Source organism: Rhineura floridana, chromosome 3, assembly GCF_030035675.1.
Source record: "Rhineura floridana isolate rRhiFlo1 chromosome 3, rRhiFlo1.hap2, whole genome shotgun sequence".
NCBI lineage: Eukaryota > Metazoa > Chordata > Lepidosauria > Squamata > Rhineuridae > Rhineura > Rhineura floridana.
In genome coordinates, this window is record NC_084482.1 from 199,831,299 (window position 1) to 199,952,434 (window position 121,136).

At 44.3% G+C, this 121,136-nt stretch overlaps 3 protein-coding genes and 1 pseudogene across 6 annotated transcripts; 1 reads left to right on the plus strand and 3 right to left on the minus strand.

The window, feature by feature from the left end:
* Positions 1 to 37,289: 37,289 nt before the first annotated feature.
* Positions 37,290 to 53,542, minus strand: LOC133381068 (zinc finger protein RFP-like). Its single transcript, XM_061619527.1, has 8 exons — positions 53,466 to 53,542; positions 48,479 to 48,938; positions 44,491 to 44,586; positions 43,255 to 43,485; positions 42,685 to 42,707; positions 40,680 to 40,798; positions 39,765 to 39,797; positions 37,290 to 37,873 (listed from the first exon to the last, which is right to left on the minus strand). The coding sequence occupies exons 2-8, from the start codon at positions 48,893 to 48,895 to the stop codon at positions 37,344 to 37,346; spliced, it is 1,449 nt and encodes a 482-aa protein (XP_061475511.1). The 5' UTR covers positions 48,896 to 48,938; positions 53,466 to 53,542; the 3' UTR covers positions 37,290 to 37,343.
* Positions 53,543 to 64,763: 11,221 nt separating this feature from the next.
* On the minus strand, positions 64,764 to 70,590 carry LOC133381067 (zinc finger protein 883-like; annotated as a pseudogene).
* A 10,022-nt stretch (positions 70,591 to 80,612) lies between these two features.
* Positions 80,613 to 93,322, plus strand: LOC133381113 (zinc finger protein OZF-like). 2 transcript variants are annotated; one of them, XM_061619696.1, is made up of 3 exons: positions 80,613 to 81,386; positions 83,599 to 83,715; positions 90,360 to 93,322. In XM_061619696.1, the coding sequence occupies exon 3, from the start codon at positions 90,489 to 90,491 to the stop codon at positions 92,085 to 92,087; it is 1,599 nt and encodes a 532-aa protein (XP_061475680.1). In that variant the 5' UTR covers positions 80,613 to 81,386; positions 83,599 to 83,715; positions 90,360 to 90,488; the 3' UTR covers positions 92,088 to 93,322. The 2 variants fall into 2 exon arrangements, 1 of the variants encoding a protein (XP_061475680.1); XR_009761623.1 differs by lacking the exon at positions 90,360 to 93,322 and adding an exon at positions 88,032 to 88,671 and having other exon boundaries at positions 80,614 to 81,386.
* Positions 93,323 to 103,790: 10,468 nt separating this feature from the next.
* LOC133381073 (zinc finger protein 345-like) lies at positions 103,791 to 118,892 on the minus strand. Of its 3 annotated transcripts, none has more exons than XM_061619563.1 (4): positions 118,805 to 118,892; positions 115,123 to 115,255; positions 112,519 to 112,614; positions 103,791 to 111,061 (listed from the first exon to the last, which is right to left on the minus strand). In XM_061619563.1, exons 2-4 carry the CDS (start codon positions 115,127 to 115,129, stop codon positions 108,495 to 108,497), a joined length of 2,670 nt encoding a protein of 889 aa, XP_061475547.1. In that variant the 5' UTR covers positions 115,130 to 115,255; positions 118,805 to 118,892; the 3' UTR covers positions 103,791 to 108,494. The 3 variants fall into 3 exon arrangements, with proteins under 3 accessions (XP_061475547.1, XP_061475546.1, XP_061475548.1); XM_061619562.1 differs by having other exon boundaries at positions 118,494 to 118,846; XM_061619564.1 differs by lacking the exon at positions 112,519 to 112,614 and having other exon boundaries at positions 118,494 to 118,848.
* Positions 118,893 to 121,136: the final 2,244 nt, after the last annotated feature.

Below are 121,136 nucleotides of genomic sequence, written 5' to 3' on the forward strand. Positions count from 1 at the left end.
AAGGCATGTTCACCCCTATCCAACACCCTCCTCATATCATCCACCATGTCCATGTTTCAGTTCCATGTCCAGTCTTGAAGCCCGATTGGAATGGATCTAAATAATCTGCTTCATCCAAGTGTGACTGTAACTGTGTGGCCACCACTCACTCGATCACCTTGCCCAAAAATGGTAGATTAGAGACTGGGCGAAAGTTGTTCAACTCTTGGGGATCCAAGGAGGACTTTTTCAGAATGGGCTTTATTACTGCCTCCTTAAGGGCAGATGGCAGTGCACCCTCTTCCAAGGAAGCATTTACCACTTCCTTGATCCCTTTGCTCAGTCTCTCTTTGCAGCCCACAATGAGCCACGTAGGGCAAGGGTCAAACAGACAAGTGGGATGGCCTCACAGTAGAGAGCATCTTGTCCACTTCCTCAGAGGGAAGAGGCTAAAACCGATCCCACCGGACCGGGATGCAACTGGCCGACTCTGGCCCACTTCCTGTATCCACGGAGTACGGAATCGTGTTCTTCAGGCGCTCGATTTTATCAGCAAAGTGTTTGGCAAATGTGTCACAGGAGGCTTTAGAATGCTCCAAGGGTTCCTGCGCAACTGGACCGACCAGGCTTCGGACCACTTGGAACAACCTCCTGGGACAACACTCTGCGGATGCAATAGAGGCAGCAAAGAATTCCTTCTTTGTTGCCTTTGTTGCCACTTGATAGGCAACTATTGCTGCTCTAATCAGTGTCCGATCGTCGTCGGAGCGAGATTTCCTCCACCGGCGCTCTAGTCGTCTCACCTCCTGCCTCAGACCCCGTAAGCGTGGTGTATACCAGGGTGCAATCTGAGTTCTATTCAGGGGGAGAGGACGTTTCGGAGCCACCCGGTCTATTGCCCTGGTGATCTCCCTATTCCACTCTGTCACCAGGGTTTCGACCGGGTGACCTTCTGACGGCTCCCAATCTCCCAGCGCATTCAGGAATCCCTTTGGCTCCATCAGGCATCTGGGACGGACCATCCTAATAGGTCCCTTTCCCCTGCGGAGGGAGTGCAGCAATGAGAGGTCCATGTTCACCACATAGTGATCTGACCATGACACGGGGTTCGAAGAAACAGTCCCCATTTTCAGAGCACTTCCTCCCCCTCCCGAGACAAACACAAGGTCAAGATCAAGAGCATGACCGGCTACATGGGTGGGCCCAAAATTACTAAGGTATAGCTGCCCAATTTCCCTGCTTTTTAAAGTTCAATGGAAATATCTCTTGTGTTTATACGAGCAGCACAAACCCACCCCCAAGAACTGCCATACTCCCCCCTCCCCACATATTGCTGCTACAGTCAACTTAACCGAACCCCCCCATCTCACTGCTGCATTTCCTTAGGAAAAAACAACAACAAGCCAAGAAGGTTGGATAGCACTCCAATTATGAAGCAAACAGTTAACTTTTCCGTCCGCTCCAACACTGCAATGTCCATGCTGTAAAACAAGAGCAACAGAACATTTGGGCAACTTCATATATAAAAATTAGCATGTGTAACTTCATAATTTGTAATACAGCACAGACCAAAAAAAGTGAGGAGAAACTAGAAGTAAATGCACACAAAGGCAGGAAAACAGCCATCCCCTGCTCTCTCCAAGAAAAAATGTACTCTGAGCATGTACAATTTCTGAATTTAAACTCACTTAACTCATCATTGCTTTGCTCACTTCCTGCTTTAGACCAGTTACCAACCGTCGTCTGAACCTACTTCATATGGCTGTTGTGAAGATAAAGGAGGTATAAAACAACTGCAAAAGGGGATTTAGTGCTTGTTTCACAGGCATCAAATTTTGCTTTCTTTAAAGTGATTTCTTTGTAAAGAGACATGTTTTGTTCTCCCCCCCCCATTAGTGCATCTCCAGGCTTCAACCAATTTAGCATGATTATTGTGTGTTTAGATTGTATTCGAGCGAGCTTCCTCTCACCGTGCGCCCTTCTCTTCCGCTTCCTTACAAGAAAGCCTAGGCAACAACCCCATACGTACTTAAGCCCCATGAAATGGAAAGAGGCATACTTCTGAGTAGATGTGCATACCCTGGGATTCTTTAGCATCCACCCACATTTACTGTGTAGGAGAATCTTCGGAAAATAACATATCTCAAGCAGATGACAAGGTGACACAAGCCAGAAAGAAGCATTCTGGGTAGAGGAAAACCTTACTGCTCTGTCTTCTCTGAGTTGTTTTTTGCAAACCAAGGGCCTGTTCACATGGAAGCTTAACTTCAAAGTACATACGTACCTTTTGCCATTGCGATAGATTTGCTAGGTTCACACTCCCCAGCTTCCAATATTTTTTTTTTAACTTTCAGTTCACATGGCGTTCCTCTTGAAAAGTTAGTATCGCTGTTTCTCTGATTGCACACTAAGTCTGGAGACCATGGGGAGGCGCAATTGGCAAGGAAAACAGTTCAAGTTTCATTCCTCCCCGTGTGTGCACCTTCTGTTTTAACTCAGGTCATTTTGGGGCAGAGAATTGAAATACAGTTTAAAGCCTCAACACTTTGGCATGCAAGCCACTGGAGCGTCGCTGCTGTATGCAACCGAGAACTGGATCTGGGCTGGAAGACTTGAGGGGCAATTTTAACAACCTTTGGTGCAACCCGAAATGGGGAATTTGGGGCTGCAATTCCAAAGCAGCCTCAGCCTCGCCTCTAACCCACAATGTCAATACAGTAGACTACGTTGCAGGGCTGTTGTAAGCCACTATTTCCCTCGGCCACACATACATCCAATCGGTCTATGGGAATGGGCATTGGTATTAGTAGGGATTTTTAAAAAAACCTTTTGATGCCTATACATGCGTTATTGTTTTCACGTGCAGCAAGACTTGAGTTATAAAGAATTTGACCTCCTGTGGCGCTACCTTTTTCCCCCCTGAGTGGACAGACTACTGCATAATCAATGGTACATTAAAATGCTTGATGCCTCCATTGCTTCCTATGAGCAGAAATAGCATGGGGGGGAACAGGAAGTTGCCTCTCAGACAACTGCATGTAGGGTGGGAACAGCTAGACAGTCTATAGAGTTCATTGCACATCCACGGAAAAATATGTCACGTTATCTCTTGGGGGCATGCAATTAGTACCAGGGGGCAAGATCTCGTTAGGAGATAGCACAAATTTGGCTGCCAAGCAGTTTACAATATCATGCATATTTATTCAGTAGTAAAGCCCAAGGAACCCAATACACCTTACTCCCAAATAACTGTGCAGAAGTCTTTGGAAGCTATTGTTTGGGCACCTGCATGAGCAGCTATTCTGGCTGACAGGAAAGAGAAGCAGATTAGGAGTGTCCTACAGGGAACAAGCCTAACTATTAATATATCCACACAGCAGATGGATCTATTCGGGCGGGGGGGAATAGAATAAAATACAGTTGTTACTTTGGTAGAAAAGCTACAAAGGCTCTGTACCAACCCCCCATTTTAAAAGACGAGTGCTCACACAGTAGAGAGCCTTTTCCATTGTGGCTCCTAGACTTTGGAATTCCCTGCTCCAAGAAGCCCGCTTTGCTCCCTCCCTGATGGTCTTCTGGAAACTTGTAAAAACTATTTTGTTCTGGAGAGCCTTTGGTTGAGACTGACGGGTCAGCCTGACACTGTTTAAAGTCTTTTATCTTTTATTTTTATCTTTTAAGTTCTTTTATTCTCACTCTTTTATATGTGTATGCACATATATACATATATGTTTGTATGTGTATGCATAATGCATTTTATGTACGTACATGCATAATGTATTTTATGTATTATAATAGTATTTTATGCCTTTTAATTTACTGTAATGTTTGTGTTTTTATTGTGTATTTTATTATATATCTGTGTGCTATTTTATTGTAGCCGCCCTGAGTGCCTTATTGTAGGGTAGAAGGGCGGGATAGAGTTATTTTAAATAAATAAAATAAAATAAACTGCGAACAAAACCTTCCATCCACCCACTGAAGATGCCGTGCCAGCCATTTTACTGAAGCCGCCCCCCCGGGAAAAGCCGCCCATTCTGAGCAAATTAAGTTTTCATTCCACAGCCCACAGAGCAGGGAATGGCCTTGAACTAATCCCACGGTCCCAAGGGCATCATCGGTAAATCTATTCAGGAAGAGCATTTAGCATTCCCTGCCAACTGCAGTCCCTGGTGCAGTTGTTAGGACCCATTGAACTTGGGAGAGAGTTCTGAGTAAATGCATTTAGGATTGCACTGTTAGGGGATGCCAGGGATGGACTATTAATGAATCCGAGTTGCAGTGGAATTTTTTTTCCCCCCAAGGATGAGTTTCAGGGGAAATCGCCCTTTCGTGCTTTTTTTGCACACTCCTCTCATGTAAAGGGCTTTTCTCATCTTTCCTCAAAAGAACACAAGGAAGTATACATGTGTCTCTTCCCCAACTTTAATCCTAACAACAACCCTGTGAGCAGGAGCCAATCTGAAGCAAAGGAGAGTGTGTTTGCCAGTGAAAAAGGTCTTCTAGCATGCTCCCTGTACTTTCCTGCTATTGGAGCCAAGGTGAAAGGAGTTAATTCTGCCAATGAGAAGACTCTTCTAAGCAGCTAACATCCTCTTTCATGCTTATTGACTCCTAGGAATTTCTGTTGTTGTTGGAGAAGGTGTTAAAAAGCATCTCATTCTCCACCCAGCAGCAAAAAAAGGCAGGAGGGTTGCTGTCACTATCATTAATATACCCTGCGCTTCTGTATTTTTTAGACTTTAATGCATATTTTAGATTTAATGTAAACTGCGTGTAGTTCGTGATTAAGCGGTATAAAATTTCTGTTAAATAGATGTTAAATAGAAATAAATTCATTTTTTGGCATCCACCTTACTAAACAGACTGCTCACAGGTTTGCAGGGGAATGTTAACCACTAATAAGTCAAAATGTATTTTCACTTTGTTCTTGTTTTGCCACAATATTTAGTTGCTGCGCATTTAATAGTTTTTCTTTTTGTGCCAAATCTGTCTGCTCCATTTTTAAATACATGGGCATCCGTATAAAGCCCGCTAATAGATCCATAAAAACTTGATGCTTTTCCTGTTTAAAATCCATAAATTAAGATAATCCAGAATAGATTAAAAACTGGATGACCCGTGAACAGACACACATCAATTTTTGACCTTGGGGAAGTAATGCTTTCTTACTGTGTGGAGTTATACCTTTGGTGAGGCAGATTTTGTCCCTCCTGCAAAAGAGCATGACAAAGGTGCTAGTTGCTTGCTTTATTTATGTGTGCTGGTTTTGTGAGTTTGCAAAACAGGAGTAGCAAGTAGCGAGATGTGACTTCAGTGTAAAAACACTGTGTTGGTGATGGGTAGTATTTCTCTGCTCCTGGATTTAGAGTTCAAAACACAACGAAAAAAGGTTCACCTCTGCTTAGCCAGGTTGACATGTGCATGAACGCTGACAGATATCTTGTGATACACCAGTTATGCTCTTAAATGCATAATGTTGTCATCTCAGATCTCAGTGCTCCCCCATTGAGCTGGTTTGATTCATTTTTTATTCATTTTAATGTTAGGAGGTAAATTTGCTTATTATGTTGGCCTCAGCTCCTAAGAATTGTTTCTGGTGTACCATATTAATTATAGGCAGATCATATGGATAGTATCACAGCCTTGGATCTTCCACAAAACATACTGAGAAATAATTCCAATTCTTCTCTGATTCTGTTGGCTTCTCTACTTTAATGTTTTCACAGACAGAAAAGGATGGGGGGGGTTAAGCTACCCTTTCCTGTCATTTGCAAAGATCTTTGAAAAAAGCACTTCAAATGAAGATTTCAGTTCTCCAGCAGGATTTTCTACGCACATATCATCGGTACATCTACCCCAGTAATGTCTACACTGACTGGCAGCAGCTGCCCAGAGTTTCAGGCAGGAGTCTCTCCCAGAAGGTCTCTCAGGTTCAGATTCAGATGGCACCTCTCCTCCCTGGAGATGTCGTTGGGGACTGAACCTGAGGGACCTTCTGCGTGCAAGGCAGATGCTGCAGTCGCCCTTTCCCTGCACTCACAACTTACTCAACTGTGCGGAGATATTAGGAGGCATTCCAGAATTAACCTTGAAACTTCTTATTGCCACATAGCACTGTTATAGAAGAGCACCAGGGCAAGCCACGGACAGAACAGTAGATTAAAGACTGGGGAAAGGGTCTTTCTAGGGACAAACCATTAGTCTCTGAACATGCCGTGCTACCAAATTAAAGAGACACTTGATAAGTAGGACCTCCTGCCAGACCTGGTGTCAAATCTCTGCTCAGCCATGAAGCTTGCTGGGTCGCCTTGGGCAAGTAACTGTCTCTCAGTCTAGCCTACCTCACAGGGGTGTTGAGAGCATACAATGGGGAGGGGAAGAACCATCTTTGAGCTCCTTTTAGAAAAAGCAAGATATCAACTCGGTGGGGCAAAGGGAATGAGGGGTGGGGAGGCAATCCCATGAATTTACCGAGGAGTAAGTCCAATAGAACCCAATGGAACTTACTTCTGAGTATATGTTATTGGACTGCAGCCTAAACAAACCAGGACAGCGTTCTCACCTCTCTTCCTAGCCCCAGAGCCCATTAGGCTCCAATTCTAACTACATTTACCTGGGGGGCAGGAAGCCCTTCTGAATTCAACAGGGCTTACTTGTGAGCAGACATTTGAATAGACATAGCTAGCCTCTTTTTCATCGCCTTCCTCTTCTCAGGAAGACAGGTTAAAAACACTTCATAGCCGCTTAGGAGACATAATGGAGATACACTGTTCTGCAACATGACATTTTTTGGGGGTAAAATAAAACCCAGCCACCCAAATCGAGTGTTGTACATTGATGCCCTTATCCGTGTCCTGCGCCCAGCAGAAGCTCTGGGCCAGACGGGAAGCACTGGCATCTCATAGATGACACCCTCCCCTATCCTGGGTGTATCATTTGTCCTGGCACACAGCATAGTTTGGGGTGGGCATCCCCAGTTACTTATTTTTTTCCTGCTTCTTTTTGTTCATTTCGGTTGTGCGTAGATGCCCTTATCCGTGCCTTGTGCCCAGCAGATGCTCTGGGCCAGGCGGGACACACTGGCATCTCATAGAGGACACCGTCCCGTTTCCTGGGGTGTATGATTTCTCCTGGTCTAGAGCAGATCTTGGGGTGGACACCCCCAGTTACTTATTTTTTTCGGTGTGCTTTTTGTCCATTTTGGTTTTGCGTAATACCCTTATGCATGCCCTGCACCCAGCAGAAGCTCTGGGCCAGGTGGGATGCACTGGCATCTCACAGAGGACACACTCCTGTTTCCTGGGGTGTATGATTTGTCCTGGCCCAGAGCAGATTTTGGGGTGGGCACCCCCAGTTACTTATTGTTTCTTTTGTGTTTTTGTCTGTTTTGCTTTTGCTTAGATGCTCTCATCCATGCCCTGCACCCAGCAGAAGCTCTGAGTCAGGCGAGAAGCAGTGACATTTCATAAACGACACCCTCCCCTTTCCTGGGATGTATGATTTGACCTGGCCTAGAGCAGATTTTGGGATGGGCACCCTCAGCTACTCATTTTTTATGATTTTACGACATCATTATTCATTTATGACAATATCAGAAGCCTGATGGTTTTGATTGAATAGATTTATTGTTCTTCTTGATGGGGAGAGTCCCCTGATCACAGCGATATATCATACTGGGTACCCCAACATATATTTTGGGGTTCAGAGGGATGTTAACCAGTGGCATCACTAAGGGGGTGCAGGGGGTGCGGACCACACCAGGTGACACCATCAGAGGGGGTGACTCTCAGCTTTAATTTTAAAAAAAATTAAGTTTCTAGGTGGTCCGGTTCTCGAGATATACATAAAAACGTCAGCCGCCCCCCAGTGGCGTCACTAGGGGGTGCGGGAGGGTGCACACCACACCAGGTGATACCATCAGAGGGGGGTGATTCTCAGCTTTAATTTTAAAAAAATTAAGTTTCTAGGTGGTCCGGTTCTCGAGATATACATAAAAACGTCAGCCGCCCCCGTTAAATCTTTTTTTAAACTACTGTATAGCACTTCGTAGCTTTAACCCCGCCCGTTCAGGATTGCAGCCAATCAGTGAAGTGTTTGTTTGACCTGTGGCAGTGTCTAGTAAACCTCATTGCAAGGCCAGAAAATGGTGGTCCCCCCCCGTTTATCTGAAAATCTCATAAATTGGGTAAGTATATATATTTCAGTTTTTTCCCCTCTTGTGTGTAGGAGTCAGATCCTGGGCAGTGTTTTCAAAACCTTCCCAATACTTGCTTTTGTGGGGGTAAAAGCATTGCTAATCCCATATCTCCAGAGTAAATCCCATTGAATTCAATAGGATTTACTTTTGAGTAGACATGGTTATGAATGTGCTGAAAATCAATGGGACTTTGGAGTGAATGTAAAAAAGAATTGTGTTTGTGTTCTCTTTCTGTCCCCACCTCCTCCAGTCCTATTTTAAAGCAAGTAGGCAGGGCTTACTTAGGTATTACAGTTTTTATTCTGTAGGAAACTAATACTGATTTTTTTAAAACTAATACTGATTTTTCTGCAATGACCAACTGGTTTGACAATAAACTATTATATGTGCTATGTGTAGTCTTTCCAACAACCCTGTGAGGTAGGGTTGGAAACCAAGGCAGCTCACAACAAGAAATAAAGCCATTTAAAATCAATAACCATAAAGCAAGAATAAACAGTTGGAAAACAGCCTAAAGAGGCATGATTCTGAATTTTGGGTTGGGTGAATGAAGTTTATTTATTTATTATTTGATTTATATCCCACCCTTCCTCCCAGTAGGAGCCCAGGGCGGCAAACAAAAGCACTAAAAGCACTAAAAGCTCTTTAAAACATCGTAAAAACAGACTTTAAAATATATTAAAACATCTTTGAAAATATTTTCTAAAAGCTTTAAAAAAGCATATTTTTTTTAAAAAAAGAAAAGGCTTAAAAACATATTAAAAAGCAATTCCAACACAGACTCAGACTTGGATAAGGTCTCAACTTAAAAGAACAAGTTGAAAGAACAAGTTCCTTATCACTTGAGGCTGTAGTTCTCTGCACACTTCCCAGTTTGAGTAAGCCCCATTGAATACATTGGGACTTGCTTCTGAGTAAACAAACATTGGATTGCACGATAAATATATTTACAGATTGTGTAATTCGTAAACATATTTGAGAGTCTTGTTTATATAAATATTTCTTCATACTGTGTCCCAATAAGTATCTGATTTCACACTATGGTTGTAGATGGTTTTTCCCTCTACATTTTAAGTGTGCCCTTCTTCCTGGGGGTGGTCATGGTTAAGAACATAAGAACATAAGAACATAAGAAGAGCCTGCTGGATCAGGCCAGTGGCCCATCTAGTCCAGCATCCTGTTCTCACAGCGGCCAACCAGGCGCCTGGGGGAAGCCCGCAAGCAGGACCCGAGTGCAAGAACACTCTCCCCTCCTGAGGCTTCCGGCAACTGGTTTTCAGAAGCATGCTGCCTCTGACTAGGGTGGCACAGCACAGCCATCATGGCTAGTAGCCATTGATAGCCCTGTCCTCCATGAATTTGTCTAATCTTCTTTTAAAGCCATCCAAGCTGGTGGCCATTACTGCATCTTGTGGGAGCAAATTCCATAGTTTAACTATGCGCTGAGTAAAGAAGTACTTCCTTTTGTCTGTCCTGAATCTTCCAACATTCAGCTTCTTTGAATGTCCACGAGTTCTAGTATTATGAGAGAGGGAGAAGAACTTTTCTCTATCCACTTTCTCAATGCCATGCATAATTTTATACACTTCTATCATGTCTCCTCTGACCCGCCTTTTCTCTAAACCAGAAAGCCCCAAATGCTGCAACCTTTCCTCGTAAGGGAGTCGCTCCATCCCCTTGATCATTCTGGTTGCCCTCTTCTGAACCTTTTCCAACTCTATAATATCCTTTCTGAGATGAGGCGACCAGAACTGTACACAGTATTCCAAATGCGGTCGCACCATAGATTTATACAACGGCATTATGATATCGGCTGTTTTATTTTCAATACCTTTCCTAATTATTGCTAGCATGGAATTTGCCTTTTTCACAGCTGCCGCACACTGGGTCAACATTTTCATTGTGCTGTCCACCACAACCCCGAGGTCTCTCTCCTGGTCGGTCACCGCCAGTTCAGACCCCATGAGCGTATATGTGAAATTCAGATTTTTTTGCTGCAATATGCATAATTTTACACTTGTTTATATTGAATTGCATTTGCCATTTTTCCGCCCATTCACTCAGTTTGGAGAGGTCTTTTTGGAGCTCTTCGCAATCCCTTTTTGTTTTAACAACCCTGAACAATTTAGTGTCGTCAGCAAACTTGGCCACTTCACTGCTCACTCCTAATTCTAGGTCATTAATGAACAAGTTGAAAAGTACAGGTCCCAATACCGATCCTTGAGGGACTCCACTTTCTACAGCCCTCCATTGGGAGAACTGTCCGTTTATTCCTACTCTCTGCTTTCTGCTTCTTAACCAATTCCTTATCCACAAGAGGACCTCTCCTCTTATTCCATGACTGCTAAGCTTCCTCAGAAGCCTTTGGTGAGGTACCTTGTCAAACGCTTTTTGAAAGTCTAAGTACACTATGTCCACTGGATCACCTCTATCTATATGCTTGTTGACACTCTCAAAGAATTCTAATAGGTTACTGAGACAGGACTTTCCCTTGCAGAAGCCATGCTGGCTCTGCTTCAGCAAGGCTTGTTCTTCTATGTGCTTAGTTAATCTAGCTTTAATCATACTTTCTACCAGTTTTCCAGGGACAGAAGTTAAGCTAACTGGCCTGTAATTTCCAGGATCCCCTCTGGATCCCTTTTTTAAGATTGGCGTTACATTTGCCACTTTCCAGTCCTCAGGCACGGAGGAGGACCTGAGGGACAAGTTACATATTTTAGTTAGCAGATCAGCAATTTCACCTTTGAGTTCTTTGAGAACTCTCGGGTGGATGCCATCCGGGCCCGGTGATTTGTCAGTTTTTATATTATCCATTAAGCTTAGAACTTCCTCTCTCGTTACCACTATTTGTCGTAGTTCCTCAGAATCCCTTCCTGCAAATGTTAGTTCAGGTTCAGGGATCTGCCCTATATCTTCCACTGTGAAGACAGATGCAAAGAATTCATTTAGCTTCTCTGCAATCTCCTTATCGTTCTTTAGTACACCTTTGACTCCCTTATCATCCAAGGGTCCAATTGTCTCCCTAGATGGTCTCCTGCTTTGAATGTATTTATAGAATTTTTTGTTGTTGGTTTTTATGTTCTTAGCAATGTGCTCCTCAAATTCTTTTTTAGCATCCCTTATTGTCTTCTTGCATTTCTTTTGCCAGAGTTTGTGTTCTTTTTTATTTTCTTCATTTGGACAAGACTTCCATTTTCTGAAGGAAGACTTTTTGCCTCTAAGAGCTTCCTTGACTTTGCTCGTTAACCATGCTGGTATCTTCTTGGCCCTGGCGGTACCTTTTCTGATCTGCGGTATGCACTCCAGTTGCACTCCGTTGTTTTCATCCTGAGGGGAGGATAGGCTGAGAGATTGTGAGTAGCACATTTCAGGTCTCTTCACCTCCCCCCCCTTTTTCATTTGTATTTATTTTATATTTCTCCAATATCTTCCCCTGGCTGTTTTTATGTATTTTAAATATTTTTAGATTAAATCAATAGGAAATCATAATTGTGAACCTCCCTAAAAGCAATTTACCTATCCTTATGTTTTGGCAAAGTGATGGTGTGAAGGCATGCTGGTAGAACAAGAGACCATGTTTGAGGCATGTTATAAAGTGTTTGAGGACTTTGTCACACATAACTTTTTGAGACCTGTAGATTCATGTTGGAAAGAACACGTGCACGTATTGAATGGTGGCTTGGGTGCTGTTATTTCAGTCTACGCTGCATGCGTAGCGAAGGTGATACATCATCTGGCAGCTAGTTTCATAACGTGAGAATGAAAAACGTTTGGATCACCATTCACTTGTTTGCTTTTCTCACTATTGAGACCACTTCATGTATTACTTTTTCATACACAGAAATTTAATCTTTGTATAGGAAAAAGTATTTTGTAAAATGTGAAGGACAGTGGCTGCCTAGTCAGTATAACCACTGTACAAGATCTACTCAGCCACTGTAATTACCTTTTTGTTTTGAGTGCCCTTTTGTCTGGGTCTTGGTTCAGGTGTGTATCCAACTTTGATGTACTTATGGAAGGGGTGTGCAAGTAGTGCCCCCCCCAAGTGTGGAGGCTTGGACAAACATTGTGTTATGGAAAACCAAAGTCTGTGTGAAAGTACATATTTGGGAACGCCATCAGTGTAATCCTAAACACACTTAATAAATAATGTCAAACTTGCACGTCACAAAATATATTACGGTCATGTCCATAAGCACCAGGAGGGTAGTCGCCCAGGGGATCTTAGTCCCTCTGCTTTTTTGGGAGCAGGGTCCCTATGTCTCCAAGCATCCTACAGTCAGCATGAAAAGGGAGTGTGTTAGTCACTCAGAAGAGTCTTCTAATATGCTTCCTTGCCTTTTCTGCAGATTGGAGCCAATCAGAGTGAAAGGAGGTGAGTCAGCCACTGAGAAGATCCTTCTCAGTTGCTAACGCTCTCCACTTTCATGCTGATTGGCTCCTAGAGATGTTTGTTGTTGTGAGAGAATGCATTAACAAAGATCTCATTCTTAATCCAGGAGCAAAAAAGGGTGTATGTGGCTGTAACTATCATGAAGGGACCCTGCAGCTCTGAATTTTCTACTAAACAACTGATAAATACCTATGTAACTTTGTGTCTGGAGACTTATTATTAAGAATCACTTTCCATAATTGTAAGGAGGTGTGTCCACATGCATGCATTCCAGGCACTAAATGAGGGGAGAGAGCAGCATAGGGACATAAGCAGGTGTCTTATTCCAGGGGTTCCCAAACCTTTCTTCTACATAGACCACTTGAAAATTGCTGAGGGTCTGAAAGTATCTGAAAATTTACTATGGGCATATGCAAGATAATTAACTCCCATTAGTAATAAGAGCAAGAATTTGAGCTGTGTGTATGATATTGTAATTTAAAGGTGTAATTTTAATTTTGCTAGTTGTTTATGTCACTACTATTGCCATTACATTCAGTGATATATGGGAATTATGATTTACGAGTAACATTAGTACAAAAAACATTACTAAGGATTCTGTATGGTCTGGTACAGGAGGAGGTCCATGGGGGTGACACCATGAGTTACCACACCAGGTGACACCAACCCTAGTGACGCCACTGAGTGGGCTCCATTGCCCCACTGACATGAAGCCACCTGCCTCAACTGACTGGGAGGTTTGTTTACCCATCCTGGTGGGGACCCTGCCTCACCACTCTTCTGGAGAGACCCACTTCTTCCCTCCTGCAAAGCTTGTTATTCTGCCCCCTCCACCAACAAGTATCCTTAGAATCATCAAATCATAGACTTGGACATAAGGCCATCGAGTCCAGCCCCAGGATCAACATAGGAATCCACATATGCATACATACACTTCATGTCATAAACGCATATGTATCCCCTGTTGCAGGAGCGGGAGGGGGGAGTGCCCCCCCAAAATCAGGGGTCACACACAAGTAACAGGATGCCTGACAAACAGAATGTCAAACAGGTGAAGCTTTCCCCATAATTATAGTGCCAGACTAGAAAAAGCATACTCTGTTTAATATCTGCCTGCCACTCAGCTTTTAAAGGTATGAGAGCCCTGCTCTCCTTCAGTGCAAACCTGAATCTAAATGAGTTATGTATTGTTGTTTTGTCTGTTGGCTGGGGGATTGTTTTATCCTGTTTAAATGGTAACCCTGGAACCTTCTGGTGAACTGCAGGTAAGAAACACTTATAAAAGAATTCTGCTTTTAAGCTACCATCTTAAAGCACATGCTCTCCTTTACCTTTATTGAGCATTTGTTCTGATTTGTTTCAGGGCTGGTAATGCAACCATGAGCATTCATCCTGATTTGCTTGCAGGATCTTCACAAGTCTTAGGAGTACACTCGGTGTTCCCCACAGTAACAGGAGAATCACAGAAGGAACGCATTAGGCAGGAAATTGTTTCTGGCTGGACTCAGTCACTTCAGACTGTAGGAGGTTTGTGGCAGAGTGGGATGTTCCCGCGTACAAGTCAACACAAAAAGTCCTTGTACATGTTATCATAGAATCATAGAATAGTAGAGTTGGAAGGGGCCTATACAGTGGTGTGCTGGTAAATGTTTAACAACCGGCTCTGGCTGTGAGCGACAGCTGACAGCGCTTGGCCCCAAGCACTGTCAGCTGTGGGGGGGGGTAGAGCTCCCCCTGGTTGCACACTACAGGCGATCAGCTGGAGGGGGGAGATTGGAGCTTCAGCCACTTTGTTCTTTAAGGGTTAACAAATGACAACTCAGCAGAAGGAAAGATTGCAAAAGAGGAACTTCCCTCTCCAGTTCTGCCTTTCTGAAAGAAATGCAGTGCGGAACCTCAGGAGCCTCTCTTTGCTTGCAGCAAAGTTAGAGAGGGGATTCCACGGAGGGACCCTCAAAATAAAAGTATAGAATTGGGGGGCGGAGTGGGAGGTTGGAAGAAAGTGAGGACCCCCCCCCCGGTTTAAGCGCCCACTCCTCAGCAGACCCTTAAGATCTGAGAATGCAACCCTGCCGTCTGCCCTGGGTCCCATCTGCCTTCTCCCCTGAGCTTGCTCTGGTTGGGGCCAGATCTAAGTATCACTTGGGAACATCTGGATTTTTGGTGATAAATTTAATGATCTCAAGCTTTTGATATGTAGACTCTTAATAGTTAGAACACAGCTAAGTAGACAATAGTGAGCTAAATGGACTGATTGGTTATAAGGAAACTTCTTCATGTTTCTTCATTTGTTCTTTGGTTCAGCTTTGATAGTTTAATATTGAGGTTATTCTTTAAATAGCATTCTGCCAGCCCTCCCCAGTTTCCTGTTCTCTTAGAACTAAAGTCACCGTTACATTTAGCAAAGCAAAACCATGGCCCTGCCCTCATTGTTTGAGAGTAGCCTGGCAGACAAACCATTTAGCAAGTGATGTTTTTCCTGAAACTGATGCAAACTGGTGGGAGCTACTTCCCACTCCTTCTTCCTACATGCCAGGCGTAAGTTCCCTACTAAATCAGAGGGCATTATCCAGTTTCTCCACACCCTGCACCATTATGGCACATCCACACTACATTGCAAGCATATGCCTTCTTCCAAAGAGTCCCAGGAGTTTATTAAGGGTGCTGGGAACGTAGCACAGTGAGGAAAAACTGTCATCCAGGATTAGTTGGGGGAAGCCGTGCTTTAAATTTGTCTTGAATGTGCTTTAAATGTATGGTGTGATCATACACTTCTATCATGTCTCCTTAGCTTTTTTCTACAGCAAAAATCCCCATATGTTGTGACCTTTCCATACCCTTGATCATTTCAGTTGCCCTTTTCTGTATCTTTTCCACCTCTACAATACTATTTTTGTAGTCAGGCAACCAGAACTGTAGACAGCATTCCAAGTAGGATCACATCTTAGATTTGTACTATGGCGTTATGATATTGGCAGTTTTATTTCCAATCTGTGTCTTAATGGTCCTTCACATGGAATTCACCAATTTTGCAACTACAACATCTGTATCTTCATTGAAGCATCCGCTATGACCTCAAGGTCTCTTTCCTGGTCAGTCACCACTGGTTCAGTTAGGATCTTTTGCTTGAACTGTGCATCACTTTACATTTGCTTACCTTTAATTGCATTTGCTCTTTCATACCCAAGCCTGTTTGGAGAGTTCCGTTTGTAGTTCCTCACAATCTCTGTTTTACCCCCCCTGAACAATTTGATATCCACAGTAAACTTGGTTACCTCACTTCTCACCCCAAATCCATGTCATCTAGGAACAAGTTTAAAAGCTCAGGTCCTAATACAGAAGATGGGGGGGCACTTCTTACATCCCTCCATTGGGAGAACTGTTCATTTATCCCTGCTCTCTCCTTCCTGATCTTTAAACACTTACTGATCAATAAGAGCTTTTTTCCTCTTATCCCATGATTGCTGTGTTCTGCTCCATGTTTGTGTCGCGCTGCGGAATGTTTGCGTTTGCCGGCCCAAGGAACCCAGGCTTGGCTCGGATATCCAGAGAACAAACAGGCTCAGACAGTTGCAAGTTTTAAGAGTCTTTACTGACACAAGACTATGCACTACACGTAAATCCAGCTCCTTCTGACTTCTACTACACCCCCACACTTTGCTTTCGGTTTCCCCAGCATTATATACACAAACCGTGCCCTTGCCAGCCACATCTGCTGTTTCGACCTTGGCACTTCTCTGTTGCTGGTTTAACCCTATAACAGCTGGTTCTTCACTGTCTTAGTGGAAACACACATTTCCTTATTCTCTTTTTTTTTTTTTCAATAATTTTTATTCAGATTTTCATAAAACATACAAGACAAAATCATAAAACATTCAAAGACAAAAAACAAAATCAAAAATAGTTAAACAAAAAGAAAAAAAGAAAAAAAAAAAACAAAAAAAAAAAATAAAGAGTGAAATATTGACTTCCCATTTGTCAAAGATCAAATCAGTTATAAGTCTATAATATATAACAATCCTGTCTCTTAAGTCATATTATAAAATCACTTTCCTCCAGTAGTTATCTTACTTAATCATCAAATCTCATAAACATTACTTTATTCTTTCCACAAAAAGTCAAAGAGAGGTTTCAATTCTTTAAGAAATATATCTATCAATTTTTTTTTCCAGATAAGCATATCGATTAATCCATCTCATTACTAATTATGATAATCTTATTGTCATAACCATAGTCAAAATAAACATTTCAATTAATCCATCACATCAGAATCTGTTAGGTTCAATAATTTCAGTAGCCATTGTTCTATTATCTCTATTAGTTCCATTTTCCATCTTCCATCTTCAGTAGTCTTGTTAAGTCCAGTAATTTCAATATCCAATCTTCCATTATCAGTATTCCATAATAATCTTGCTGTCAAAGCCATAGTCATATAGTAAGAGTCTGATGGGAATTACCTCTATCCCAAATATTTTCTTGCCATCCATTCTGAATAGGTTGCTGAAATACTGCTGTAAAATCATATCTCTGTTCTTTTTTTCAAAATACACTGGGTCATCTCTTAAAAGTTTTTCCATTGTCACATGGCTGCAGTTAATTCCATAGATTTTCTCTATATTGGGCTCCATCACATCATTCCAGTCCAGAAGATTATCCATGCCATTGATAACTTTATCTCTAGAATCTTCATTCATTTCTTCAGAGATAACATTGAGTTCCAAACAATAGATTTTATTTCTAAAGTCCATAGACTCCAAATCTTGTTCCTGTTCCACGTTGGTTCCAATCTCCGGGATCTCCTCTCTCACAGGGACCCCTATTCCAGTCTCCAGGGTCTCCTCTCTCACAGGGACCCCTGTTCCAATCTCCGGGGTCACCTCTCTCACAGGGACCCCTTCCAGGGTCACCTCTCTCACAGGGACCCTTATATCTTTAATCTCCTGCTTCATTTTACTCAATTCAATTTTCATTATCTCAATCTCATCCATTATTTTCTGAAACATAGTTATTTCCAGATTTTCAGCCACTTTCTTAATTGCCATTTTAAAAGAAAAATATAGGAAAACCACTTCTTATTTCAGCAACAATTGGGTTAATACTCCAAACTTGGTGACATCACAGTATAAACAGAGCAGACAGCCTTATCTCTCCAATAGTTAAGTAAACAAAATGCAGTTCCCAGGATCGAAACAATTAATGGCAATCGTCAAGAAACAGATTCGTCAAAATAAAATAGACCAAAAAGAGAGTAGTCTCAAAACAGTATAATATTTTTCAAAATAAAAATCTGGAATAGAAATCCCTCTTCTGTGTATATCTTTAGAATGCAAATCCAGGACAGCTTTTTGCAACAAAAACAGAGATAAGCTATTAATTAGTGCGTAGCAGAGAGAAGTTATGGCTCCCCAGTGAGATGTCAAAAACTGATCAATCTGGCAAATCTCTTTTAAACAGCAACAATTTAAGTCAAGTAAAAGAAAAATATAGAAAGAAGGGTGCTTGCCTGTTAGTGCGTTCTCTCTTAGAAGATAAGATGAACGTTCGCTTTAACAGATAGAGCTTGCTGTTGAAAATCCGTCCCACCTTCGTCGGCAGGACCTCGTCCCATAAATTAATGAGATCTGGTCGTCCCAACAAAAATAGGCTTTGAGGTTAATCTCTTCGTTTCTCCCTTCCCGGGAGAAGTTTAATCAGTCAAAAAAAAAAGAAAAAACTGACTGATATATCTGAATAAGCTTCTTTTGAGGCAGGAGCCCGTCTCAAAAGCAGGCACAGGCTAAGTCACCCTTCCCGGAAGACCACATTTCCTTATTCTCCTGAGTGGTCAACAGCTCCCACCTCCATAAAGACAGTTACATTTTCATTTTTCACATTTGTTAAATCTCATTACAAACCATCTATTTCCAGTACAGTGCATTTTTCATTTCTACTTTCAGCAGTTACAATTTCAGTTTTCCTTTATTCACACACATTGAGGTTTCATACATGTCATGTATTAACACTATCCTAGGTCTTCAGCCTTTTGTTTCCTATCTCTGTGTTGTCCCCAAATGAGCTCATTCAGAGCTTCTTTTAATGGTATTTGAGGCTCAGCCTCCCCTGTGCCACTACCATCGAAACTAGTACCAGGCATTTCGTCTTCTTCTTTTACCTCCTGTGTTGTGTGTGCGTTTTGTGATCCATTCAACTCAACACTTTTGTTTTGTTCCCATTCCTGACCTGGAACCTTTATGCTTCTGCTAAGCACTACTTGCCTTTGCTCAGGCATCCACACTCTGTAATATGTGTTTTGATAACCAAGCACATGTCCCTTTTGTGCCCTTGGGGCCAGTTTCCCTTGCCTTTTTCCTTTAGGCACGTGCACCCAGCACTTTGCCCCAAACTGTGCAATGTGATTCAACCTTGGCTTCTTTCCTGTTAGTTTCTCATAAGGTGACATACCGAGGGCTCTATGCACCAGCCTGTTTTGGATATATGCAGCGTACAGGATGCATTTTCCCCAAAATGCGTTAGTTAATTCTGAATCATTAAGCATGGCTCTCGTAGCCTCTTGCAGTGACCTATTTTTCCTCTCCGCGGTCCCATTCTGAAACGGCGAAAACGGGGCAGTAAGGTTTTGCTCTATGCCTTTACTCTCCAAGTAATCTTGCAATGCTTTGCTTGTGAATTCACCCCCCTGATCAGAACGTATTCACTTTATAGTAACACCATGTTGCACCTCTACTTTATTTATAAACATGCTCAGTTTCTTCTCTGCCTCCGCTTTTCCCCTAAGCAGATAAACGGTGCAATACCTTGTGTAATCATCTACTAGAACCATAAAGTACTTTGCACCTCCTTTCGAAGTTTGCAATGTTCCTGACAAATCAATGTGAATTAACTGATATGGTGCATCTGTAGTGCATTTTGCTTCCTTGTTTATAGGTGCTACCGTGGCTTTGGCTTTGTTACATGCATCACAATCATACACATGCCCACACTCCTTCAGTTTCATATCCTCACTGTGACTAGGAGTTTTCGTTATAGTTTCAAAATTAGCATGTCCTAACTTTTTATGCCATTGATGCACGCAGCTTTCATGTGGCTGTCTGTTTACACTCAGTGTAGCACACCCTGCGTGTTTACTTTGAATGACAAAGAGATCGTCTTTCAGGCACCCCTGCATACAGACCACTTCACCCTTTTGTACAGTACACTTCCCATTTGCAAATGTTACAGCGTAACCCATGTCATTCAATTTCTTAACTGACAAAATGTTACATTCTAATTGTGGCACATATAATACATCAGTTATTATTGTTTTCAGCTTACATATCACTGTTCCACGTCCCAAAACGTCCCGTTTTGATCCATCCGCCAAAACAACAGTTTCTGTCACAGATTTCGAAGTGTTAAATAAGTTTTGGTCCGTTACTAAACAGTGGGTTGCCCCCGAATCCAGCACCCACTCAGTGCTGTCAGATTTATGAGTCTCTGCACTCACTAATTGCACGCTTGATTGCTGCCAGCCTCGTCCTTTCCGCTTGGCTGCACAGTCTCTCCGCCAATGTGTTTTCGCACCACAGGAATAACATGCTTTCCGTCCGTTTGCTGTCTTTGAAGTAGGTCTTCTTACTTCCCTTTGGCTCCGTCTTTTCAGCTTCATTTCTACTCTCCCATTCCTGAAGAAGTTTTCCCATAACATACTGCTCCGTCAATCCCGCATCAGGCATAGCCTCCATTGATGTGACGAGAGAATTCCACGTGTCATCCAAGGAAGACAGGATGATATACACTCTTTGAAGCTGTGTGTGTTCTACTTGTCTCTCTTGCAATTCAGCAAACAGCCGTCTAAATTCCATCAAATGTTCAGACATGGTGCTCCCTTCAGCCAGTCTCATTTGATACAGTTTTCTCGCCAGAAATACTTTACTTCCCGCTGTTTGTCTCACATGGACCCCATTCAACACTGTCCACATTCTTTTCGCTGTAGGCTTATTTTGTACATACAACAACTGAGAGTCAGATAACGCCAATATGATATACGCTCTCGCCTTTTCATCTCTGCGTGTCCACGCTAACTGCGGAGCCGCCGGTGGGACTGCATCAATCACCTCCCAAAGGTCTTCTTTCGTCAAGAATGCTTGCATGCAAAGTCTCCAGCTGGCATAATTCTTCTCCGTGAGCCTTTCCAGAGGCATCCCGGCTGATAACGTTACAGCCATTCTCAGCAGCACACTACTGCTCACCTCTCCAACACACGGCCACGTCTTCAAGCGTATCCCTTGCTTGCTTCTGGACTAGAACTGGGACTTATCCTGGGACTTGTCATGCCCGCCCGACCCTCAGGGTCCCGGGATCATGCATCAGGCTCAAACCCCCACCCTTAGGGAAATGAGACTGGAACCAAAAGGCTATTACTTCACCCTTGCCAAGGCTGTGTACGCTCACAACAACCCTGCAAGGTAGAAGGTAGGCTGCCACCACCCCTGTATACTGGTCCACTCAGAGCCAGGGGATCTCTGAGCCCAGAAGGTATATAAAACCAAGGTCCTAAAAGGCAAGAGTCACAGTTACACTCCTTGCCAGGCACCTCTGGTTTAACACTTAAAATCCAAGCTTTTAACTTCTTAACCCTCTTTGGTAGTGAGTGACTGAGGTTGGGTCAAAACACTGAATTTAGAACCACCCCTTCTCTCAAATGAACACACCAGGTTAAATAGAAGTAGCTTTATTAAAATATATAAGTGCACATATCATATAGCAGCAAGTAATCCTTTAAAACCATTCACCCAACAGGGGTTTAGGTTCTTACAAGAGAATTCATACACACAACAAGAAAATAATAAACTAGCTCACCTAACTACTTACATACGAGGTAGTTGGTTGCGTGGCACCTCTCCTAAGAGAGATGGATGTTCAACATAAAGCAATGGAACCAGACATAGGTTGCCTTCCCATAAGCAACCCCAGGAACCATAAGGCAGAAAAGGTTTGGAACTCTGGTGCCAGTCAGCATAGGCAGAGAACAGAGAACAAAGGCTATGGGTCCCTAGCCCTATACTTAAGGGAAAAGGGTCCTAACGGTCCAAGATTAATTGACCAATCAGAAATTGACTGATGTAACTTTCTTCTCGATGTTTCTCACATTTTCGCGCCTTCAGGCCCCCCTCCCAACGGTGTTTTCCAACTGCATAGGCCAAGGATGACCTTGGGTGCCAGGCACTTGCTAATCAGCAAAGATAAACAGGTGCAGCTTGTTAAGGCTTCTTCTAACCGTCTTCAGCTGGAAAAATGAAACTTAACTTTACAAATTGGCAAGGCTTGTCTTTTCTGACTGTAACCATCTCCCAGAGTCCCTTACTGGGGCCAAAGTGTTGTCATCAGATTTTTAATAACTCATGACCATTACAGGTTCATGACACGCCCCTTTTTGGGAAGATGATGTCAGAACTCTGGATAGTTCTGCGTCATCGCCACAGCAACCAGGGATAAGGGAACAATAAAAAAAATAATAATAAAAATAATAATAATAATAAAAATAAAAAAAAAATTCCACCAACATTACACTATATACAACATATATTAAAAAAAAAAAAGAAAGAGAGAAAAAAAAAGAACAAGTTAATACATTTTTAAGCAAGTGAGCTACTTCTTGACTTATGCCTTCTTAATATATACTAAATTACAAAATAACAACAAAAGGAAAAAAAAATTAAGGGACCCCTAAAACCCCAAGGAAGAAGACTTTATTAAAAAATAAAGAGATAGAATAAAAAATGGGGTGATCCAAAAGCTGGTCCGGGTTCAAAAAAGGTCATAAGCCATGAAATCTTATAAAAGTCCATAAAACATATTAAAAGCGTAAAAGAGTAAAACAAGGTCTAAAAACAGTCCAGAGGTCATCAGAGCCGGGAAATCAGTCCGTGGAATGGGCATGAATCAAATGTCAGTCAACTGGAACAGGTAACCGAGATAAAGCATCTTCAGCAACCTCCAAAGCAGGAGTGCAAGTCAAACCCAGGTATTTCCTAGAAATCGGGGACACTTGTAAGGGTGCCTTGGGGTGATCACGTGCATCCCCAAGCTGTTGACAAATATCACAGGACTTTACATATTCTTTAACAGTCTTAGCCACTAAGGGCCAATAAAATTGTTGGATAACAGAAAACAAAGTCCGTTCCACACCTAGGTGCCCCGCAGTCACAGCATCATGGGCCAGCCGCAATACATCCAGGCGAAAAGGTTTTGGCACGACTAATTGTCTGACTGGTTGCCAGTTCGTGAAATTCCCCCCAGGAACATGTTCTCGATAAAGCAAGCCTTTGTCCCAATAAAATCTCACTTTCACAGTCTCTGATAAGGCAGGAGGGCTTCTCCCGGCTTCTTCCCTGCAGTTTTGCAAACTCTCATCCTTCAATAAAGCTGCCCTAAAGGCTTGAGAGCTGGCTGCCGGTAATTTACATTCCTCTGTCTCCCCCACACTGGGTTGCAAGGAGTTTTTTTCCTGTTGTTCGGGCAGGCTCTCAGCTCTCCCCTCTGCAAAGTCACACACTTTAGCCCAAGCCATAATTAAATGTCCATTAAGAGAATCAGATTTCTCCGCTTGTAACAAAACGGCCGAATTGGCTTCCTTTTTGCTTTTACAACTGTGGAGGCTTCCCTTCTTTATTAGAGCTGTCTTAGTTCCTTGAGAGCCAACAGGCGGCACTTTGCATTCCATCAGCCCCCCTCTCTGGGCTGCAAAGGCAAACTTTTTTTCCTGTGGTTCAGACAAGCGCACGGCCCGTTCCTTTGAAGCCTTGGCTTCTCTCCCACTACATTTCAAGGTGTCTAACAAAACTTGAGACTTAGCAAGGGCATCCCTCTCCGCCCTACGTTCAGTCTCTTTATGGTGCAGAAAAAGCAGGTCTGTTCCTATTAAAACGTCCCACAAACTAGTGGTTGAATGAACTAGAACTCTATGGCGTCCAGTCCAGCCTCTGTATGAAAGCACCACTTCAGCTACGGGCACTTGCACTGTCTGTTGTCCATACGCCGTGACAGTCACTTGTAAGTCAGGGACATATTGCTCTGGCTTCACCAAGTGTTCAGCAACACTGGAGAGCTCTGCGCCCGAATCCACCCGTCCCATGACCTGAATACAGTTAACATATATGGGTTCTGAAAACTGCGTTTGAACCCATTCCTTGCATTCCGATGAAAGAGGTTCTGGACAATCCCTCCCTAGCAGCAAACCATCCTTTTCTTCTCCCTCTTTGCCCCCGGATATATTTTGTACAACACTCACCGACAGGGCTTTAACAACTGGTCCACGAGGAGTCTCAGGACGGTCTTGTGAATTTGGGGCAGAAAATACAAAATCCGATTCTGCTCCTTCATTCTCCTCGGCTGACGGCCAAGAAGAAAGTTCAGGGGGTTCCGCTCCAGGGGACGCTAAGTCTCTCACACGTGCAACTGGAGCAACCTTTGGGTTCTTCCTTCCAGCAGGATTGGGCTTAGACAAGGTTTTAGAACAGGAATTAGCCTTATGTCCAATTTTCCCACATTTAAAGCAAATTATTTCTCCACGGGGCTTCTCTTGCAATGCAGCCTCGGGCCGGGTGGAAGGCACTTTGGAGTAGCCAGCAGGCCCCCCTTTGTCTTCCTTCGCCGGTTGCCCTGGTTTCTGCATACCTGCGGTCTCTCGCCCCGGCGGTTTCACAGGAACGTACTCCGGTCTCCGAAACAAAGTATACTTTTCTCCAGCTCTGTTTTTAAACATACGATCTGCTAGCATGCCTGCTTCAGTCAAAGAACGGGGCTGCTGGTCTCTGACCAGAGCCATCAAATCTCGAGGGAGGCGTCTGTAAAACAGTTCTTTAGCAAACAGATCTAAGACCTCCTCTCGAGTTACAGCCTCGGCTGTGTCAGCCCAACGTTCCACATTTCTGCCCATCCGTGCAGCAAAGGCTGAGAAGCTTTCCCGAGACTTCTTCTGGTCTGCTTCTAAGTGCCGAAAACAATCCTCTGCTGTTAACGCAAAGTGAGACTTGGCCAAAGCATAAAAGTAGTCAAAATCATCTGCATACTCCAGTGGCAAAGAGTTCAACAGTTCTCTCAACTCACCTTCAGCATTAATGCGTAAAGCACTCATCCAGTACTTTTTAGGCACACCTTGATCTCTACAAGAGTGAGCAAAAACTTGGAAGAAGGTAAAGATGTCATCTGTCTCACGAAAGGTCGGAAAGGATTTTTTATGGAGGTCTGGTCTTCCTCCTCGCAGTTGTTGCATCTCACGAGCAAAGCTTTCCCTACTCCGGCGATCTTCCTCCATAGCCTTGAACTGCAGGGACAACAGCTTCATTTGCTTAGCCAGGTAGCGCTGCATGCTCCTAGGCAGCTCTTCCTCATCCAAATCTGATTCCTCCTCATCTTCGCTATCCTCAGTTTGCTTAGACACGAACTCCTTGTCATCCACAGAAGGCTGAGGTATAAACGACAGAGCAGCAGCGCCTTCTTCCAGCTGAACAAGCTGACTAGGCAACGCAGTGTCTGCCAGGAGCACATCCTCGGCTCCATTCTTTTGAGATCTGGTTTTTATCTTTTGCGACATTCTGCGCTAACCTTACTACCCAAAGTAACAAACAATTGTGTCAGAAGTCTCTTAAAAATTTACAACTTGCTGCAATGCACTTATCTCACACAGCGTGTTCACTTAAGAGCAGGAATGGCTTCGATCCTCACCACTGCCAGCCATGTCATGCCCGCCCGACCCTCAGGGTCCCGGGATCATGCATCAGGCTCAAACCCCCACCCTTAGGGAAATGAGACTGGAACCAAAAGGCTATTACTTCACCCTTGCCAAGGCTGTGTACGCTCACAACAACCCTGCAAGGTAGAAGGTAGGCTGCCACCACCCCTGTATACTGGTCCACTCAGAGCCAGGGGATCTCTGAGCCCAGAAGGTATATAAAACCAAGGTCCTAAAAGGCAAGAGTCACAGTTACACTCCTTGCCAGGCACCTCTGGTTTAACACTTAAAATCCAAGCTTTTAACTTCTTAACCCTCTTTGGTAGTGAGTGACTGAGGTTGGGTCAAAACACTGAATTTAGAACCACCCCTTCTCTCAAATGAACACACCAGGTTAAATAGAAGTAGCTTTATTAAAATATATAAGTGCACATATCATATAGCAGCAAGTAATCCTTTAAAACCATTCACCCAACAGGGGTTTAGGTTCTTACAAGAGAATTCATACACACAACAAGAAAATAATAAACTAGCTCACCTAACTACTTACATACGAGGTAGTTGGTTGCGTGGCACCTCTCCTAAGAGAGATGGATGTTCAACATAAAGCAATGGAACCAGACATAGGTTGCCTTCCCATAAGCAACCCCAGGAACCATAAGGCAGAAAAGGTTTGGAACTCTGGTGCCAGTCAGCATAGGCAGAGAACAGAGAACAAAGGCTATGGGTCCCTAGCCCTATACTTAAGGGAAAAGGGTCCTAACGGTCCAAGATTAATTGACCAATCAGAAATTGACTGATGTAACTTTCTTCTCGATGTTTCTCACATTTTCGCGCCTTCAGGCCCCCCTCCCAACGGTGTTTTCCAACTGCATAGGCCAAGGATGACCTTGGGTGCCAGGCACTTGCTAATCAGCAAAGATAAACAGGTGCAGCTTGTTAAGGCTTCTTCTAACCGTCTTCAGCTGGAAAAATGAAACTTAACTTTACAAATTGGCAAGGCTTGTCTTTTCTGACTGTAACCATCTCCCAGAGTCCCTTACTGGGGCCAAAGTGTTGTCATCAGATTTTTAATAACTCATGACCATTACAGGTTCATGACAGGACTTATCCTGGGACTTATCCTGGGCCCATAACCCCTGTCGTGCTGCAGAATGTTTGCGTTTGCCGGCCCAAGGAACCCAGGCTTGGCTCGGATATCCAGAGAACAAACAGGCTCAGACAGTTGCAAGTTTTAAGAGTCTTTACTGACACAAGACTATGCACTACATGTAAATCCAGCTCCTTCTGACTTCTACTACACCCCCACACTTTGCTTTCGGTTTCCCCAGCATTATATACACAAACCGTGCCCTTGCCAGCCACATCTGCTGTTTCGACCTTGGCACTTCTCTGTTGCTGGTTTAACCCTATAACAGCTGGTTCTTCACTGTCTTTGTGGAAACACATTTCATTATTCTCCTGAGTGGTCAACAGTTTGGTCATTCTATTTTTTATCATATTTTCCACTACTTTTCCCAAAACAGATATTAACCTAATAGGCCTCTGATTTCCAGGATACCTTCTGTGTTACTTTTAAATTGTAATACATTTGCCAGTCCATACTGTAGCAGATCTTTAGGAGAAGGGGCATATTTTTGTTAGAAGATCAGCAGTGTAACACTTGGCTTGTTTTGAGACCTGTCAGGTAGATGCCATCTGGACCTGAGCATATTTTATCTTATCCCACAATTGCTGTATTCTGCTCTATGTTTGGTAATTCTCTCTTTAATAATATGTTCAATTACTTTTCCTGAAAGAGATATTATACAGCCATGACAGTGGCTGTATACTATACCCAGTGTGGATTTTTCACATTCCGCAATGTTAAATTGAAGATACCCCGCTTCCCAACCTGATGCTTCCCATAACCTTATTTCAAAACAAAACCTTATAAACGTATACTCCTGAACTCAAAAACACTTGGTTAACATCCACACCAGACCTTTATTTCACTTTAGACAGTCATGGCTTACCCCAAAGAATTCTGGGAAGTGTAGTTTGTGAAGGGGGCTGAGAGGAGACTGCTATTCCCCTGACAGAGCTCCAGTGGCCAGAGTGGTTTAACAGTCAGCCACTCTGATTGAAGCTCTGTGAGGGGAACAGGGCCTGTCCTTGCAAATCTTAGCACCCGTCATTAACTACACTTCCCAGGATTCTTTGAGAGAAGCCATGACTGTCTAAAGTGAAATAAAAGTCTGGTGTGGATATGGCCAGGGACAGCTTTGGTTTAAATTTGGGTGGAAGGGTACAGTACATGTGCCTGCTGCAGAATAAAAAGGTGGGGGGAATGCTGAAAAGCAATGATACTGTTCACAATGTTTTCCTTTTGGAAAGAAAGGGGCTTCCCCTCTGCCCAGTGCGCACCCACCCAATCTCCTTCCCTCCTCCTCCCTGTCCCTTCCACAGGTCAGATTCACCTCCTCCTTCCTCCCTTATCTTTTGTCCCTCCTCTCCCCTTCCTTTGCCCCTCTCCTTCCAATACCGTCTTCCCCCCTCCTTCTGCTCCCCTCCCCCCTTTCACCTTCTCTCTCCTCTCCCCTTCCCCTCCTCCTCCCCCATCGTCAGTTTTACCTATCCTAACCATGATTGCATGGGAGTAAATCCCATTAAACTCAATAAGCATGCAAATAATCAGACCTGCCTTTCGCCTCCTTACCCTCTCCTCCCCCTTCCTCCTCCACTCCCCTCTTTCTTCTTCCTACTCCCCTGTTCATTCCAGCCCTCCCTCCCTCCCTCCCCCCTGGTGAGTTTTACCTATCCGAAGCATGGTTCCACGGTAGTAAATCCCACTGAACTCAATAAACATACAACTGATCAAACCTGCCCTTCTCCTCCCCTCCCTCTCCTGCATGCTCCCATCCCCCTCCTCCCCTCTGCCCTTCCTCCCCTCTCTCCCTCCTCCTCCCCCGTGGTCAAGTTCACCTATCCTAAGCATGATTGTAAAGGAATAAATCCCACTGAACTCAAACTTGCAGTTTAAGAATGTACCTATAGCCCACAGATATTTCTATCAAACTTTATAAAGCAGGATAATTGAGCAGCTATAATGAATGCACCAGGCGAGCAGGAGACCTGACCTCCTCTCTGAGATATTGTACTGCCCTACAAATTTGTCAAAATGGAAACACAATTTGGGTTGATCTTTCACAGTCCAATCCACTTGCTGTGTAGCTTGGAAGAATTTGATAACATGTGCCTCTGAGCACATGGTGAGTGGTGGCAACACCTGCAATCAGCCCAAATAATAGAAACAATACATGTGGTGTGCTGATCTTGTTTTAGCAGGGAGAAAGCAACAATATTAAGATACAGTTGATATGTTCAGATAGTCACTTTAAATATGTTTGATTTACTTTGCAATTTTAGTGAAGTTTCCTACAATACATCATTTTGCTTCTGTTTCTGTGAATATGTGAAGCACAGCAACACCTTGCAAAATATACACTAAAAAACTCCAAAAACAATTCTGGAATAATAGCACTCACTATTCTACAGAATAGTCTCCAGTGGATATCCGGAGTGTCTCAGTTTGCACAAGATAAAACAGTGGGAAGTGAAATATATTCTAGCAAATTTCTAGGTGTGCTCTATGTTAAACAAAAGGTTCTAGATTAGATTCTCTGTAGAAACAACAGTAAGACAGGAAAGAAGCAAAGAAAGAATACCAACAAACACACAAAAATGTATTTTTCCATCTTTGGAGATGGCAGGTGTTGCCACCACTCCCCATATGCTCAGAGGCACGTTACCAAATTCTTCCAAGCTACACAGGAAGTGGATTGGACTGTGAAAGACCAACCCAAATTGTTTTTCCATTTTGACAAATTTGTAGGGCAGTACAATATCTCAGAGAGGAGGTCAGGTCTCCTGCTCGCCTGGTGCATTCACTATAGTTGCCCAATTTCCCTGCTTTTAAAGTTTGATAGAAATATCTGTGGGCTATAGGTACATTCTTAAACCGCAAGGTTTTTTTGCCTACTAGTGAATTAAGCTTATAGGCCTTGGATTTTCAGGATACCTTCTGTGTACTTTTGGTTTTAAATTGCGATACATTTGCCAGTCCATATGGTAGCAGGTCTTTGGGAGAAGGTACATATTTTTGTTAGAAGATCAGCAATGTCATCTTTGGGTTGTTTTAAGATTTCTCAGGTAGATGCCATCTGGACCTCAGATGATTTGTGAACACTGAAGGAAAATATCCCACTTGCCCCATCTCTCTTCATAGTGTAAGTGGAGGGCAGATGATGTCCATGCCTTGCCTGGGAACGTTTATGAGGAAGGCAATTGTTTTCTTCTTCCAGGGACTGGTGACCTTTGAGGAGGTGTTCTTGCATTTCACCGAGGAGGAATGGGTTCAATGAGATCCAGACCAGAGAGCTCTGTGCAAGGAGGTCATCCGGGAGATTAACAAGACGGCAACCTCTCTGGACAAGGATTCTTTTGCCCTTTATCAATAGCTATGGAAGGTATGAATTCCTCTTGGTGGTGTTGCCAGTGAGATCATTAGAACGGTACTGGTAGACTTACCCTGGACATAAGAAGACAACAAGAGACCTGCGGGATGAAACCAAAGGCTCGGGGAGTCCAGGATTCTGTTTTCACAGTGGCCAACCAGGTGCCCACGGGGAGCCCACAAGCAGAACATGAGTACAACAGCACTCTTCCCACTCATTTTCCCCATACTGCCTCTGATAATGGTAGACATCTTAGCAAAAGGATGTATCTGCCATGAGTTATTTATCTTGATTCTCTTTTTTGTGGTCAGGCAGGTCTCTTGTTGAGATGTGGGTGGCGGGAACTAAGGACACAAAACTAAGGTCTGTAGACCCAGGAGTAGCTGGCAAGGGGGGGAGGGGCAAGGCAGGAGGTAGTTTGGGGCTGTGTGGGCACACCAGGAGGAGTACTGGATTGGCTCCACCAGTGTGCCCACAGAGGCCTGACTTCCCCATCGCCTTGCCCCTCTCCCTTACAGTAAGTAGGTGGCAACGATGTCACAGCCAGGAAGCCTGATGGCCGGTACCCCCCCCCCCAGTTGGCCACTTCTGGGTAGGCCAATAGATTTTCACTGTTTAAGGCAGATTCATGTTTATATGTATTTTGCTTGAAAAAGGACATGTAAATTTGAAACACCTCATCTCCTGGCTAGAAAGAGATGGAGAAGACCTCTTTGTCCTGGGTTTTGCAGAGGGGGAGAGACATACTCAGATGTGTGATTGGACTCCTCTGTGTTCAGGAATTGAGAATCAATGGTAGAGCATGAATTGTTCCTCCTGCAGCATTGTCTAGCACAGGGGTTTATTATTTATTTATTATTTTATTTATATCCCGCCCCTCCCAGCAGGAGCCTGGGTTCTCCAATTTTCTATCCCCAGGGCACACTTGGGAACCCTGAAAATTACTGAAGCCCACCCATCAGAAAGTGGTGGTGCAGGGGCAGAGCCAGTCACAAAATGGTGTGAGAAGGAAGTAAAATATAGCATACGCAGCTGGCAATTAGTGACATTTTCTACCAATACATTTTTGAAAATTGCTGTTTTCTTTGAAATAGGATTTACCTTGGGTAAGGAGTTCCATAGCTTAGCTGATGTAAGGAACAGAACATTGTTACAAGTGCCACATAGTATTTGTTCCGCACTTTTAAGATACCGTTCTTTCAGTGTAGTGGCACCTCCTCTTTGGAACTCCCTGCCTATTGACATCAGGCGGGCACATTTGCTCCATTCTTTTCGGAGCCCGCTTAAAACTTTTTTGTTTAGGCAAGCCTATCCAGACACATAGATATTGATATGTTTTAATCTTCAGTTTGCTGCTGTCTTGTTTTTAAAAGGTTTATCATTATTTGCTTTTAACTGTTTTACTGCTCATTTTGTTTGTAAACGGCTTAGGTTTTTTTTTTAACAATCATGCGGTATATAGATTTTGTTAAACAAGTACACTAGCAACCCTTCTCCACCACCACCCTGACCCCTGTTCAACTCTTAGGCCCTTCTTTGTCTGTGTGTTCCCGTATCCTGTTATTCAGCCAGTCAGGGTCCCTAACCAAAACTAAAAAAATCCTGAAAGCTAGTCAGCCAAGGTCACAGAAATCCTCATGCAGCACAACCTGACCTGGGGGCTGCAGTTAGTGCAGAATGCTGTGGCACGATTGCTGACATGAGTGCAACCCTATCAGCACATAATATCTGCTCTGAAATCTGTACTTGTTGCCAATTTGCTACCAGGCCAAGTTCAAGGTGTGCTTTCCATGCACTTGTTCTGCCCATGTAAGAAATCAGTCCTTTAGTGTGGTAGCACCTACACTTTGGAACTCTCTGCCTATTTACATTAAGCAAGCACCTTCATTGTCATATTTTCAGCACCTGCTAAAAGCATGTCTTGTTTTAGGCAAGCCTACCCAGGCCTGTAGAAGCTATTATGTTCTTAATCTGTTTTTAACTCATTGTTTGGTTTTATTATTGAATGTTTTAAATACCTATCTTTAACTGTTTTTGCCAATAATTTTATTGTTTTAATTCCTTCTGTAAACTGCTTTAAGATTTTTTTACAATAAAGCGGTATATAAATGTTGTAAATAAAATACATAAATACATTTCAGAGTCACAGTGGCTGTTGGGTCTTTTTCCTCTTTTAGGAACAAAGGAATTGACCTTATACAGGCCATTTGGTAACTATCTAGCTCAATACTGATGACATGGACTAGCATTGGCTCTCCAAGAATACAAGCAATAGTCTTTTCCAGATTTTGGGCTTTTGCATGCATAGCACATGCCCTACCACTGAGATACAGCCTTCCCCTGTTCAAAAAAGTTTATTTTAAAAGTGTTCTTTTCAATTCACTAATGAATGTACAGCATACCTAGGGCACACATTTGAAGCACATGAATCCCACCACAGAATCATGGGAACTGTAGTTTGTTAAGGGTGGTGGGAACTATAACTGTGAGGGGAAAACTATATTTCCCAGGATTCTCTGGGGGAAGTTGTGCACTTTAAATGCAAGTTGGATGTGCTTTAAATGTATTGTGTGGATCTACTTCATAAACTTTGTCTGCATGTAGATTATTTTAATTAATTTTTAAAATGGAAATCAGCTACAAAGTTTACTGGGTGACCATGGGCTACTCACCATCTCTCAGCCTAATCTGCCCCTCAGAGTGAAAACAATAGAGAGGGACCATAACCACCCCAAGGAATATGGACACAATGTAAATAATAATGTACAACCATCGTGTGAATTCAGATATTTATCTGGACATAGTATGCAGAAATATTTATATAAGCATGACTGTCTAAAGATGTCTATTATTTACACAACCTATAAAGATACAGTATTTATAGTGCAACCCTATGCATGTTTACTCAGATGCAAGTCCCAATGGATTCAATAGGGCTTATTCAAACAGGGAAGCGTGCACAGGACTGGAACCTCAAGTGATAAGGAACTTCACTCACCCAACCCAAAATTCAGAATCATGCCACTTTAAGCGGTTTTGCAACTGTTTTATACTTGTTTTATGGTTATTGGATTTTAAAGGGATTTATTTCTTCTTGTGAGCTACCTTGGTTTCCAGTTGGCCCTACCTCACAGAGTTGTTGGAAAGACTCCACGCACACACTCACACTCAAAACAAGTTGATCATTGCAGAACATTTCTTTTTTAAAATAAAATCAGTATTTCCTATAAAATAAAAGCAGTGATACCTGTGTAAGCCCTGCCTAATTGCTTTAAAAATAGGATTGGAGAGGTAGAGAAAGATGTACAACACAAACACAATTCTTTGCTATGGTCACTCAAAAGTCCCATTGTTGTGCCCCAGGCGCAAGAGGAGTTAAATCAGGGAGAGGAGTCAGATGAAGACGAGATCCCTTGGAATGTTGAAACAAGGGGGAGCACTGCCAGTCTGCAGACTTCCTCGGCCAGCCCTCCCATTGAGGCAGACTCCGCACCGCCTGCGAGCTCCCTGCCTAAGTCGTTGGGAAGCGACCCCTCGCACATGCCAACCTCACCTCCTCAGGAATTCCCGCCTGACACTTCAAACGCTTCCCCGCCAACCAGCTTCCCACTCCCTGAAGTCAAGCCATCACCTAGTGAAGCCTGGTTGTCAGATGGGCCGTCGGAGGCTCGCCCTCCCTCACCCAGCGCAAGACGGTGTGAGAAGAGGGATTTTCAGAGGGTGGAACTTCAGAGGAGCTGTCATTTACAGGCAAAGACCATCCCTACTTAAGCAGGTGCCCACCCAGACTCTAGTGCTGAGTCAGCTCTCCCCACATGCTGCAGAGACTGTTTAGGTAGCTTAGCTAGGGAAAGTAGTGAGTCAGAGTAAACAGGTTTATGAAGAGCACTGCTTTGGATGTAACCATCACCCTAATAAAACAAGAATTAAACCAAGCCTCACCTCCGTCTCATGTCTCGGGCTCTGGGCAGGAAACCAATGCATTTACAGCATAGTCCTAACTATGTCTACTCAAAAGTAACTCCTATTGAATTCAGTGGGGTTTACTCCCAGTATGGGGGATTCGTATTGCAGCTTTACTCCCAGAAAAGCGAGTATACGATTAAAGCACTCATATTGGGAAGGTTTTCAAAGCTGCCTATGAATTAGACAAATAAACTGCCCTCTTCGACGTCCCAGGAAAATTTAAACTTGTTTGACTCCTCATAATTAGAAAAGTATAGCACATTGTAATCATAAACTCTCCCTTTAGGATGCACACCTTAACGTGGTGAGGGGGTTTGAGAGTGTTGAAGAAGCTGAGAGCAATGCTGTCAGGAGTCTAGACCAAGAGGCTAGACTCCTAGCAGGGGCACCCAAGGCGGAATGGTCAAAGCTGAGACACCAGACTAAGATGCATCCAAATTCAGAGAAAGGCAATGGTAAACCACCTCTGAATATCTCTATCCATGAAAACACTATGAACAGAGTATCCAAAAAGCAACATGAGATAGTGCTGGAAGATGAGACCCCCAGGTCAGAAGGCACTCATCGACCTACTGGGGAAGAACAAAGGACAAGTACGAGTAGCGCTGTGACTAATGACTCAGCTGGGTCAAAGCCAAAAGGAAGCCCAGAGGCTGATGCGCACAGATGCAAAAGGAGAGTCCGGAGTCAGGGCCGGCCCCAGGCATGCCGGGGCCCTTGGGCACCAGCTTACTCTGGGCCCTGGCACGCAAGTGTGCATGTGTGCATGCCCAGGGCCAGCCCCAGACACACTGGAGCCCTTGGGCACAAGCCTGCCTCAGGCCCCAGCGCTCCCCTTCTGCAATTCACGCATGGCAAGAGCTTTAGGACTCCGCCATTCCCAGAGCTTGGAAAAGTTACTTTTTTTAAACTACAACTCCCATCAGCCCCAGCCAGCATGGCCACTGGATTGGGCTGATGGGAGTTGTAGTTCAAAAAAGTAACTTTTCCAAGCTCTGGCATTCCCTTGCTTAACTTACCTTGCTCTGTAGTTGTGCACACAGCAGTGCCCTTAAGAAAGATGACAGCTGAGGTTTCCCTAAGGAGCTGAAGCCTCTGCCACCATCTTGGTTTATGGCAAGGATGCGAGCATGCAGCACGCATGTGTGCCATCAGAAAAGATGGCGGCAGAGACTTCAGCCCCTTAGGAAAACCTCAGCCGCCATCTTTCTTAAGGGCACTGCTGCATGCTCAACAGCAGAACAAGGTAAGTTAAGCAAGGGAATGGTGAAGCCCCGAAGCTTTCTCCATGCGATCCGTGGTAGCGATCCTGCCATGAATCGCAGAAGGGGAGCAGAGGGGCCCCTCAGGGGCTCCTGTAGCCTCAGGGGCCCTCGGGCCAGTGCCCCACCTAGCCGCCCCTTGGAACCTGCCCTGTCCGGAGTTGTACGATGCACACAATAGGAACATGGAATGTGAGAAGCATGAACCAGTGAAAGTGAGAAATTGTCAAGCAAGAAATGGAACGTATCAACATTATAGTACTTGGCGTGAGTGAATTAAAATGGACTGGAATGGGACATTTTCAATCAGGCAACTACAAAATACTTTATGCAGGAAATGAGAAATCAAGAAAAAATGGGGTTGCTTTAATAGTGAGAAGTGATGTAGCAAGAGCAATTAGGAGCTACAACGCAAGGTCTGAGCGAGTGATATCAATGAGATTAAATGGAAAAACTATCAACACAACCATCATCCAAGTCTATGCTCCGACAGCAAACACAGAAGAAGAGGAATTGGAGAGATTGTACGCAGAAGTACAGGAAGAAATTGATCACACACCAAAACAAGATGTGCTGATAATCATGGGGGATAGGAATGCAAAAGTAGGGAACAGAGAAGAATTAGGAATTGTGGGGAAATGGGGCCTAGGAGACAGAAATGAAGCAGGAGAAAGACTTATTGAATTCTGTGAAGCCAATAATTTGTTCCTTGCAAGCACATTTTTTGAGCAACCGAAAAGACAACTATACACATGGACATCACCAAATGGTCAATATAGGAATCAAATTGATTATATAATTGGCAACAGAAGATGGAGAAGTTCCATACTTTCTGCAAAAACAAGACCAGCAGACTGCGGTACAAATCATGAACTAGTCATATCGAAAATCAGAGTAAAGCTAAAGAAGAAGAACAAAGCAATCATAATGCCAAAATACAATTTAAATAACATCCCAGAAGAATATAAAGATCAAATAAGGAACAGATTTGAGGCTTTAAACTTAGTTGACAGAGAACCAGAAGAACTATGGAATGAAGTCAGAGACATGATCAGAGAAGAATGCAAAAAGACAATACCTCTAGTTAAAAAGAGAGAAAGACCCCAATGGATGACTGAAGAAACTCTTCAAATGGTTAAAGAGAGAAGGAAAGCAAAAGCAAAAGGAGACAGAAACACAGTCAGGACCCTAAATGCAACAATACAGTGACTAGTATGTAGGGACAAAGAGAACTATTACAATAGTTACTGTATAGAAATAGAAGAGGACAACAAAAAGGGTAGAACAAGAGAAATTACAGGGAAATTTAAACCAAGAGTAGGGATGTTGAATAATCAACAGAGGAACACACTGACTGACCGAGATGAAATAAAAGGAAGATGGAAGCAATACACTGAAGAACTCTACAAAAGAGATGCCAGGATGACAGATTCATTCACAGAGGAACTGTATGATGAAGAACCAGAAATTTTAGAATGTGAGGTGAAAGCTGCTCTTAAAATGCTTGGAAGAAACAAATCACCAGGAATAGATGGCATACCAATAGAGTTGTTACAAGCTACTGAGACTGAATCTGTTCAAATTTTGACAAAAATCTGTCAAGAAATATGGAAAACTAAACAGATTGGAAGCTTTTAGTCTCTTCGGTGTTGTCTGGAGAGCAGAGCCTGAGGATGGACTACAAACTGGGCAGGTAAGCTCACCCCTCCTATTAACCACACCCAAAGGCCAGTACATTTGTGGGCCATCATTTAGCACTGGAGTCCCCAATGAGGCACCCATGCACACCACAACACCCTCAGGCACTCCCTTCAGTGCCCACTCAGGGCACCTGCCACCCATTTTTAGTTTACTAATGTTTTTGGTTGGGGCAGGCATTGCCTGTATATTGAGAGGATGTTGAGTGTCTCTTTTCTTTTTGGGAGGTGGTCTAGGCATTTTGCCTATTGTTATAACCATCACTAATTGTTCTTTTGTACAATGGGTAATTTGTGATGTAATTTGTTTTAAATTGTTCTTAATGTTTTTGGACCTTAGGGTGAAGGATGGGTAATACATTAAAACAATAATAATGCCAATAAATTTATTATTATTACTATTATTATTATTATTTATTCCAAATGTGTTCCTGGGCCCAAAAGATTGGTCACCTCTTATTTAGCCTTAAGCCCCCAGGCCAAGAGGCAAGCCAAGCAAGTATACAACAACAAAATCGGAGGCATTCTGGAGCTTGCTGTAGCGTATTTAATGGTATCTATACATAGACACACAAACAAGCCTTTGATTAAAGTTTAATTTTCCATAATTTCTGTTGTTTTCTGGAGGGGTAGCCATGTTAGCCCGCTACAGGAGAGAGCGCCAGTGAGGCTTCCTTCCCCAGCCAAAAGAAGGGGAGAAGGGTCTCTCCAGAGAATGAGGCTTTTGCAAAGACAAGTAGTTGGTTTCCTGTATCAGCATCAAAAAAGGCCACTCGTTGCCCTGCATAGTTCACAGTCACTCCAATCCTCTTCAGCTCCACAGTCATGCAAAGACAAGAACGAGGGCGGTCAAGAGGCCTGTACCGACCTTTCCACTTCCCCATAGCCCAGATCCCTTCCTCAGGAGTAAAGCTGAACTTGCCCTTTCTCTTCAGAGACTTCCTGGCAACCCCCACACCCCATTCTCCTTCCTTCCCCACAACTACTTCCCAGCTGTGTCTGCCTGCTGTAAACCCCTCACCGTCACACCCCAGAACCACAGTAAGTTGGTCAAATCTCTGAGGATTCTCAGGCAGTTCTTGACTTGTATCTTCCCATCTCACACTCCGGCGATTCTCAGACAGGATGAGTTGGGGATGAGCGGTGTCCGGATCCAGAGTTATATTTGCTGTTGGAGTTGGAACAGGGGAGAAACAAAGGAAGAGAAGTGGAATCAGCTAGAAGAATGACAGACAGACATCCTGAGCTTCAAAACATCCCAGGAAACATCTTCCCCACCCCTAAAATCAGCAGAGTTTCCATGCGCTACATTCAGGATGGGGATGCCCCTCTTTCTTTCAGACTTTGCCCACATTTGGAGAATTCTGGTGGCAGGTTAGTCAAGAACAGAAAATACCAGATTCAGGTTTTTCTTTAAAATATTTAAATCCTGCTGTTCCTGCTATTCAAGATAGGAGAGAGACCCATAAAAACATGTTTGTGCTTCTCTAATTAAGAAAGTTGGAGGGAAATGGGACGCAGGAGAGAACAGAATATATGCCCCCTCACCACCTCTTGTGTGCATTGGACATTTATATCTTCCAGGTAAAATATGGGTGGCTCACTGCTCACTTCAGTTGAGCAGGCACCAGAGCAGGCCCTATGTATGGTTTGGATTGGAATGGCATCAGTGCAGCAGACCTATATGGCAGTGCTAATTCAATCGGGGGCATTGACTGGCATTAACGTTTATGTTAAAGAACCTTCACAGTATGATTTTCTTGCTCCTTGCCCATTGACAATGCCAAAGTATACTGAAGGCTCTTTGGCCTATTCTTCTCAATGCAACAGGGGTGATTTTCAAGCATTTTTCCTACCCTCAAAATGTATGTACATATTGTTGTTGTTGTTGTTGTTAATAATAATAATAATTTGACACTTACTCAGGGGACTGGAAACAAAGCCCTATGAGGAGAAACGGAAAGAACTGGGCATGTTTAGCCTGGAGAAGGGAAGACTGAGGGGAGATATGATAGCACTCTTCAAGTACTTGAAAGGTTGCCACACAGAGGAGGGCTGGGATCTCTTCTCGATCATCCCAGAGTGCAGGACACAGAATAATGGGCTCAAGTTGCAGGAAGCCAGATTTCTACTGAACATCAGGAAAAACTTCCTGTTAGAGCCATACGACAATGGAACCAATTACCTAGAGAGGTAGGGGGCTCTCTGACATTCAAGAGGCAGCTGGACAGCCATCTGTCAGGAATGCTTTGATTTGGATTCCTGCATTGAGCAGGGGGTTGGACTTGATGGCCTTATAGGCCCCTTCCAACTCTACTATTCTATGATTCTACTACAAAAAACGTTTGTCTCAAAGTGACTTACAATTTTTAAAAGTGTCTGACATAACATTTCAAATACATCAGATTACAAAAACATTAACTGAAAGTGCTCACCCAACAATAAAGTTAAAAGGACACATCCTACCCCACCCTCATAAAAGATAAACAATTAGGAGCAAAATGCCTGGAATGAGTTAAGGCCTGCCAATATTATTTATGCTGGATAAGATTGATTTCAATATCCTGTTGTTGTTGTTGTCATGTGCCTTCAAGTCAATTATGACTTATGGCGACCTTATTTATTCTGGGTCAGATGGATGATTTAAAGATACATACAGTAGGGCCCCACTTATCGGCGCTTCGCTTACCGGTGTTCCGCTAATGCGGCGGCTTTCATTCCCCGTTTAAAGCCAATTTTGCACTTTTGCAGCATTTTCGCGCAACGCACCCCATTATACTCAATGGGGTTCCTCTTTACGGTGATTTCTGCTTCACGGCGGGGGTCCAGAATGGAACCTGCCATATAAGCGGGGCCCGCCTGTACATGGATAAATGCTGTAGTGTAGTGAATACCCAACAAGTGGCTGTCCAGCTGCCTCTTGAAGGCCTCCAGTGTCAGAGAGCCCACCACCTCCCTGGGTCATTGGTTCCATTGTCGTACAGCTCTAACAGTTAGGAAGTTTTTCTATAAAACCCCTTCATGGTAATTCGGTTCTCCATCAGACCCCTCAAGCTTACCTTTTTGCTGTGGGAGTTCAGATACTAGAGTGTCTGTGGAAGGGAAGGGAAGGGAAGAAAGATTAAGCACCACACCATCATGCTTTCTAGCACTTTTCATAAGAGCATAAGCAGAATCCTGCTGGATCAGGCCAGTGGCCCATCTAGTCCAGCATCCTGTTCTCACAGTGGCCAATCAGATGCCCCAAAGTGCAGCCCACAAGCAGGACCTGAGCACAAGAGCACTCTCCCTCCTGCAGTTTCTAGCAACTGGTACTCAGAAGCATATCACCGATGACTATGGAGGCAAAGCATAGCCATCGTAGCTAGTAGCCATTGATAGCTTTATCTTCCATGAATTTGTCTAATCCTCTTATGAAGCCATTCGTAACACAAAAAAATAATCAGTGGGTATAATTAATGGATGGGGCAGAAGTAGCCCTGCAGTGGTGAAGAGCAGCTTCCTGGGGGGAGGGGGTGGCATTTGGGTGTGGGCAAGCATTTGGGTTTTCCTGCAGAAACACCCTAGTGTGCCCATGGAAAGCTCTATAGACATACTTCTCCTGCCAGTGATGTTTTAGTTGGTCCCCAAACTGAGCATTCAGGAGGCAGCCTTGACCCACAAATGGGGAACCACCACTGAAAAGGCCCTGTCATGGGTCCCTGCCAACTGGATACCCCTCAGTGGCAGCAACACCACTGGCCTCTCCTGCCGATAGTAGGACCCCAGATGGTACCAGACTGGGGCAGGTTGTCCTAGAAAATTACATTCCCAGCACAGATTCCTGGTGCCGTTTTGCCCACAGAGTGAATTAAAATTGCTTACTGAGCTTAAAATTGCCTTCTCTACTGACCTTCAAATTTTTGTGGACCTCCTAGATCTTGAGCCCACATCTGAACCAATTCAACACACAGCACAAAGTCTTCCTTTGTTACCTTTGAATTGCCGTATGACGCCTTCCATAAAGGGATTTATGTCACAGAATTCTGAGACCCTCCATTTCAGTGCAGCAGAAAAAACCACGGGCATCCCAAACATTGCTCTCTCCTTATACCTGGAGAGAGGAAGACTATTAACTCACTATATGTCCAACCTAGAATTCCCAAGGGAAGCAAAAAGGAGAAAGGGGAGACGCAGAAAAGCCTCAAGACAGACAGGTACAGAAAGGGCCAGAGCTGCACTGGCCCCCTATTCAATGTAGGTGCTAGCCTACTGGGCCAAATAATATTTTTATTTATTTATGTATATAATGCTTAATTGCAAAGCAGTTTACAAGTATAAAACCAATTTGAAAAAATGCAAACACACATAGTTAAAATGTAGAATAAAAATAGTTTCATCAAAACATTACAATAAAAATTTACAATAAAACAAACCCTTTAGAACACCACAACAATTAAAAGAGTTAAAACAACATTTAAAACTGGAGGTTCAAGTCGGGAGTTGAGGAGAATGCTTGTCTAAACAGGTGTGTCTTCAAGAGCTAGCAGAATACAAATACTTAAATTTCAGTAGGGAAAATATTCTACAACGCTGGTGTTACCAGTGAAAAAGCCCACCGCTGCGTTATGACAAGTTGATAATCATCAGGCCAGAGGAAAACTAGCCATTTGTTGAGAAAGTGACTCTTATTTTGTGGGAACAGACAAGGTTCCAAGACTTTGGATCCCTCAAACTGTTTGTTCCTTGAATGTAGTGTGGCTTTCTTTGACAAATTATTAGGATGATCCCTCTCACCCACCCTGGCATTAAAATTCATGAATACTGCCTGCTTTACAAGCCAGTGCAGGACAGACTAATTACTGCAAAGTAAAGATGAGAGGAAGCTAGTAAAGCACAGTGGGGAGGACAGCCTGGCTGTGAGTTCAGAGTCTGTGAGTTCAAATCCCAGCTCGTGTCTCCTGGGTGTCAAGGGCCAGCTAAAGATCACCCCCACAGTGAATGGCTCAAGGGTTATGTGCCCTGCCACCTGTGCAGCCGTGGGCAAGCTGCATAATCCCAAGGTGCCCAGTTGCCCCCAGCTGGCAGTTGCGGACAAGGAAGGGGCTGGCTTATGCAGCTGTGGCAAGCTGAGCAGGCCCTGCTGGGGAGGATTAGCCTCAAAGGAAGGCAATAGTAAACCTTCTCTGAATACCTCTTACCATGAAAACCCTATGAATACAACCAAAAAAAGGACTGAAGGCATATAACAACAGCAAAAATGGATGGGGGGGGGAGGAACTCAAAAGGAACTTCCCCAAACTGCTTGTAAATGCATGTAACGCTTTAAGAGCAGGAGACATTGACTTGAAGGTGCAACAAAACAGGCAGCCAGTATAAAGAACAGCAAATAGGAAAAGGTGTTAGTAACAGAAATGGAGGGCATATGACCCATGCAGTAGAATTAATAGAGGTCAAAGGTTCAAGGTGAGAAGTATATTGAAATAAGCAATGTGTGAAATTCAGGATAGGAAAAAACTAGAAGAGTTCTAAGAATTGTTGGAAACCACAACAAGATTTAAGAGAAATGAATCTGAGCATAAAGATGAATGGGAAAACTACCCACAAACTACAGATGGAGGAAGGACAAAAAAAATCACTGTTCAAATAAAGAATAAAAATTGTTAGACAGAACACCTAAGACATTCTTCCTTAGATATATCACCGTTTGGGGGAGACCTACCAGGTGGAAATAGAAAAAAAGCAAAGGAAGTCAGATTCTCTCAAGGAATAAAATGGAGGAATAGAAATATACAAACTCTTTTAACGGAGGGGGGGGCTGGGCTTTGGAGTGAATATAGGACAGGTTTCAATATTGAAAGAGTGGTCCTCTTTTCGTCTGGAAAGCTGGAGGTCTCAGGGACCTGCACTCTCCCCCCAGCAGCACCCTGGGTCTTAGATGCTACCCATATCATCCCCAGCATTGTGAAAACTAAAGGAAAATGGGAGGGATCCACTTACCTGTCCAAAGTGCTTTTAAGATCCTGCAGGAAAAGAAGAGGGGGGGAAAGGAACTCAGTGCCTGCCACTAGTCATGCTGTTAAGACCCCCTCAAGCCCTGAAGGATGATGTATAACAGCCCAATGAAAATAATATAAACTCAGATGTTAAAGTAGCTGCTTTAAAAGAAGCCCTTAATTAACAAAAGTCCAAGTACTGGAGACATGCAAAAAAGAAGCCCTGATGGATCAGACCAAGCATTCACCTAATCCAGCCTCCAGTTGGCAACAGCACCTCTGGGAACTTCATAAACGGCAGGAAGGCATCACTGCCCATTTGGAAGCCAGTAAGAGACAAATTATTAGCAAAGAGCTGAAAATGACATCCAATTCCATCAATGTGAAATAATAGGAATCTCTAGTCTGCATGAAGGTGCATATACCCTTCTAGTCCCCTTGGATGATTCTGCAAATAACATCTGACTAGAGGCTTCATAAAATGGGCAGAGTTGCTTCCTGTATGATGACAGAGGCACAGAGAGGTTTGGAGTCAGCCTTGCCTTGCAGAGGAACCTGAGTTACTCATGCCTACCTCCAGGATTGCACAAGCTGGCTGTTGAAGCTTCTCCTCCAACTCCTGGACAATATTTTTAAGAGAGGAGAGTTCCCTGGAGATCCTGGCCAGGTGCTCGTCCCTTTTCCTTGCAATCTCATTCTCCACCCCTTCCATTTCCTTCAGCAGAAGCTGTTCTTGTTCTTTCAAAAACCGATGTAGTCGGCCAAACTCATCCATTATCTTTTGCTTCTTTGATTTTGTTTCCTTCTGCAACAAGCAGGTGGAAAGAGAAGAAAAGTGGGCCAATAGTTAGGAACAAAGTCACCCTTTCGAGCACCAAGATGCAGGTTCTGAAACCTCCTATGGAAGGAACTTCTAAGTTTTCACAGATATCACATCCACTTTCATAAAGGAAGAACTTCCTAAAGACTTGAACAGAGGACTGTCACTCTGCTTTCAGCAGATAGAGACACACTTTATCATTCACACTTCTCTATAGCAATGCTGCTATTACAGACTCTGCCTTATTCGCTCAGTCCTTGCTATAAAAGTCCAGGTACGCAGGCAAGCTTGAACACACCCACCCCATGTATTCTTATGTCCTTAAAAAATCATAGCTATGGGTTGCTCTCTTAACCTGTTACTATATTTCTGAGGCAAACTCTGCTGCCACCATTTATTAGTGTTTCAAAGCTTTGTTTATATTTTGCCAACCCTGCATTCTTTGTGATAACTGGCCAAGAACCAGGCATGTTTTTAAACCAAACAGATTTACTTAACAGAAGATATGAATAAACAAGAATACTTTTAACTCATTTCTCAGATGTGTTTCTTTGAAGACTCTTGTTCTTCAAAGTACACTCATTAAGTTCCTCAAATACTAGAGTACAGTCCTGCCCGTCTACCCCTCTCTACCTCCCTTCCAACCCACTCCCAGTTTCAAGCCCTATCTGTCACTTACTCAAATATAAAACAACCATCCCCATTCTCTCATCCGCACAGCATTCACCCACACTCCATCTCACCCGCTTTACTAACACTTACCATATATATTCTAATACCAACCTCTACTGTAAATATCATGAGAGAGAGAGAGATACATTAAGCATCACAAGGACCACCCTCCCAATCAAACCAGGCTTCCCCAAGTAATTAAGACACCCTCAAGAGCAGAGTTGCTTCATGGCTTCTCACTCTTCTGTATTTAATATTATTTTCCCCAAAAATATTAGTTTCTGTACTTGTTTGCATCTGAGCAACAGTGACACTTACACACAGGTGTTGCCATTCATTTTCTGTGTCTGCCTTATACGCCAGGATTTTTGCTCTATCCTCCTTCAGATTCTCCAGCCATCTGCAGATCTCGCTCTGAAAAGAAAGCAAAAGTTCCCGTTTGGTCCTGGTTAGAGGTTTCCTGTACATAGCTATCAAAATTTTCATAGAGACAGAGAGAAATAGGAAAGCAAGAACACAACTGAAGTATCCTGGTGGTAGCGTTCAATGCTCAAGCCCGGGACACAAACGTCTTCATCCAGTGGCCAACACAGGCAGCAACCACTGAGTCTGTCCACAGGGACAAGCGGTCCACTAGGGCAAGCGGGGCACTGCCCCACCAACTTCAGTCTGCCCTCAGGCAGCCTTACCTGCCTGCCATCTTACTTACCAGCAGTGAGTGGGCTGCCTCTGCCTGTCATTGGCTCTGGCTCACCTACTGCTGGTCTCCCGGCCTTCCGCCCCACCAGTCCCAATGGGCACCAGCCAACACTGCGCAGGGGCATAGCTTCAGACTTTAGGGTGGGGAGGAAAAGAACAAAAATATTTCTGGGTGGGTGAGAATATCTGCAAGTTTTTATGGCTTCAAGGTTTTTACCCACCCACCCCAAAAAAGGCCTTTATACAGAAATATTTTTAGTTCAACTTTAATCTCTGGCTGTCGTCTATATTTTATTACTGGTCAGAGTGGCCGACTATGATTAGGAAGATCCAGGTTTATATTCCAAGTCGGCGATGAAACTCACTGGGTGACCTTCAGCCGTTTGCTGCCTCTCAATGTCACCAGGCTTTTTCTGAGGGGAAAATGGAGAGGGGAGAAATAGCTATGTCACTTGAGCTCCATGGAAGAAAATCAGGATGCAGAAGCAGCAATGCAGCCATTTGAAGAACCTCCAGGCTGGATTACTGTAATGTGCTCTATGTGGGGCTACCCTTGAGTTGCAGCTGGTGCAAAATGCAGCGGTGAGACTGCTCACTGGGGCAAGGTATTGCCAACATGTCACCCTGCTGCTGAAAGAATTGCACTGGCTACCTATTAGCTGCCGGGCTAAGTTCAAGGTTCTGGTTTTGGTGTACAAAGCCCTGTACAGCTTGGGACCAGGATACCTAGTCTTATCCCTTGTATGCCCAGTTGATCACTGTGCTCTGCAGCTGAAGGCCTCCTGCAGATATCATCTTATCAGGAGGTCCGTTCCGCACAACATAGCAAACGGACCTTTAGTGTAGTGGCACCTACCCTGTGGAATTCCCTCCCCTTAAATATTAAACAGGCACCATCTCTGTTATCTTTCTGGCGCCTACTGAAGACCTTCCTCTTTCAACAAGCCTTTTAGGTAGAGCCCTTATCCCAATCTCCATCTGTGCTGAAATTCATTTTTACTATGTTTTTAAAGCTTTTTTAAAAAAACTGATATGCAAACGATGTTTGATCCCAATTCCTTCCCGCCTTTCTCTGTGTTCTCTTTCTCTCGAGAGGGGAGCAGACATCTTCTCTTTGTCTCTCCTCTCAACCAGGATGAGGGCGAGTACTGTGACCAGTGCTTGTTGCTCCAGCATAACTAGTTAGCTAGATATAGAACTCTTTCCTATCAAGCATGTACTTCCAGAATAAAGTAGTTGTTTCTTATTTTAAAGCTTAAAGTCTCTGTCTGACTAATTTACAGGGAAGGTAGAATCTTAGCAAAGATTCAAATACACACACATTAAGCTCACTCAATACTCTCCGTTCCGCAGCGCTACGCAACTTTGCTACGCATCTCAATAGAGAGAAATTTCGACATGCCCTTCTTGGCTTATTAAAGCTTGCCAAGGGGGTTTGACCGAGTGGATCCAGAGTACGGTCAACGCATCATTGTGGGAGGGAGTGGTTCCAGCCGCCTTGAAAGAGGCGGTGATCCGACCACTCCTGAAAAAGCCCACTCTGGACTCATTGGTTTGTGACAACTACTGACCAGTCGCAAATACCCCCATTTTAGGGAGGGTGATTGAGAGAGTTGTGGTGCAGCAATTGCAGGTACTCTTGGATGAAACAGATTATCTTGACCCATCCCACTCTGGGATCAGGCCTGGTTATGGGACTGAATCTGCCTTGGTCACCCTGATGGATGACCTTTATTGGGAGAAGGACAGGAGGAGTGAGACCCTGTTATTCTTACTTGATCTCTCAGCGGCTTTTGATACCATTGACCATGGTATCCTTCTGGGCCGACTTGGTGAGATGGGTATTGGAGGCACTGTTTTACAGTGGTTCCAATCCTATCCCCAAGGTCATTCTCAAATAATAGCATTGGGTGACTATCTTTTGGCCCCCTGGCAGTTGTGCTGTGGGGTGCCGCAGGGTACCCTCTTGTCCTCCATGCAGTTTAACATCTATATGAAGCCTTTGGGAGTGGTCATCAGGAGATTTGGGGCAAGGTGTCAGCAGTATGCTGATGATACCCAGCTCTGTTTCTCTGTAACATCTGAATCAGGAGAGGCCTTGCAAGCCCCTGACCGCTGCCTGGACTCGGTGGTGGGCTGGATGAGGGCCAGTAAACTGAGTCTGAATCCTAGCAAGATGGAGGCACTGTGGGTTAGCAATTACTGAGTTCAGATAATTGGTCAATTGACTGCTTTGGATGGAGTTGTACTCCCTCTGAAAGAGCAGGTCCGTGGTCTGGGGTGCTCCTGGATTCATCTTTGTCGCTAGAGGTCCAGGTGACATCAGTGGCTAGGAGTGCCTTTTACCAGCTTTGGCTGGTAAGACAGCTGCGGCCATTTCTGGACCAAGATAGCCAGACCACTTTTGTCCACCCACTGGTAACCTGCAGGCTGGATTACTATAATGCGCTCTATGTGGGGCTACTCTTGAGGTTGGTCCAGAAGTTGCACCTGGTGCAAAATGCAGTGGTAAGACTGCTCACTGGAACAGAGTATCGCCAACATGCCACCCCGCTGCTGAAAGAATTGCACTGGCTGCCCATTTGCTATTGGGCTAAGTTCAAGGTTCTAGTTTTGGTGTACAAAGCCCTATATAGCTTGGGACCAGGTTACCTGAAAGACCATCTTTTCCCTTATATACCGAGTTGATTACTACGCTCTGCAGGTGAGGGCCTCCTGCAGATACCATCTTATCAGGAGGTCCGTTCCGCACAATATAGGAAAAGGACATTTAGTGTGGTGGCACCTACCCTGTGGAATTCCCTCCCCTTAAATATTAGGCAGGTGCCATCTCTGTTATCTTTTCAGCACCTATTGAAGACCTTCTTCCTTCAACAAGCCTTTTAAGTTGAGACCTTATCCCAGTCTGCATCTGTGTTGGAATTGCTTTTTAATATGTTCTTAAACTTTCTTTTTTTAATGTTTTTAATCTTAGAAGATGTTTTCATAGCTTTTTATAAGTAACATTTCTGAAGATGTTTTGTTTTAATGTTTTGTAAAGTTTGTTTTTATGATGTTTTAATGTTTTTAGTGCTTTTATTTGCCACTCTGGGCTCCTTCTGGGAGGGAGGGATATAAATCAAATAATAATAATAATAACAACAACAACAATAAATAATAATAACAATAATAATAATAATAACATTTCCACATAGGCCAAGGTAAGAAGGTGCAGGGAATCAAGCAATCAGGCTCCTAGGGAGAGAGCAGAGCACCTTGGTGGAGCTGCCTTGATTTCTAGAGGCCTAATGAGGCTTCAGCCACTGCAGCACAAAACTACATGAAGAGGTACTAGTAAAGAGACATGAAACACTGAAAGGCACATAAATACAGCAGAGTTTAATATGGTATGAGGTACAGCAAGCTTAATTTCTCCTCAAAGCCAGAGTTTACCCCTCGGATATGTAAAGTGCCATTAGATGAGAGAGCTCCTGAGCATGTGCAGAGTCAATTTCCATCAGACTACATCTTTTGCACCTGGCAGTTAGGGCTAAAGGCTCCCCAGAGGAGAGAATGGTTTGTGGGCAACCTTGAACCTGGGATATCCCTGTCAATAGCTCTTTCTCACCTTGCACACTCGGGCGATTTCCTCCACGGGGACCACCCTGTGACCGCTGTGCTCTTGGGATCTGCCACACTCCCTGCAGAAGGGGGTGTGGTCGTCCTTGCAAAAGAGGTCCAGGGGCTGCTGGTGCCACCGGCACTCTGAGCGTCTTTTCCAAGCCTCTCTCTCTGCAGATGCAACCCACTCGCTGAGTATCTCAACCAGGTTTGAGAGACTCCTGTTTGGCTTGAAGTTCCTTTCAACAGTCCTTCTGCACTCAGGGCACCTGGCATCTGCGCCAGATGCCTCCCAGCATCTCACGATGCATGTTTGGCAGAAGCTGTGCCCGCAGTCGAGCATCACTGGGCTGGCAAAGTAACCGAGGCAGACGGGGCAAGTGGCTTCATACCGGAACCTCTTCCTGGACCTCTCCTCAGCCATGGCCTCAATCCTGATCTGAGACCACTTTCAGAAGCAGCTGCACCTTGTACAGAGAGGGAAGAGGGTTATGATCACAGTGAACTTTAGTCTGAAACAGGGTACTGTAAAAAACAAAAAACCAACACCCTATACACAGCGACCTAGATAATGAATTAAAGGGGAGGTTACAATGCCACTAATTTGTACAAATCTGCTTCATAATTGGCATGAAAGGCTTAGACAGGAGGCGCCATCGTACCTTCCAGTTGGACTGTGCCTCTCTCCATCCTTGACCACTGGTCATGTTGGGTGAAGCTGATGGGAGTTGGAGCCCGACAACATCTGGAGCACCACAGGCTCCCCAATCCTGCTCTTCCATTTGCGATCACCTCTGTAAGGCCTGCTTAGTTCAGGCTTGTGTTGAACAGCTTGCCTGGTAGCCACAGAGCAAGGGAGGGCAGAACACAGCCTTCCAAAATCTACTTGCTTTTTCAAAGTTAGAAATCTGAGCCAGTTATAAAACAGTCTCTCGCCTGGACAGACCTACCCTAAGAATTAAGGAACAGGGTGCCTCTGAGCACCTGCTTGGCCCAGGGATTTGTGATCAGCACCAGAACCAAGCCCGCAAAGCCTTGCATGCAAAAATCCACTCCTAGGTTACCCCCAAACTTTCTTTTTCAGCAACCTCATTTAGGGAGGCAAGTCCTTGCCAATCTGCTGCAAATCCCCCAGAGATCTACCAGTTGATCCTGATCTACCTTCTGCCCACCCTGCCATAGATGGCAAGGAATTCCACACAGGCAAGTGACTGGCTGGCAGATGTGAGAGGGGCCACTGCACCCCTCCTTTGTCACCCCACCTGCTTTCTCTGTTGGTTGCGGAAGAAAGGGCTCCTCTCCTCGATAGCCAGCCTGGCAATGCAGGGGGCTGGTGGAGGAGAGGAGGACTGCTCCTCTGCCAGTTTGGGCAAGACATTCTCCCTTCAGTCACTCCTCTGCCAGTCAGCTTCTTGGAAGGCAATATTTTAACTGCCCTGCTGAGAGCCTGGAGTTCTGTGCTGTGACTGCACAGGATGGCATTTCTTTTTCACTGCAGTCATCCTGGTAAGATTAGTTACAAGCCCTCATGAGACCTCTAAACATTTTGAAAGCTAGGATATTTTATTATTGTTTATTATTTTTATATACCATATTTCAAAGAACTCTCTAAACTGTTTACAAATACAATGAAAATGTGTATTTTAAAGCAACACAGAACAATTAGATAAGTTTCTCTAACAAGAGCATAACCTAAAACACTTGACACATGGGGACAGAATCACCGCTAGCTGACCAAAATCCAGAAATACCTCCGAGGCAACCAGACCCATCCACCAAACAGGGAAGTATGTGTTCAAAGGGAGGAGTAACATTCTTGTTTTGCGGGATATTTAAAAGTTTGGGTTGGCTCTGCCCAACTCATTATGGGATGTCTTACTGTTGGGGCTCAGTTGGGTGAGTGCAACAGGGAGGGATAAAACAATATTTATTTATATTACAGGGGTGTAGTTGCCCAGGGTGTCGGGGTGTGGGTCTTAGTCTCCTTACATTTTTGGGAGAAGGGTCCCAGTGACTCTAGCATCCTGTGAGACAATCACATGAAAGGGGAGTGTGTTAGGCACTGGGAAGAGTCTTCTAACATGCTTCCTTGTCCTTTCCTGCTGATTGGAGCTAACTGGAGTGAAAGGAGATGAGTTAGCCACTGAGAAGACTCTTCTCAGCAGCTAATACTCTTCTCTTTCATGCTTGTTGTTGTTATGGGCCTTCAAGTCGATTACGACTTATGACGACCATATGAATCAGCAACCTCCAATAGCATCTGTCATGAACCACCCTGTTCAGATCTTCTAAGTTCAGGTCTGTGGCGTCCTTTATGGAATCAATCAATCTCTTGTTTGGCCTTCCTCTTTTTCTACTCCCTTCTGTTTTTCCCAGCATTATTGTCTTTTCTAGTGAATCATGTCATCTCATTATGTGTCCAAAGTATTATAACCTCAGTTTCATCATTTTAGCTTCTAGTGATAGTTCTGGTTTAATTTGTTCTAATGCCCAATTATTTGTCTTTTTCGCAGTCCATGGTATGCGCAAATCTCTCCTCCAACACCACATTTCAAAGGAATTGATTTTTCTCTTGTCCGCTTTTCCTTTCATGCTTATTGGCTCCAGTCTGTTGTTGTGGGAGAAAGCATGATGATGATGGACTGCCTTCAAGTCGATTCATGGTAAGCAGTATTCAGAAGGGGTTTACCAACCCAGCAGCAAGAAAGGGGAACGGGGCGTGGCTATGACTAACAGGAAAGGACCCTGCACTTCTGAATTTGCCACTACAATACTGTTTATATAACAAAATGTATATACCGCTTGACTGTAAAAAAGCTCTGAGTGGTTGATCTTAGCCTTAGGCTTTGTCAACCCTCTTGACCTAACAAAGTAAAGCGGGAGGTGCGTTTCCAGGATGCTGGGATTTGCTGTCCACACGGCGTCCTTTCATCACTGCGGGAGGTTGCATCTCATTACCGACAGGATCCCATTATCTGCGGCTGGTTGTTCTGGACGAGGCTAATGGTTTGCCGCTGACCTTGAAGAAGGCCGTGGCTGATCGTGATAGGATTAACTCGGCTTCCAAGCGACGAGGGCCCCCAGTTTCCACGCAGGAAAGAAAGATTAGCGGGGGGCTTGGATTGCTCTCCCCCCACCCTGCCCCCCCCCGAACCAGGAAAGGCAAATCTCAGGATCTCAAGAAACAGCTTGACCAGTTGCTGCGAAGTGGCCCCGATGCCTCCTCCCCCGCGGTAACGGCTGTGGTGGGCAGGGGCCGTGATCAGTGGGTAGAGTTCAGGATGTCGCAGATCCGAGGCCCAGACGCTGGCACCATCTCCAGGACCCCAGCCTAGGGAGCCGCTGAGCTAGACGGACCCTCCGTCTCCATCCAGATGCCCGTAGGACACGGGACGATGCGGTCCGCAGCAGGCACACTTTTTTTAATTGTAAAAAACATCAGCAGGAGGCACCTTCCTAAGATCTCGTCCCATTGAGCTCAGTGGGGCTTACTTCTGTGTAGACATGTATAGGATTGTACAGTAAGAGGCATTTCCTCCTGCATGAATGCCTCTTAAGATTTTGCTTTCAACGTTATTGTCTAAAAACTAAAAGGTTTTTTTTCTACAGTAGTATTTTTCTCATGTGTAAATTTAGGGTTGTAGTCAACAAAGTCCTACTTGGAGTAGACCCACGGAAATTAATGAACCTAAGTTAGTCATGTCCATTGACGTCAATGGGTCTGTTCTTAGTAGGACTGACATTGAATACTACCCTTAATCAATTTGTTGATTACACTAAACTTAATTGACTAAGATTTCTTTAATTGGATGACTAAAAAATAAACAGATCAGAATTTTTACTTTAGAGTTTATCATCGTAGGTCTGAAAGAACAAAACATTTGCAACTTTTCTCCCAGGCATTTTAGCATGTGTTTTCAAATTGCTTTTTAAAAATGTGTTTTTAAATGTGTATATTTATTTTTAATGTTTCTAATTGTTTTAAACCGGCCAGAGAGCTTCGGCTATGGGGCGGTATACAAATGCAATAAATAAATAAATATTGTGAAGAAGAGGCTTCGAACATGGGAACGCAGAAGGCTGCCTTATGCTGAATGGACGCTTCATCTAGCCCAGCATTCTCCACACTGACTGGCAGCTGCTCTCTCCAGCGATACAGGCAGCGTTCGGGGATTGAACCCGGGACCTTCCGCCCATTGCATTGATGACTCGTGCAATGAGTAGCCTGGTGCACATTTTCAAAAGGCCTCCAAGCAAGTGAACGACAAGGTAAAACACCAACAGGTAAAATCAATTTAAAACTGCCCAGAGAGCTACTAGCTAAGGGCGGTTTATAAATGAAATGAAATGAAATAAATAAATAAATAAAAAGAAAAGAGACTTACAAATAGAAAAGTCCTGAAATGCTGGTCTGGCTACAGTAAGAAGCACAAGGCCGTGGCAAGTGTTAAGGAGGACATGGGCGCTGCCGGGACGTTTGGGAACGATGTGTCCACCCACCCACCCGTCCACACTTAACATCCCCTCTCAACACATGAGAAAAGACCGACACGCGTTTATTTACGAGCATGTGGAGACGACATTGGCCTCCTCCCAACCCTCCGTGGTTTTTCTAACTTCGCCTACTGTACTTCCGTAGTCGTTCGTAACAAGCACGAAACCTTCGCTTCAGAGACAAGCTTTCTATAACACGTGCGGTTCGCCCCACCCCCTGCGAATAACGAAAGAGAATGGAAAACTCGAATTGTCTGTATAAATAATCGCCCTTGAAATATGTGACTGGAAATCGTGAGAAAATTGAGGATGGGGAAGAGAGACGGTAAGAACCACCGTCGTGTCACCATCGCAAAAGAAAACTCATTCACACAAACATGTACACGTATCCCGCACGCGATAGGCAAGGAAAGGGCCAGGGGCGCCTACTGAGTATTGAATTAGTGGACTTTTGAGGACACGGGATGATCAGATCGGGCTGCAAACGGCGTTCCCTTTACCTGTAAATCCGGTCAAAGCAGCGATCCTAATCTGTCGGAGGGGAGCGAAGTGAGCGACCTCTTTGATTCAAGCGCGAAGATCTGGAGCAGCTCTGGTCACCGGGAGCAGGAAAGGCAGCAAGAAACGACATCAAAATCCCCGCGTCGAAAAATGCAGCCACTCAGGGGCGGGGCGGCGACTCCGAGCACTCTCCTCCCTCCACGTGGCTCTGTTGATGAACAGGGGGCGCTCTGGTTGTGAATGGAGAGGCTGGGGCGGGGCAACCGGACCACGCTGCAGCCAATCAGCTCTTGGGACGCCCCTCCGCAGAGAGCTCCGGGGCTCAGTATCTGTATGGGGAACTCAGCGGAGAGCTAAAGCAAGAGTCGGATTTCCGATCTTATTCTGAATTAGCCTTATTTCACGAGAGGGGGGGGACGTGTCTACATAATTTATTAATATGTCAGGTCTGTTTGGGTGTGACGGGGCATCAGGGCAAATCTAATCTAACACGAGGATTTGCTATTGGCGCAGCGAATCAAGGCACGTCCCAGCCCTATTTCTAGTCACAAACCCCGAACGAAACATAAGAACGTAAGAAGCGCCCCCCTGGATCGGGCCTGTGGCCCATGTGGCCCAGCATCCTGTTCTGCCAGTGGCTAACACGTGGATACCTCTGGACCTGAGCGAAAAAGCCTCTCCCGTGCTGCGGTTTCCAGCACTGGAGCTGTACAATAGGGAATTAATTTAATGTGGTGTTGGAGGAGAGCTTTGCACATACCAAGGACCACGAAAAAGACAAATAATTGGGCTTTAGAACAAATTAAACCAGAACTATCATTAGAAGCTAAAAATGATGAAACTGAGGTTATCATACTTTGGACACATCATGATAAGACAGAATTCACTAGAAAAGACAATAATGCTGGGAAAAACAGAAGGGAGTAGAAAAAGAGGAAGGGCAAACAAGAGATGGATTGATTCCGTAAAGGAAGCCACAGACCTGAACTTACAAGATCCGAACAGGGTGGTTCATGACAGATGCTATTGGGGGTCACTGATTCATAGGGTCGCCATAAGTCGTAATCGACTTGAAGGCACATAACAACAACGACTGTTCTGCACCAGTTTGACTGACTGCTGATTTGCTTCTGTGTCCAATTCCAGATGCTGGGAACTTTAAATTCCCAAATAATTTGGGACTAGGTTTATGCGATGGAATCATTTGCACCCATTTAAAGCTACCCTATCTGTGAGATTGAGAATGGAGGCCCTGCTCTCTGTTCCACTGGTGAGAGTTGTTAGACTGGCAAGTATTAGGGATAGGGGTTTTCCTGCAGTGGGCCCGCATCTCTTGAATACCCTCTCCAGGGAAATACTTATGATGCTTTAGGAACATAGGCATCTGTCTTATACTGAGTTTAGCCTGTTGGTCCATCTAAGCTCAGTATTGTCTACAATACTGACACTCCAGGGTCTCAAGCAGAGGTCTCTCCCAACCCTACCTGGAGATGATAGGGGCTGAACCTGGGACTTTTGACATGCAAAATAGATACTCTGCCACTGAACTACAGCCTTTTGTTGACCATTCTGAGCACCTTAAAGACTTATTCTGGTGTGTATTGGGGTGGTTTTATGTTTGCGTAAATGCTTCTCCGCTGTTGCTGTTATCCAGGGTGATAGTGGTTCTTAGATCCTTTACTTTTTTGGGAGCAGGGTCCCTACATCTTCAGCATCTTGAGACAATCAGCATGAAAGGGGAGTGTGTTAGCCACCGAGAAGAGTCTTCTAGTAATCCTCCTCATCCTTTCCTGCTGATCGGAGCCAATCAGAGTGAAAGGAGGTGAGTCAGCCACCAAGAAGACTCTTCTCAGCAGCTAACACTATCCCCTTTCATGCTGATTGGCTCCTAGGGACATCTGTTGTTGTAGAAGAAGGCATTAACAAGGATCTCAGTCTCAGCCAAGCAGCAAAAAGTGTGTGTATGAGTGTGACCCTGCACTTCTGGATTTGGCGCTGCACTACTGCTATTAACACAATGTTTTGATATTATTTTCATAATTGGAATCTTACTATACTGTTGTTTGGCTTAGGAAGTAATCTGCCTGAAAGATGGGATAAAACCCTATCAAACAAACAAAACCACTCTGGGAAAGTGTCTCCCTCAAGCCTGGCTCCTGTGCCCCTGGAACAGCTCTGCGTTCATCATCTGGGCACTGAAGCTAATTGCACCTGCCCTTCTTCCTATCCCACCTAAAACAAACTTGGGCATAGAAGATTCTCGCGATTGATTAGCACTGGGCATAGCAAACCCCTCGCTCCTGTCCCACGGCCAGAGCTTCCGAAGCAGCGCAACAGCAGGGCTGGAATGGAGGCAAAGGATCCAACGCCGCTATGTCCGAAAAGGGCAGGGATCCCGATCCTGGCTCAGAGAGAGACAGTGCCAAACTGATGAGAGGGAAGACCCTGGCGGATATCCCCACATCCCAGAAAGGCCGAGGATACCCAAAGCACACAGCTGCCGCCAGGATCCAAAGCTGCCCCTCCTGGTTCAGGAGTCCGGAGTGGTTCACTCTGACAGACACACCTGAAATCTCCTGCTGTGCGCGTGCGCACGCGTGAGGCCAGCCAGCCCCATCCATGCTCCGGGGAGGATGCGTGCCGGAGGGGCACCCAACCGGAGAAGCAGGCCTGGCTGGGAACACCGGTGCACCTCCCTTGCCCCGCTGACGCTGCTCCCGGTGTCGCCCACCCGCCTGCCTGCCTCCGAGGAGGAGGAGTTGGCTGCTCCGACTCCGACCCAGGGGGGTGCTTCTCGGCTCCTCTGCTGGGCAACGGCACCTTGCTCCTCAGCGAGGTGGCTCTGGGTGTTACCCCCCTCTTAGTGTCACCCAGGTGCGATCCATACCCCCCGCACCTCCGTAGTGACGCCGCTGGGCTGCCACACTTAGTAGCATTCTTATTGTGCTGTGTCGGACAACAGGAGCAAAAATAGCATCATAGTCCTCTCCATATTTCTGCAGGAAACCTTTGGCAACTAGTCTTGCCTTGTAGCGTTCAATTTCTCCTCTTGCATCTTGCTTCACCTTAACACCCATCTGCATCCTATGGCTTTCTTGCCTGGCGGAAATTCTGTCAGGGTCCAAGTCTTATTCTTGTGCAGTACATCCATCTCCTCCTGAGCGGCTCTTCTCCACTGAGCGGCCTCGGATGCTGGCATCTTCTTGATCTCCTCCCAAGTCAATGGTTCTCTGGGTAGCACTGACTTTGCGAGGTAGGACAGGCGTAGAGGTGGTACACCCTTGTTGGTTTGCGATGAGGATCTGGGAGCTTGTTCTGGGATCTGGTCTGGCTCTACAGCATCTTCCAGTCCAGTCATCTCATCATTTTCATCTGCGTCTGTACCTCTCTCAGCCTCATCATCACTTTCTGCAATCTCTGCCTCTTCCTCTTGTTCAAGGCTTGGGTCAGGTTGTGCAGATATCTGTGATGTCACTGGTATTTTGTATGTGGGTACTGGCATATCTATAAGAGATTGGATGTGGTTTCCTTGCTCTTCTGAGAAATCTAGCACCAGGGCCGGTTCTAAAGGGCGGACAGTTTGGGCACTGGCCCGAGGGCCCCGGAGCTACAGGAGCCACTGAGGGGCCCCTAAGGGGCCCTCCGCCCCCCTGTGATCCGTGCCCCCCGCCCCCCACTTACCTGTCAGACGGCTTTTTAGTATTGCCCTTAATGAAGATGGTGGCTGCAGCTTCCCTTGAGGTACTGAAGCCGCTGCCGCCATCTTAGTTGATGGCAGAGATGTGTGCGAGTAGCACGCACGTGTGCCAACAACAAAGATGGCGGCGGAGGCTTCATTTCCCTTAGGGAAGCCACGGCCGCCATCTTCATTAAGGGCAATGCTAAAACAGACCTTCATTAAGGGCAATGCTAATGCCCAGACAGGTAAGGGGTGTGTGGGGGTGAGGGGGGCTGTGGGGGGGCCATGGGGTCCATGGGGGTGAGGGGCTGTGGAGGGCCGTAGGGGGGCAAGCTGATGCCCAAGGGCCCCCGCATGCCTGGAGCTGGCCCTGTCTAGCACAGTCCCTCTTTTGTCAGCTCTGCTTCGTTCATTGAAGTAGACAACATGTCTTGCGCTGACTTCACCTGTCTTTAGGTTCATAACTCTGTAGCCTTTGCTACCAGGAGCATATCCTATCAAAACAGTCTGTTCTGTTCTAACATCTAGCTTCTGCCTCTTTTGTTTTGCTATGTAGGCAAAAGCAATGCTTCCAAACACTCTGATATGTGCCAGGTTTGGAATCCTGCCATGCCACAACTGGAATGGGGTGTGTGTGGTGCCCTTGGTTGGCAATCTGTTCTGGATATACATTGCAGCCACGATCGCGTCACCCCACAGCCTTTTGGGTAGATCAGCGTCAGCAAGCATGCATTTTGTCATTTCCAGAAGAGATCTAAATCTCCTTTCAGAAATCCCATTCTGCTCTGGAGTATGACTGACAGTCCTCCTGTGCAAAATGCCTTGTTCCTCCAGGAAACTTTGTGGTTGGTGCGATATAAACTCACCACCGTTGTCACTTTGTAGAGCTTTCGGCTTCCTTTCAAATTTTGTGCTCACCATGGAGATGTATTTCTTCAGCATCTCATGTGTTTGACTCTTGTCCCTCAATAAGTAAGTCACACAGTACCTTGAAAAATCATCCACAAAAAATAGAACATATCTATTATGCCCAAGTGAGGGTACATTAAATGGTCCACAGATGTCACTGTGTATGAGATCTAGCACCTTGGTGCTTCTCTTTTCACTCCTTGGTGGAAATGAGGGCCCAACACCCTTTTCCTCAATGCAATTTACGCACCTGCTTGCTTTATCATGGTTCTGTTGGTTTACCTTGATACCTGTGGCAAGGTTCTGCTTTTGTAGCTGTAGGATCGCCTTTGGATCGCGATGTCCCATTCGCCTGTGCCAAAGTTCTAGGCTGGTCTCTTCCTTGTCCACCATGGCTGTGTTTGCTTGTTCAGCTGTAAGACTCAGTTCATAAACACCATCATTTTCATAAGCTAGTGCAAGCAATTCATCATCTTTGATCACTGTACACTTTCCATCCTGGAAATGTATTGCAAATGCTTTCTTGTCTAAAGCTGAGATGCTCAGCATATTGCAATTTAAGTCTGGGACATATAAAACATGATCTGCCACATTTACTATGGTTTGATCGGATACCTTGCACCTGAGAGCAATGGATCCAGATCCATTAATGTTCATATATTGACCATTGGCAGTCTGGATTCTTCCTTCAGTATCACTGTTCATTTCATCAAATAAATCTTCATTATAACAACTGTGGTTTGTACATCCATTGTCTAAAATCCAATTGTTTGATCTTTGCTTATAATTATTTACTCACGACCTTTTCACATGCTAGAAACATAGGCTGTAGCTTACATGAAAGAAAATATAGAAGTCTCAGTCCATCTTGGTATTTGTATTGATGCTCTTAGCAGAGAGCATCATGCCATGCGGCCTCTCTCAAAGGTAGGAAGATCAGCAATGGAGAATATTCAAAGAATCCTCCAGGACAAAGGAGGAGGAAGTCAGGTAAGTAACCCCACCCATTAGGAAGTTACATCATGGTAAAACAGGTACATGGGATATTTCCCCAAATATCCCTTAAAGGGAACGTGCAATATTTGTAGCTCCGATCATCCCTGTGCCTGTTTCTTGGCTTGCTCCCCCTGCAGTGGGACCCACAGCAATACAGGTGAAGGACTTCCCACTTCAAGTTTAAGCCCAGGCAACCATTAGGGAAGCTGCAGGGACGATGGTGACTTTCCTCTTGCAAAGCTTGTTATTCTGTCCCCTCCCCCAGCAAGTAACCTTTGAATCAGAGTGGAAGAGGCCTAAAAGGCTATGAAGTCCAATCCCCTGCTCAGCGCAGGAATCCAAATTAAAGCATACCCAACAGATGGCTGTCCAGCTGCCTCTTGAAGGCCTCCAGTGTTGGAGAGCCCATCACCTTCCTAGAAAATTGGTTCCCCTCTAGGACTTTTTTCTTGATGTTAGGTGTAAATCTAGCTTCCTGCAACTTGAGCCCATTATTCCATGTCCTGCACTCTGGGGTGATCAAGAAGAGATCCTGGCCCTCCACTATGTGGCAGCCTTTTGAGTACTTGAAGAGTACTATGCACGGTTATTTGGGAGCATGTAACTTGGGGCACTTAATTCCAAGTGAACATGCACAGGATTCGTTTCCAATGACATTGAATGGTGGGAGATTCAACTTTTCCTGGACAAAAGGAAGTTAATTCTTAACGCAGCACATAATGCAGCTGTAGAATTAGCTCCCACAAGATGTGGGGATGGCCAGCTTAGACAGCCTTCACTCTGTGCACTTTATCAATGGCTTCTGTGCAAATGTTTTATTAATTTAGTAGTTGTAGTTATACACCACCTTTTTGACAAGGCATCCAAGGCGGTTTACAATTTTAAAATGTTAAAACAAATAAACTATATAAAATATAAAGTTCTAGAGTCCGCTCAGGCGAGCTGGGAGAAGACGCCACAAGCTCCCTGGCCTGGCCTCCCTTGCTTTTCCCTTCCTCAGGTCACACACAGCAACAGGGCAGGTTTCTGAAGTCCTCAATGGGTCCGTAAGGAGCCAGTAGTATTGTGTGGCCAGGCCATCTACAGTAACTCCAGGATCAGAGGCAGCATACTTGATCAGGGGTGAGAATCCTCTGGTACAGAGGCCCTACTTCTTACTTGTCCTGGTTTGCATCCTTCTCAAGGGGTTTTACCTAAGAACATAAGAAGAGCCTGCTGGATCAGGCCACTGGCCCAGCTAGTCCAGCACAGTGGCCAATTAATGCCCGTGGGAGACCCGCAAGCAGGACCTAAGCAGAAGAGCACTCTCCCCACCCACCCCTGGGGTTCCAGCAACTGATATTCGGAAGGATACTGCCTCTGACTGTGGCTAGCAGCCACTGATAGCTTCATGAATTTGCCTGTTCCTCTTTTAAAGCCCTCCAAGTTGGTGGCCATCACTGCCTCCTTGGGGAGCGAGTTCCATAGCTTAACTATGCACTGTGTGAAGAAATACTTTTATTTGTCCTGAATCTTCCAACATTCTGCATAATTGTATGTCTGCGAGTTCTGGTGTTATGAGAGAGGAAGAAGAACTTCTCTCTGTCCACTCTCCCCATGCCATGCATAATTTCATAAACTTCTGTCATGTCACTCGCTTTTTCTCTAAACTAAAAAGCCCCAAAGGCTGCAGCCTCTCCTCAGAGGGGAGTTGCTCCATCCCCTTGATCATCTAGGTTGCCCTTTCTGGAACCTTTTCCAGCTCTACAATATCATTTTTGAGGTGAGGTGACTGTACATAACCCCTGGCTGGGATGTATCCTTCAGTTTACTGATGATCCTTCTTGTTTGCCTGGAGGCAAGAGAGAGATGGGTGTGTGTCTGTAGAAACCAGCCTCATGTACAGAGGTAACATTTATGTTCCTTGTCCAGCCTACTTTGGCATGTGGTCCCCAGAGGTTTGCCCAGAAGCAAATGCCGTCCTGAGGCTGAAAGATATTCCCCTGCTTTTGCTTCTGTTTCCTGGGGAGAAACATTGGGAGGGGACTATTGCTGCCATGTTCTGCTTGTAGGATTCACGTGCACATCTGTTTGGCCACTGGGAAACAGGACCGGGCAAGTGTTTGGTCTGGTCTGCTAGGGATCTTCTTGTGCTGTTACATTCACTGCACAACAGCATTTATCCATGTATGTATGGAGCCAGTGTGATGTAGTGGTTAGAGTGCTGGACTGGCATGTGAGAGACCAGGGTTCACATCTCCGCTTGGCTGTGAAGCTCACTGGGTGACCTTGGGCCAGTCAACTCTCTCAGCCTAACCTACCTGACAGGGTTGTTGGGAGAATAAGGTCGGGAGGGAGAGAACCATGTTTGTACACCACCATAAGCTCCTTGGAGGAAAGATGGGAAATAAATAAATTAATCTTTCATTTTATGCAAAAGAAATAAAATGGGCAACCTGAGCTCAACATACTTTGGCAACAGACATGCGGCAAAGAAATCACACTAAAGGTTCTTTGAAACAGATCTTGATGCCAATCAACATCCTCTGATAAATCAGCACTGCCAAACAGGCCTATTGTGCTGATGCTATTCCAATCCAAACCATATAGATGGGGTAGCCTGATGCCTGCTCACCTCAACTGAAGCACGTGTTTCCCCCCCAGAAATAATAAATCTGTACAAGGAGTGCCAAGAAACATAAACTCTGTTCTCTCCTGCCTCCTGTTTCCCCCCAACTTCATTAGTAAAGCACAGAAATGTTTTTATGGACATGGAAATCGTGCTTTTTTGGGGGGGGGGGAGATAATTTTTGGGATGCTTCAAAGCTCAGGATGTCGATCCTTCTTCCAGCTGATTCTGCTGGTCTGCTTTCCTTGCCTTCTCCCACCTGAAATAGCATATATAGTTCTGAATCCAGACACCGCTCATCCCCAACTCATCCTGTCTGAGGATCATCAGACTGAGATGCGGAGATCTAGGGCAAGTTTTAAGTGGGCTAAAAAGTTGTGTCCACACAGGTCAACAAATTCCTGCATGCATGTGCACCATGGACTTCAAGTTTCAAGAACTGCTAGTGGGTGGCAGAAGTATTAATGGAGGGGAGAACACACAGCACAAATACACTGCACCGGCCACCAGTCAGAACAGGACACAGTGAGACAGATTTTGGAAGCCTGAGATTGAAAGAACTCATGTGTACATGGAGGTGCGCAAAAGCAACTCCCCCTACCCATTAACAAAGCCTGGAAAATGAATACATTTAAGTATCATGGTTTCATTCTTGATTAGTCCTGAGGTTTATTATATATGCTTTTAAACAGCATTCAGGCATAAGAGGCTAAAAAGTTAAAACAACCAGTCTAGACATCAAAACAAATATCAAGATGTTGCCAACCCTCACCAAATATTAATATACCTTAACAGAGCTATCAAATATCCATATTTTCTTCAAGCAGGAAACAAAAATGTTTTACACAGCACTTTAAGCTGTACATATCCATCAATTCTAGCAAGGACAGGGACCAATGGCCCTTCAGATGTTGCTAGAATATCCCTCCCATCATCCCTGCCCAAGATGCATGTTTTCAGCCTGCTATGTTTAAACTACTCCACTTAAGGAAAGGTGGGCATGGTCAATTAAAAACATAGAGCACACCTAGAATTTTGCTAGAACATATTTCACCTTCCACTGCTTTGTGCAAACTGAGACACTCTTCACATCCATTGGAAACTATTCTGCAGAATAGGCAGTGCCATTATTCCACAATTCTTTTTGGAGCTTTTTTAAGTGTTGCAAAGTGTTGCTGTACTTCACATATTCACAGAAACAAAAGCAAAAGAAAATGCTTTACTATAGGAAACTTCACTAAAATTGCAAAGTAAATCAAAAATATTTAAAGTGACTATCTGAACTATAGCAACTGTCTTAATATTGTTGCTTCCTCCCTGCTAAAACAAGATCAGCACAGCACATGTCTTGTTTCTGTTATTTGGGCTAATTGCAGGTGTTGCCACTATATCCTCAGAGGCACGTTACCAAATTCTTCCAATCTACACTGTGAAAAACCAACCCAAATTGTATTTGCATTTTTACAAATTTTTATATACACACACACACACACACACACACACACACACACACACTGCCTTCAAGTCCATTCCGACTTCCTCTGGGGCTGAGAGGCAGTGACTGGCCCAAGGTCACCAGTGAACTTCATGGCTATGTGGGGATTGGAACCCTGGTCTCCCAAGTCGTAGTCCAACACTCTAACCACTACTACACACTGGCGTCACACTTTTTAAAGTTTGATAGAAGTATCTGCTGGCTATAGGTACTTTCTTAAACCACAAGGTTTATTTATTGCCTATGAGTGAATTTCTCTGCTTTTTAATCCGGGAGGTAAGAAATCGGATCCTGTGCAAGTTTGCTGAGAATGGATTGCCATCATGCTTAGCATAAGTAAAACTGACCATGAAAAGAGGAGGGATGGAGGGTTGGAGTGGGCAGGGGAGGAGGAAGAAGAGAGGGGAAATGCAGGACTGATCGTTTGCATACTTATTCAGTTCAATGGGATTTACTCCAGTGCAATCATGGTTAGGATATGTAAAACTGACCATGGAGGAGGGAGAGCGGAGAGGAAGGAGGAAAGGAAGGGGGAGGGGAGAGGAAGGGGGAGGAAAGGGGCAAATGGGAGGTGATGGGAGGGAGGAGGATGGGAGGGCAGGTTTGATCAATGCATGCTTTTGTGGTCAGTGGGATATACTATGCAATCATGCTTAGGATAGGTGAAACTGACCTGGGGGAAGGGTGGGGGGGGAGAGAGAGGGAGAGGAGGAGGGGGGAAGGAGATTGGGTGGACGGAAAAGGCCTTTCCTTTCCAAAAGGAAAACACTGTGAACAGTATCGTTTTTCAGGGTTTGCCCCACCTTTATATTCTACAGCAGGCACACGTAGTCTCCCACCCAAATTTGAACCACAGCTGTCCCTGGCCACATCCACACCAGGCCTTTGTTTCACTTTAGACAGTCATGCCTTCTCCCAAAGAATCCTGGGAAACGTAGTTAGTGAAGGGTGCTGAGAGTTGCTAGATCAGAGTTTCAGTCAGAGCGAATGACTGTTAAATCACTCTGGCCACTGGAGCTCTGTCAGATTAATAATAATAATGTAGCAGGGAATGTGGTATAGTGGTTAGAGTGCTGGACAAGGACCTGGGAGACCAGGGCTCGAATCCCCACTTAGCCATGAAGCTCACTGGGTGACCTTGGGAAGTCGCTGTCTCTCAGCCTAACCTACCTCACAGGGTGGTTGTGGGGATTACATGAGGAGGGGAGAGAATCATGTACACCACTTTGAGCTCCTTGGAAAAAAAGTGGGATATAAATGCAATAAATAAATATCTGCCTTTTTATAGTATGCAGTTACGGGGAAAGTTGATATTCTTTCTGTTAGATATCTTATTTGAGTGTGACCCCTGGATTATTTTTGGTGCTCCACTCCCATCTGCAAAAGAGGCTACAAATTCACATTTGACATAAAGTATATGCACATTTTATGCAAATTTGTGACTTTTAAAATTATTTTTATTAGGGTTTTATTAAAGAACACCTCTTACATATTACATATACCAACTTTTCCATTTACAAAAATTACAACATAATTCACCTTAAGTTGTAATAATAATGTATATAATAATGGATTATGTTTTGTCCCCCCCTCAAAATAAAACCCCCCTCCCTCAATCCCCCTGAGAAAAGCGGAACTAATTGCATATTTTATTATTATTTTGTTGTTGTTACTATTAACTTAACCATATATGCTTTGCTGCAGCCGACAAATGGCCTTGTAAATTTTGTTCCAAGGCATATGTAATAAACTTCCACCATATGGCATTGAAATTGTCTGTCTTTCCCATTCCTCGAGATATTTGAAGTAAGTGATTTTCTCCAATAAGGCAATATTCCATACCTTTTTTATCCATACCAGTTTGTTCAGGTCTTTTAATTCTTTCCATCTTTGAACCACCGTCTGACGTGCCACCAAAAGCAGGAAAGATATCAATTCTTTAAATTTAATATTCACATTCTGGTCTTCAAATATGGATAATAAAAATAACTCAGCAGTACATACAATCATTTCCCCTGTAATTTTTAAAAGTTCTCTGTGGACCTTCCCCCAAGAAATCGGAACTCGGGGGCAGGTCCACCACAGATGAAAATATGTACCTTTTTCCAAGGGTTGCCATATTGCCCGGCTAGCCGGGTTTTACCCGGATTCTATGCATGCCACCCGGCGCCCGGCTAGCCCCTTACGTGGCCTGGATTTTCAGCTTTAATTTTTTTAAAAAAAAAGTTCCTAGGTGGTCCGGTTCTCGAGATATACATAAAAACGTCAGCCGGGACCCCCCTCGACTGTTAAATCTTTCTTTAAACAGTACTGTACTATAGCACTTTGTAACTTTAACCCCGCCAGTTCAGCATTGCAGCCAATCAGGGATTGTGTTTCAGTTTCATTGACCTCAGGCAGTGTCTAGAAAACAAAATGGTGGTTTCACACACACACACACACCCGTTTATCTGAAAATCTCATAAATTGGGTAAGTATATACATTTCAGTTTTTTTTCCTCTTGTGTGCAGGAGTCAGACCTTGGGTAGTGTTTTGAAAACCTTCCCAGTACTTGCTTTTTGTAAAAGCAATGCTAATCCCATATGCCCAAAGTAAATCCCATTTAATTCAATAGGGCTTACTTTGAGTAGACATGTTATGAATGTGCTGAAAATCAATGGGACTTTGGAGTGAATGTAAAAAAGAATTATGTTTGTGTTCTAACTCTTTCTGTCTCCAGTCCAATTTTAAAGCAAGTAGGCAGGGCTTACTTAGGTATTACAGTTTTTATTCTGTAGGAAAGTAATACTGATTTTTTTAAAACTAATACTGATTTTTCTGCAATGACCAACTGGTTTGACAATAAACTATTATATGGGCTGTATGTATTTATACATCTGCAGTGTGTGCGTGTGCATGTATGGAGTCTTTCCAACACCCCTGTGAGGTAGGATTGGAAACCAATGCAGCTCACAACAAGAAATAAAGCCATTTAAAATCCAATGACCATAAAACAAGTATAAACAGTTGCAAAACAGCGTAAAATGGCATGATTTGGAATTTTGGGTTGTGTGAATGAAGTTGCTTATCACTTGAGGTTGCAGTTCTGTCCCTGTTTGAGTAAGCCCCACTGAACACGCTGGGACTTGCTTCTGAATAAATAAACTTAGGATTGCACTATAAATATCTTTACAGTTTGTGTAAATAATAAATATATTTGATAGTCATGCTTATATACATATTTCTTCATTTATCATATTTTTGGTTTTTGGTTAGGAATCCTGACTGGTTGTGAGATGCTTAGTTTTTTGCCTTACTCATAGGAATCTTGTTGTGGTTGGTATGGTATTACATTTAGGAAAGTGTTATTGCCTTCTGTTTTTTTTTTTCCTATTTGCATTTCACTTATCTTTAACCTCACTCCGTTACAGCCATAGAAGCAACAGCAGCATATGCAAGATAATTAACTCCCATTAGTGATAAGAACAAGAATTTATAATTATTATTTCAATTAAAACAAGAGGCTTATCAATACTTTGAAGAGGACCAGATATTTATTTTCTTTCTGAGCCCAGGACTGGGTCTTTCATGATGCCCGGTGGGGGGGGGGAGCAGGAGAGTAGTCAATAAGACAGACATCCTGGCATTGGTAATCTAATTAGCAAGGTATGTGTGGGGTTGTTGCACACTTCCAGGCCCAGTTTCATTTTGAGTATGGAGGTGGAACCTGTGTAGATGTGGTTGAGAAATTTTGAGTTAAGCAAAGCTCTGCTTTTATAAAACCTAAGAAACATACAGATACTTTGAATGTCTGAGTGCCTGCACCAGTGGAATACTGGAGGAACTTGTAAAACTTGCTGCAACAGTATTTAGAACTGAGCATGTGGTGTAAAAGACTCGTTTTCCTAACATTTTGGCTTGTTTTTCTCCACTCACCACATCTCTGAAATATATTGTATATGTTACGGTTAACCGTGCTGCTGCCCTGACTTACTTTATGTTTGTTGCTATTTTGTTTTTATTATGTTTTTATATTGATTGTGTATTTTTATTGTTTTTATTATATTTGTAAGCTGTGCTGAGCTCTGTTTTTAACAGCAAAAGGGCAGGATATAAATTCTCTTAATCAATCAATAAATACTCCATAGTGTTGGAAACTAGGCATTTAAGGCTGAAAATGTTGCTTAAAAAAAAAGATTTCTCACATCTTTCCCCAGTTTTTGGTGGTAATTCCTAGGCACAAAAACAAAACAACTGGACAATCCAAATATTAATATGCAAATATTTGTATAATATGCAAATAATTTGCATAATATGCAAATTAACCTGCCCGGATTTGTGGAACTGGAATATGGCAACCCTACTTTTCCTGACATCCTCTCCAGCAAGCAGGATTCCTTACAGATGTAAACCGAGCAGTCTGAACTGGAGTTCTGTATCATCTATGATATATTTGTCTTTGTGGGGAGTGCAGCAGAGGCCCAAATCTACATATAGTATACCGAGCCCAGAAAATTCTGTTGGTAGCCCGTCTTCCCTGTATGGATTCTTTGATGCACGGAAAGAGTTGAACTCTAGTTAAAGTTTTTCCACATTCAAAGCATTTATATGGCTCTCCCTTGTATGAATCTTTTGATGTGCCTGAAAATGGCCTTTCTGCTGAAAGCTCTTTCCACACTCCAAGCATTTATAAGGTTTATCCCCTATATGAGTTCTTTCATGTTGACTAAGGGTGCTACTCCGACTAAAGGTCTTTCCACACTCCAAGTACTTATAAGGTTTGTCCCCTGTATGAGTTCTGTGATGTGAAGTAAGGTTACTACTCTCGCTGAAGCTCTTTCCACACTCCAAGCATCTAAAAGGTTTGTCCCCTGCATGAGTTCTTTCATGTCTATTACGGGTGCTACTCCGACTAAAGGTCTTTCCACACTCCAAGCACTTATAAGGTTTGTCCCCTGCATGAGTTCTTTCATGTTGACTAAGGGTGCTACTCCGACTAAAGGTCTTTCTACACACCAAGCACTTATAAGGTTTGTCCCCTGTATGAGTTCTGTGATGTGAAGTAAGACTGCTACTCTCGCTGAAGCTCTTTCCACACTCCAAGCATCTAAAAGGTTTGTCCCCTGTATGAGCTTTTTCATGTCTACTAAGGGAGCCACTGCAACTGAAGCTCTTTCCACACTCCAAGCACTTATAAGGTTTGTCCCCTGTATGAGTTCTTTCATGTTCACTAAGGGTGCAACTCCTACTAAAGGCCTTTCCACACTCCAAGCACTTATAAGGTTTGTCTCCTGTATGAGTTCTTTCATGTCTAGTAAGGGAACTACTCAGACTGAAGCTCTTTCCACACTCCAAGCATTTATAAGGTTTGTCCCCTGTATGAGTTTTTTCATGTCTATTACGGCTGCTACTCCGACTAAAGGCCTTTCCACACTCCAAGCATTTATAAGGTCTGTCCCCTGTATGAGTTCTTTCATGTTGACTAAGGGCGCTACTCTGACTAAAGGTCTTTCCACACTCCAAGCATTTATAAGGTTTGTCCCCTGTATGAGTTCTTTGATGCAAACTCAGGGATGTACTGTAACTGAAGCTCTTTCCGCACAACAAGCATTTATAAGGTTTGTCCTCTGCATGAGTTCTGTGATGCGAAGTAAGAGTGCTACTCTGACTGAAACACTTTCCACACTCCAAGCATTTATAAGGTTTGTCCCCTCTATGATTTTTTTCATGTTTAATAAGGCTGCTTCTCTGACAAAAGGTCTTTCCACACTCCAAGCACTTATAAGGTTTGTCCCCTGTATGGGTTACGTGATGTGAAGTAAGGGTGCTCCTCTCACTGAAGCTCTTTCCACACAACAAGCATTTATAAGGTTTGTTCCCTGTATGGATTCGTTGATGTCTAGTAAGGTGGCTACTGTGACTGAAGCTCTTTCCACACGCCAAGCATTTATAAGGTTTGTCCCCTGTATGAGTTCTGTGATGCAAAGTAAGGTTGCCACTCCGGCTGAAGCTCTTTCCACACTTGGAGCATTTATAAGGTTTGTCACCTATGTGAGTTTTTTCATGGTTTCTAAGGGTACTACTCACACTGAAGGTCTTTCCACACTCCAAGCATTTATAAGGTTTGTCCCCTGTATGAGTTCTTTCATGTTTACGAAGGCTGCTACTCAGACTAAAGGTCTTTCCACACACCAAGCACTTATGAGGTTTGTCCCCTGTATGAGTTCTGTGATGCGAAGTAAGGTTGCCACTGTCACGGAAGCTCTTTCCACACTCAAAGCATTTATAAGGTTTGTCACCTATATGAGTTTTTTCATGTCTACTAAGATTGCTACTCTGACTGTAGGTCTTTCCACACTCCAAGCATTTATAAGGTTTGTCACCTGTATGAGTTTTTTTATGTTGTCTAAGGTTGCCACTCCAACTAAAGGTCTTTCCACACTCCAAGCATTTATAAGGTTTGTCCCCTGTATGAGTTCTGTGATGCAAAGTAAGGCTGCAACTCAAACTGAAGCTCTTTCCGCACTCTAAGCATTTATATGGTTTCCCTCCTGTATGCATTCTTTCATGTGAAGTAAGATCTGAGCTGTACTGAAAACTCTTTCCACACTCCAAGCATTTATAAGGTTTGTCCCCTGTATGAGTTCTGTGATGCAAAGTAAGGGTGTCACTCCGACTGAAGCTCTTTCCACACTCCAGGCATTTATAAGGTTTCCCTCCTGTATGCATTCTTTCCTGTGAAGTAAGATATGAGCTGTACTGAAAACCCTTTTCACACTCCAAGCATTCATACTTCAATTCAGTTTCCTGATGAATTTTATATTCAGCACCCTGAGAAGTTCCAAATTCATCTCCTGGCGTCTGCGTTGGTTTCCCCTCTTGTCTCTTTGCTCCATCTTGACTCCTCAGTTTCTGTTCCTGCACCTGCTCCTCAGCTTTGTCCAGTGATACTTCTGATGGTTCTCTCAGATCCCCCAGATGTATCCTGATGGAATGAAAGGAAAGGAGATAAAACGCTGTGGAGAAATGCTGTGAATATATTATGATCTGTACTTTGAAACAATATTTCAGGGACCTCTGTTGATATCAGAGTTTAACTGTCAAAGCTTGAGGCCTTGTACGGAGCTATTTTAGCAGTAGGTGCTTGTTAACAGGTTGTGAAAACAGACACAGAGAGAGACATGATTGTGACACATATCTGCTCTCTTGTGCCTCCGTTTCAGGTGGGCAGCCCAGTGCTTATGCACAGCTGGAATTTATAAACCTAGGATGGATCCTGCCTGACAGGGAGATGGCCCTTTCCTCTGCCCAGAGGGCATCTCTCATCCCCTCCCTCCTTCCCTCCCAAAATGTTGGCCCTGTTACCTGCACTACGTGAGTTCAGCTTCAATTGATCCAAGGGAGCCCAGTGCCCCTCAAACCTATCTGAGAGGAAATATCCTTAAAAGGTGGGCTGTGATATGCAGCCTTTATCCCTTATCCACCATCAGGAAGAAGCCTGCAGTTGACCAGCCAAACAGCTTTACACCTGAGAGGACCAATATCCTGGAGATAAGTAGTGACTTAGGATCAGGTAGATACTTCAGCTAAAGAGCTTCTTTTATGTCAAGATTCTGCTTTGAGCAATTTGCTCCAGTTCCTTTCTCTGTTGTTCTTAATGATTTTATAATTGGAAATCCAATCTCTCTGTGTTTGGTAGCCAAACTCTCAGGGTGTTCAGATATCCCATGTGCCTTGGACACTTGGGTTCTCCACTACCGAGTAAATGGATTCTGAGGTGCTAAAGAAAAGCTGACTCTTCAAATTGCTGGCAGCAACAGAGGGAGTGTTGCCTTTAGACCTTACAGTAAGTTAAAGAGGGCTCTGGACGGGAAACGCAGGGTGTGCTGCCCTTAGAATTCCAGAATTCTAAGCACTAAATTGGGGGCCCCAAAGTCTTCCTGTCTGGGAAAAACGGTGCAGGGATTGGCGGCAGCTCTAACGGATAATTTGAAATGCACGCTGGGTCAGATTGGCAAACCAGGTGTGCCAGCAAAGGAGTAAGAAGTCTATCCCAGCCTGGGATAGATAAGACTGGTTAGACAGAAAGGTTGTTAGCAGTCATTTCCAAACTGTGTGCCACGGGGAAATTAATTAATTATCTGATTGTGAGTTTTATTTTACTTTATTTTAAAAACATTAGGCTGCCTTCTAAGGTAAAGCACCCTCCCAATATGGCTCTCATAGAAACAAAGGGTATTAAGCATAGCTTTAATAAAATACCATAATTTCAAACAGTACTTAAGCACATTTTTAAAATCCCTGTTAAGAAGATTAACCAAGTCATTAGTAATACAGTTCAAGCCAGCAGAAGCCAATTATCAATAACCCAGCATCTCCAATAAGAGCAATTTGAAACAACTGGATCTTCAATGCCTGTTCAAAAACTGAAACAAAGCTAGCCATACATATCTCTTGCGAAGGATACCCAAGCATTTCACAAGTGAGGGTCCTCCACAGAAAAGGCCCAGTCTCTAGTTTCTGTCAGTCTATCATATTATCATTTATAATTGCATTTACATCCCGCCCTTCCTCCCAGAAGGAGTCTAAAATGGGGAGACTATTGCAATATCTCCATAACAAATGTCAGCTCGAGGAAAGCTAAGCTATGGAACTCCTTACCCAAGGTAAATCCTATTGCAAAGAAAATAGCAAGTTTCAAAATGGATTGGCAGAAAATGTCAGTAATTGCCAGCTGATTATGCCATATTTTACTTCCTTCAGCCACCATTTTGTGACTGTTTCTGCCCCTGCACCACCACTTTCTGGCGGGTGGACTTCAGTAATTCTCAGGTGTCTCAAGTGGGCCCTGGGTTAGAAGGATTGAGAACCCGAGTGCTAGATAATGCTGATCTCTTATTCTACGATTTATCCACAGTTCCTAACACAGAACAGGCCAATCACGTATCTCAGCATATATCTCCCCTTCTGCAAAACCCTGGACAAAGAGGTCTTCTCCATCTCCTTCCAGTCAGAAAATGAGGTTAGGTTTCAAATTCAGATGTCCTTTTTCAAGCAAAATAAATATAAACATGAATCTGTCTTAAACAGTGAAAGTCTATTGGCCTACCCAGGAGTGGCCAACTGGGAGGGGTGCCGTCCATCAGGCCTCCTGGATGTGACATTGCTGCCACCTACCGTGAAGGAGAGGGGCAAGGCGATGGGGAAGTCGGGGCTCTGTGGGCACACTGGTGGAGCCAATCTAGTATTCCTCCGGGTGTGCCCACACAGCCCCAAACTACCGGCTGCCTTGCCCCTTCCTCTCCCTGTCAGCTACTCCTGGGTCTATCCACCTTAGTTCTGTGTCCTTAGTTCCCACCACCCGCATCCCAACAAGAGACCTGCCTGACCCCAAAAAAGAGAATCAAGATAAATAACTCATGGCAGATGCATCCCTTTGCTAGGATGGCTACCATAGTCAGAGGCAATATGGGGGAAACAAGTGGGGAGAGTGCTGTTGCCCTCATGTTCTGCTTGTGGGCTTCCTGTGGGCACCTGGTTGGCAACTGTGAAAACAGAATCTCGGACTATGCAAGCCTTTGGTTTCATCCAGCAGGTCTCTTGTTATCTTCTTATACCCATGGTAACTCCATCAGCACCCCTCCAATGATCTCATTGGCAACACCACCAAGAGGAATCCATACCTTTCACAGCTATTGATCAAGGGCGAAAGAATCCTTGTCCAGAGAGGTTGCCATCTTATTAATCTCCTGCATGACCTCCTTGCACAGGGCTCTCTGGTCTGGATCTAGCTGAGCCCATTCCTCCTCGGTGAAATGCAAGGACACCTCCTCAAAGGTCACCAGTCCCTGGAAGAAGAAAAGAATTGCCTTCCTCATAAACGTTCCCCAGCAAGGTGTGGTCATCATCTGCCCTCCACTCACACTCGGAAGAGAGATGATGCAAGCGGGATATTTTCCTTCAGTGTTCAGTGGCATCTACACGAGAGGTCTTAAATCAACCCAAATGTGACATTGCTGATCTTCTAATAACAATATGTGCCTTCTCCCAAACACCTGCTACCATATGGACTGGCAAATGTATTGCAATTTAAAAGCAAAAGGACACAGAGGGTATCCTGGAAATCAGAGGCCCATTACTGTAATATCTGTTTCAGGAAAAGTAGTGGAAAATATTATTAAAGACAGAATTACCAAACATGGAGCAGAACATAGCAATCGTGGGATAAGAGAAAATATGCTCTTATGGACCAGTAAGTGTTTAAAGATCAAGAAAGAGACAGCAGGAATAAATGGTTCTCCCAATGGAGGGATGTAAGAAGCGCCCCCCTCCCCCAATCATCAGTATTGAGACTTGTGCTTTTCAACATGTTCCTAAATGACATGGATTTGGAGTGAAAAGTGAGGTAACCAAGTTTACTGTTGATATCCAATTGTTGAGGGTGGTTAAAACAAATAAGGATTGTGAGGAACTTCAAAAGGAACTCTCCAAACAGGCTTGGGTATTAAAGAGCAAATGCAATTAAATGAAAGCAAGTGTACAGTCAAGCAAAAAATCCTAACTGAATCGGTGGTGACTGACAGACCAAGAAAGAGACCTTGAGGTCATAGTGGACGCCTCAGTGAAGATACAGATGTTGTAGCTATGAAATTGGTGAATTCCATGTGAGGGATGAAGACACAGATTGAAAGTAAAATTGTGAATATCATAATGCCATCGTACAAATCTAAGATGTGACCTTACTTGGAATACTTCTACAGTTCTCTATAATACATTTTGTAATTTAGAAATAGTCTCCAATAAGACATTTTATTATTTATTTAATCCCATTTATGACTTGGACTATGACCTGGGAGACCAGGGTTCGAATCCCCACATAGCCATGAAGCTCACTGGGTGACCTTGGGCCAGTCACTGCCTCTCAGCCTCATGAAAACCCTATTCATAGGGTCGCCATAAGTCGCAATCAACTTGAAGGCAGTACATTTACATTACCTCACAAAATATGTCAGTTATTTCACAATAAAAATGCCAGCCAAAAAAAGTCACACAATTTCATACATAAAAACCAGTTAAAAAACCTTTCATATGTGAAAACCAATTTCAAATCCAACACAGATACAGACCAGGATTAAGTTTTGGGAGCAATGTCATTTTGATGGCAGCGATCCTTCCAAACCAAGAAAGATGGAAAGATTTTCATGACTGCATATCAATATTCAGTATAGTTCACTTAACTAAGTAATTGTTGTTTTCAATCACACCTTTATAGCTTCCTGCAGTACCCAAATATTGGAATGGCCTACTTAACCCAGAAAACTGAGATATTTCAGAGGCAGACAGTTTCCTGTTCGGTCATCTGTGGTCGGTATTCAACTAAGTAATTGCACTAGTGCAACAAAACTTTGCCCCCTTCTCCTCCCAACTTGCGTGCCTTGCACCATTCCTAAATCTGCTCCGGAGGGTGAGACAGGGACTGTCATGAAATTGTAATTTTGTTAACGTGGTTTTTCTGTAACATGGCTCAGATACAGAGAATTGTGGGGATTTCATCTTGGGAGGAGTTGTCTCTGTGAGAGTGGAAAACTTTGAGTTTCGTTTCTCAACTGCAACTAATTAGGAGGCCTGAATAAGCAGCACCTGGTTATCTGTTATCTGGTGAGAAGCCTGGTACTCAAGGCCATGTGGGCCTGAGAAGGTTTGAGATCAGGAAAGGGAGGGGGGCAGCCAAGGCGCAAAAAATGAAGAACCTTCGGGAATACGACTTCATCAGCAAGCCCCCTGACTGGCTAATTGTTCTGAACTGTTGCTGGGTTTTCCCCCTTAAGTTAGGGGGTAAGACCCATAGCCTTTGTTCCCCTGGATTCCATCTGGATGGGTGGTTATTCATGTGGGGTTCCACTGCCTTTACTACCCTATTGATGCCTCTCTTAGGAGAGTGGAGATTTATAACAACTACCTCTTCAATGTAAATAGAATAGGACAGTTAGTTTGTTATTTCATTGTTGTGTTTGAACTCTCTTATATGTTTTACCTGAATCCCTGGTTGGGTGTGGTTTTGAGGAATTGTTTTGCTGCTGTTAATTGTGCATTATATTTTATTAATAAAGCTACTTTTTATTACCTTTGTGTGTTCACTGAGTGAGACCAATTTGGTTTTGAGTCCAGCACCTTGACCACTGACCACAAACTACCAAGAATGAGTGTATTTTGGCTTTACCAGAGGCTTCTGGACAAGGAGTGTTTGTTTGACTCTTGTCTTTGTGAAACCTTGGTTTACCTCTTTCTGGGCTCTGGGTTCCCCTTGACTCAGAGTTGAACGAGTAGCAGGGGTGGTGGCAGCCTATCTTCTACCTTGCAGGGTTGGTGTTGGTTTGCACAGCCTTAGGAAGGAAGAATTGGGTGGATTGGGTTCCAGATCAATTGCCCAGGGTGGGGAATTGGGTCTGAAGCATGTACCTTGACAGCCTGCGGGGGCCAAGGGCATGACAGGGACCACAACAGATTTAGGGGGCAGTGGGGAGGAGAAAGGGAAAGAATTCCATTGTGCAAGGAGAAATCCTTACGCTGACAGAACCAGTGGCTTAGCACTATGTTGAATACAACCCTATATTTATAGCCAAAAATTCTGCTTCCCTGCCATAACTTAATTTTAAAGCCTGAAAATTTACTGAGCCTGCCTATTTCCTGTTGCATTTCTTGAAGTCGGCATTACTAGTGACATCTGTAAACGTCAGGACATCTGCGAACAGATGTTCTTTTGTGCTCTTTGGTGCGGACAGCGATGTCTGTAAAGGTGTCAGTTATATAGATTAATACATTTATATAAATCAGGCTTATTTTCACTGGGTGGAGATGGAATATATAGAGGCACAAGGTTTTCCTACTAGTGAGATCTTGACAATTCCACCTGTATTAAAGATTGGGGGTGTAGCTCAGAGGCAGAGCAAGTGCCTTGTATGCAGATGCTTCAATCCCCAGCATCTCCCGGTAGGGCTGGGAGATACCCCTGCGTGAAACCCTGACTGGCAGCAGCCCTCTAGGATTTCAGACAAGGGTCTTCCCAGTCCTACCTAGGGACCAGATGCACAAGTTGGACAATGAAAAAAGTGGATGAGAGAAAAACCAATTCATCTGAAATGTGGTGTTGGAGGAGAGCTTTGTGCATACCATGGACAACAAAAAAGACCAATAATTGGGTGTCAGAACAAATTAAACCAGAACTAGCACTAGAAGCTAAAATGATGAAACTGAGGTTATCATACTTTGGACACATCATGAGAAGACAGGATTCACTAGAAAAGACAATAATGCTGGGAAAAACAGAAGTAGAAAAAGAGGAAGGCCAAACAAGAGATGGATTGATTCCATAAAGGAAGCCACAGACCTGAACTTACAAGACCTGAACAGGGTGGTTCAGGACAGATGCTATTGGAGGTCACCGATTCATAGGGTCGCCATAAGTCGTAATCAACTTGAAGGCACATAAAACACACACACATTTACGGACACCAGGGACTGAACCTGGAACCTTCTCCACATGCAAGGCAGATACTCTACCACTGAGCTAAGGCCCATCAAACAGCTCATTCTTACCTTGTACTCCTGAGCAGCTTCTTCTACCGGGACCACATTGTGATCTCTGTGCTCCCGGGACCTGTCACACACCACGCAGATAGGGACTCCATCATCCTTGCAAAAGAGCTTCAATGGTTCCTGGTGCCTCTCGCATTCTACCCTACCTGCCCCTGCCTCTCTTTCTGCAGACAATTCCCACCCACTGAGTATTTCTGCAATATTTGCTAGAGGCCTGTTTGGGTTGAAGTTCCTCTCTGTAGACCTTCTGCACTGGGGGCAGGTGGCCTCCATGCCAGGCTGTGCCCAACATCGAATGATGCACGTTTGGCAAAAATTGTGCCCGCAGTCCAGAGTCACCGGGTCAGCAAAGTAGTCCAGGCAAATGGGGCAAGATGCTTCATATCGAAGTCTCTTCCTAGGATTCTCTGCAGTCATGGCTTCATCCCCGCAGAGCAGCAGCAGGGGGCAAGTTTCCTTTTTTTCCTGGGCTCAGAAGCAGCCCCACCTGCAACCACGGCCAGGGTCTGCTCACCCTGGGTCAGAGTTCATGGGAATGCAACTCTACCCTGGAGAGAAAGATGAGTGGCAGGAGAAGGGGCAGGTTACCACACCAGCCAGAAAATGAAAAGGGTCGTCTCAAGAAATTATTTGCCCATCTCCCAGCTACAGAGAGGTCTGATCCCTCCCCCATCCTTCCAGGCAGGCATAGAAAATCCTTCCAGCACAAGGATGGATGGCCCTCCACATGTTGTCCAGCTCTAACTCTCATCGGTATGGCCGAGAGATTGTAGGAGATGTAACCGATCAACAGTAAGAGCCAGTCTGTTGTGGTGGCTAGAGTGTCAGACTAGGACCTGGGAGACCAGAGTTCAAATCCACGCTTGGCCACGAAGCTCACTGGGTGACTTTGGGCCAATCACTGTCTCTCAGCCTAAGCTATCTCACCAGCTTGTTCTGAGAATTTATTTTATTTATTATGAGACTTGTTAGTCGCCCACCTGGCTGGCGAGCCAGCCACTCTGGGCGACGTACACAATAAAACAGTATATAAAACAGATAAAAATTTAAAAACACAGTAAAACTAGCCCGTTCCAAAAGCCTGCCTAAAAAACCAGGTCTTCAGGGTCCGGCGGAAGCTCATTATAGACAGGGCATGGCATAGATCAGTTGGGAGAGAATTCCATAGGGTGGGGGCCACAATTGAGAAGGCCCTCTCTCGAGTCCTCACCAGTCTAGCTGTTTTGACAGGTGGGATCCAGAGAAGGTCTTCTGAGGCTGATCTTGTTGAGCGGCATCCCTGTCGATGCTGGAGGCGCTCCTTCAGATACGCTGGGCCACAACCGTATACGGTTTTAAAGGTTAAGACCAACACCTTGAATTGGGCTCGGTACACAACCGGTAACCAATGCAACTCCTTTAACACAGGAGTGATGTGATCTCTACGGCGGCCGCCTGTAATTAGGCGCGCCGCTGCATTTTGAACCAGCTGTAACTTCCAAACCGTTTTCAGGGGTAACCCCACGTAGAGCGCATTACAGTAGTCTAGGCGAGTGGTGATCAGGGCATGTACCACCGGTGGGAGCAGATGATTGGGAAGGTAGGGGCGTAGCCTCCGTATCAGATGGAGTTGATACAGAGCTGCCCGGCTCACAGCCGAAACTTGAGCCTCCATGGACAGCTGGGAGTCAAGAATGACCCCCAGGCTACGGACCTGGTCTTTCAGGGGCAGTCATACCCCGTTAAGCACCAGGTCTATATCTCCCAACCTTCCCTTGTCTCCCACAAACAGCACCTCGGTTTTATCAGGATTGCAAGGGGGAGAACTATGTTTGTACACCACCTTGAGCTCCCTGGAGGAAAGGTGAGATATAAAAGTAGTAATATAGCAGTAACAGTCTTGTGTTCTAGTGCAAACTAGTGAGAGAGCAAGAGAACACCCACATGCATGGGACTGAAATATTTGGGGCCAACTCTCCCATCCTCTATAAACACAATATGTAAGCAGCCGTGGGCAAAAGACAGGATCTCTGGGTTGATCTCTGGATGTTTTGAAGGAGATTGGGAAGGACTTCAAGCCCCCAATTTAGCAATAACAAAATCACTCCCCCATCGCTAACAGTGAAAGCGAACATGGTGCCCTCCAGACAACTCCCATCAGCCCCAGCCAACACAGTAGATGGTCAGGAACGATGGGAGTTGTAGTCCAGCTATCTGTAGGGCATCACATTGGCTACCCCTAAATTATACTGCAGAAATGAAGAAAGCCGGCATGTGGGGGAAGGTGTAACCAGGAGTGGATTTTTGTGGGGAAGGACTGTGAGCTATTGTGTTGCTCAAGACAATTTCCTGGGCACAGAATCCTTCAAAGTGTATTTCTTTTTACTAGGCTCAGAATGGTGTATCTCTCGAGTTCCAGTACAAAACAAAATGGATCCAGGCCTGAAATCTGCCCACCTGGATATATCCAGAGCTTGGAAAAGTTACTTTTTTGACCTACAACTCCCATCAGGCTGATGGGAATTGTAGTTCAAAAAAGTAACTTTTCCAAGCTCTGGATATATATGAGAGAGACAGAAATTTACATAAGGGTTGTTACATAATAATTCTTGTTTTCCTTTCCTATACACTAGAGATTCCTAAGAAACATGGAAGATGCGTTTCATACACATATTTCCATATCTTACCCAACCTACCTCATGGTGAATAAGAGACAGAGATCAACTGGGATTTTTAAAAAGTTTTTCATGAGATAGGCTGAGCTGATTGCACGGTTTTATTCCTCTGAATCTTATTATATTGTTGCTTTGTTCTATTCAATGTTTTTGGAATTTTAAGATTTCTTGGTATCCATTGTTGGATAAAGGGTGCCTGTGGATTATAGCAGTTTTTTTAAAAATACCGTTTTTAAAAAAGCAACAACGCGAAATTTGAAAGCAGGGAGGGAAGGTACATTAAGGACGAGATGAACGTCACCTCCGCAAATTAACACGAACAGAGACAGGCACCCCCCTCGCCCAACATGCACAAACATTTAAAGGAACCTGCAATTTACATGGGAGCAAATCTTACTTCACTGAATTCAGCGGGGCTTACATCGAAGTAAACCCTGCAGAGAGGATCGGGGTTGCAAACCAGGTTCAGCAAGTAGGATTTAATTTACCTCCAGCTACAAAAGCAACACGCAAGTTCTCCGATTGGATCAAGCAGAACTGGAAGGTATTCTTATTGTCGTTGTTGTTAATGCTTGTGCTTCTCTGATTCAAAAGCCCAAGACAGACAGCTCAGCTGCGCGACTTCAGCCTGGAAGAGGAAGCGGCTGAAGCAACTACAGACTTGTTATGTGAAGAGTGACTCACAAGGGCTAGTTTTCCGGGCTCACTTTGCAAATGGCTTTGTTTTGGTTCCTTCACCTCATCCTCCCTCAATGCCAAAGGGGTTTGGTTTCTATGAACGTTTTGTGGCTTATTGCATGAACTAGAAGCTAAAAAGATGAAACTGAGGTTATTATACTTTGGACACATCATGGGAAGACCTGATTCACTAGAAAAGACAATAATGCTGGGAAAAACAGAAGGGAATAGAAAAAGAGGAAGGCCAAACAAGAGATGGATTGATTCCATAAAGGAAGCCACAGACATGAATTTACAGGATCTGAACAGGGTGATTCACAACAGATGCTGTTGGAGGTCTCTGATTCACAGAGTCACCATAAGTCATAGTCACTTGAAGGCACATAACATTCATGAATCCCATCTGGCCATGCGTGACTGGTGAATTTGGCAGCCCTGGCTCACTGGGAAGTTGCTGTTATGGGCTGTTTTCCGGAAAAACGTATTATAGCCTGGAGCGGGTACTGGAACGTGATTTCTGTGGAAGTTTTGCGGTTTATTGCATTAATCTGATCTAGTCATGACAGTGTGACAGGTGAATTTGGTAGGCTTGGGTTGCTAGGAAGTTACAATTCCGGGCCATTCTGTTCCATTCCGGATGGCATTTTAGTTGTTAACGGGTGAATAAAATATAATAGCAGAAAGGTTTTGATTCTGTTCCAGCTTTTACGCTGTCCCTTTTCTTTAGAAGGGGAGGGGAGCGAAGACTGCTTCTGCCACTCAGACCTCCAAGGGTTAAATGAACTGAGCTGTGGATCCTAGAGAGGCAGGACCCCTCGCTGGATCGTCACCTTGCAGTGGTGAGTGGGCTTGCCTGTTCCAATGAACCCTATGAGCGATGCTGTTGGGAGTCATGTACTCCCAGCAGGGTCACCCATGGCGGTAAGGTCAACGGAGAGGAACCAGACAAAGAACGATCCAAGAATGTCCTCAGTGGCAGAACAGGCGGAGGATAACAATGTGTACGTTACAACGGCTGTGAAGGTGGATGAAGGCTGCAGCAGATAAAAGACTTCCAATCGTCGTGGTATCCATGCCATTGAGTCCAAGCCTTTTTCTATCAAGATTTTGTGTTGATCGTGGTGCAGCGATCTCCCCACACAAAACAAATTCACGCACAGGCGTCTTCCAAGCAAATCCATCTGGAAACCTATGTCCTCACTGTGGGAGGCTGTGTGGATCCATAATTGGCCTCCACAGTCACTTACAGACCCACCGTTAAAGACCTTCTTGGAAGACAATCTTACTTGGCCACGAGTGATCGCCAATGAGAGAGGCAGGAAATTGTAAGTATTAAATTTTAATAATGAATGTGCTTCCTTTCCTAAACCTGATGAGATGGGGTGAGTGAGGGTGGGGAGGAAGGCAGAGAAAACAGGACAAAAGAGAGAGCGAGAAAGTTGCAACTTTCGAGACGATGCAGGCCAGGGGGAGGATTTGGGTGATGTGGAAGAGGGAAAGGGTGGGCAGCGGCAAGAATTTGCTTTTTAGCGAGGGAGAAAAGAGAACCAACTTCTTGGAAACACAGGCAGGGGCTGATCTCTCCAAACCTGCTCCTTGAATCCTGTTGCAGGAGCCTCTTTGAAGCTCCCTTTGGAAATAAAAGCAATTCTCCTCTTCCCGCATGGGATTTCATAGAATCATAGAATTGGAAGGGGCCTGTAAGGCCATCCAGTCCAACCCCCTGCTCAACGCAGGAATCCAAATTACAGCATTTGGACGGCGGAAGGGAAGGTGATGGGGTGCTTTGGTGTCACAGGTGTTAGGTCCAAACCCAACACGCAAGCCGTCACTGTCTACTCAGCTCACATCACAGGTGCGGAGTTGAGAGCAATAACCCACTGCCAGAGATCAGGAAATAAGTTGCCAAAATTACCTTTGCAAAGGGGTCCCAAAACCTGCCAGCAAGTTGCCTTTCAGAAGTGGGAACCCCGTTTATTGAAATACAGTAGATTATATAGATTCCCCGGTGGTTACAAAAATGGAGAGCAGACGTCATAAACTACAAGAAAAATAACTGTAGACAAAGTAACTTTTAGATATGTAAAGAGGGGTGCTTAAAGTAACAAAGCTAGGAACATCTTGCTTCTTTTGCAGACATTCACTTGCATAGTTTGTGCAATCTTGAGATAAGCGCTTGGAGCCAAAAGAACAAAGTACAGATAGGAAAAGGGGAGTATTGAAACAAGAGAGGCCTTTCAGTGGGGGATACGTTCAGGTTACATTTCTGCATTTACAAACAGATACGTGTAGAAATCTATAGACATGTTAAAAGAAACATTAGCTTTCTTTGTGCTCAGGGTCAGCAATATGATACAATCTATAGGGTATTGATATTGAATGCATAAGGAAGGAAGGGAGTCATCTCCAGTTTATTTAGGCTTTTATTTACCCAGCCACCTGGAGTGTGGGGTCAGGTCAGGGGGAAATAAACCGATATCATGTTTATATCAACCTTCATTTTCTTAACCCAACACAGGGAAGCAACTTTCCTTCCAGGTGGGGGAGAAGAAGAGGGGAAAGACCTTCTGTTGCACCCTCCCCCCTTCCAAAGCCCAAGGGGACATGGTTGATTTCTGTGACCTGAGTATAACGTCAGTTTGCAGGGGTTGGATGGACTAGGCTGTTCTTGGCCTCCTGAAGTCTTCAGGCAGAGGCTGAGGAAACTAAATGCCCCTCTGCAGGTGGACTTCAAGGGGGAGGAGCTTCTCCAGATGCCCTCTTGAGAGTTTGGCTGGGCTTTCTGTTCTGGAGGGGAAGAAAAAAGTTTTGTTAAGGTGCTGGACTATGACCTGGGAGACCAGGGTTCGAATCCCCACACAGCCATGAAACTCACTGGGTGACCTTGGGACAGTCACTGCCTCTCAGCCTCGGAGGAAGGCAATAGTAAAACCGCCTCTGAATACCCCTTACCAGGAAAACCCTATTCATAGGGTCACCATGAAATTGACTTGAAGACAGTCCATTTCCATTTTAAAATCAGAGCCAACAAATAGATCTCACCTGCTTTTTAGGATTGGCAGTTGAGGGCTGCTGAGGCCACAGGTTTTTCTGTGCTGGTGCCGGCTATGCTCATGCCCAGCCTCACAACTTGCCTTCCTCCTAGTGTTATTGAGGATTCATAGTAGAATACTCCAGCATCTCTATGAGATGGGCTATGGTGAGAGCCTGTGTGGTATAGTGATTAAACAGAGACCTTGGCTCAAATCCCCACTGGCTATGGGCTCCCTTGATCACTTCTCTCTCTTGGTCTAGCCTGCGGGGGAGAGGGAGACCTGTGTGTGCCATCCTGAACTTCTTGAAAAAAGTAGAATACAATGTATTTAGTAAGTATTATTCATAAGAATAATAAGAAAAATGTTCTGCCCAAACTAAAGACAGAGATTAGTTTTATTTTGGTAAAAGCTGTGGTTCGCATGCATAAAGTGCTGATTCTTCCAAGTAATTTTTGTGACTCTCCTCTGACCCATTCAGACTTTTATTTCCCCTCTTTTTCAGGCCTTCACAGATGAATCCTGCAGGGCAGATGTAGGAGTCAATGTCCAGGGGTTGTATTTCTGCATATTTGAAAGTTCATGAAATTAGTTTATTTACTATCTCCACCTGGATGGAAAGGTCTGTACTTTGGCATTTATTTTGTTTTTGTTTTTAACCTGTCTTTAGTTGAGGGTTTTTGTACTGTATTCAAAGCTATTTTCAGCCGCTTTTAGGGTATATTTGTAAATTGCCTTGAGACGCATGTAAAATCTGATTCATAAGTTAATGCAAAATAATAATAATATTTCAGATGGAGGTTTCAGGTGAAAGGACAGTAGCTTTTCATATCCGGTGGAAGCTTTAAGACAGAGTTCATTGGAAATCATCCACTCACAGTGTTCACTTAAAAGCACTGTTTACTGTCAATTGTCAAGGCCATGACACTGAATTGATATGGTAGCTGGTAAACGTTTAGTTTTATGTACTCCCATTTGTTGAAAAGAAACCAATTACATCCTTAAACCGGGCTCACTAAGGGGGTGGGGATCTGTGGGAGTTGGGAGGGGCAAGATGGCTAGATAGATTAGAGGAGAAAGGCAAAACTTTCCAAGGCCTATATTGGAAGAAACTGGGGGAGCAGGCTGGAAAGCTATTGAGGGCCTAAATGTTAGGCTGTTTCTCATTTTAGCCCCTTAAAGCTAATGGAGCATGAAAAATAGCACAGGAAAATAAAATATTCATTTAAGTGATCCATTTACCACTCCCAAGAAACATGAGGCTACTTATTATAATTGGAGCCATGAAACCCAAACATGTGAAAGAATGAAGGCCTTCCCATCACCATTGTGTGCCAACATCTTGGAGAAGTGGAAGAAAATGTATTTAATAATCCTAATAATAGTATTCTGCTTCTACTAGAAATAAGGATAATTTTTACTTTGGGAAGTGCATAGGTTGACATGCCTAAGTGCTGATTACCCCAGATAAATTTTGTGAATCCCTCCAAATCAGACTTCTGTTTCATTTTCCCAGGCCCGGCTTCTCCCTTTACAGTAGGGGTGGAGAATCTGTGGCCCTCCAGATGGTGTAGGACTCCAGTTCCCATCAGCCCCAGCCAGCATGGCCAATGGTCAAGGATAATGGGAGCTGATATTCAGCAACATCTGGAGAGCAACAGGTTCCCCACCCCTGATTTATAGGGCCCAGTGGCAACAGCACAATGAGTCCCAGAGATGGCCTACTTTTTTCCTCCTTTCTCTTAAAAGCAGGCAAGTCTACAGATCTATAGACCATTTGACATGCATTCATGTGTGTCTTTCACCCTCCAGTCATGTAGGTTTAAAACCTTCTCACTGTCCCCCAGCTTGTGCAAAGAGGACCTTGGGGTACCTTGGTTACAGAGCTTGGAAAAGTTACTTTTTTGAACTACAAGTCCCATCACCCCAATCCAGTGGCCATGCTGACTGGGGCTGATGGGAGTTGTAGTTTTAAAAAAATAACTTTTCCAAGCTCTGCTTGGTTACTATCTCTCAACCAAGAACTGAAGCACGTCAGTAAGGCATGCAGTTTCTCCAACCCGGGCTCCAAGATAGCAGATAGTCTGTCAAAACATATCTATGAAAACAGAGCAGAGTTCACAAAAGCTCCTTCCCAGTTCACTGGTTACAAAATGGCTTCCCACTGGCTCACTTTGTAGACTTCCATTCTCTGTGAAATGGCTAAACACAAGGGGCCACCTCAGCTTTGTCACAGTGCCATTGGGATGTTGCCCAAGACTGACAAAATGATGGAGACCATCCTCTAGGTAAAAAATAGATTTTGGGGGAGAGATTCAAAGAGACAGCCTAGGTGCCTCTTTCTACATTTGCCTCTCTCCTGCTTGAGGAGGGCAAAAGTTACCCTATGGTCCCTTCCTCACTCAAACTGAACACAATGATAGCCTGACCACTGTTGTCCATGTACTGGTAACCTCCAGGCTGGATTACTGTAATGTGCTCTATGCGGGCTGCCCTTGTGGTTGGTCCAGAACCTGCAGCTGGTGCAAAACGCGGTGGTGTGACTGGTCACTGGGGCAGGGTATTGCCAACATGTCACCCCACTGCTAAAGGAATTGCACAGGCTGCCCATTAGCTAGCGGGCTAAGTGAAAGGTTCTAGTTTTGGTGTACAAAGCCCTAAATAGCTTGGGATCAGATACCTGAAAGATTGTCTTGGCCCTTATATACCCAGTCGATCACTACAGGGAAGGCGTCCTGCAGATACCATCTTATCAGGAAGACCTTTAGTATAGTGGCACTTACCCTTTGGAATTGCCCTCCCTTAAATATTAGACAGGTGTCATCTCAGTTATACTTGCTGCACCTACTGAAGACCTTCCTCTTTCAACAAGCCTTTTAAGTAGAGACCTTATCCCAGTCTGCATCTGTGTTGGAATTGCTTTTTAAGATATTTTTAAAGCTTTTTTAAAAAGATGTTTTTAAAGATGTTTTGTTTTAATTATACAGCCACAAGAGTGGCTGTATACTATAGCCAGCATGGATTTTTCACATTCTGCAATGTTAAATTGAAAATACTACCCCCATGCCATTCTGATGCTTTCCATAAACTCATTTCAAAGCAGAACCTTACAAAAAGTATAGTCCTGAACTCAGAAACGCCTGCTTAACAACACTCTCAATTTTCATGGTGATACACAAAATAGTCAGAGAAAATAGACAGTTCAAAGTGTAAAAAGAGAGGAAAAAACCCCAGAGCCCTTTTGGACTTTTTTCTGTCAGAGTTCTCATAATCTGTTGAACTTAATTAGAAATCAGCCATGTTCACAGAGTACCTGTAATCCTAATACTGACCTTGCCCCATACTCTGACCTTCATCGTCTGCAGTTTAAAAGTTTAAAAAATGCCTGGCTGATTTCTAATTAATTTAATAAATTTTGGCTGGAACCCTATGATAACAATGGGCATGCTCAGTAGGAACTAACTATCAGTGTTCTAAAAGCCTCACAGCTGCTGGGCTTGGCTAATGAGGGGGCCACACCCACACCAGACTTTGATTTCACTTGAGACAGTCATGGCTTTCCTCAGAGAATCCTGGGAAGTGTAGTTTGTGAAGGGTGCTGAGAGGAGACTCCTGTTCCACTGAGAGAGCTCCAGTAGCCAGACTGGCTTAACAGTCTTGAAGGCACATAACAACAACAACAAAAATACCATTGAACTCTATAAGCATGCAAATGATCAAACTTGCCCTCCCCTCCCCCTTGCTTTGCCCCCCTCCAATACGCTCCTTCCTCCTCCCCCTCCTCCTCCCCCATGGTCAGTTTTTCCTATCCTAACCATGATTGCATAGGAGTAAATCCCATTGAACTCAATAAGCATGCAAATGATCAGACCTGCTTTTCCCCTCCTTCCCCTCTCCTCTCCCTTCCTTCCTCCTCGCCCTTCCTTCTTCCTCCTCCCCTGCCCACTCCAGCCCTCCCTCCCCCCTGTCAGTTTACCTATCCTAAGCATGATTGCACGGGAGTAAATTACACTGAATTCAATTAACATGCAAATGATCAAGCCTGTCCTCCTCCCCTCCCCCTCCTGCCTGCTCCCATCCCAGTCCTCCCCTTTGCCTTTCCTCCCCTCCCTCCTCCTCTTCCTCCCCTCCCCATCCCCTGTGGTCTGTTTCACCTATCCTAAGCATGATTGCAGGGGAGTAAATCCCACTGAACTCAATAAGCATGCAAATGATCAATCCATTCTCAGCAAACCTGCACAGGATTCCATTCCTTACCTCCCAAATTAAAAAGCAGGGAAATTCACTAATACGCAAAAAAACCTTGCAGTTTAAGAATGTACCTATAGCCCACAGATATTTCTATCAAACTTTAAAAAGCAGGGAAATGGGGCAGCTATAGTGAATGCACCAGGGGAGCAGGAGACCTGACCTCCTCTCTGAGATATTGTACTGCCCTACAAATGCAAACAGAATTTGGGTTGGTCTTTCACAGTCCAATCCAATTGCTGTGTAGCTTGGAAGAATTTGGTAACATGTGCCTCTGAGCAATGCATGGTAGGGATCCCTGTGTGGAAATGGGGCTGGGGGGCAGGCTCTGGTCTTGCCTCCTATGCCACACTGTGCTGGACCTCAGCTTGGCTGATGCTATTTGGGAAAGTGTAACCTTCCATTTTTGGAGAGGGAATTCTTTGAAGTTTCAGTCACATGTCACTGATGCGAGTGCAGTCCCTTGTTCTCCTCCTCCTTCCCTGGCCCAGTTCTCTCAAAGGAGATGAGGTGGTAAACCTCAGACTCCTGGTGAGAACTCCCAGGAATTAATCCCCCTTTTCCCTGAAAAAAAGAAACAAGCCTCCTGCACATAGAAAGCTGGTTTTGAATGACAAAGTTTCTTGCCTAGCTGTCTCCCTAATACGCTGTTTTTCTCTGGGTGTGCAAATCTTTGTATTTTTTTCGCAGAGCCTTCTGTAATGTGGCCCTCTAGATGTTGCTGGGCTACAACTCCCATCATCCCTTTGCCTGAGCTGGATTTAAATTTGAAGTCCAACAAATTCCAGGGCAGGGGGGCACAAGTGAGCCAAACAAATGTAATGTAAGAAATCTGAGGTGTTCTGGAGCCTACAGGACTCTGTTTAACAGCGTGTTTGTGTAACATGTATTTTGATTGAAATTAAGATGTGAAAATCCATTATGTTTTCTGTCAACCTAGTAACAGGTTAAATACTGAGAACAGTGCAGAAAGAATATGTTAAATACGGAGACCCCCAAGAGGCAGGCTTTAAATTAACTTGGTGGACCGAGGCTGGTTAGGAATAGAATCAAACATAAAACTGCTGAAGCTGGTACCAGAAGGAAAACGGATGGTGATTGAGCCACTTGCTTTAGAAAGAAAAGGGGAGGATTCCAGAGGAGAAGGCAGATTGGTTAGTGATTTTCTGGGGGAGACATCAGGCAAGGCTAGAAGATGGAGTGAAGGGAATAGCAGTGGTGGGTGGCTCTGGGAAGTAAGGTAGGGGGATCTTGAGATTCTGGGGTGAGACAGGCAAGCAAGAAGAAAAGAGTATAGCTAGGGGAAGAAATAAATTAGATCACCCCAAGAAAGAGGGACTTGATTGGGTTGAAAAGCCCAAGGAGAGAGAAAGTGAGGGTAAAGACTAAGAACATCAGAAGAGCCTGCTGGATCGGACCTAATGGCCCATGCAGCCCAGCATCCTGTTCTCACAATAGCCAACCAGATGCCCCAATGGGAAGCCCACAAGCAGGACCTGAGTACAAGAGGATTCTCCCCTCTGGCGCTTTCCAGCAACTGGTATTCAGAAGCAGACTGCCTCCGACTGTGGGGACTAGCTGAGTCCCCCAGTCCCCAATGACAGCAAGATGGGAGGGAGCAGGAACTGACAAGGTGCCTGGAAACAAAAGGGTGGTGAAGGAAGTGGGAAGAAGTTGCCCTCCGGAGCAAGGAAAGTGTGGGAAAAGGCCGATAGGGCAGCTTTGGGAACTGCTGGCCAGGAGGAAGACCAAGGGGATCAGTCTGTTGGCGCTTGATGGCCTTGCCAGGGCAGAGAGGGGTTAGTACCTGCCCTTGGCTTTTGTGAGGCTGGGATGCAGTGTGGTGGGGATGGGGGCAGTGATAGAGACTGGGGTGGGGTGAAGAAGTAGAAGAGGCAGAGAAGGTCCACTGAAGGGTTCCAGTGCAGGGGAATGAGGAGTTCTTGGGATTCAAAAGACTGCTACTTGCCAAGGCAGACAGCAATTAAGTTTTTATCCCTGACCTGATTGTTCAATGAAAAGACAGCAAAAACTAAAAAAAATCCATTTTCCTTTCTCATCAAAGTCTTTATAACTGGGCGAAGAGGTGATAGTCTGGCTGAAAATGTTTCCTGGCCATTGATTATTTCTCAATTGGGCAGCCTAACCTTGTCTACTCCAAAGAGGGGCACACAGGAGGCTTGGGACTATGTTTGCAGTCCAAACCGCACTTACTAGGGAGTAAACCCATTGACTCCCATATGATCTCCTTTGAGTAGACTAGAGATGTGAAGGCCTAGTGGGAAAAAAATGGGGGGAAATCGGGGGCAGGATGGGTTTTTCCCATTTTTTCCAAAAAGCCCCCCCCCCAATTCAAAAATGTTGGGCTATGAAATCCAAAAGGGTATCAGAAGCTGGGCAATCCTTTATTTTGTCCATGATAAATATGATTACAAATATGAGGAAGCAAAAGAAGCAGAAAGTGGTAGCGATAGCTACCGATAGTTGGTCTCTCCCTTCTGTCCAAAGAATTGCTGCAGTTATTTTTTACCTCTTTTCAGTATATAACTATATCAAATGAGGGGGGAAATCCCCATAAAGCTATGCCTACTTAAATCAAGTGGAAAATGGAACAGAAAGGAATTCATGTTTTGGGCAAGATATCTGGGGCCGGGGGGGGGGGACAGAAAAGCTTCCAAAGTGCCCATTCAGAATCTGAGGGCTTCTCCATGCAGCCCTGTTGTTGATGTTGTTATTTAGATTTATTAGAGTGTTGTCTTAGGTCGTTTTTAATTGTTTAATGCTGTATTTTAAAACAGTAACCTGTCTGGGACCTCCAGGTGAAAAGCGGGTAATAAATGTTGTTGATGATGATAATAATGTTGTTCTTGGAGACAAGAGCATATTCAAAAGGCATCATATTTCAGCAGAGCATACAGAGGAAATGGGAGTGTCTCGAGAGGTAATTGTGCTTGTTCCCTGATGTGATTCTCTGTTTCTGCCTTGAACTCATTATTGAATGTTCTTCCCCCCCCCCAGGTGATAGCTAAGACACCAGGGAGCCATTTGTGATGTCATCAGAAAAAAACTAAGCAGGAAATATGAAAAGTGACATTTTGAAATCAAAGGAGACCTAAGAGGCGCAAGAGGAGCTAACCAAGTAATGGGATGAAGAAATCCTCAAGTTCTCGGGGTGCCAACATCCATGAACTCCTAAATGCAGATGATCATGAAGGAAAGAGAAGGAAAAAGGGCCCAGTGTATGTGGAAATATTCAAAGACAAATCAGTATTAAATAGACATTTCAGAACACAAACAAGGGAGAACCCACTGAAATGCATGCAGTATGGAAAGAGTAGAAATCTCACTACACATCAAAGAACCTACACAGGGGAGAAGCCTCATAAATGCATTGAGTGTGGAAGGGTCTTCAGCCAGAGAGGAAATCTGAATATACATCAAAGAACCCACACTGGAGATAAACCATATAAATGTATGGAATGTGGTAACAGCTTCAGCCAGAGTGGAAATCTAAAGAAACATCAAAGAACCCACACAGGGGAGAAACCATATGAATGCTTGGTGTGTGGAAAGTGTTTCAGTCGGCGTGGTACCCTTACTTTACATGAAAAAACCCACACAGGGGAGAAACCATATGAATGCTTGGTATGTGGAAAGAGCTTCAGTCGGCGTGGTACCCTTACTTTACATGAAAAAACCCACACAGGGGAGAAACCATATGAATGCTTGGTATGTGGAAAGAGCTTCAGTCAGAGGGTACATCTTAATACACATCAAAGAACCCACACAGGGGAGATGCCTTTTAAATGCGTGGTGTGTGGAAAGAGCTTCAGTGACAGCAGCCATCTTGTCGTGCATCAAAGAACCCACACAGGAGAGAAACCATATAAATGTATGGAGTGTGGAACGAGCTTCAGAGTGAGCAGCCATCTTGTCGTGCATCAAAGAACCCATACAGGGGAGAAGCCATATAAATGCATGGAGTGTGGAAAGAACTTCAGTCGGGGTAGTCACCTCAATTTACATCAAAGAACCCACACAGGAAAAAAACCATATAAATGCTTGGTGTGTGGAAGGAGCTTCAGCCAGGGTGGAAATCTTAAGAAACATCAAAAAACCCACACAGGGGAGAAATCATATCAATGCCTAGTGTGTAGAAAGAGCTTCCGTCAGAATGGAACTCTTGCTTTACATCAACGAACCCACACAGGGGAGAAGCCATATGAATGCATTGAGTGTGGAAAGAGCTTCCGTCAGAATGGAACCCTTGCTGTACATCAACGAACCCACACAGGAGAGAAACCATATGAATGCATCGAGTGTGGAAAGACATTCATTGATAGCAGTAGTCTTGCTAAACATGAAAGAATTCACACAGATGAGAAACCATATGAATGCTTTGTGTGTGGTAAGAGCTTCCGTGAGAGTGGAGCCCTTACTTCACATCAAAGAACTCACACAGGGGAGAAGCCATATAAATGCATGGAGTGTGGGAAGAGCTTCAGTATCAGTGGAAGTCTTAATACACATTTAAGAACCCACACGGGTGAGAAACCATATAAATGCATGGAGTGCGGAAAGACATTTAGTGATAGCAGTTCTCTTGCTAAACATCAAACAATTCACAGTGGTGAGAAATCATATAAATGTATGGAATGTGGAAAGAGCTTCAGGAGTGGTACCAACCTTACTTCACATCATAGAACCCACTCTAGGACACAGTCATATAAATGTGTGGAGAGTTGATAGTTGATAGGCATTACCATAAGAATACACATCATATGGGACCCCAGGGTATCCACATAAGTGGAAGACATTTAAGTGCATGTGGTGTGGAAGGGGCTTGAGCAACACTCAAACCTTATTAGAGATTACAGACCCCAGTCAGGAGAAAAATCAGTAAATAACGGGAGATCTTACTAGCAGGCAAACCATAGAACAACTCACTCTGACTAAAGCTGCTGTGGGAAACCATGACTGATTTTCTATTTCCCCTTCCCTCTGTGGAGAAATACTTTATATATGTCTCCACAGTGTGTTCCTAGGCCTGGAACTTCTGGGAAGATGCAAGTAGCAGAACTTGCCCTCTGAGACCATGGGGCAGGGCAGTGGTGGATGTATGTAATTTATTCTGAGTTTCTTTCCTGGACATTTTTTTTTCTTAATAATGTTGTTTGGTATTTAGGTTAATTTTTGTAAATTGTATTGCTTTCATTGATGTATTTTTATACTTGTGTTTATTTTTCTTTGTAAGACGCCTTGAGGGCCTTTGGCCGAAAGGTGGGGTTTAAATACATTTTAATAATAATAATATGTCTGCTTATGTTTGCATTTGATGACAAAGTATGTTCTGTGACTGTCATGAGGCCTTGTATTGTTACATTGTTGCAAGCCTGCTTAGCAGTGGCTGCTTCTTGACAGGTTCTGTGAAGGGAGAGAGACAAGATCATTTTTGAGAATTTATTAGACGGGGTCTGGATCAGGTAAATTCATTCTGATTAGTCTGGGTGACAGCGGACTCCACTGTCGGTATGGGGGTCAGTTGGTTAGAGTCAGTGGGAGTGAAAGGTTCATGAGGGCAGTGTGAAGAATTGAGACCAGACTACAGCTGAAGGAAAAATTGTGGCCTGTATATTTACACCCAGTGTATAGTTAACACTTGTGCCTCCCTATGTAAAGGTCTTGCCAAAGGAAGGTGAAAGTTTTTTAAATTTGGCTAAACTGTCCAAGCTGCCAGAAGTACAACTAGAGGAGCTTTGAGGGTACAGAGACAGATTATCCCCAGTAGCTTGTCTGGGTATTTGGCTGGGTTGGAGGTTTAGGGAAATCGGCCCGTGTTGAAAGCCACTTAGAGGCTGTTGTCTGCAAGTGTCTCTTATGTCTTCCGAAACTGTCATCAAGCACCTTTAAGACCCCAATATAAATATCTGTATTTCCTTATGTAAATAGTATCCCTCTAATAAACCAACAGTCTTAGTTTATCCCATCTCTGGTACTGGTGTCCATCTCACACCTAAAGCCTACTATATACTGTATACTTCTAGGAGGTTTTGAAAGCATTCTGAGTGAATGGGTGGCAACGGAAAATTTAGGAAGCCTGTGTTTATACTTGAGGGATCCCTGACATTTTGTTGGGACAGAATTTATTCAAACCATACTGAGACAGAGAGGGGGAGAAAAGGGGATTTAAGAAAGAAAGGAACTTAAAGGGAAAATGGATCTTGAGATTTTAGAGCCAGCTCTGTTACAACTGAAGATAGAAATGGCTGACTGCATATACATGGATGAAAGTGGAAACAGACTGCCTTCAAGTCTCCATGAGACCAAGGTTGTTGATTGTATGTACTGGAGGTTGGGCCCAAAGGGCAGCTTAGGGATTCTGCTCGTGTACCGCCCACCCCACTGCACGACAGACTCCCTGGCCGAGGTGCTGGAGGTGGTCTCGGATGTGCGGGTGCAATCTCCAAACTTGCTGGTGCTGGGGGATTTCAACATACATGCTGAGGCCATCCTCACAGGGGCACCTTGGGATTTCATGGAAACCATGGCTTCCTGGGAGCTGCACCTTATTCCCACGGGGCCCACCCATGTAGCTGGTCATGCCCTTGACCTTGTATTTGTCTCGGCAGAGGAGGGGAGTGATCTGAAAATGGGGGCCACATCTCTTACCCCCTTGTCATGGTCAGATCACTACTTGGTGAGAGTAAACCTTTCGATGCCACACACCCTCCGCAGGGGTAAAAGACCCATTAGGATGGTCCGCCCCAGGCGCTTGATGGATCCTCATGGATTCCTGAATGCGCTTAGGGACTTTATGGAGCCTGCAGATGGGCACTCGGTCGAGACCCTGGTGGAGGAGTGGAATAAGGCGATCACTGGGGCATTAGACTGGGTGGCTCCGAAACGCCCTCTCCCCCTGAATAGAGCTCAGACAGCACCGGTGGCGGAAATCTCGCTCTGATGACGATCAGACATGGGGTAGAGCGGCTGCAGCAGCCTACCATGTGGCAATAAGGGCAGCAATAAGGAGGCTGTTCCAAGCGGTCCGAAGCCTGGTTGGTCCAGTTGCTTCGGAACCTATGGAACATTCTAAGACCTCCTGCGATGAGTTTGCAAAGCACTTTGCAGATAAAATCGATCATCTAAAGAATGCGATTCCGCACGCTATGGATACAGTGAGCGAGCCAGAGTCGGCCAGTGGTTCTCCGGTGGTGTGGGATCGGTTCCAGCTTCTTCCTTCTAATGAAGTGGACAAGGTGCTTTCAACCTTGAGGCCAACCACCTGCTTACTCAACCCTTGCCCGTTGTGGCTCATTATGAGCTGCAAGGACAGACTGGGCGAGGGGATCAAGGCTGTAAATGTGTCCTTGGAAGAGGGCGTAATGCCATCAGCCCTCAAGGAGGCAGTAATAAAACTAATTTTAAAGAAGCCCTCCTTGGATCCCCAAGATTTGAACAACTTTTGCCCAATCTCAAACTTACCATTCTTGGGCAAGGCGGTTGAGCAGGTGGTGGCAAAGCAGTTGCAAGCGCAATTGGAGGAAGCGGATTATCTGGATCCATTTCAGTCGGGCTTCAGGCCTGGACATGGGACTGAAACAGCCTTGGTGGATGATATGAGGAGAGCGTTGGATAGGGGTGAGTGCACCTTCCTCGTCCTCCTGGACCTCTCAGCAGCTTTTGATACCATTGACCATGGTATCCTTCTGGATTGCCTGGAGGGGTTAGGCATAGGGGGCACTGTATTGCAGTGGTTCCGTTCCTTCCTTTCTGATAGGCACCAAAGAGTAGCATTGGGGGATGAGGTTTTGGACCCTTGGCCTCTCACTTGTGGGGTGCCACAGGGCTCCATCCTCTCCTCGATGCTATTTAACAACTATATAAAGCTGCTGGGGACTATCATCAGGAGATTTGGGCTGCAGTGTCACCAATATGCGGATGACATGCAGCTCTATCTCTCATTTAAATCTTCACCGAGGTTGGCTGTAGAAACCCTATCCAAGTGCCTGGAATCGGTGAGTGGCTGGATGGGAAGGAATAAGCTGAAGCTGAACCCTGACAAAACCGAGGTACTGTTCGTGGGAGACAAGGGAGGGTTAGGGGATCTGGACCTGGTGCTCAATGGGGTACAGTTGCCCCTGAAAGACCAGGTCCGTAGCCTCTGGGTCATTCTTGACTCCCAACTGTCCATGGAAGCTCAGGTTTCGGCTGTGAGCCGGGCAGCGCTGTATCAACTCCATCTGATATGGAGGCTAAGCACCTACCTTCCCAATCATCTGCTCCCATCGGTGGTACATGCCCTGGTCTCCTCCTGCCTAGACTACTGTAATGCGCTGTACGTGGGGCTACCCTTGAAAACGATCCGGAAGCTGTAACTGGTACAGAACGCGGTGGTGCGCCTGATTAAAGTCAGTCGCCGGTGAGATCATATCACTCCAGTGCAAAATGAGTTGCACTGGTTACCAGTTGCTTACGGGGCCCAATTCAAGGTGTTCGTTTTGACCTTTAAATCCCTATACGGTTTTGGCCCAGTCTATCTAAAGGAGCGCCTCCAGCATCATCAGCTATGCCGCCCAGCAAGATCAGCCTCAAAAGACCTTCTCTCCATCCCAAACTGCCAGACTGGTGAGGACTAGAGATAGGGCTTTTTCAGTTGTGGGCCCCACCCTGTGGAACTCCCTCCCAAATGATCTCCGCCATGCCCCTTCCATGATGAGTTTCCGCCAGGCCTTGAAGACCTGGCTCTTCAGGCAGGCTTTTGGGGTTGGCTAGATCTTATCTTCATTGTTTTTAGATTTTTAATGTCTAGGTATTGTATGCCTATTTTGTACATCGCCCAGAGTGGCTGGACCGCCAGCCGGATGGGCGACTAACAAATTCAATAAATAATAATAATAATAAGTCGATTCTGACTTATGGGCGACCAGATGAATAGGGTTTTCATGGTAAGCAGTATTCAGAGGGGGTTTCCCATTGCCTTCCTCTGGGGCTGAGAGGCAGTGACTGGCCCAAGGTCACCCCGTGAGCTTCATGGCTGTGTGGGGATTCGAACCCTGATCTCCCAGGTTGTACTCCAACACCTTACCACTACACCATACTGGCTCTCTACATGGATAAAGAGGCATTAATTGTAGCCTGCATTGAAACTAATATTTAATATGAGGGGAAATTAGTAAATGAATTTGAAAGTTATGCTTATTAAAAGTTATGATGAAACAATATCAAGGCCACATGCACACCATACATTTATTCCACTATTATTCCACTTTAAACAGTCATGACTTCCCCCCAAAGCATTGTGGGGAGTGTAGTTTGTTAAGGATACTGAGAATCTTACAGAGTTACGATTCGCAGAGCTCCCTGGGAAGAGAGATTGATTGTTCAACCACTCCTAACGAGTATTAGCACCCTTAACAAACTACATTCCCCAGTAATCTTTGGGGGAAGCCATGACTGTTTAAAGTGCAATAATAGTGGAATAAATGTATGCTGTGAATGAGGATGTTACTAGTGCTTGGGCTAACCCCCATTTTGGTTCATTTGGAGTCGAAGAGGGGGCAAGGCCCTGAAGTATTCTGGACTAACATTTCCCACCCCACACCCCCTGTTTTCTGACATGTTGTGCCTTCCTAAGTACTGTGAAATGAGGACGAGAAGCAAGGACCAACTTCTGACACTTTAGGAGGAACATGAAAACCACGAATGAAATGTTATCTCATTTTTGGCATATTTCCCTCATGCCCAGCAGAACAATCCCATTGTTCAAAGATAGCATTAGAAAGCAAAACTAGTTTTTCTGAGTGTCAGCAAGAAATACACAACATGAGATCACCTCATACCCAGAGTCCTCCTTTTCATGTTGATCTGTAAGAGGGAAAGTATATTTAAGAGCAACGTTTGAGACCCAAGATGGCAATATGAGCTCCAACATTACACTCTCAACGCTGTGCAGGGTAAGTTCACCTCTTTTATAGAATGCTCTGCCTGTCTTCAATTATATCAAAACATTCTGGCCTCTACCAGTGAAGAGATGCTGTTATGCCTCATTATGAGGCACTTACTTTTGATATCCAATGGAAGCTAGGGGCAGATAGCTCTTTGGCTGGTGGTAAATATTGTAGGAACAAAAGCATGATTGTATGCTGCTTAAGAATCTGATTAGCCAGGTTTATTCTATGTATTGTAATGTCTACCTGAAGTGTACTATAAACTGAAACGAGAATACAAAGCACTTTATCATTCAAAAGAAAAGAGCTAAAGAGAGGGGGAAATGGAATCAGCTACTATATGCCACAGAAAAGGACAGTGAATTATTTTGGTGAATTGTTACAGGGGCTCTCTCAGAGCAACAAGAACATCCTGCTTCCTGTATTTCCCATTATGAGTGAGAAATATACTTTACTGCAATTCTCCAGGATCCAAACGATTTCTAATCGTTCCCTGATGCCCCAGAGTGGCAACCTGTTACAGTGAAATTATTGGTTTGATTCCTGAATTTAAATCTGGCAAAGCTCCAGGCCCAGATTCTATACCTCCTGATCTTTTAAAATCTAATCCTGAATGGTGGGCTCCCCTATTAGCAGCTCTATTTACTTTTATTGATAACTCTAGAAAGATTCCAGATATTTGGAGTAAAGTGATTATAGTTCCTATTTTTAAGAAGGGTGATAGGTCCAATCCAGCTAACTATCGTCCCATCAGCCTTCTTTAAATCATTGGGAAAGTTTATGCCAGGTATTTTAAATGTCAGCTTTTAATTTGAATGGAGGATTATAGTATAACAGGTGAAGAACAAATTGGGTTTAAAGCTGGCCACTCAACCTTAGGCCATTGTTGTGTGTTAGCTCATTTGGCAGAGAAATATACTTCATTTATTGGTGGTTTTTACTGCCTTTTGACCTTAAGTCTGCTTTTGACTTAGCCTCAAGGGATCTGCTATGGTCCAAATTACATAAATGTTCTGTGGACAAGTGCCTACTGTTTCTCATCAGATGCCTGTATAATCAGACCTCTAGTCAAGTCAGATGTGGGCAGCAAGGACAAGTTTCCAACCTAATCCCTGCTACAAGAGGTGTAAAACCAAGTTGTATTTTGGCCCCTTTTCTTTTTAATTGACTTTTAAATGATTTGGCTTCTTATGTTTGCAGTGTCAATTCCCATGCTCCCAAACTGTCAAATGCTAAGATACCCTTTTGTATGCTGATGATGCTGTACTGTTATCACTCTCTAGAATTGGGCTAAACCAACTACTGTCTGCATTTGGGACCTATTGCTCTTAGAACAGCCTGACTATCAATTATAGCAAGTCTAAAGTTCTGGTGTTTTTTAAAGCTTGGAAAAAATATAAATGGACTTTAAATGGTAATTAAGCAAGTTGCCCATATCAAATATCTAGGCATACAAATGCAAAGTACTGGACTTTGGTCTGAACAATGAAGGCAGGCAATTGTTTCAGCAAATCTTAGACAGCAGCTGATCCTAAGATTCTTTTTTATGCAAGGTAGTCAATTTATCCCTTCTGCAATTCAAATTTACAAAGTGAAGACTCCGACCCAACTTACTTATGGTATTCCTATTGGGATATTGGGATTTAATGCCCAAAGTGAAAGAGTCCAGTCTGTATTTTTTAGGAAGTTATTGTGCTTCCCTTCCTGTGGGGGGAACGCAGCTATTTATCTGGAAGTGGGTATTCGATCAATCAAATGCAAGGCATGGATTGATGCCTTTAAATGGCTACGGTTACCCGTCCTGGCAGTTCCTGGTAGCGATGTCTTCGTACTGCTTTCAGATTCCTATGTCACTCGTTGGATGGGAGAGCTGGAGAAGAAGCTACTTAGACTAGGCTTCTCTGTGGAAGCTGTGGGCAACTATGGGCTTCAAAAGGCCCACTTTTTTGTTGTTCAAAGATGAATAGACTTAGATCTACAGCATTTAAGAACTGCTGCTAACAAATCTTGTTCCCTGTTACTCAATAATCACTTTACTAACTATGGACTTGCTGCAGCTTCATATCTGCATACGTTAACCATCCCTAAGTATTTATTTATTTATTCTATTTCTATTCTGCCTTTTGGCCAAAGGCCCTCAAGGCGGCTCACAGAAGGGCATTTACCCTTGCTCACGTTAATGTGTTGCCACCATCAGCACTGTTAGAACGACGTTTTAGTAAGATCCCAATTAACGAATGGATATGTCCCTGTGGCACTGGAACAATAGAATCTGTTGAACATATCCTTTTATATTGTAACATGCGGAAAGAAGCTAATTTTTCCATTATTCTGGAACTCCACAACCTTGATACTCAACTGTTTAAGGGATGTGTCCCCTTATATCACTGAAAGGGCTTCTACAGTTATTATGATTTCAATGCAAATTAGTAAAAAATGTTGTTATCCTCCTGAGAGAATTTTATAAAACCATGTTTTGTTCTTATGTCATTTTTATATATTTTATATAAACTATCTTTTATATGTTTTATATAACTTTGCTGGTCCGTGACCGTAATAAATAAATGATGATGATGAAACAAAAATCAATCACAAGCTGCCTGTGTAGAGAATAAATCAAGGTTTTTAACGTACCTCCAAATGTGTGGCAGGGTGTCCTCTCATTCATTCATTTGCTCACTCATATGCCGCCTTTCAGATCAAAGTTCTTCCAAGGCGGCTTACAGAAATTAGTTTCATATAAAGAGCAGGGATGGGAGAATCTGTGGCACTGCCTGGTGAATCCCAGCTCCCATCAACCTCAACCACCATGGCTAACAGTCAAGGATGGTAGGAGTTGGAGTCCAGTGCTGTGTAATAGGCTTTAGTTTCTTGCTAAAGCTGTGGTGGAGAACCTTTGGCCCTCCAGATGCTGGCCAACTACAATTCCCAGCAGCACCAGCAAGTATAGCCAATGGCCAGGAATGGAGTTGTAGTTTAACAACATCTGGAGGGCCAAAGAGTCCCCACATCTGTGCTAGAGCAACATCAGAGCTCTGTGTTCATAAAAGAGCCTGATCCCTGCCTGGTCCAACCCCTATCCAGTCTGGGCCTTGCCGCCACAGAGCAGGACAAGCGCGTCCAGCTGCCAATCTAGCATGGCCTTGTCTACTCTAACTCACAGCAGCTCTCCAAGGTTTCTTATCACCTGCTGCCTGGGTCTTTTTTTTTTTTTTAAACTGTAGATTTAAAGGACTGAACACGGGACTTTCTGCGTAGAAAGCAAGTGCTCTGCCACTAAGCTGTGGTCCCTCCTGCAAGACACTAGACCAGGGATAGCCATTGTGGTGCCCTCCCAATGTTGGTGGAATACAACTCCCATCACCCTGACGACAACTCATTTATGCTGCTTATTTTAATAAATTAAAATAATAAATAAGAAGGGAGGCAGGTGGGGGTTGGCTGAGGGCAGACAGGTTGGTGGGGCAGTGCCCAACTTGCCCTGATGGACCAGCCTCCTCTGCACACAGGAGCACTTGCCCTATCCTCCGGTGTGACCCCCTCACTGTCCGGAAATCTGACAAGGGTTGAGGGAACCCCAAGGGCAAATTTTTGGAGGAGAGAGGGACAAAGTGCCCTCCCCTTTCCCCCTTTGAAATGGGCATCTTTGGTGGGAGAGAGGGAACTTCCCAGAGGGGGCTGCTTTGTACAAGGGAGCAGACCTCCAAAGCCATTGGGTGAGATCAGACTACTCAGAGTAGGCGCATACGTCAACGTCCCTTGGTGTCAACAGGTTTACTCTGATTATTGTTGCTTCACACAGCGCATAGTTAAACTATGGAATCCGCTCCCACAGGAGGCAGTGACGGCCACCAACCTGGATGGCTTTAAAACAGGACTGGGCAATTTCATGGAGAATGAGGCTATATCAGCAGCTACAAGCCACAATGGGTATGTGTTGCCTCCAGCGTCAGAGTCAGGATGCTTCTCAATACCAGCTGCTAGGAATCACAAGTGGGGAGGAAGTGGCTGTTGCACTCCTGTCCTGCTCGTGGGCTTCCCAGAGGCATCTAGCTGGCCACTGTGAGAGCAGGACGCTGGACTAGGTGAGCTTTTTGGCCTGATCCAGCAGAGCTCTTATGTTGGAACACAAGAAGAACCTATTGGATCAGGCCAAAAAGCCCATCTAGTCCAGCATCTTGGGGAAGGGCCAAGGCTCCACAGCAGAGTATCTGCTTTGCATATGGGAGGCCCCAGGCTCAGTCCTCAGCATCTCCAGGTAGGGCTGAGAGAGGCTTCCAGCTTGAAACCCTAGAGAGCCCCTGCCAGTCAGTGTAGACAATACTGAGCTAGATGAACCAACAGCTTGACTATGTTTAAGACAACTGCCTATGTCTGTCCTTTTCTCACAGTGGTCAGCCAGCTGCCGAGGGGAAACCTTCAAGCAGAACCTGAGTGCAATAGCACTCTCCGCACTTGTGATTCCCAGCAACTGATATTTAGAGGCATATTGGCTTAGACAGTGAAGGTACAACATAAGTCATCTTGGCTAGTAGCTATTGATAGCCTTCTCCTCCATGGATTTGTTTAATCTTTTAAAGCTTTCCAAGCTGGTGGCCATCATCATTGCCTCTTGTGGGAGTGAATTCCATAATTTAACTATGCACAGTGCGAAGAATTTGCAAAAGACGTATCACGGAGCATTGGCTGAACGACATACTTCAGTAATGGAATTGTTCTCTTGGAAATGTGATGCACTTGTGCTTGGTGCCTTGGAATTCCTGAATGTACGTGATCTCTTCCCATGATCTCTGGAACCCCCACATAATCAATAAACTTTCTCCAAGTGTTTTAAAAATTGTCTTTGTTAGCTTGCCCTCTCATTAGCCTAACCTTGATGGTCAATTTTTCCATTACAGCTATTTGCCATACTCTCTGGTACCATTGATTCAAGTCTGATCCTTAAAAATCCTTCCAGTGCTGTGCAATCATCATTCATGCTGCACACAACAAATGAGAAATGAGGCTCTTGGATGTTAAATCTCTCGGTGGTGCAGAAAATAAGTTTAATAAGGCTAAGCCCAAAACTGGTTGCATTGTCCGCTGAGTAATCCTGGAGATCTCTTGAAAAACAGAAAAAAATTGACAAATTATGGAATGGTTTTTTTTGACGAGGTGCGCCTGACGCCAACACTGTTATCTTTCCGGTGTCAGGTCAAGACTTTCCTCTTCTCCCAGGCATTTTAGCATGTGTTTTTAAATTGTTTTTAATTTTTTTTTAATTGTGTTTTTAAATTGTTTTTTTGTGCTTTAAAATTTGTAATTTGCTTTTATTGTTTTTAATTGCTGTAAACCGCCCAGAGAGCTTCGGCTCTGGGACGGTATATAAATGTAATAAATAAATAAATAAAATAAAATATTCCAGATTACGTTCTGAGGGCAGAAAACATCTTTCAGACCACCTCTGCTGTATTTAAAATGCCAGGTCAGGACCTTCATAATGGTTTGGCAACAGGCAAGTAGCGAGGAAATCACACTAAAGGCTCTTTGAAATAGACCTTGATTGATGCCAATCCCTGCCCTCAGATGAACCGGCACTGCCAAACAGGCCTGCTACGCTGAAGCTATTCCAATTCAAACCATGCAGAAGTGGTGGCCTGGTGCCTGCTCACCTCAACTGAGGCACATGTATTTTCCCTGGAAATCAGAAGTCTCCTGTTCACATAAGGAGTGCCAAGGAAACAGAAACTCTGTCCTCTCCTGCTTCCTGTCCCCCCCCCCAAAAAAACTTTATTCCTTCATAAAGCACGGAAATGTTTTTATGGACATGGAAATCCTACTGATTTGGGGGGGGGAGGCAATTTCTGGGATGTTTCAAAGCTCAGGATGTCAATCCTTCTTCCAGCTGATGCCACTTGCCTACTTTCCTTGCCTTCTCCCAACTCAAACAGCAAATATAACTCTGAATCCAGACACCGCTCATCCCAATCTCATCCTGTCCGAGGATCATTGCAGTGTGAGATGAGGAGATCTACATCAACAGCTGCCCAACAATCCTGAGAGATTTGAGAGACTTCCTGCTGTACTGGAAAGTGAGGTTTTTACAGCAGGGAGACGTAGCTGGGACATCATTGTGGGGAATGAGGGAGACTGGAGTCTCGGGGTCACCAGAAAGTGTTTCAAGAGAAAGGTCAAGGGCACCTTTCTATCTGAGGAAGTGATCTGTGGCATTGCAAAGTGGAAAGTCAGTACAGGCCTCTCCACCACCCTCATTCTTGTCTTCACACTAGAAGGGAGCTCAAGAGGACCTCCTGTGAATTATGCAGGTCAAGGAGTGGCCTTTTCTGATGCTGATACCAGAAACAAACTAACTGCCTTTGCAAAAGCCTCGTTCTCTGGAGAGACCCTCCTCCTCCTCCTCTGGCTGGGAAAGGATACCCCACTGGCGCTCTCTCATGGAACAAGTTATCACAGCTACCCCTCCACAAAAAAAACAGAAATCTGTAGAAAATCAGCCTCAAGTTTATTTTTATTTATTTATTTTTGTTTTAATTGGATTCTTTGTGTGTCTATGTACAGATACCATTAAACAGACAACAACAAGCTCCAGAACGCCTCAGATTTTTTTCTTGGCTTGCCTCTTAGCCTGGGTGGTTAAATCAGGGGTCCCCAACCTTTTTGGGCCCAGGACGCAAATTGGGAAATTTTGTTGTAGGCACCACAAATTACCTATTTCACAAAAAAACAGTGATGCTGGAACATAAAACAAAACAGGCAAACCAAATGTCTAGACCAGGTGTGGTGAACCTTTCTGAGAGCATGTGCCCAAATTGGCGATAATATTCTAAACAATTCTCTCACGTGCCCATGGTAATTTTGAGCAGCAGATTATCATTCATTATTATTATTTGTATTTTACAAATATGTGGCGGGGGTGGGGGGAAGAAAGGAAAGTGCGAGAACCCCAAAACTACGCTAGCAGCTCAGGCCCCTCCTGCCACCCGGCAGCACCAAGGCTCTTCCCCTTCCTTTCTTCCCTCCCGCCTCTCCTTCTCTCCGGCTGCCTGCGGTTGTTCTTCTCCTTCAGTTGTTCCTCCCCTTAATCCCCTCCTACCACGCTCCAAGGAGGGCGTGTGAAAGCACAGCATCTTGCCCAAGAGCCCCAGCAGAGATGCGTAAGGCCTCTGTGAGAGGAAGAGATCCCACAAGGTTCTCAGACTGTGGTGTCTCTTGGGGGAGGCAGAGAGCCAGGTGTGCCAACAAAACATTTTTGCGCACCACCTTGGGCATGCGTGCCGTAGGTTCGCTACCCCGGCATAGACACTCCCCTACCCGAATTAAAAGACACATACAAAAAAAAATTCACCATCTGAAAATAAAGGCAGCAGCTTCAAACCAAAAAACTCATCTTAAAAAAACAACATTTGGAGGGGCAAGGTGCCTTGGCATATGACAAAGAGATTTATTACTCTAACAAGGCTGGAGTCCTATGCACACTTTCTTGGGAGTAATCCCATTTAATTCAATGAGACTTACTTTTGGGTAAGCACATGTAGGATTGCAATGTAAGTGTACTTAACACTGCAGGCCCATTTACCACCACATTGCGTGCATGCGTGCGTTAATTTGTAATGGCGATATTGTCTGAGCTCACTGCCCCGTTTCTCAGTGGTGAAGCATCTGCTTTGCATGCAGGCAGACCCAGGTTCAATCCCCAAGCATTTCCAGGTATGTACTGGTAAATGACAGCTTATGGGACAAACACCTGCAGAAATAGTTTTCCATCATTTTATGGGCTGACAAGATCCTCAGACTTGTCAGAATACAGGCAGATTCACAAAGCCCCCCCCCCAAAAAAACTGCTAGTCGCACAGAGTAACAAATCTTGTATCTTCACAGTTCTTTTGACTAAGGCCTTTTCAGTATTTCTGCTTCTTACACTCCAGAAAAGAGTCAGTCATGAGCCAGAATTTCTTGACCAAAGTTTTACTTCCATTCCACTCCATAGCTTTTTCATTCCATTTCACCTTCACCGGATTTGCCCCCAAAACTGAGCTTGGTGACAATCTTCACTGAAGATTTCCTGACAGTTCAAACATTTCTAACTATTCCTTCCACTGGTATCTACTACAGGCACCTATTATGTAGGAGAGATGTATTGAAAAGCAAATGACAAAAGTTTCCCACAAGTATGAACATAATTATTATGCCTCTCGCTTACGGAAGTTGTCTAAGACTGAAGCTCTTTCCACTCTCTCAGCATTTTATGGATTCTCCCCTATAAGGATCCTTTGATATGAACAAAGAATGGCAATCTGATTAAAGCTGTTTCCACCTGTGAATTCTTTGACGCGAAATGTGGAAGGTATGCTGAATGAAACTTTGTCCACGCTCTGGAGCTATATCGTTTCCCCCCAGTGTGTGTTTTTTTTTAATATGTAGCAAGGGTGCAACCCTGGCTAAAGATCTTTCCACTTTCCAGACCTGTATGGGACTTTTGAAGCACAGAAAGACTGTAACTTTGCTTAACGTTTTTTCCACATTCCAAGCATTTACATGGCTTTTCCCCTGTATGGATCATATGATGTGCCTAAAGATGGCAATTCTGATGAAAGCTCTTTCCACACTCCAAACATTTATAAGGTTTGCCCCCTGTATGAGTTCTTTGATGCAAAGTACGGTGGAAATGTTGACTGAACCTCTTTCCACATGCCAAACATTTATATGGTTTGTCCTCTGTATGCATTCTTTGATGTTTAGTAAGGCAGCTATTATTATTATTATTGTCGTTGTTGTTAACAACAACAGCAGCAGCAGCAGCAGCAACAACAACAACAATAATAATAATATCCTGTCTTTTCCACAGAACTGGGACTCAAGGTGACTAACAAAGATTAAAACAAATACAGTTAAAAACATATAATTATACAGAAGTTGATTAAAATTAATTCAACTAACGATAAAATTAAACCTAATTAACACATAGCAATTAAAAAAACACAAAATACAAATTGGTAAAAACAGCACCCTATTTAATAGCCCTTGCAGTCAGTTCCCAAAAGCCTGTCAGAACAGGAAAGTCTTCACGGTTATACGGTTTCGGCCCAGTATATCTGAAGGAACGCCTCCAGAATCACCGATTGTGCCGCCTGACGAGATCAGCCTCGCAAGACCTTCTCTCGGTCCCACCGGTGAGAACAGCTAGGCTGGTACGGACCAGAGAGAGGGCATTCTCTGTTGTGGCCCCCACCCTCTGGAACTCTCTCCCTTTCGATCTCAGACATGCTCCCTCCCTGTCCAGCTATCGCCGAGCCTTGAAGGCCTGGCTGTTCAGGCAGGCCTACAAGATTGGGACAGATTAATTTATGTTACTTTTGAATTAATGAATGGTTTTTTAGCTTAAAATTTGATTATGTTGATCTATATGTATTGTTTTTATTCTTGTTGTTCGTCGCCTAGAGTGTCCCGGACAGATAGGCGGCTGAAAAATAAAATTATTTATTTATTTATTTATTTATTCACCTGCCAAAAAAAGGATAGCCGGGAGGGAGCCAGTCTGACCTCCCTAGGAAGGGAGTTCCCAAGCCTGAGAGCAGCCACTGAGAAAGTTCTTTCCTGTGTTCTCACCAGACATGCCTGCGAGGGCGGTGGGACAGAGAGAACAGCCTCCCCCAATGATCTCAAGGCTCAGACAGGCTCATATGGGAAGATACGGTCCTTCAGATCGCCTGGACCTGAGCCGTATAGGGCTTTACAAAAGCACTCCTACCAGCACTTTGAATTGTGCTCAGAAACAGACCAGTAGCCAGTGGAGCTGTTGTAACCAGGGAGTCGTGTGCCAGCCGCAGTTAACAATCTGGCTGCAGCTCTTTAGACCTGCTGAAGTTTCTGAACATTTTTCAAAGGCAGCCCCATATAGAGCACATTACAGTAATCCAAACAGGAAGTGACTAAGGCATGTGTCACTGTGGCCAGATCAGGCATATCCAGGAATGGATGCAGTTAGTGCACTAGGTTTTTTTTACTTTTTACTGTCTGTCGCTTTGGGTTCATTTTTATGAAGAAAAGTGGCTAGTAAATTTAATGAATAAAATAAATAATAATAAATAATTTTAACAGTACAAATGCACTCCTGGCTACTGCTGAAACCTGATCAGCTAAACCTGAGCCTCAGGGCTGAATCCAGGAGAACACCCAAACTGCAAACCTGTGTCTCCAGGAGGAATGTAACCCCAACCAAAACAGGTTGAATCCTTGTTCCCTGATCTGCCTTCCAACTGACCAGGAGCACCTCTTTCTTGACTGGATTAGGCTTCAATTTGTTTGCCCTCATTCAGTCCATTACTGATGTCAGACACTGGTTTAGAACCAAAACAGCTTCCTTGGAAGAAATAGAGTTGGGTGTCATCAGCATACTGGTGGCACCGGACTCCACAGCTCTGGACAACCTCTCCCAACAGTTTCATGTGTATGTTAAATGGCATAGGGAACAGAACAGAACCTTGAGGGACTCCATAGGCCAACAGCCAAGGAGTCAAACAGGAATCTCCCAGCACCACTTCTGGGTTCGCACCTCCAGAAAGGAATGCAGCCACTGTGAAACACTGCCCCCAAGTCCCATCCCATTGAGGCAGCCCAGAAGGATACCATGGTTGATGATATCGAAAGCCACTGAGAGGTTTAGCAGAACCAACAGGGACACTCCTGCTGTCCAGTTCCCGGCACAAGTCATTCACCAAGGCGACCACTGCCATCTCTATCCCATAACCTGAAGCCAGACTGAAATGGATCTAGATAATCTGTCCCATCCAGAAACTCCTGGAGCTGAGACATCACCACATGCTTCAGTACCTTGCCCAGAAATATTGGAGACTGACCAATAATTATCCAATACAGAGGGATTCAGGGAAGGCTTTTTCAATAGGGGTCTTACAACTCCCTCCTTCAGGCATGCTGGGACCCTGCTTTGCTGTAGAGAGGCATGAATCGCTTCTTTTAAGCACTCAGCCAATCCCCGCCTGGCCTTTTTAAAGAGCCAGGAGGGGCAAGGATCTAACGCACATGTGATGGCCCTCACCTCTCCAATAATCCTGTCCACATCCTCAGGATGTACTAATTAAAAAATATCCATTAACACTGGTCAAGCGGAAGCCAAAGTTAGATCCACTGGGCCTATATCAATTATAGCATCCATGGGAGCTACCCTCACTGAAGTTCTTTCCACACTCTAATCACTGATAAGGTTTGTTCCCTGTATGAGTTCTTGGATATGAAGTAAGGGCAGAACTCTGAATGAAGCTCTTTCCACACTCCAGTCATTGATACGGTTTGTCCCTTGTATAAGTTCTTCAGTAAGGGAGCTACTCTGATTGAAGCTTTTTCCATACTCTAAGCATTGATCAGATTTGTCACCTGTATGAATTTTTTGATGTGAAGTAAGGGAGTTACTCTGGCTGAAGCTCTTTCCACACTCCAAGCATTTATAAGGCTTTTCCCCTGTATGAGTTCTTTGATGTTTAGTAAGGGTGGTACCCACACTGAAGCTCTTTCCGCACTCCAAGCATTTATAAGGCTTTTCCCCTGTATGAATTCTTTGATGGGCAGTAAGGTGGTGATGATGACTGAAGCTCTTTCCACACTCCAGGCATTCATAAGGTTTGGCCCCTGTATGAGTTCTCTCATGTGAAATAAGGGTGGAAGTTTGACTAAAGCTCTTCCCACACTCCAAACATTGATAAGGTTTGTCCCCTGTATGAGTTCTTTGATGTTTAGTAAGAGTGGTACTCACACTGAAGCTCTTTCCACACTCCAAGCATTTGTAAGGCTTTTCCCCTGTATGAGTTCTCTGATGCGACATAAGAGAGCTACTGTGACTGAAGCTCTTTCCACACTCCAAGCATTGATAAGGTTTGACCCCTGTATGAATTCTTTGATGTTTAGTAAGGTTGCTACTGTGACTGAAGCTGTTTCCACATTCCAAGCACTGATAAGGTTTGTCCCCTGTATGAGTTCTTTGATGTGATGTAAGGTTGCTACTGTGACTGAAGCTCTTTCCACACTCCAAGCATTGATAAGGTTTGTCCCCTGTATGAGTTCTTTGATGTGACGTAAAAGAGCTACTGTGACTGAAGCCCTTTCCACACTCAAAGCATTTATAAGGTTTATCCCCTATATGAGCGCTTTGATGTTTATTAAGGGAGCTACTCTCACTGAAGCTCTTTCCACAGTCAAAGCACTGATAAGGTTTGTCCCCTATATGTGCTCTTTGATGTTTAGTAAGGGAGTTTCTCCAACTGAAGCTCCTTCCGCAGTCCAGGCATTGATAAGGTTTGTCCCCTGTATGAATTCTTTGATGTGAAGTAAGGGAGCTACTCTGGCTGAAGCTCTTTCCACACTCCAAGCATTCGTAAGGTTTGTCCCCAGTATGAGCTCTTTGGTGTTTAGTAAGGGAGCTACTCTCACTGAAGCTCTTTCCACACTCCAAGCATTTGTAAGGCTTTTCCCCTGTATGAGTTCTTTGATGTGCAGTAAGGTGGTGATGATGACTGAAGCTCTTGCCACACTCCAAGCATTCATAAGGTTTGTCCCCTGTATGAGTTCTTTGATGTTTAGTAAGGGAGCTATTCTCACTGAAACTCTTTCCACATTCCAAGCATTGATAAGGTTTGTCCCCTGTATGAGTTCTTTGATGTGATGTAAGGGTGCTACTGTGACTGAAGCCCTTTCCACACTCAAAGCATTTATAAGGTTTATCCCCTGTATGAGTTCTTTGATGTTTAGTAAGGGAGCTATGCTCACTGAAGCTCTTTCCACACTCTAAGCATTTATAAGGTTTGTCCCCTGTATGTGTTCTTTGATGTTTAGTAAGAGAGCTACTCTGACTAAAGCTCTTTCCACACTCCAAACATTCATAAGGTTTGTTCCTCATATGAGTTCTTTGATGTAAAGTGAGGGTGCTACTGTGACTGAAGCTCTTTCCACACTCCAAGTATTTATAAGATTTGTCCCCTGTATGACTTCTTTGATGTCCAGTAAGGAATACATGTTGACTGAAGCTTTTTCCACACTCCAAGCATTTATATGGTTTCTCTCTTGTGTGACTCTTCTGATGGCTTGTCAAATTATAGCTCTGGCTGAAACCTTCCCCACAGTTAGGGCACATATACAGTTTTTCCCCTGTGCGACTTCTTTGATATCTAGGGAGTTGATAATCCTGTTTAAAGCTCTGGTGAAAATCCAAACATTTATACAATTTCTCTGCTGTGCGCATTCTCTCATGGCTAACAATCATGAAATGATCAGAACAGCTCTTGTCACCTTTGTAGAATTTATATGTTTTCTCCCCTATATATTGTTTTTTATGGGAAGCAAGCTTTCCACTCTGACCAATACTTTCCCCACAGCCTAAGGATGTATTTGGTTTCTCTCTGGTGTGAACTGTCTGATGTCTAAGAAGGCTTGATTTATCAAAAAATCCCTTCCCACATTTCAAGCATTTATATGGTTTCTCTCTCATATGCCTTCTCTGATGTGTATTCCAGGCTTTTTGGCAGCTTAAGATTTTACTGCACTCAAGGGACATTCTCATTTCCTTCTGATAATGAATACCCCCTTGAATTTTATTTTTACCACGCTGAGAAGCACTGCATTCATTCCTCAGCTTCTGCATTTGTCTCTTCTCTCGTCTCTTTGCTTCATCTCGACTTGCCAATTTTCGTTTCTCCTTCTGCCCCTCACCTCTTTCCAGTAACACTTCTGATGGCTCCCCTCCAGCCATGTTCCTCCAGGCATCTCCTGATAGAACAACAAGGAAAGCTGGCAAAGCATGTATTTCTGTTATGATTTGTACTTTGAAAAACTATTTCTGGGGGCTCTGTTGATGTCAGAGTGTAACTGTCAAAGTTTGAGGCCTTGTACAGACTTACTTTGGCAGTAGCTGATTGGTGACAGGTTGTGAAAAGAGAGAGAGAGAGAGAGAGAGACCATCATTTTTAATTTATGGATGGGGCCTGGATCAGGTACATTCATTTTGATCAGTCTGGGAAACAACAGTCTAGAAGTGTGGTTGTATTAAAATATTGTTGTATGTTACTCAGTACTGTAAATGTATATTGCTGTGCATTATTGTTAAAAGGACCTTTATCTTTTTCTAATAAATGCCTAGTTTCTACACTTTTATGTGGGCGCACATGTTCTAGCAGTGCTCAGTTTTGACTCCAGCTAAAGGTTCCATTGGGGCAGTGTATTAGAGGGATCACAATGGTGGTGGGACCATGCAAGAGTCCCCAATACGTTTGTCTATCAGACCTCGTGTGTTAATACTGGTGTCCATCTCACGACTAAGCCACTTCTACCAAGCTACTAGGAAGCTTTAAAGGCATCCTAAGGGAATGGTGGCAGTGGGAAAAGGTCTCATTGAGTGTTGACAGAAAGTGAGGCTGAGGGAACTGTTTCTCGACAGGTGGTGGGACCCAATTCCCTGCGAGTGCCAAGGAAGAAAATAAACATTTGTGCAGCAAATAAAACTGAAAGTGTTACTGTAGGGAATGTCAGTACTTCAAAAACAGCAGCAATGATAATTTCTTTTGTACTAATGCACATTCAAAAGAGAGGAGGGACACAGCCTGAGCAAGAGTGATAGCAACGAGACCTGCTTTAATCACTAAAAGACTAAGGTGTTTGCTGGAAAAGCCCAGTGTACCCAAAGAGAAACATTGTTATAGAATGAAGAAGTGAATGTAAAAGTTCCAGGGAGAAGGGATGAAAGTTGCAGGGGATGGGGAAGATACAAGTTGAATGTGAAAGGAGAATGGGAGACGAAGTTACAGGAGATGGGCAAAAATATTTTGACAAGCATTTGGGAGTGGGATCTCCACAGAGCTTCTGAATCGGCAAATTCTGCCTAAAATAGGGAGGCTATCACAATACTTCCATAGCAAATGACAGCTTGAGGAAAGCTAAGTGATGCAAAACCTTGCCACAAGGTAAACATCACTGCAAAAATATATCAATTTTCAAAGATGTATTGGTTGAAAATGTCAGTAATTGTCAGCTGATCAAGCTATATTTTACTTCCATCTGCCACTATTTTGTGACTGGTGGGCTTCAGTAATTTTCAGGTGTCTGAAGTGGGCCCTGGGTTAGAAGGTTTGAGAACCCCTGTGCTAGGTAATGTTGATGGGGAAACAGCTCATATTCTACAATTTATTCACAATTCCAAGACAAAGTAGTCCATTCACACATCTATATACCTCCTGATCTCTCCTCTTCTGCAAAACCCTGAACAAAGAAGTCTTCTGCATTTCCTTCCAGCCAAACTATGAAGTTAGGTTTCAAACTCAGGTGTCCTTTTTCAAACAAAAAACATAAACATGAATCAACCTAAAGAGCAACAGTCTATTGGTCTGCCCAGGAACAGTAGTGTGGTAGCAAATTCAGAAGTGAATGGTTCCTCCATTATAGTCACAGCCACTTCCCCTCAAGGTTACCCCCTTCTAAGATTATACAACCTAAAATGATAGAATAATCTGGCCAGGCTTGAATACTGCTTTCTGCTTCTCTATCACTGTCACCATTTGACTGTCCTTTCTCACTGAGATATATTAATTTAGTTTATTGAATTCAGTGTCTACACATTTACAAGGGTGTAGTTGTCTGTGGTCTTGGGGGTCTTAGACCCCTTACTTTTTTGGGAGCAGGGTCCCAATGTCTCCAGGATCCTACAAGCTAATCAGAGGAAGTGAGGCAGCCACTGAGAATACTCTTTTCAGTAGCTAAACCTTCCCCCATTCATGCTTATTGGCTCCTAGGGATATCTGTTGTTGCGGGAGAAGGCATTAACAAGGATCTCATTCTCAATCCAGCAGCAAAAAGGGGTGTGTGGGTGTGTCTATCATGAAGGGATCCTGCACGTCTGAATTTGCCACTGCACTGCTGCACATTTATCTCCTGCTGCTATTAAATTGCTTGATTATGTAGATGGGATGCTATCATCAGGATTCACTGTCTCTTCTTCTGCAATTACAGAATTCTCAGTCTGCACAACTTGTCTTTTTGAAGTATGAACAAAAAAAGTCTTGCTTGCATTTGACACTCATTGGGGCTTGCATAACTAACTCAGAAAGCCCACTCGCAGTAAGGAAAAAAACATACTTTTAAAAAAGCGGCTATGTGCATAGGCTTCACCCCACCTCCCATCCTCTTTTTTGCTGCTGGGTTAAGATAAAGCCTGTTTTTCCTATATGAAGGAATTCACACTCACTAAGCAGGCCAGGCATTCATTTTGCATAGGAATTTGTAACCTTTTGAACTTTGTCACCTTCTAGAAGGTAAGAAGGGATTTTTCCAGCCCCTTCTATCTCCCTGTGTCACCCCCTCCTCCTCTACATACCTAGAATGTTAGGAACAGAGAGAGGTTTTAGCCCATTCAGCCAATTTTTCATCATCGTCGTCATCATCATTATGCTGCAAGGTAAGGAACTTCCTTTGCTGAGTTTCCCTTATAGGCTGCCATACTAAGATACAGAGTAACTGCATTTGGGCAGAGCTTATGAGTTTTAGGGAGAAACTTAAGCACGGAAATGTCTGATCCTAGCCTGTGGCATTGGCTGCACCACACACATATTCTTAGGCATAATCATTTGCATTTCACCTTACCATGCATGACATTTCTTGTGGCTTTGGGCTAGAAAAAAAATACATCTTCTCCTTACGCTCCCCTGCCCCCCCTTTTTGGTGCTGGGTTGAAAATGAGATCCTTTTTAATGCCTTCTCCTGCAACAACAGACATCCCTAGGAGCCAATCAGCATAAAAGGGCAGTGTGCTAGCTACTCAGAAAAATCTTCTCAGTGGCTGACTCATCTCCTTTCACTCTGACTGGCTCTAGTCAGCAGGAAAGGACAAGGAAGCATGTTAGCAGACTCTTCTCAGTGGCTAACACACTCCCCTTGCATGCTGATTGGCTCATAGGATGTTGGAGACATGGGGTCACTGCTGGGATCTGGCTCCCGAGACCCCAGATGACTACACCCCTGTCCAGGAGCGGCCAAATGGGAGGGGTGCTGTTCACCAGGCCTCCCGGCAGTGGCATCACTGCCACCTACTGTAAGGTAGAGGGGCAAGGCAATGGGAAGGTTGGGGCTCTGTGGGTGTCCTGGTGGAGCCAATCTGATATTCTTCCTGGTGTGCCCACACAGCCCCAAGCTACCTGTTGCCTTACCCCTCCCCTTCCCTGCCAGCCGCTCCTATCTACCTTAGTACTGTGTACCCTGAATGAATGGTAAGTTCCCCCCACCCCCATTCCAACAAGAGACTTGCCTGCCCAGAAAACTATGCTGCCTATATTACCACCATTATTAAAGGCATTGTTATTACTGTTAGATTTATTACCTGCCCTTTACCAAAAAGTCCCAGGGAGGGTCCCAACAATACAAAATACAACATTAAAACAGTTTAAAACAAATAACATTCACAGCAAGATATAGATAGATAGATATATAGATATAGATATCTATCTATCTATCTATCTATCTATCTATCTATCTATCTATCTATCTATCTATCTATCTATCTATCTATCTATCTATCTATCTATCTATCTATCTATCTATCTATCTATCTATCTATCTATCTATATATCACAAGGGATCACAAGTGGGGTGAGTGCTATTGCACTCATGTTTTACTTATGGGCTCCCCATGGTCATCTGGTTGGTCACTGTGAAAACAGAATCCCGGACTACGCAAATCTTTGGTTTTATCCAGCAGGTCTCTTGTTATATTCCTATGCTCAGAGTAAGTCCATCAGCACCTTTCTAATGACCTCATTGGCAACACCCCCAACAGGAATTCATACCTTCCATAGCTATTGATTAAGGACGAAACGATCCTTGCCCAAAGAAATCACCATCAACTATCTGGTCTGGATCCAGCAGGGCCTATTCCTCTTCGGTGAAATGCAAGGACACCTCCTCAAAGGTCACCAGTCCCTACAAGAACAAAACAATTGCCTTCCTCATAAATGCTCCCAGGCAAGATGTGGACATCATCTGCCCTCCACTCACTGTCTGAAGAGTGATGTGGCAAGCAGGAATTTTTCCTTCAGTGTTCACAAATTATCTCAGGTCAAGATGGCATGTACACAAGAGTTTTTAAAGAACTCCAATGTGACACTGCTGATCTTCTAAGAAAAAAATTCACTAACCTACTTTTTAATCCAGGAGGTAAGAAATGGGATCCTGTGCAAGTTTGCTGAGAATGGATTGATCATTTGGATTCTTACTGAGTTCAGTGGAATTTACTCCCCTGTAATCAAGCTTAGGATACGTGAAACTGACCACAGGGGGTGGGGAGGGGAGGAGGAGGGAGGGAAGAAAGGCAGAGGGGAGAAAGGGCAAAGGGGAGGAGAAGGATAGGTTTGATTATTTGCATATTTATTTAGTTCAATGGGATTTACTGCCATGCAATCATGCTTAGGATAAGTAAAATGACCGGGGGGGAGGGAGGGGGGAGGGCTGGAGTGGGCAGGGAAGGAGGAAGAAGGAAGAGGGGAGGGGAGGAGGAAGAGAAAGGGGAAAGGCAGGTCTGATCATTAACATGTTTATTGAGTTCAATGAGATTTACTCCTATGCAATCACGGTTAGCATAGGTACAACTGACCATGGGGAAGGGGGAGGGGAGAGGGAAGGAGAAAGGGGAGCAGGAGGGGATTGGAGGGGGAGGGGCAAAAGGAGGGGGAGGGGCAAAAGGAGGGGGAGGGCAGGTTTGATCATTTGCATGCTTATTGAGTTCAATGGTATTTACTCCCGTGCAATCATGCTTAAGATAGGTAAAACTGATCATGGGGAGGGGAGGAAAAGAGGAGGGGGGGCAAGATGGAGGGGATAAGAGGGAGGAAAAGGGAGGGTGGGTTTGATCATTTGCATGCTTTTTGAGTTCAGTGGGATTTATTCCTGTGCAATCATGCTTTGGATAGGTGAAACCGACCTGGGGTTGGGGCAGGGAGGGGATTGGGTGGGTAGGCACTGGACAGAGGGGAAGCCCCTTTCCTTTCTAAAAGGAAAACACTGAACAGTATCATTGCTCTTCAGCGTTCCCCCCCCCCTTTTTTTTATTCTACAGCAGGCACATGTAGTAGCCTCCCACCCAAATTTAAACCAAAGCTGTCCCTGGCCACATCCACACCAGACCTTTATTTCCCTTTAGATAGTCATGGCTTCTCTCAAATCCTGGAAAGTGAAGGGTGCTGAGAGTTGCTAGGAGACACCCTATTCCCCTCACAGAGCTTTAATCAGAGCGGCTGACTGTTAAACCACTCTGGCCACTGGAGTTCTGTGAGTAGAACAGGAGTCTCCTCTCAGCACCCTTCACAAGCTACACTTCCCAGGATTCTCTGGGGGAAGCCATGACTGTCTCACATGAAATCAAAGTCTGGTGTGGGTGTGGCCCCCTGATTAGTCAAGCCCAGCAGCTGTGAGCCTGGCTTTTAGAACACTGACAGTTGGTTCTTACTGAGAACGCCCAACATTATCACCGAGTTCAAGGTAAAATTTCTTAAATTAATTAAAAATCAGCCAGGCATTTTTTAAACTTTTAAACGGCACAAGATGAAGGTCATAGTATGGGGCAAGGTCAGTAATAGGATTACAGGTACTCTGTGAACATGGCTCATTTTTAATTAATTTCAAAAGACTATGAGAATTCTGACAGAAAAAAGACCAAAAGGGCTCTGGGTTTTCCTCCTCTCTTTTTAGATTTTGAACTCTTGATTCTTTCTGACTGTTTTGTGTATTGCCATGAAAATTTAGAGGGTTGTTAAGCAAGCATTTCTGAGTTCAGGACTATAAGTTTTGTAAGGTTTTGTTTTGAGATGAGCTTATGGGAAGCGTTAGAATGGCATGGGGGTGGTATTTTCAATTTAACATTGCAGAATGTGAAAAATCCACGCTGGCTATAGTATACAGCCACTCTTGTGGCTGTATAATATGTAACTTCTCCTGGAGATTGGCTTCCATATCTGAGGACTGACCAATGTAGTGCAATTTTTTTTAAAGGGTGATTCAGAGGGTATCCTGCAAATTAGAGCCTGACTGATTAGCTTAATATTTGTTTCAGAAAAACAAGTGGAAAACCTTATTAAGGACAGAACTACCACGCATAGAGAAGAAGTCTTGCTGAAGCAGAACTTGGATGGCTTCTGCAAGTGTAGGTCCTGTCTCATTAGCCACTTGAATTACTCAGACTTTTTAAAAGGTTTAGGTAAAGTCTATCACCAATGACTCCTGAGTAAGTTTAACAGTCATGGGATACGAGGAAAGATGCTCTTATAGATCAGTTACTGTTTAAAGATCAGGAAGGAGAGATTAGGAATAAATGGACAGCTCTCCCAATGGATGAATTTAAGAAGTGCTCCCCCCCCCAATAATCAGTATTAGGACCTGTGCTTTTTAACACGTTCCTAAATGACTTGGATTTAGGGATGAGAAGTGAAATAACCAAGTTTACTGATGATACCAAATTGTTCAAATTATCAATAGAAGCTAAAAACAAACATATAAAAACGTATTTAAAACAATTAAAACAGCTACTAACTGAACAGAATTAAAGAACATTAATGTCTATGTGTCTGTATAGCGTTGCCTACACAACAAAGTTTTAAGCAGGCGCTGAAAGGAATACAGTGAAGGCACCTGCCTGATGCCAATAGTTGCAGGGACTTCCAAAGAGTAGGTGCTGCCGCACTAAAAGAACAATTTCTTACAAGTGCAGAACAAGGATTATGTGGCACCCGTAACAGTGCCTGTTCTGCAGACTGAAATGCCAGAGTTGGTACATATGGTGTGGTCCCAAGCTGTTAAGGGCTTTATATACCAGTAGTGACACCCGGAACTTAGCCCAGTAACAAATTCACAGCCAGTGAAGATCCCTGAGCAAAGGTGTTATATGCTGACAGGGACTTGCTCCAGTCAACCATCTGGCTGCAGCATTCTGCATTCATTGCAGTTTCCGGGTCAAGTGCAAGGGAAGCTCCACGTGGAGTGTACTGCAGTAATCCAGTCTTGAAGTCACCAGTGCCTGAACTAATGGTGCACAACATTTAGCAGGGCTCTTACACCTGGCACGTCTACGTGGCTATATTCTATTACATGTGTATATCTAAATCTAATATATATTCAAGATCAGACTTCAAGCTAAACAAGAAAAAAACAGCACTTTAAAACAACCGACCTCACTTGCTATTTACATATAGCATTTTATTCATCACCACCAAATGCAGAGGTCCCCGAGGAATACCCAAATCGGGCTCCAAACACAGCCAGCCGGCCGAGCGGGGGCAAGCGGCAGATGGTAGAGCATGGATCCACAGGGCAGGATTGCATCGTCAGATCCTATGAGTCAGCTGAGAAGGGGCTGCTTAAAGGGGGGGGGTTCTGCTTTCTTTCAACATCCCCCTCCTCCCCCATTTATGCATCTTGACTTTGGGACTCCCTTCTTGCAACCCCGCCCAACATCACCGCGAGCAAAAAAAAAAGACTCACGCGCTCCCTCACTGTGTTTCTTTGAGGAAGCCGGGACACGAATAGGAAATCCCTCTTTTGGAATATTTCCTTCCGCTCTAGGAATGGCTGCTCATTGTTGATGTTAACCATTAAAGAGCACACACCCCTTGGCTGCTTCCATGCCCCCTCCCCTGCAACAGTCCATCAGCACTCTGTGCTCATTGAACATGCTCAGTCTTCATTGGGCTGGTTTTCTGCAGGGGTAGAGAATGCCTCCCCTAAGTAATTTTCCGAAAGGTGTTTTGCAGCTTCTGCAATTTGTGCTTTATGAATGGAGAGTTTCTCAGAAGATGAAAAGTATTTTTGGTGTAAATTCTCTCATGTATGGATCCCCTTATAGTTAACCAGACATGCCTTTGCAATACACTGAGAACTCATGCTTGTGTGTGTCTTGCATGCTTTTTTCAAGATTAATATGATGTGGCTTGATCTGTTAGAACATAAGAACATAAGAACATAAGAAGAGCCTGCTGGATCAGGCCCGTGGCCCATCTAGTCCAGCATCCTGTTCTCACAGTGGCCAACCAGGTGCCTGGGGGAAGCCCGCAAGCAGGACCCGAGTGCAAGAACACTCTCCCCTCCTGAGGCTTCCGGCAACTGGTTTTCAGAAGCATGCTGCCTCTGACTAGGGTGGCACAGCACAGCCATCACGGCTAGTAGCCATTGATAGCCCTGTCCTCCATGAATTTGTCTAATCTTCTTTTAAAGCCGTCCAAGCTGGTGGCCATTACTGCATCTTGTGGGAGCAAATTCCATAGTTTAACTATGCGCTAAGTAAAGAAGTACTTCCTTTTGTCTGTCCTGAATCTTCCAACATTCAGCTTCTTTGAATGTCCACGAGTTCTAGTATTATGAGAGAGGGAGAAGAACTTTTCTCTATCCACTTTCTCAATGCCATGCATAATTTTATACACTTCTATCATGTCTCCTCTGACCCGCCTTTTCTCTAAACTAAAAAGCCCCAAATGCTGCAACCTTTCCTCGTAAGGGAGTCGCTCCATCCCCTTGATCATTCTGGTTGCCCTCTTCTGAACCTTTTCCAACTCTAGAATATCCTTTTTGAGATGAGGCGACCAGAACTGTACACAGTATTCCAAATGCGGCCGCACCATAGATTTATACAACGGCATTATGATATTGGCTGTTTTATTTTCAATACCTTTCCTAATTATCGCTAGCATGGAATTTGCCTTTTTCACAGCTGCCGCACACTGGGTCAACATTTTCATCGTGCTGTCCACTACAACCCCGAGGTCTCTCTCCTGGTCGGTCACCGCCAGTTCAGACCCCATGAGCGTATATGTGAAATTCAGATTTTTTGCTCCAATATGTATAATTTTACACTTGTTTATATTGAATTGCATTTGCCATTTTTCCGCCCATTCACTCAGTTTGGAGAGATCTCTTTGGAGCTCTTCACAATCCCTTTTTGTTTTAACAACCCTGAACAATTTAGTGTCGTCAGCAAACTTGGCCACTTCACTGCTCACTCCTAATTCTAGGTCATTAATGAACAAGTTGAAAAGTACAGGTCCCAATACCGATCCTTGAGGGACTCCACTTTCTACAGCCCTCCATTGGGAGAACTGTCCGTTTATTCCTACTCTCTGCTTTCTGCTTCTTGACCAATTCCTTATCCACAAGAGGACCTCTCCTCTTATTCCATGACTGCTAAGCTTCCTCAGAAGTCTTTGGTGAGGTACCTTGTCAAACGCTTTTTGAAAGTCTAAGTACACTATGTCCACTGGATCACCTCTATCTATATGCTTGTTGACACTCTCAAAGAATTCTAATAGGTTACTGAGACAGGACTTTCCCTTGCAGAAGCCATGCTGTCTCTGCTTCAGCAAGGCTTGTTCTTCTATGTGCTTAGTTAATCTAGCTTTAATAATACTTTCTACCAGTTTTCCAGGGACAGAAGTTAAGCTAACTGGCCTGTAATTTCCGGGATCCCCTCTGGATCCCTTTTTGAAGATTGGCGTTACATTTGCCACTTTCCAGTCCTCGGGCACGGAGGAGGACCCGAGGGACAAGTTACATATTTTAGTTAGCAGATCAGCAATTTCACATTTGAGTTCTTTGAGAACTCTCGGGTGGATGCCATCCGGGCCCGGTGATTTGTCAGTTTTTATATTGTCCATTAAGCCTAGAACTTCCTCTCTCGTTACCACTATTTGTCTCAGTTCCTCAGAATCCCTTCCTGCAAATGTTAGTTCAGGTTCAGGGATCTGCCCTATATCTTCCACTGTGAAGACAGATGCAAAGAATTCATTTAGCTTCTCTGCAATCTCCTTATCGTTCTTTAGTACAC

What these genes read in the sequence shown, in the direction of transcription:
- LOC133381113 (XM_061619696.1), top strand. Translation starts at nt 90,489, where the DNA reads ATGAAGAAATCCTCAAGTTCTCGGGGTGCCAACATCCATGAACTCCTA.
- LOC133381073 (XM_061619563.1), bottom strand. An exon ending in AGAAGAGGAGAGATCAGGAG is followed by an intron (nt 111,062 to 112,518) that starts GTATATAGATGT and finishes TTGTTCTATCAG; the next exon opens with GAGATGCCTGGAGGAACATG.
- LOC133381068 (XM_061619527.1), bottom strand. Translation starts at nt 48,895, where the DNA reads ATGGCTGAGGAGAGGTCCAGGAAGAGGTTCCGGTATGAAGCCACTTGC. An exon ending in AAATCGCCCGAGTGTGCAAG is followed by an intron (nt 44,587 to 48,478) that starts GTGAGAAAGAGC and finishes CTTTCTTTTCAG; the next exon opens with AGCGAGATCTGCAGATGGCT. An exon ending in ATGAATGGCAACACCTGTGT is followed by an intron (nt 43,486 to 44,490) that starts GTAAGTGTCACT and finishes TGCTTGTTGCAG; the next exon opens with AAGGAAACAAAATCAAAGAA.